The sequence below is a fragment of the Salvelinus fontinalis genome, chromosome 22, assembly GCF_029448725.1.
Source record: "Salvelinus fontinalis isolate EN_2023a chromosome 22, ASM2944872v1, whole genome shotgun sequence".
Classification (NCBI taxonomy): domain Eukaryota; kingdom Metazoa; phylum Chordata; class Actinopteri; order Salmoniformes; family Salmonidae; genus Salvelinus; species Salvelinus fontinalis.
Window position 1 is genome coordinate 10,702,735 of NC_074686.1, and position 144,179 is coordinate 10,846,913.

At 42.7% G+C, this 144,179-nt stretch overlaps 6 protein-coding genes and 1 long non-coding RNA gene across 16 annotated transcripts in view; 5 read left to right on the forward strand and 2 right to left on the reverse strand.

Annotated features, from left to right (window-relative positions):
- The first annotated feature begins 8,351 nt into the window (after positions 1–8,351).
- Positions 8,352–57,420, forward strand: LOC129819780 (protein MTSS 1-like). Of its 7 annotated transcripts, XM_055876363.1 has the most exons (16): positions 8,352–8,841; positions 14,192–14,253; positions 16,496–16,569; positions 41,654–41,738; positions 41,993–42,084; positions 43,036–43,110; positions 43,665–43,676; positions 48,769–48,926; positions 49,711–49,818; positions 50,042–50,139; positions 50,657–50,867; positions 51,899–52,027; positions 52,362–52,613; positions 52,975–53,130; positions 54,316–54,472; positions 54,758–57,420. In XM_055876363.1, exons 1-16 carry the CDS (start codon positions 8,770–8,772, stop codon positions 55,390–55,392), a joined length of 2,376 nt encoding a protein of 791 aa, XP_055732338.1. In that variant the 5' UTR covers positions 8,352–8,769; the 3' UTR covers positions 55,393–57,420. The 7 variants fall into 7 exon arrangements, with proteins under 7 accessions (XP_055732338.1, XP_055732342.1, XP_055732340.1 ...); XM_055876367.1 differs by lacking the exon at positions 52,362–52,613 and having other exon boundaries at positions 8,353–8,841; XM_055876365.1 differs by lacking the exon at positions 51,899–52,027 and having other exon boundaries at positions 8,353–8,841.
- A 161-nt stretch (positions 57,421–57,581) lies between these two features.
- Positions 57,582–62,398, reverse strand: ndufb9 (NADH:ubiquinone oxidoreductase subunit B9). Its single transcript, XM_055876374.1, has 4 exons — positions 62,259–62,398; positions 61,732–61,924; positions 58,630–58,743; positions 57,582–58,016 (listed from the first exon to the last, which is right to left on the reverse strand). Exons 1-4 carry the CDS (start codon positions 62,345–62,347, stop codon positions 57,885–57,887), a joined length of 528 nt encoding a protein of 175 aa, XP_055732349.1. The 5' UTR covers positions 62,348–62,398; the 3' UTR covers positions 57,582–57,884.
- Positions 62,399–62,601: 203 nt separating this feature from the next.
- Positions 62,602–66,611, forward strand: tatdn1 (TatD DNase domain containing 1). 2 transcript variants are annotated; one of them, XM_055876372.1, is made up of 12 exons: positions 62,602–62,710; positions 63,190–63,255; positions 63,427–63,476; positions 63,744–63,807; positions 63,933–64,076; positions 64,239–64,281; positions 64,414–64,499; positions 64,591–64,631; positions 64,762–64,838; positions 64,943–65,013; positions 65,119–65,245; positions 65,480–66,611. In XM_055876372.1, exons 1-12 carry the CDS (start codon positions 62,608–62,610, stop codon positions 65,580–65,582), a joined length of 975 nt encoding a protein of 324 aa, XP_055732347.1. In that variant the 5' UTR covers positions 62,602–62,607; the 3' UTR covers positions 65,583–66,611. The 2 variants fall into 2 exon arrangements, with proteins under 2 accessions (XP_055732347.1, XP_055732348.1); XM_055876373.1 differs by lacking the exons at positions 62,602–62,710; positions 63,190–63,255; positions 63,427–63,476 and having other exon boundaries at positions 63,976–64,076.
- Positions 66,612–67,689: 1,078 nt separating this feature from the next.
- rnf139 (ring finger protein 139) lies at positions 67,690–73,058 on the forward strand. The gene is made up of 2 exons (XM_055876371.1): positions 67,690–68,231; positions 70,209–73,058. The coding sequence occupies exons 1-2, from the start codon at positions 68,069–68,071 to the stop codon at positions 72,056–72,058; spliced, it is 2,013 nt and encodes a 670-aa protein (XP_055732346.1). The 5' UTR covers positions 67,690–68,068; the 3' UTR covers positions 72,059–73,058.
- Positions 73,059–79,977: 6,919 nt separating this feature from the next.
- On the forward strand, positions 79,978–109,863 carry tmem65 (transmembrane protein 65). 2 transcript variants are annotated; one of them, XM_055876376.1, is made up of 8 exons: positions 79,978–81,087; positions 96,414–96,488; positions 100,083–100,127; positions 102,045–102,112; positions 102,616–102,670; positions 105,503–105,545; positions 106,958–107,063; positions 107,296–109,863. In XM_055876376.1, exons 1-8 carry the CDS (start codon positions 80,829–80,831, stop codon positions 107,413–107,415), a joined length of 771 nt encoding a protein of 256 aa, XP_055732351.1. In that variant the 5' UTR covers positions 79,978–80,828; the 3' UTR covers positions 107,416–109,863. The 2 variants fall into 2 exon arrangements, with proteins under 2 accessions (XP_055732351.1, XP_055732350.1); XM_055876375.1 differs by lacking the exon at positions 96,414–96,488 and having other exon boundaries at positions 79,988–81,087.
- A 16,603-nt stretch (positions 109,864–126,466) lies between these two features.
- The window catches only part of LOC129819786 (semaphorin-6D-like), a 103,465-nt gene continuing 85,752 nt past the window's right edge, over positions 126,467–144,179 (reverse strand). The window contains exons 14-20 of one of the 2 annotated variants that reach the window (XM_055876379.1): positions 143,934–144,089; positions 142,466–142,639; positions 141,697–141,837; positions 140,397–140,474; positions 137,041–137,099; positions 136,297–136,347; positions 126,467–129,030 (exon numbers count right to left, since the gene is read on the reverse strand). In XM_055876379.1, coding sequence (XP_055732354.1) covers positions 127,703–129,030; positions 136,297–136,347; positions 137,041–137,099; positions 140,397–140,474; positions 141,697–141,837; positions 142,466–142,639; positions 143,934–144,089 — 1,987 coding nt within the window. In that variant the 3' untranslated portion in view covers positions 126,467–127,702. Of the gene's footprint in view, positions 129,031–136,296; positions 136,351–137,040; positions 137,100–140,396; positions 140,475–141,696; positions 141,838–142,465; positions 142,640–143,933; positions 144,090–144,179 lie in introns of both variants that reach the window. The other variant, XM_055876378.1, reaches the window with a different exon arrangement.
- LOC129819787 (uncharacterized) overlaps positions 129,816–144,179 on the forward strand; it is a 21,439-nt gene continuing 7,075 nt past the window's right edge. The window contains exons 1-4 of the long non-coding RNA XR_008754120.1: positions 129,816–129,910; positions 133,680–133,888; positions 141,706–141,864; positions 143,895–143,998. This is a non-coding gene — a long non-coding RNA (uncharacterized LOC129819787). The remainder of the gene's footprint in view (positions 129,911–133,679; positions 133,889–141,705; positions 141,865–143,894; positions 143,999–144,179) is intronic.

Sequence of the window (144,179 nt, forward strand, 5' to 3'; positions counted from 1 at the left end):
AGCACCGGGACAAGGGGCAGCACCGGGATAAGGGGCAGCACCGGGATAAGGGGCAGCACCGGGACAAGGGGCAGCACCGGGACAAGGGGCAGCACCGGGACAAGGGGCAGCACCGGGACAAGGGGCAGCACCGGGACAAGGGGCAGCACCGGGACAAGGGGCAGCACCGGGATAAGGGGCAACACCGGGACAAGGGGCAGGTCCCGGCTGAAATACTCAGGCAGATCCTGACTGAACGGCTCTCGACGCTCATGGCTGGCTGACGGCTCTCGACGCTCATGGCAGGCTGACGGCTCTCGACGCTCATGGCAGGCTGACGGCTCTCGACGCTCATGGCAGGCTGACGGCTCTCGACGCTCATGGCAGGCTGACGGCTCTCGACGCTCATGGCAGGCTGACGGCTCTCGACGCTCATGGCAGGCTGACGGCTCTCGACGCTCATGGCAGGCTGACGGCTCTCGACGCTCATGGCAGGCTGACGGCTCTCGACGCTCATGGCAGGCTGACGGCTCTCGACGCTCATGGCGGGCTGACGGCTCTCGACGCTCATGGCTCTCTGACGGCTCTGGCTGCTCATGGCTCGCTGGCGGCTCTGGCAGATCCTGTCTGGTTGGCGGCTCTGGCAGATCCTGTCTGGTTGGCGGCTCTGGCAGATCCTGTCTGGCGGGCGGCTCTAGCGGCTCCTGTCTGGCGGGCGGCTCTAGCGGCTCCTGTCTGGCGGACGGCTCTGTAGGCTCATGGCAGACGGGCGGCTTTGCAGGCTCATGGCAGACGGGCGGCTTTGCAGGCTCATGGCAGACGGATGGCTCAGACGACGCTGGGGAGACGGATGGCTCAGACGACGCTGGGGAGACGGATGGCTCAGATGGCGCTGGGGAGACGGATGGCTCAGATGGCGCTGGGGAGACGGATGGCTCAGATGGCGCTGGGGAGACGGATGACTCAGATGGCGCTGGGGAGACGGATGGCTCTGGCCGGATACGGCGCACTGTAGACCTGGTGCGTGGTGCCGGAACTGGAGGCACCGGGCTAAGGATAAGCACCTTCCTACTAGTGCGGGGAGCAGGGACAGGGCACACTGTACTCTCAAAGCCCACTCTATACCTGATGCGAGGTACCGGCACTGGTGACACCGGGCTGAGGACAAGCACATCAGGATTAGTAGGGGGAGAAGATACAGTGTGTTCAGGGCTCTGGAGACGCACAGGAGGCTTAGTGCGTGGTGCCGGAACTGGAGGCACCGAACTGGATACACGCACTACAGAGAGAGTGAGTGGAGGAGGAACAGGGCTCAGGAGACGCACTGGTAGCCTAGTGCGTAGTGTAGGCACTGTAGGTACTAGGCTGGGGCGGGGAGGTGGTGCCGGAAATACCGGACCGTGGAGGCGTACTGGCACTCTTGAGCATTGAGCCTGCCCAACCTTACCTGGTTGAATGTTTCCGGTCACCCGACCAGTGCGGGGAGGTGGAATAACCCGCACCGGCATATGTAGGCGAACCGGGGAAACCATGCGTAAGGCAGGTGCCATGTATGCCGGCCCGAGGAGAAGCACTGGAGACCAGACGCGTTGAGCCGGCCTCATGACACCTGGCTCAATACCCAATCTAGCCCTACCAGTGCGGGGAGGTGGAATAACCCGCACTGGCCTATGCACTCGTACAGGAGACACCGTGCGCTCTACTGCGTAACACGGCGCCTGCCCGTACTCCCGCTTTCCACGGTAAGCCTGGGAAGTGGGCGCAGGTCTCCTACCTGCCCTTGGCCCACTACCTCTTAGCCCCCCCCCAAGAAATTTTTGGGTGTTACTTATGGGCTTTTTGGGCTTCCGTGCCAGACGCGTTCCCTCATAGCTCCGGTTCCTCTCTCCGGTAGCCTCTGCTCTCCTCAGTGCCTCCAGCTGTTCCCATGGGAGGCGATCCCTACCAGCCAGGATCTCCTCCCATGTGTAGCAACCCTTTCCGTCCAATATATCGTCCCATGTCCATTGCTCCTTCTTTTCCTGTCCCTTACTCCATTGAGTTTTCCCTTGCCGCTTGGTCCTAGCGTGGTGGGTGATTCTGTAAGGGCTGTCTCTCTCCTCATCCTCGGACGAGGAGAGGAGAGAAGGATCATCAGACCAAAATGCAGCTTTCGGGAAATAAGCCATCTTTTTATTTACAACGACGATGGCAACACGAAACAAAACACTTTCAAATATACAAAACAAGAAAACGACGTTGACGAAACCTGAACATAAACTTACATAACTAAACGTAAACTCACGGACAGGAGACAGACGACATCAAAATAAATGAACAGCCAAACAGTCCCGTATGGTACATACATTCGACGACACAGGAGACAATCACCCACAAACAAACAATGAGAACGCCCTACCTAAATATGACTCTTAATTAGAGGAGAACGCAAAACACCTGCCTCTAATTAAGAGCCATACCAGGCAACCAAAACCAACATAGAAACAGATAACATAGACTGCCCACCCAAAACACATGCCCTGACCTAAACACATACAAAAAACAACATAAAACAGGTCAGGACCGTTACAATCGAGCTTGGCGTTTTTCCTATTTTGTTGCATTACAACCTGAAATTTAAATTGATTTTTATTTGGATGTAATCTAATGGACATACACAAAACAGTTTAAATTGGTGAAGTGAAATGGAAAAAATAACTTGTTTCAAAGAATTCTGAAAAATTAAAAACGGAAAAGTGGTGTGTGCATATGTATTCACCCCCTTTGCTATGAAGCCACTAAATAAGATCTGGTGCAACCAATTACCTTCAGATGTCACATAATTAGTTAAATGAAGTCCACCTTTGTGCAATCTAAGTGTCACATGATCTGTCACATGATCTCAGTATATATACACCTGTTCTGAAAGACGCCAGAGTCTGCAACACCGCTAAGCAAGGGGCACCACTAAGCAAGTGGCACCATGAAGATCAAGGAGCTCTCCAAAAGGTCAGGGACAAAGTTGTGGAGAAGTACATATCATGGTTGGGTTATATAAAAAAATATCAGAAACTTTGAACGCCATTGAATCCATTATGGCACCACAACAAACCTGCCAAGAGAGGGCCGCCCACCAAAACTCACGGACCAGGCAAGGAGGGCATTAATCAGAGAGGCAACAAAGGGAACAAAGAAAACTGGGAAGAAGCTGCAAACCTCCACAGCGGAAATTAGAGTATCTGTCCATATGTTGCGTTTACGCACTAAAGGAAGGTGAGGAGTCAAACGCAGGAGAGCAGAAATGTCAGTGTAGCGTATATATTTGAATCAGGGCAAGTTCAAAAACACGGTACAGTATAATACCCAAAAACAATGGGAACTAACAGTACTCCCGTAAGGCGCAAAAACACAACGCACCTTACTATAATAACCACACGCGAAATACACTGAGGAAAGCCTCCACAAGCAACAAGAAAAATAATCCCGCACAAACCTAAGTGGGGAAACAGAGGTAAATATACACACAGAAATTAAAGCAAATGAAAACCAGGTGTGAATGAACCAAAGACAAAACAAACGGAAAAGGAAACATGGATCGGTGATGGCTAGTAGGCCGCCGACGCCGACCGCCGAGCACCGCCCGAACAGGGAGAAGAACCACCTTCAGTGGAAGTCGTGACACCATAGGACCACTTTAAGCCGTACACTCCACAGAGCTGGGCTTTACCGAAGAGTGGCCAGAAAAAAACCCATTGCTTAAAACTTGTTTGGGATAGGGGGCAGCATTTTCATGTTTGGATGAAAAGCGTGCCCAGGGTAAACTGCCTGCTACTCAGTCCCAGTTGCTAATATATGCATATTATTAGTAGATTTGGATAGAAAACACTCTGAAGTATCTAAAACAGTTTGAATGATGTCTGTAAGTATAACAGAACTCATATGGCAGGCGAAAACCTGAGAAAAATCCAACCAGTAAGTGGGAAATCTGAGGTTTGTTGTTTTTCAACTCTTGGCCTATCAAATACACAGTGTCTATCGGGTCATATTGCACTTCCTAAGGCTTCTACTAGATGTCAACAGTCTTTAGAACCTTGTTTGATGCTTCCACTGTGAGGTGGGGGCGAATGAGAGGGGATTGAGTAAGGTCTCTCCCAGAGTGCCACGAGCTGACCAAAACATCCTAAAGATTGATTCTATACTTCGTTTGACATGTTTCTACGGACTGTAACGGAACTTTTTGACTTTTCGTCTGCTCCTAGTGATCGCGCGTCATGAATTTGGAATACTGGGCTAAACGCGTGAACAAAAAGGAGGTGTTTGGACATAAATCATGAACTTTATCGAACAAATCAAACATTTATTGTGGAACTGGGATTCCTGGGAGTGCATTCTGATGAAGATCATCAAAGGTAAGTGAATATTTATAATGCTATTCTGACTTCTGTTGACTCCAAAACATGGCGGATATCTTTATGGCTTATTTGGGCTCTGAGCGCTGTACTCAGATTATAGCATGGTGTGTTTTTTCCGTAAAGTGTTTTTGAAATCTAACACAGCGGTTGCATTAAGGAGAAGTATATCTTTAATTCTGTGAATAACACTTGTATCTTTTATCAATGTTTATTATGAGTATTTATGTAAATTGATGTGGCTCTGTGCAAATTCACGGGATGTTTTGGAGGCAAAGCCACATGTAAACTGAGGTTTTTGGATATAAATATGAACTTGATCGAACAAAACCTACATGTGTTGCGTAACGTTGTCCCGGGAGTGTCATCTGATGAAGAATATCAAAGGTTAGTGATTAATTGTATCTCTATTTCTGCTTTTTGTGACTCCTCTCTGGTTGGAAAATCAATGTATGCTTTCTGGGACTAATTGCTGACCTAACATAATGATATGTTCTGCTTTCGCCGAAAAGCCTTTTTGAAATCGGACACTGTGGTTGGATTAATGAGAATGTTATCTTTAAAATGGTGTCTAATACTTATGTTTGAGAAATTTGAATTATGAGATTTATGTTGATTGAATTTGGCGCTCTGCAATTTAGCGGAACCCCGGTCCTAGACAGCCTTATTCTAAAATAACCAAACACGTTTGGTGTTCGCCAAAACGCATGTGGGAGACTCCCCAAACATATGGAGAAGGTACTCTGGTCAGATGAGACTAAAATTGAGCTTTTTGGCCATCAAGGAAAATGCTATTTCTGGTACAAACCCAACACCTCTCATCACCCCGAAAACACCATCACCACAGTGAAGCATGGTGGTGGCAGCATCATATGCTGTGGGTATGTTTTCCATCGGCAGGGACTGTGAAACTGGTCAGAATTGAAGGAATGATGGATGGCACTAAATACAGGGAAATTATTGAGGGAAACCTGTTTCAGTCTTCCAGAGATTTGAAACTGGGATGGAGGTTCACCTTCCAGCAGGACAATGACCCTAAGCATACTGCTGAAGCAACACTCGAATGGTTTAAGGGGAAACATTTAAATGTCTTGGAATGGCCTAGTCAAAGCCCAGACCTCAATCCAATTGAGAATCTGTGGTATGACTTAAAGATTGTAGAACCCATCCAATTTGAAGGAGCTAGAGCAGTTTTGCCTTGAAGAATGGGCAAAAATCCCAGTGGCTAGATGTGCCAAGCTTATAGAGACAAGAGACTTGCAGCTGGAATTTCTGCAAAAGGTGGCTCTACAAAGTATTGACTTTGGGGGGGTGAATAGTTATGCACGCTCAAGTTCTGTTTCTTTGTCTTATTTCTTGTTTGTTTCACAATAAAAAATATTTTGCATCTTCAAAGTGGTAGGCATGTTGTGTAAATCAAATCATACAAACTCCCCCCAAAATAATTTTTATTCCAGGTTGTAAGGCAACAAAATAGGAATAATGCCAAGGGGGTTGAATACTTTCGCAAGCCACTGTAAATACAGTGCTTTCGGACAGGATTCAAACACACATTTTGTTAAGTTACAGCCTTATTCTAAAATGGATGAAATAGATTATTTTCCTCATCAATCTACACAAAATACCCCATAATGACAAAGCAAAAACAGGTTTGTAGAAATTTTTGCAAATGCATTAAATATAATAAACTGGTCTGGAGACCTGGCCTAGCCAGTCTCCAGATCTGAACCCAATAGAAAATCTTTGGAGGGAGCTGAAAGTCCGTATTGCCCAGCGACAGCCCCGAAACCGGAAGGATCTGGAGAAGGTCTGTATGGAGGAGTGGGCCAAAATCCCTGCTGCAGTGTGTGCAAACCTGGTCAAGAACTACAGGAAACGTATGATCTCTGTAATTGCAAACAAAGGTTTCTGTACCAAATATTAAGTTCTGCTTTTCTGAAGTATCAAATACTTATGTCATGCAATAAAATGCAAATGAATTACTTAAAAATCATACAATGTGATTTTCTGCATTTTGTTTTAGATTCCGTCTCTCACAGTTGAAGTGTACCTATGATAGAAATTACAGACTACATGCTTTGTAAGTAGGAAAACCTGCAAAATCGGCAGTGTATCAAAAACTTGTTCTCCCCACTGTATCAAATACTTGTTCTCCCCACTGTAAGTATTCAGACCCTTTACTCAGCACTTTGTTGAAGTACCTTTGGGTGCGATTACAGCCTCGAGCCTTCTTGGGTATGACGCTTCAAGCTTGGCACACCTGTATTTGGTGAGTTTCTCCCATTCTTCTCTGCAGATCCTCTCAAGCTCTGTCAGGTTGGATGGGCAGTGTCGCTGCACAGCTATTTTCAGGTCTTTCCAGAGATGTTCGATCGGGTTCAAGTCCGGGCTCTGGCTGGGTCACCCAAGGACATTCAGAGACTTGTCCCGAAGCCACTCCTGCGTTGTCTTGGCTGTGTGCTTAGGGTCGTTGTCCTGTTGGAAGGTGACCCTTCACCCCAGTCTGAGGTCCTGAGCGCTCTGGAGCAGGTTTTCATCAAGGATGTACTTTGCTCCGTTTGTCTTTCCCCTCAAACCTGACTAGTCTGCCAGTCCCTGCCTCTGAAAAACATCCCCACAGCATGATGCTGTCACCACCATGTTTCACAATAGGGATGGTGCCAGGTTTCCTCCAGATGTGACACTTGGTTTTCAGGTCAAAGAGTTCAATCTTAGTTTCGTCAGACCAGAGAATCTTGTTTCTCATGGCCTGGGAGTCTTTTAGGTTTTGCCGGGCTGCCAGCTCTAGGAAGAGGCTTGGTGGTTCTAAACTTCTTCCATTTAAGAATGATTACATTTACATTTTAGTCATTTAGCAGATGCTCTTATCCAGAGCGACTTACAGTAGAGTGCATACATTTTATTACATTTTACATAATGAGACAAGGATATCCCTACCGGCCAAACCCTCCCTAACCCGGACGACGCTATGCCAATTGTGCGTCGCCCCACGGCCGGCTGCGACAGAGCCTGGGCGCGAACCCAGAGACTCTGGTGGCGCAGCTAGCACTGCGATGCAGTGCCCTAGACCACTGCGCCACCCTGGAGGATGGAGGCCAATGTGTTCTTTTCATCAAGGATGTACTTTGCTCCGTTTGTCTTTCCCCTCAATGCTGCACAAATTTTTTGCTACGCTTTCCGAGATCTGTGCCTCGACACAATCCTGTCTCTGAGCTCTACGGACAATTCCTTGGACCTCATGGCTTGGTTTTTACTCTGACGTGCACTGTCAACTGTGGGACCTTATATAGACAGGTCCCACAATTTTTATTTACTTTTTTTTTACCCCCTTTTCTCGTGGTATCCAATCGCTAGTAATTACTATCTTGTCTCATCGCTACAACTCCCGTACGGGCTCGGGAGAGACGAAGGTCGAAAGCCATGCGTCCTCCGAAGCACAACCCGACCAAGCCACACTGCTTCTTTAACACAGCGCGCCTCCAACCCGGAAGTCAGCCGCACCAATGTGTCGGAGGAAACACCGTGGACCTGGCCCCCTTGGCTAGCGCGCACTGCGCCCGGCTCGCCACAGGAGTCGCTGGAGCGCGATGAGACAAGGATATCCCTACCGCCAAACCCTCCCTAACCCGGACAACGCTGGGTGCGAACCCAGACACTCTGGTGGTGCAGCTAGCACTGCGATGCAGTGCCCTAGACCACTGCGCCACCCGGGAGGCTATAGTATACAAATTTAAGCAAGATTTGTAATGATTATGTTTTAGTCAAATATATATGTTTGGGCTTCTTGCAGTCAATTTTCAGTCTATAAATGATGTGAAATCTAAATATCACATGACATCATAGATTAGTCCTACTGTATGTGATATAAAAAAAAGTTTCGTTTTTTCCAAACCCTTTGTAATTTATTATGATCCATGCACCGCGATGCATAGAAGTAGGCCTACAGTATCCTTGTACTAGCCTCAAAAGGAGGGGCGACGCGGACGCGCGCTCAAGGTTTGGATGCTGGCGCGCATGGGTAAAACACTTGCAGTTCGCATGTCAGCTGTGGCAAGAAACTTCATTAAACCTCGACTATGCCGTGATAGTACTCGAATTGTTTTCGTTTTTATCACACGTTTTTAAACAACTGGTATTTCCTATTTGTATTCTCCTTCAGTATGGTCTTAAAAGCAAAAACATGGAATGTATATCTGTGTGGAAACTAACGTGGGGTTTAAATCTCACGGCTGTTTTGCTTTCCATCGTTCGGGTGTGCTACATACAGGATACTGCAGCAAGTCTTTGAAAGGATATTTGGACTTAAAATATACTTTACTATTGAGTTTCTTTTTTCAGTCAGTTTTGGAGGACAGAATACACATTTTTACTACAGTTTTGGCAAGATAATACATTGCTGAAAATGGAGACTGTCATTGAAAGAGAATGCAGTGCACTCGGAGGACTTTTTCAAACAGTGATAGGCGACATGAAGGTAACACTTCGGGGACTCATCTATTCATTGTTTATCTTAATATTTATTTATTTTTCGTAGGGTATTATCTTCATTTTAATTTTCAATAGAATAATACGTTTTTTTGATATGGCAGTACGTGCCCTCATATGGTTATACCTAATCGATATGACATTGACTGTGATAGATAAAGGGCATGCAATTACATTTGATTTTGCAGAATACGATAAAATTCAAAGAGTGGCAAGACGGCAAATTATTGTGTACAGCCTAGGCTACTAAATTGCGCTCACCGGGGGACTGCATAGAATCGAGACACGCACGGTGGGTGTGTTCTGATTCGTTGACAACAAACGGTTGCATATAAAAGGCTAAATGATCCAGGATATGGATTAGAATAGAATGTTCTAAAACCACGTCAATCAAGTAGCAGTAAATGCATGTCCTGAAGGTTTCCCCTTGACTTTTGTTCTGAGGAGAGCAATAAAATGTGTCACTGTTGAGATGTGACACTCATTTAGGCTACGCATCTGTTTCATATGGCTTTTCTCATAAACTCAACAGTTGGAAATGAAAGAAATGCTATTTTTGCACAATGTCATCTCAGAAGGAAGTATGACAATTGGTATTTTCTATGCTTAGCCTAATAAGCAGAGAGAAAAAATATATAGAAAAAATCATATTGTCGCTCCAGTCTGCCCGAACGTGTTGGCGCGCCTAGCCTTACCTGTTCCCACCTGTTCCTCTGACAACTGAATGCAGTGAAATGGTGGCAGGCGAATTCAAAAGGGTGTGAACTGTGAAAGTTTGCCCTTTAGCTGTGGCTGAGTGCATTTTGGGGTTTGTGGTGGACCCCCCCCCCCCCCCCCCCCCCCCAATATTACAACCTACTGTATGTGTTGTGATAATTGCGTTGTTTGCTCTATAACCTGTTATTTCATATGCCTTGCGACCGTGATATATAGGTGTAAAGGGTCGAGACAATAAGAGGACACAGTGGAAGTATAAATTCAACCACACCTTTGTTTTATCACAAAACCAGATAACAACCTCTGTCCAGTGAAGTCCACAAAGCATTTTGCATGTACAGTAACAGACAAGTTAATGTTTCCATTTCAACTTCCATATTTCAAAATCATCAAATCACCTCTGCTTAGTCTAATACAGTGACAACTAAAAGATACCAAAAACAATTTAGGGCAATCACCGTAAGCTAAATATGTGGCTAGCCATGGTTCTGATTTGTGTGTGTGTGTGTGTGTGCTCCTGCAAGTAGAAAAACATGTTGACTCACCCTACTTGTAGAGAAACGCCAACGCCATCTTCCTCTCTTGACGAAACAGTTTATCACTCTGTCATACAGTACACACTTATTTTTTTGTTGACCTAGGCTACCTAGCTAAAATGCTTACTCGCTAGCTTAGTTAACATTAGCCTTCTACATCTAGCTACATATTGAACTTCCATCCTCTCAGGCCAGGGGCACAACAATGTATAAATGATTGGATCAGAATCACTATTATAATCATTGGCCAGTATGGAGAATTAAGTAAAACCACAAGTCCAAATCTCTAGCCATGGCTAATGTAGGAAAGGGACAATTTTAGCCACCAGAGGACAACAACACAACGAGATGCAACAATTCAAGTTTTCTGTCAAATCTTTTGTCAAGGGAGGCCGATGCTCGCTGGCTTCCCTTGCCTTCAATGCTACGGGCGGCAACAATGTCATACTCGTTTTGACCAGACAGCGTCAGATAGAGGGCCTGCACATACGTAGGGGCGCTGTTTCGCTCGCTCAGGTGCTTTCTCCGGTGAAATACATTCAGCCATTTGCAAATTGAAGGAAAATGATGAAACACGGAGAGGTGAAAGATAAAAAAAAAAAATGTTTATTGGTCAGTTGTTTTGGGAAGCCAGGCTTCCTTTGGCATCCATGAATACGTGCCACTGGTGGCGGATAAACATTTGATGTAGGAGAATAGAGATTGAGATTCCAAACAAATGAAAACCGTGATGTCCATGATCTGGTTTGAGAAACTTTTGCAAAGCCATGTGATCAACTCCGCTTAACTATAAATTGTTTCAGAGAAATAATGGGACAAACATTAGAGAAATGGGCAACTTTTATAGATTCTGATGACGACAAATGCTTTCCAATGGTGTAACATTAGGCAGAAATATGTTCTTTCATGATAGCCTTCTACAGCCATTTCAGACATAGGTTTCACTGGACCTGTGTAATAAACCATTTTCGTAGGTGGAGGGCTTTTCCAAAGGGCACCAGGAATTACACTCTGGTCTGCTGGCGGATGTGTACATGTGTGGGTGGGGATTGTCTGTGTGTGCCTATATTTGCTCGCCAATGTTTGTGCTTAAATTGAATCAGCGTGCTGGTTGGTGTGCATGTGTGTTAATACATCATTCATTTAGATACTGTTCACACATCCTTATTGTCTAAGCAGACATATTACCATTCCTCTGTTTAACTGGAACCAATCCTGCATGCCTTTCCTGAGCTCCAAGCATTCTTTAAACTGAGTATAAGTACTGCAGTATGAATGACAAAAAAATCATGGAATTCAGTGATAATTGAATCATTTCAGAATTGGTTCTATAGAGGTTTACTTTTAGGTTTTATTTGTGAGTTGTGCTACTTCATGGATCTGTTTTCTGGATACATTAAGCCTAGTCCTGAAATAAAACCGGCTACTCAATGGAGAGTCTAGGACTAGGCCTAATACTGTTTGTGTCTGGGAAACCGGCCCATAATGCTTTATTCTCTATTACCCCTTCAAATGTATACGTGTTTGAGCACCATTACATTATTAATCTGTTGGCTTGAGGTTGAAGGTAATGCTATTGAGGGCATTGGATGTAGGCCTACTTTGGTTTATTAATAAGTATTTATATTAAATCAGAGTGGATCATCACTCTGGCTAAAATAATCCTCTCACTGGGGGGTTGGGGTGAAATGACTAGATGAAGCATAGAACTGAAATGGATGGAAAAGATAACCAGATACAACGCAGAGCTCTAGGGTTTCTGACCATAAATTGATGGATCCATGAGAAGTCTTGTTGAACATAGAGCCATGTTCTTTTTACCCATTTCATTTCTGAGATGAGCACCATGCGTTAGAGTTGCCTGAGTCAAAGCCTGATCTTTTTGTTTGTCTGATTCGATGCATTTTAAATGATCTGCATTTATTCCGTCACTGCATTGAATCTGAAATGCCATTTGCGATGCTAAAATGATGATCTCTCAGTAGGAAATCAACGCATCGAAGCCATATAAGTGAGTGGCGTGGTGAATTCATGCAGTGCATACTTCATGTTATTCCTCGCCCAGCGACGTAAAGGATGGGTGCCAGGGAGATTGAAGTGCAGCGTCATTGCCTCGATCGTGTTGTCACGGTAACCAATGTGGAGGGCTAGTGCCGTGGATGAACAAAAGGATGCCTGAGTGAGGCACTGAGAGACGGCAGACTTCACATGTATTCCTCCTCTCAGGGGAGTGCGGCTAGGGCACTAATCAATCACTCAATACATATCACCTTGACAACGACAAGTCTGACAGTGTGCTATCTCGTTAACCCCACCGCCCCGTAATGTGATTGTTCGGCCCCATTATCAACTCATGGCTGTGATCCATTGCTATCACAGTAAAAAGGCTTACGGTGTATATTTTCTACTGTGTTTTCTGTGTTCAAAACAATAGGGTTGTGGGTAGTTATTTGAATTGAGTAGTCTTTTCAGAGAGTCAATTGAAATGCAGATCTTGTATCTCAAATACACCATGTTCATGTGTTATCACATATTTACTCAAAGAGTGGAGGAAGTTGAGCTGGAATTGAATTGACCCACCTAAGTAGTTTAACCCCTGTCTGTATTCCTGTGCAGGTCTCTTCATCAGTCATGGACACACTTATATATATATATATATATATATATACACACACACACACACACACACACACACACACACACACACACACACACACACACACACACACACACACACACACACACACACACACACACACACCTCTAAGAAGACACTTGTGTTTGCCCACTCAGCGAGCATGTCACTTCCAGCTAGAGGCCGTTCCCTGTTGACTTCCACGGTCTCATGCCTTCCAGCTGTAGTGTGGCCTTGTTAGCTTCACCCAGACTGACAGATGTTTACTGCATGGCCCCCAGACTATAGCTGGCTAGCTACCGCTCTGGCCTTTCACCACCACAGCCCTGAATTTAGACGTTAGAGGCCTGGGAGGGGAGGACAAGGTGCTTCAACCAGAGGCCAACATGTCTTTAGACAGGCAGGCTAACCTACAGTCACCTGCTTCTAAGAGTAGTGTCAGTCCTATATGGTACATTTCAGGTCCCGTGTGGCTCAGTTGGTAAGAGCATGGCGCTTGCAACGCCAGGGTTGTGGGTTCGATTCCCACGGTGGACCAGTAAGAAAATGTATGTGCTCTGGATAAGAGCGTCTGCTAAAAATGACTAAAGTGTAAAGTAAAAATGTTTAGGGCTGCAGGTAGCCTAGTGGTTAAGAGCACTGGGACAATAACTGAAAGGTTGCTGGTTTGAATCCATGAACCGACTGGGTGAACAATGTGTCTGAGCAAGGCACTTAACCGTAATTGCTCTGGATAAGAGTGTCTGCTAAATGACAAAAATATACATTTGCAATGTTCTTGCACCTCATACTGAATAAGCCTTCAAGGTCTTAGCACTAACAACAAAGGCAACACTCAATCAATGGGATTCTTATGATGTTTGAAGCATATTTAAGCAATGAGGCCCAAGGGGGTGTGGTATATGGCCAATATACCACGGCTAAGGGCTCTTCTTAAGCGCAATGCATAATGCCTGGATACAGCCCTTAGCCGTATATTGGCCATATACCACAACCCCCCCGAGGTGCCTTATTACTATTATAAACTGGTTACCAACGTAATTGGTATATGGTCTGATATACTACGGCTTTCAGCCAATCAGCATGCAGGGCTTGAACCACCCAGTTTATAATCCACTTTTTAGAACTCTTCGGTTTAATGTAGTTCAACTTCACTCAGGTTAGCCTACTTTCTCAACAGAGATACCGCAATGCAGTATTGGGACTTTGAATTGAACCCAATTTGATCCTAACTGTATCCATATTGCCTGTGGGCTATTGTTTTACATACACTGAAAGTGAGAGTTGGGTCTACAATCTCAGTATGGGTCTATGGATTTACTTTATTGATCTCTCCCATTGTTGCTCTTGTATATGTGAGATTTTTCAGACATGAGCTTGTGGACATGTTGCATTAGAAATGTTTTTGTGTGTACTCCTCGTCCTCACATGTTCCTCTTTTATGTCCTCAGAGCAGTTACCCGGTGTGGGATGACTTCATCAGCAAGGCCGGGAAGCTACAATCACAGCTCAGGTAAACAAACAAACAAAACAACACAACAAAGAAACACGGACTTACTGCACATCTCTACCCACACACACACACACACACACACACACACACACACACACACACACATACATACCCACACACACAGGCACACTCCATTTACCCAAGCTCATAGAAACAAAAACAAAAAATCCTTCTTCTTCAAATGTTCCTTGTTATCTGTCTAGAATTTCACACTCACCCTGCCCTGGTCTTGTCAGCGTGTTTCTGGATCACAGTTGCACACAGTCACAGCTGAAGGTCATGAGGGAAGGAAGAAAAAAAGGGAAAAACTTAATGAACCTTTCATCAACTGAGATTAACGATCAAATCATAAAGTCATTATCTCAGCGTGGTGGATCAGCGCAGCGCGCCAGAAGCTTTTATTTCAGGCCAAGGGTTACACTGGGTTAACCTGCTGAGAAACATCTTTACTTCCTTGTCCCGCTGAGGTTTGTGGAAGAAAAGGGTTCCTGAGAAATCCTGCCACTGATGTGACAGAAGCCAGCTGGAAATGTCCTCCTCCTAGCCTCTTGGCCTTTTTCTCATTCAACAAGTCTTCTTGCATCCATAGCTCTATAGTCTCACCCTTTACACTCCGCAGGTAAAGAGTAACGTGCTAACATTACAAACAATACATGCATTTTTCTAGTTTTCTATTTTTCAGCTCTTTCTCATCACATGGTAAATGGTGTGTCTACAATAGCTTGTGTGTGAAGCAATTTTTGTTTTGCGTCTGTGTACAGCACTGTGCATGTACGTGCTTACGTGACACACACCTCTGTAATCTAGCACAGTAGCAGTGGCACAGTGCACCAACTACATGCTATAGGGAGTGAGTTCCGGAGTGCCAAAGGGCAGATACCCATAACCTCTGCAGTGCCAATTGTGTGCGACCTAGTCCGGGTGTTTTCCTTACACCATTTTAAAGGAGAATTTTGCTTTTTAAAATGGCATGTTATAGAAGGGTCCAGACCCTCATCCTCGTTGTGCAGCTCTGAAAAAAACATGAATTAATGCTCCGAAAACAGCCAAGTAAGTCCTTTTAGAGCCCCCATACTGCACAACGAGGATGCGCGGAAGTGAATCGCTGGTTGGGTAAGTGAAATTGATAAAAAAAGTGTCTGGACCCTTCTACAACTTGCCATTTACATCCAAAATAAAAAATTGTGTATAAAAAGGCCAAATTCTCCTTTTAAATAGCTCATCTGAATTTAGAGTAGACATGCCCACTCTTTAAGAAACCATGCTCTGCTTTAAATAACGAAGAATGCATGCATCCACTTAGCCTTGTGTTTTTCTGAGCTCAAATGAATAGTCGTTACTTCATTAAGAATGAGAGAAAAGCAACCCTTTGATTGCACATTGTACAACAGAGTACCATCATGCAGCATGTGGCTCAGTTGAATTTCCTAACCTGAAATGATTTATAACATCAAATTGGTTGATGATACCTTGCCTACCTACTGACTTCAATTTCAGCTCAGTTTCTTGTCAACAAAGGTCAGTCTCTACTTTATACAATTTCAGGGAGGGCTGGAACAGACAATTTAGTAATGGATTTGTTTTTCTGGCTGCATGATAATCTTAAAATGCAGAAATGCAAGGGCATAGAGGTAATAAAAAAAATAAAAAAGCCTCAACAATAATCCAGATTAAATCTACCGTGACCCCTTTATCCATAGTTTTGTACCCCATGCAGTGTGGTTGCTTATGGTAACCACCTAAGGGGGGTTGAAATTGTGTAAATACGGGGATGGTTGAAGGTTAACATTTTCATATAGTTAGATGGTGAATACTCATGAAAGGTAATGCAAAAAAATGGGAATCTAGTTGGATGCAACCCCAGTCTTTTCCCAAATTAAATTTCCATGAGGGGTGCTAAGGCCCCTAAAGCAACATCCATCACCCATCCAGGCCCTCTGGCATCAAATTGTCAAATGAAACCAATAGAAGCCTATAACATGTTTAGATGGGGGGGGGGGGGCAATAGAGCTAGATGGAGGGACCCACCCCACGTATACAATTGCAGGGTAAACACTGACCAGACTACTAACTCTGTCCACCCCTTTCCCAAAGCATATGGTGCTACTAGTGAAGTGATTCAAACCATGGTGAATATGGGTGTTGTATGGTTGTAGGCCTATGTTGTACATATGTTGTATTATATGTTCTGCTGCCAATAATAATCAGAATAGTGACCAGCTGTGTCTTTCTCATCTCCCAGGACGACAGTTGTCGCGGTAGCCGCCTTCCTGGACGCCTTTCAGAAAGTGGCTGATCTGGCAACCGGCAGCAGAGGTAAGCAGATGTACCTCATAGTCGGGGGGCTGTGAAGTGTGTGTGTGTGGTTTGGAGGACGAATGGCAGTGGGGTATTGTGGGGGCTGGTCGTGATGCTAAGGACACATATTGACAGAGGAAATCACATTTTCTCCTGGTTGCTGTTGCAGTCTTACATGTTCTATACATGTATAAGACTTGTCTTAATCATTTAGAATGATTTACAAAGACCCACATCGTAATAATGTATGTGCCCCTCTTTAGCCAGCTCTCTGCTTAACCTTTCATTTGGACTTCCAAGAGCCACTAATAGTCATGCTCACTCACCCTCCTGTTAACCTCTAACCTCTAACCTGCCTTTCTGGCAGACACTTGAGCACTGAGCTGTCCACCTCATTGATGGATGCATGTACAGTATGTTCATGTCTTGGAAACTATGTTTCCTCATACCCACTATCCTAATACACTATGACAGTGTTTTTGTCAACAAACAGCAAAATGTCAACATAACTGGAACTACCTTGTCATTTCTGAAGGCATGACCTAACTGACGATGTGGGGAATATTTTTGCTATACACACTTTTATGTGGTAACAGTGAGTGTATTACGTTTATGACAACCTTACGAATGCTATAGGAATGTTTTTCTGAAGGAGTAGTCTCCCTCACCCTCAACAATCGGAACTGTCAATCTAATGCGACGTCAAGCTTCCATCAGCAGGATTTGTGGTCCTAATGTTGTTGACAGAGTAGTTGTAAGATGCAGGAAGAGTGGGTTTGTGGTCAGGTCGGGGTTGGTCTCTATGCCCACTACAGAGCGCTGTCATGGCCACTGCCTGTCACGGTGACAGAGCGAGCCACGACCAGGCAGTCACTCTTCGCTTGGCTAATTTAAGGGTCAGTAGGACAGTGGAGCTTTTTCATTTAATGTGAGGGGTGTCACATCTTAAAGAACTGTCATGTTCCATCAAACACTTTTAAGTGTTTCAAGTGTTAACATGAGAATAAGGTTCAAGAACACTGGCCACACCATCCTGGGCGGTTGAACCGTGGTTGTGGTCGCGTCTGTGACGGTGCAGCTTTGTTTTGTGGTGAGACTGAGCACCTCCGAGGGTTTACAGTTGAAGTTCACAGGGAGGGCATGTCCTGAATAGAATGGACTTCATTTGGAGACTTTTGTCACTTTAAGTGGTAAGGTGGGATACTCGGCAGTGGACAGAGTGAAGTGAGAATGGTGACCTCCTTTTCCTCTCCTCTCCTTCTTTTCTCCCTCCTTTCTAATATGTAGGCTACTACCCACAATGATTTCCAAGGTTTTATGACATAACAAAGGAAGCCCACAGACCTTTAATATCAATATGTAAAATCTAAGCATTTTTTTTTTTATCTCCCTTGGCTTTCATTATAAAACCCCTCTGATTCTTCAGTAAAATGTTATCCATTCCAATCCAAATACATGTTTTTTCAATACATCAGTAATGACATATTGTAATGCCACATGTTTTTATTCAATCCTGTAATGGCTATTGAATCTGTCTGCCATAGATTCAGTGCAATCATTACGTAAGCTACATAACCCTATTTATACATTTCCGCATATTCATATCCTCTGCTGTAAATTATTGCAGCTAGACAATCAGACGCTCACAACTCAAAGGCCACAGTGAGAGGCCTTTCAACACAAAGGATGAAAGGTCAACATTTGACAATACCTTTCAACTGTGTCGGTGTTTGGGAATATCAACCCAACACAGTGGAAATAGCCACCAGTGCTAAAGCACCTCAATCCAGTTTGTCTATGTCATATCTTTCAATACCAGTTTTTGAATAGGCTATTATATAATGTGGCCTAGGACAGCGTTTCTCAACTGGTGGGTCGTGAGGTTTTGAATGGGTCACGGTTATCTGAGTAAAAAAAACGACTTAAACCAGGTAGAAAGTGTGTTGAAATGTCAGTGTACTTACATTTTTAAATCATTTAATCTCTGAACAATATTTCTTCAATCACAGTATTTTCAATATAGAGTTTAGAAATGCTATTTGGGTGGATTTTTGGGCAATATGGGCAAAATGTTTTTATTGACAATGAAATAGTTGGAAATGTTGTTCCCTTGTCATATAATTGCTACATTTTAATATCAGTATGGCATTAAAAATAGTTTTCCAGATTGTACTTCGCAACTGAGACAACCTGGTTCAATCTGGGTCCCGAGGCAAAACCAGTTGAGAACCACAGGCCTAGGAGAGGAGGTTGACGAATGAGATTGTCTGCCACAGTGTATGTATGTTTACAGATGTTTTTGTTGTACGATAGGACCGTATTTTCTCCATGTCAACATACATTGTCATATAGACATGAAAACGTCATTATGGGAGGTTCCGTAGCTAGCCACACTGCACCGTGATTAGCCATTGGCTGTTTTTGTGTGCTAGTCCCTAGACGGGGGAGATTGACTGAGTGTAGGGAGGCCCGTTTTTCAATCTAAAGTGGAGTACACCTAAAATAGCAGTGCTTTGCCCTCCTTTCATTCTTCCCTTTCATTACTCGGTCTGACTGTCTGGGTGTGGTGTGAGACAGCCCGTATGATGACCATGTAAGGTCAGGGCCCAACACAACGTCCAGTCACGGTTTTGTTTATGCGACACACAAGGCCACTAATGTTTGTTTCTTTTGTGCCCTTTGTTTGTGCCTTGTGCGTATTTTGTTCCAATGCGTGTTATGTACAGTATTATCCACTTACGCAGTCGTGCAGCCTTTTGAGGAACTATGAGGTACCTAAAGGACAGGCCTACAATTGTCAGTGCACCTCCCAGATTGTTTGAACTAGCGACTAAGACAGCCACACTACTCCAGTCCACACCCCTATCCTTTACCTTTAATCCAGGATAAACAGTCCTTCGGTAGGCTACGCTAAACCCCCACCTCATTTTCATATTTATCTGCGTCTCAAAGAGGCCGTCGCGAACGGATGGCCATATGTGCTTGGCTCCTGTCCTGTCCTTCCACACAGCAGCTAGTCACAGCCAGACCGGTACTCATGGCAACAAGTATGGAAATCAGGAGGGCTGGTCCCACCTCTGGAGCCATGCTGTAGGAGTCCTTAGCAGCTCAGCGGTGGGAGACGGCATAAGCAATAGACAATAGGAGTAGACCATTATGAAGAGCAGTGTGTGAAGACACCTGACATAGGACTTTGTTCATGTTGATGCACCCTTGTTCAGTGTGATGGGAGTTTGATTTTAATTTCCAATGGATATGAACACAGTACAGTCTCAATGAGGTTTGCTTGCGTTGGATCATGTGATCAGCCCTTTGTGTTAACTAACCTCTAACGAGTCACAAACCCGGATCCGGGATCCCCCCATCAAAAAAGCTGACTAGCCTAGCCTAAAGCGACAGGGATATCATATAATAAAATGTTCATGAAATCACAAGTCCAAGACACCAAATGAAAGATACACATCTTGTGAATCCAGCCATCATTTCTGATTTTTAAAATGTTTTACAGGGAAGACACCATGTATTTCTATTAGCTAACCACGATAGCAAAAGACCCAACTTTTTTCCCCCACCATTTTTTTCCTGCATAGGTAGCTATCACAAATTCGACCAAATAAAGATATAAATAGTCACTAACCAATAAACAACTTCATCAGATGACAATCCTATAACAGATTTATTGTATAGCATATGTTTTGTTAGAAAAATGTGCATATTTCAGGTATAAATCATAGTTTTACATTGCAGCCACCATCACAACTCTCACCAAAGCAGCTAGAATAACTACAGAAACCAACATGAAATACCTAAATACTCATCATAAAACATTTATGAAAAATACACGGTGTACAGCAAATTAAAGACAAACATCTTGTGAATCCAGCCAATATTTCAGATTTTTTAAGTGTTTTACAGCGAAAACACAATATAGAATTATATTAGCTTACTACAATAGCCTACCACACAGCCCCATTCATTCAACATAACGTTAGCGATAGCAAATAAACCAGCAAAAGATATACATTTTTTCACTAACCTTCTCAAACTTCTTCAGATGACAGTCCTATAACATCATATTACACAATACATATAGAGTTTGTTCGAAAATGTGCATATTTAGCGGCACAAATCGTGGTTATACAATGTGAATAGTACCCAAACTTCAAACAAAATGTCGGGAGAAATCTTGGGAGAGGCACCTAATCTAATCAAAAACTAATCATAAACTTGACTAAAAAATACAGGTTGGACAGCAAATTAAATATACATTAGTTCTTAATGCAACCGCTGTGTTAGATTTTTTAAATTAACGTTACTATGACATACAGCGTGCGTTACAGCGAGACCGTGCCGAAATTAATGGCCGAATTATAGTTTAAAATTTTTCAACAGAAATACGAATTAACAGCATAAATAGTTCTTACTTTTTGATGAGCTTCCATCAGAATCTTGTGCAAGTTGTCCTTTGTCCAGAATCATCGTTGCTCGGTTGTAGATTGTCGTCTTCAACTTAGGAATTAGCAGCAAACATTAGCTATGTGGCCCAGACGTGTCCAACTCTTCATAATGCAGCACAAAGAAAATTCCGAAAATCGCAATATACTGATATAAACTGATTTAACTCGGTTTAAAATAACTACATTATGATGTTTTTAACACCTATATCGAATAAAATCAGAAACGGATATATCTAAGGCCTATAACGAGAGCTTTTCAGAATGCCATCCTGAGGTCTGTCTTGCGTCATGACGAACGTTGAAAAGAGTGCACCCCCCGTTCCAAGAGCCTTTATACAGCCTCAGATCTACCTAGCAACCCCATTCCAATTCTCACTGCTTTCTAACATCTAGGGGAAATCGTATGCAGTGCATGGCGACTCATAGATTACATGCAAATTAATAAACTGACCCTGGAACAGAGTGCCCGATTTCAGATTTCTCACTTCCTGACAGGAAGTTTGCTGCAACTTGAGTTCTGTTTTACTCACAGATATCATTCAAACGGTTTAAGAAATGAGATAGTGTTTTCTATCCAATAGTAATAATAATATGCATATTGTACGAGCAAGAATTGAGTACGAGGCAGTTTAATTTGGGAACAAATTTTTACAAAGTGAAAACAGCGCCCCCATATTGACAAGAAGTTGGCCATTTGGCGCTCAACTCTACGGCTAAATGCATCATAGAACTAGAAATTACAGAACAGTCATCACTGCCAAAAGCATGTGCTAAACACATGTTTGCTACACAAACATTGAAGTCTCAGTTTGTATGCGACAAGCATTCAACAGCTAAATCCGGCCTACTTCCTCTGACACAGCACCGTTAATGTCTTTATATGAAAACCAGGAGACGCAGTCATTTTGTCTGCTCTATTTCTACATCCAGCACCTATTTGCTATGTATTGTGTGGCTGTGGTTGCCATGGCGCCCCACTGCCAGGAAGGATTCCTTTCTTTAAGAGCTCGGGGTGTTGTGGCAGATGTCAGCAACCCTTCTGTGTTGCCTTTGAGAGAATTAGATCCTGCAGGTAAAAAGGGCTAGCCTGGTCCCAGATATGTTTGTGCTGCCTTGTCAGCTCACTCACGTGACAATGAGTATAGCAGTTGTCAAGAAAGCACAAATACAGTGGCGTAGTGGAGTTTCGCGGGGCCCCCCACAAGGTGCGAGCAAGGCCCCCCGTGGGGCAGAGAGAAAAATGTGCAGTATTATAGCTCATCTCATGCTTCAGTATTTTACACATTTTGCCATGAGGCTGAGAGGAAGTGTTGCTGTTTTAGAGCTTAGGGATTCTTGAAAGATGGGACCATCTAAACTTTTTTTCCCACAAATATTTGTCATACTTTTAACCCAAAAAGGTATATATATTTTGATAGACCAAAGTAGCAGCTATCAAACCATGTAAAGGAACAACCTTCTATTGATTTATTTGTCATAAAATGTAACTAACTGGATTTTTGTCAACTCCGTCAGTCACCATGAAAGGCATTTCATTTTTACAATTATTGTCCACCAAGTGTTTAAAGGCCTTGATTGTTTCATTCTAACAATAGATTATTCAAATAAGGTATACAAATCACCAAACGTCTTTTTGTTTTATTTTATAGCACTATTAAAAGCTCCAGGGCTAATTAGATTTAGAACATAAAACAACATTTATAAAGCAAACATTATCCATTAGGTCCAGCACAGCAAATTGTTTAAGCATATGTTGCAGATCTGTGATTTATAATATTTTTTCAGAATATGAAAAAAGATATATTGACTCCATCAGTGACGCAGTTGACAAGCTCTGACGGAGTTGACAACATATACTCATAACAAACATTTTTGCCTCTAAAAGTTAAATACAAACTTCTGTAAAATATGGAAAATTATTCATTTGAAAATCCCCAATAAAAACAACCATTTTATCAGATCTTTCAGCACTCTGACGGAATTGATGTCAGACAAAAATCTGACGGAGTTGACAAACATTTTGTTTTTCATCAGTTGCTTTATGACTATAAAAAACGAATTAAATGTAACATATTTCAACCAAAATTCATATTCTATCAGGCAGAAGGAGTTGACAGTTTATGGTTGTGACCATAGTGATTCCAATATTGTTTGTTTAAATCTATCAAAAGTAGAGAATTTTACAGACCATTAGTGGTCTTGTTGCACTACATTTAATGAGGACATGAATAAGGGGTCCTTATGGTGTAGCTGTCCCTGCTCATTCCTGATTCATTCATTTTAGACAACTCTGATGCAGTTGACCAAATCTCCAAACACATATTTTAGGAATCACAGTTTTGAGATACATATTCTTTAAAGTCACAAAGGGCTATTGCAAGAAACTACCATGAGATAATTGAGTTAATATCCATTATTGACCCATTTTTTAATATATATATATGGCTTTTTGGGGAGTTTGAAAATGAGATCCTTTGCGCTGGACAAGGACACGTCCAGATATTGAGCCGACATTAATAATATTGAAAGTGTTTAGAACATTTCCAAAACAAATCTTCTCCATTATAAAAGTCCCTTAAATGTAAATGTTATAATGTAACAAAATCCATTATTTTCCACTATAAAAACAATTGTCCCTGCCAGACAAGGAATATCCCGACTTTCAAGAATCTTTGCTGGTGGGCCCCCGTCTCGCGGGGGCTGCAGGGGTGTGTGCTACGCCAGTGCACCAACAGATCCAGGACCAGGGTAAGAAATGGCCTGAATGTAGGTGACAGAGGTGAAAGGGTTTGAAGAATTACTAAGATATACTGTAAGGTCAAGCGGTACGGAGAAATGACTGTTGCATCAGGACTGGTATTAACGTCACATGCAGTGGTTCAGATTGGAGGGACTGGAGTTCCACCAATCTGACAACTGTTAAAAATGGTCATTGAAAAACAAGTCCCACTGAGAATATGAAAATTAGAAAATGTGAATATCCACATATGCTAATTGATGATTGTAAAATGTACTACAACGTACATAAAACTTTACGTCAGATGATATGTAGTTATTATGTAGATCAATTGGTGGCCCACGGTTTCAAAACCCGGTCCACGAGCCGATTTGATGTGGCCGGCCAAGGCCTTTTTGTTTATGTCCCTTGGAGCACATGCAAGTGGGCAAATCACTAGAGGATGCACAGTGAGTGGTCCCCACACAGACAGAAGGGCTGGCATGCCAGTCAGGGGGAAAAGCCTCAGTGCCATCAACTGTACAGATGGACTCCTTTGGCAGCTTCTGCTTTTATGATCTCATCTCTGCAAAAGGGAGAAATCAGATTTACTGCATTGCGCAAGACAGGGCATTTTTATCATTTCAAGGGATTTTCAGCGCTACTTTTCACACTAAAGGGGTAGATTTGTGGAATTGTTTTTGGTAGGTTATTTTATATCAGTGCAAACTAGCAAATCACATTTTGTGGATGAATTCAATTTATGGGTTTATTTTGCTGAATTCACTTTCCTTAGTAGCTAGCAGTGGTGGACACGTTATCCAATTTTCATACTTGTTTTAAAGTAAAGATACCATAATAGAAAATGACTCAAGTGAAAGTCACACAGTAAAATCCCACTTGAGTTTTTTATTTCCGGATAGCCAGGGGCACACTCCAACACTCAGACATAATTTACAGATAGCCAGGGGCACACTCCAACACTCAGACATAATTTACAGATAGCCAGGGGCACACTCCAACACTCAAACATCATTTACAGATAGCCAGGGGCACAGTCCAACACTCAAACATCATTTACAGAGAGCCAGGGGACCACTCCAACACTCAGACATGATTTACAGATAGCCAGGGGCACACTCCAACACTCAGACATCATTTACAGAGAGCCAGGGGCACACTCCAACACTCAGACATCATTAACAAATAGCCAGAGGCACACTCCAACACTCAGACATCATTTACAGACAGCCAGGGGCACACTCCAACACTCAGACATCATTTACAGATAGCCAGGGGCACACTCCAACACTCAGACATCATTTACAGATAGCCAGGGGCACAGTCAAACACTCAGACATCATTTACAGATAGCCAGGGGCACACTCCAATACTCAGACATCATTTACAGATAGCCAGGGGCACACTCCAACACTCAGACATCATTTACAGATAGCCAGGGGCACACTCCAACACTCAGACATCATTTACAGATAGCCAGGGGCACAGTCCAACACTCAAACATCATTTACAGATAGCCAGGGGCACAGTCAAACACTCAAACATCATTTACAGATAGCCAGGGGCACAGTCCAACACTCAGACATCATTTACAGATAGCCAGGGGCACACTCCAACACTCAGACATCATTTACAGATAGCCAGGGGCACACTCCAACACTCAGACATCATTTACAGATAGCCAGGGGCACAGTCCAACACTCAAACATCATTTACAGATAGCCAGGGGCACAGTCCAACACTCAAACATCATTTACAGATAGCCAGGGGCACAGTCAAACACTCAAACATCATTTACAGATAGCCAGGGGCACAGTCAAACACTCAGACATCATTTACAGATAGCCAGGGGCACACTCCAACACTCAGACATCATTTACAGATAGCCAGGGGCACACTCCAACACTCAGACATCATTTACAGATAGCCAGGGGCACACTCCAACACTCAGACATCATTTACAGATAGCCAGGGGCACAGTCCAACACTCAGACATCATTTACAAATGAAGCATGTGTTTAGTGAGTCCTCCACATCAAAGGCAGTAGGGATGACAGGGATGTTCTCCTGATAAGTGAATTAGACCATTGTCACGTCCTGCTAAGCATTTAAAATGTAACAAGTACTTTTGGGTGTCAAGTACATCATTTCCTTCAGGAATGTAGTGAAGCTGTAGTAAAAGTTGTCAAAAATATAAATAGTAAAGTAAAGTACAGATACCCCAACAAAAACAACTTAAGTAGTACTTTCAAGTATTTTTACTAGGCCTGTTAGACAGAGACTTGCCTGGTACTTTGGCCACTGTCCAATTTTAACAACAGTCAATGCCGACGAACCTAGCAGCACTCTCAAAGTAAACCTCCCCATAGTCTCCGCAGTCTCTTTTTCTAAGCCCACGAGCTTTGCCTGAAACCTTTTTAGCTTTACTAAGCTCTACTCCCGTCCCGCCCACCACTCCCCCGTGGGTGAAATCTACAGCCAAGATGCTGTTTCATCTGAATAATTCTGCGTGAGTTTTTTTTTTACCACGAGGTCATAACGTGTTCAATTAGAGAAACCTTAGTAGATTATATTAGATAATTAAGTCATGGTTGAGGGATCAATCCTAGGCGTTGCACTCGGCCTACAAGTCCATTCTCCCTGCAGTTCACTGAAAAGTCTGTTTGTGGCGATGGTGTGGCCAGATCTCTTCCTGTTGTGTGCCTAAACATCCCTATAGTGTCATGGCTGGCTCGTTCCCCCCTGAACCCATGTCCAATAAGGTACTCTGGGAAATTCGAGACCGCTATGTGTCTACTCTACTCTCAACTCGGTGGCTACGTTCCAACAATCTCACATATCCTCCTAACTTTGTCTCCTCTCCTTCAGCGCCGCTGTTCTGAAAGGACTTGTTCCAAACAGTCTCAAATATCCTCCTTCCGTCATCTCCTCTCCTTCACACCTACTGATCTGAAAGGACTTGCTAGGTGAAAGCATCAAGGCAAAATCATATTCCATGCATTCACATGTCGGAGGCCACAAAGGAAAGGAGATGAGGAAAGAAAGTTGAGTGTGTACCAATGTGTGTGTGGTCTGGCAGAGTTAATAAGTCAACGATCCCCACCTGTCCCTCTCCATATAGATTCTACTGGCATTAATTGAGAGTGTAATAGTATAATTACAAGCGGGCTGACATGGTATGCAGCATAGCAACAGCCGGCGGAGTTCCTGACGTCACTGTGCACTTGATCCACTGTCAGTATGTTTGCAGGAGAGGGAGCGTGCTCTGCCTCTCTAGATGCATACATGAAAAGCCTCCCGTAGATTCAGTGCTCTGCGTACGACGCAATTTACATGGTTGGCTGGGCTAGTAGAAGGAGGGGTGGTAGTGGAGATCTGAGACATAAAGGACAAGCCTTCTCAGACTTCCTGTGATGTGTGAAGTGGCCATCGGTAGCCTATAGGAAGGACCGGAGTGTTGACATAAACCCATAGCTTATGGCACCATAAGAACTGTAAGAGAGGGGTATAACACACTCTGTCTTTCTCTCTCATCCGTCCATGCATTTAGTCAAATCCAGTTGTTATCATTCAATACCCTGAATTGTGACCCCCCCCCCAAATATTTTGCTATCTAATTCCCTTGCAACCAGTGTGGGATTTTTGGTAGCTGGCGAAGCCCGCGCAACATATGTAACGAAACAGCGGCTGTAATTCTTTCTTTGTAACCAAGCCGATAGTGAAAATAGCTGAACACCTCAACTATTCAACGTTGCCCTTTCTCCTGTAGCGTGTATGACCATGTTCTCCCCCAGCTGACCGTACAGCCAGAGGACATGTTTGAATTATTGACTAAGATCACCCAGCAGGTGAGTCTGTTCTTTCATGTGCTTCACAACGCCCCCCCCCCCCCTCCCCCCCTTTTAATTAGTTATGAAGCCCTGCTCGTCTCCGCTCGTTAGCGTGAATCAAACAGCATAATTTACCGCCCGTGCGTCTGTTGATAACTACTTTATTGAGGGTAATTGTACTTACTATGACTGTGATATGTGGTTGTCTCACCTAGCTGTCTCTAAATGACTAAAATGTTAGTCTGTTATCGAGGACCAGTATTGCTCGGTACCTGTAGCCACAATGGAGTAGATGGTAGAAGTTGGTGATAGAACTGGTCCAGGGTCAGATATTATATTTAGGTTCATAATGTTTGAGGTTAAGGTTGGTGGTAGGGGAATCTGATCCTTTATCTGTGGTTATAGCTGTATGGGGAGATCCGTATCATGGTAATGAAAGAGGGAAGTTCTCCCAGTGCAATAACAATACAAGCCCTTACAATCGCCATTGGCACCTGTCATGAAATATGCAGCACACATTATGAGATACTACTACTTGTTTAAACATGATTGTTCATTGTCTGAAGCATGTCGTCACACAAAGCGGTAGTCTACTGGTGGAGTCCTATCGTGAAACAGCCCACAGAGAGGTGAGATGCCAGAGGATCCTGAGGGAAAGCTTATTGGTCACCAGGGGAGCAGCACATTTTGTAAAGGTTGAACAGGTGTTCAATAATTCACAGGCATTTCATGCTGCAAGACTGACTCACAAAGACTCACAAAGCACAAGTGGTCTGATGTTGAATTTAGGTCAAAACAAAAGTTGATCTCTTGATTTGACTCTGTTTCCCCAATCTTTTTGCTATACCATGTTTTCATTGAACGTGAAATGGATGCACTGCTATCCAATGAACATTGTGCTTGGGTGGCGTGTAAAAGAGAGAGGCTAACCTCTTCTACCTCAGAAACACTATGTTCTATTTCTAATTATATACATATATTTTATTCTTCATTTTTAAAAATGTAACCTTTATTTAACTAGGCAAGTCAGTTAAGAACAAATTCTTATTTACTTTGACGGCCTATAATATGTGGGATTCGAATCCCACATTGGGACTGTTTACAGTAAACTCAGTACAGTGTTTGTGTTAACTCTCACGGTGTACCATTTCCTTGAAATGCGCTGTTGTTGTCTCACATTAGCCTAAATGCACAATGTGCCTAGAACAATGCTTCATAGTATTTTAAAATGAGAGTACATCAGGAATGGACACAGTTACTGTATGGGAGGGGGTAAGGTTGTCTGACTACCCTTTCTCAGTGCTTTGTTGCACACCACAGTACATAATAATTAAACCATTTACTGCTTTTGTGGTACTTGGCGCACAAACAGCACACACCTCGTCCGACACAATTTCCACCAACAGCACCACTCACACGTTGCTAACCTTCAGGCAGCTAGCTAGAGAGAGCATGACTCTAGTGGCCTGGGACTTTAATGCAGGGAAACTCAAATCCGTTTTACCTAATTTCTACCAGCATGTTAAATGTGCAACCAGAGGGAAACCACTCTAGACCACCTTTACTCCACACACAGTGACATGTACAAAGCTCTCCCTCGACCTCCATTTGGCAAATCTGACCATAATTGTATCCTCCTGATTCCTGCTTAAAAGCAAAAACTAAAGCAGAAAGCACCAGTGACTCGGTCAATAAGAAAGTAGTCAGATGAAGCAGATGCTAAGCTACAGGACTGTTTTGCTAGCACAGACTGGAATATGTTCCGGGATTCTTTAGATGGCATTGAGGAGTACACCACATCAGTCACTGGCTTCATCAATAAGTGCATCGATGACATTGTCCACACAGTGACCGTACATACCACTACCAGAAGCCATAGATTACAGGCAACATCCGCAATGAGCTAAAGGGTAGAGCTGCCGCTTTCAAGGAGTGGGACTCTAACCCGGAAGCTTATAAGACATCCCGCTATTCCCTCCAACGAACCATCAAAAAAGCGAACACTAAGGTAACCTGCCTAAATGACTACAGACCTATAGCACTCACGGCTGTAGCCATGAAGTGCTTTCAAAGGCTGGTAATGGCTCACATCAACACTATTATCTCAGAAACCCTAGACCCACTCCAATTTTCATACCGCCCCAACAGATCCACAAATGATGCAATCTCTATTGCACTCCACACAGCCTTTTCCCACCTGGACAAAATGAACAGCTATGTGAGAATGCTATTCATTGACTACAGCTCAGCGTTCAACACCATAGTGCCCTCAAAGCTCATCACTAAGCTAAGGACCCTGGGACTAAATACCTCCCTCTGCAACTGGATCTTGGACTTCCTGACAGGCCACCCCCAGGTGGTAAGGGTAGGTAACAACACACTAGATAGCTGTACTAGATTCTATTGGCAGATCAAAGCCATAGGTTTGGCAGTGGAGGCCCAAACAGAGAGTGAAACGGTGCCCAAAGCCAGCTGTGTGGTTAACATTACGCAATGGTAATATGTATCATGGTGTAAACCTAGGCCTCCCAGACAGTTTTGTGTGTGTGTTAGTATTGTTGTGGAAAATTCGATCCAAAGACTAAGGCAGAGATTATTGAATGATATAATAGAAACATCTTTAGTAGAAGCAGCTACAAGGGAGATCTATCTCTGATTTCACAGGGAAGAACAAAACTAATAAATGGTTACATGCCTTATACTGTATAGTGGGAGGTGATAGTACAATCATATTGTTTACACAAAAGTTCTTTCAATACAAGCAACAGGCCCAGAAGACAATGTCCTTGTGTTAGGGTGCAGACATACTAGGAGTCTATGAAAGGCATAGTCCAACACAGAACATATCCCTTGGGAAGTTACAACAGCTCACCCCAAATTCTGCCATCACAGTATTATCCAAGTGCTTTCTCTGGGTACTGAGAATTCAGAAAATCAGTTGAGTAACTTTTTTCTATAAATAAAATACAATTTTATTTTTCACATACTTCGTAAACAACAGGTGTAGACTAACGTGGGAATTCTTGTTTTTCGGGCCCTTCGCAACAATGCAGTGAAAGAGAAAATAGAGAATTAATAGAAAATTAAAACGCGTAATAATAAATACACAATGAGAAACGATAGCTTGGCTAATATGTGATATTCTCACCTATACTCAATACAACACATGGAACTTTATTTTATTATTTTATAAATATTAAAACATACAATCTACTTGCAGTGACACCACTCAACATCTACATCACATGCAGTCATCTAACAGACTCCATCCAGAGTGACCCACAGAAGTAACTTTGTATGCATTTAGTTTTCTTATTTGATGGGACTACACATAGGGAAAACGTGCCTTCAGAAAGTATTCAGACCCCTTGACCTTTTCAACAAATAAAATGAGGTTACAGCCTTACTCAAATGTATTAAATAGATGTTTTCCATCATCTACAAACAATACCTCATAATGACAAAGCAAAAACTTATGTTAGAAATGTTTGCTAATTTATTACAAATTAAAAAATTAAATATCACATTTACATCCTCATGCCTTTTGCACACATTGTATATAGATTCTCTTTTTTCTACCATGTTATTGACTTGTCTATTGTTTACTCCATGTGTAACTCTGTGTTGTTGTCTGTTCACACTGCTATGCTTTATCTTGGCCAGGTCGCAGTTGCAAATGAGAACTTGTTCTCAACTAGCCTACCTGGTTAAATAAAGGTGAAATAAAAATAAAAATAAAATAAAACATAAGTATTCAGACCCTTTACTCAGTACTTTATTGAAGCACCTTTGACAGCGATTACAGCCTTGAGTCTTCTTGGGTATGACGCTACAATCTTGGCACACCTGTATTTGGGGAGTTTCTCCCATTCTTTTCTGCAGATCCCCTCAAGCTCTGTCAGCTATTTTCAGGTCTCTGCAGAGATGTTAGATCGGGTTCAAGTACGAGTTCTGGCTTGGCCGCTCAAGAACATTCAGAGACTTGACCCAATGCCACTCCTGCATTGTCTTGGCTGTGTGCTTATGGTCGTTGTCCTGTTGGAAGGTGAACCTTCGCCCCAGTCTGAGGTCCAGGATTTCTCTGTACTTTTCTGCGTTCATCTTGGCCTCAATCCTGACTAGTCTCCCAGTCCCTACAGCTGAAAAACATCCCCACAGCATGATGCTGCCACCACCATGTTTCACCGTAGGGATGGTGCCAGGTTTCCTCCAGATGTGACGCTTGGCATTCAGGCCAAAGAGTTCAATCTTGGTTTCTTCAGACCAGAGAATCTTGTTTCTCATGGTCTTCTCATGGTTCTTGGTCACCTCCCTGACCAAGGCCCTTCTCCCCTGATTGCTCAGTTTGGCCGGGTGGTCAGCTCTAGGAAGAGTCTTGGTGGTTCCAGTCTTTTTACATTTAAGAATGATGTAGGCCACTGTCTTCTTGGGGACCTTCAATGTTGCAGAAATATTTTGGTACCCTTCCCAAGATCTGTGCCTCAACACAATTCTGTCTCAAAGCTCTACGGACAACTCCTTCGACCTCATGGCTTGGTTTTTGCTCTGACATGCACTGTCAATTGTGTGACCTTACATAGACATATGTGCCTTTCCAAATCATGTCCAGTCAATTGAATTTACCACAGGTGGACTCCAATCAAGTTGTAGAAACATCTCAAGGATGATCAATGGAAACAATTTCTAGTCTCATAGCAATGGGTCTGAATACGTAAAAAAATAAAAAAATTGTGTATTGCGTGTATATTGCTTAGGAAATTGTTTTATTTCATCCATTTTAGAATAAGGCTATAATATAACAAAATGTGGAAAAAGTCAAGGGGTCTGAATACTTTCCGAACGCACTGCATATTGCTTTAGAATTGCTGCAGTAGGGTGAATTGGCTACAGAGTAGGAGAGTCACTGAGTTCCTTTGATCCTGGGAGTAGCCGTGCCTATCAGGGCGTACATGTTGCTCTTTGCTTTCCTGTCATGCTCCCAATGTTCCTAATTTCCAAGTTTTATCTGCTAATGTTTATGAAAGCGTTACAGAGCTTGGCCTCAACAGGCTTCAACCCCACAGACCACACACACTTTGGCTGTGGCCCAATTCTCTTAATAGACATAAAAGCACTGGGATACAAACACTGCTTGGCAGTTATGCCCCCCCCCTCTCTCTTTCTCTCTGTCTGGTCTGATATGATGAATTTTTGGCTGGTTTGCTTAGTAGGCGTTTTGCTTTCGTGGCTAGCCAGCCATCCAGAAGCCGGCCGGTCAGAAGTGTGTTCCACTCCGGAAATTGGGTCTTGTTAAATCCATGCTACCCCGAGGGCACAATCACCCCTGATGCGCCAGCCTGATATTTCCATATCAGACACACATGTGGGCATAGACACACTCATGCACATGCTTGGAAACACACATGCGGGGAGAGAGGGAGAGAATGACCTACACCCCCCCCCCCCCCCCACCCCCCACACCTCATTCTGGTTTTCTGTCTAATTTCAAAGCTCCAACAGAATTAATGAAACAGACAGGGAGATATCTGGCTGCACTAGAGGATGGAGGAGAACGAAGACAGTTGCACATTTTTCAATGGATCCTCTAATAGAGCTGTTTCCATTGGGGGACTTTCTGCGTGAAACGAGTTGGCTGGTGTCTTCATTGTGTCGGCGGCCCTTTTCATTTCTACCTCTCTGAGAATCACCTCAAGGTTTTTTCAATAAATTAAAGCTAATTAAAGGCGAGCAGCGTTCGGGAAGCGGACCTACTGGTACTGCCACCGCCTCACTCACGTTTCAAAGTGAACAAACACGCCAATTAACACCCCAAAATAAGCACGCCACGCCCCAGCCCCTCGTGCACCTCACCAAATAACTATGCTAATCACAGCTGATTACGAAGGCAAGGTACAGTACAGTGGAGTTGTCTCGGTAGTAAAAAGAACAATTTACGTTTAAATGCTCTCCCTTCAAACCTCCATTACTCCATAATCTTCCAGACTGTAGCCTCCTTCTCCTTTATTTTCTCCCTTATTTCATCACGTCTCCGTTTTCTCATTCACAGCCCATTGACTTTTATCTGGCTATAGCTGAAAGTAGGCTTATCACCATAACGGTGTCCCTTCTGGTTCAGATTTGGCCTGGTAATATGGGAAGGCCATCAAACACTTGAGCAAGATGGGGATTAGGAGGAAACCTATTTTAGCCCCAGAGGCCTTTCAGCCGCGGCACGGGTCGGCTCGCAACTAGGACTAAACGTTGTCACGTCGTCGCGTATTAAGTCCGGTGAATAATCCCAGATCCAGATATGTGTGTCAAAGACGGAGGGATGAAAAGAAGAGAACTAGGCCTCTGTGGCAGGGTCTTGGAAGACGACAAATGGAGTGGGAAACTAATGAAGAGATTGAAGAGAGAGGAGTGTGTGTGTGTTGGATACTCTGGGGCTTATTCGTTTAGCATTCAGCTGCAATACACATACAGGAAACAGAGCCATGAGTGTAATGCCAATGGGTAGTAGTGACTGAGGCTGCCAGTGGAAAAGTGTTTTCCTGTCCTCACTGGGACTTTAGCTACAGATTACTGCTCTATTGAGGGAAATGATTTTGCTGTGAGACTAGTGACAAGAACTGGGTCATATTCATCAGGGCAAGCATTAGCAAAACGTTTTGCAACAAAAAACAAAAATGAATATTTCTTATTCAGGTACTTGCTCCCTGTTTCTGTCCGTTTTCTTCTATTTGGTGCGTAATGAATACGACCGTGGAGTGAAATAACATGATGGGAGGGATGAACTGGATCAATAAATTATGTTGTCTTCATTGGTTGACCCGCATCATTATATACTGCAATTTGGAAAAGGTCAACAGAATCCTGTCAACCTGGACGTTATTTTAAACCACACCCTAACTGCTGTACTTAACATACAGATGGAATTTCATATTAGTCCCACAGTCTTCCAAACGGCATGCTTTGGTTTTCACAAGCCGTGCCCTCACAGTTTTGTCTTACGCTCACAGTTTTTGAGGCCTGTTCTGTCTCCCAGTCGTCTCATAGTCGTGAGCCATCCTCAAAAGCCCTTATGAGGAAATACCAAGAGGCTGGGACGTCTCTCAAACCCTACCCGTATTCTAGGGCTGTCTGTCTGCCTACATTCCTATAGCCGTCCTGTCTACCACCCCTACTCTCAGCTGTCAGTACTAATCCAGTCTCCATGCCCCCCCCCCCCCCCCCCCCCCCCCAAGCCCCAGGCAGCTATAGGACCGCCAATGTACCTAATATAGAAGGGAGAGCCTTCTTCAATCTGATAGTCTGCACAGTTGCATAGACACCAAAACCTGGTTCAAATAGCCTACCATTTGTTTTATTGGGGCGTTGGATTAAGCCTGCGGGCAGGGTTTGCAATTTTGAACTTTTGGGACTAAGTACCGTTGGTTCCCTTGTGCCAGGTGAGCTCAATCAAGCTCAGCTTAAGTATTTGATAGATTAGTTGTATTATTTAAACCCAGGTCTGATGTAGACCGGACTGCAGTCTGTCTTGTAGAGTCTGGCCCATCATACAAACACCCCATGTCTATGGCATGAAGATTGACAGGGCTCTACAGGGCTATACGCTGGGCTAATGGGGTGATAGGATGAGTGGGAGGGAAGGAGGTTAGGGGGTTCTCTGGGTCTTATTTAAGGAATCTTGATGGAATGTGAAGACTGTGCCCCCACCCTTGAAGCTATTTGGAATGTGTAGTTCATTAGTTTCCGCCCTCACTGTTTTGAGGAGGAACACCCTGGGTAAGGAATTTGAAAAAGGACTTAAGTTGACCTTGAGGGCTGTAAAGAACTGATGTAACACCCTGCAAAACTGTCGAAGTGATTTGATATCGACAGCTTTCAGAAACTCCTGTCTCACGATTGGGCCTGCCCATCGTCCCTCAGCCAATCAGAGCTTCCTCAGCAGTAATTGTGACATGATCACAATGGGGTGTTTTTGTTGACTTCACAGGTTGTCACGACAGCGTAGTGATGTCATTGGCAATTTTGCAGTAGAATTTGCTAAATTGAACCACATCCTTTTCCTCTAATGTGAACTTCTTTTGGAAAATTTGTTCTGTTTAGCTAAGAACTTAGAGCCTGTTTTTTTATCTCTTTTTTTGTCCTCAGACCTTGTGGGACTTTTCGCTATTTCAAGGAAGGCATCTGCTCATATTCCTTACTTTGTCATGCCCCAGTTAATAAAGTGAATTAAATGTCCGATTCCGAGGAGGAAGGGCTTAGTACCACAGTGCTCTATCCATTACCCTGGCTACAATAGGACTCGTGACAATTGACACGATTAATTGACTCGATAAAAAAAAAAAAAAGTCAAAGCCCAGACACATACAATCTAAAAGAGTTAGCTTCGTGGTGGTGCACTGAATCCAACCGTTGCCACGCTGAACCATCCTCATCATTTCCACTGTATGCATGGGGGTTTTGGCTCTGTCTGGCCCCATCTCTCAGCCTCGGCCATGTCCTCGTCCTCATCTGCTCTAATTCCCCGTCCCGGTTCTCTCCCTCCACCACAGGCCCCTGTGGCGCCGTGGCTGGGATGATGCTAGCACTAGCGTAGCGTCACACGCTAACACAGGCTAACACAGAGGGACAGGGACAGTTCTGCCTGCCTTCCCAGACTCCCGTCTCAGTAAAGGGTGATTCTAAAACACTGCTGTATCTAAACAGATATATAGGCAGTGCTATGTTTCACTATCATAAGAAAAGCTTGGTTGTTGGTAACTGAAATTTGGTGCTCAACAAGGAGATGGATTTAGTCTTCAGCTTCAGTTTCCCTCCAATAAGCCTTCCCACTTTTTACATCCACTGACAGCCACAACAATCCATTCAAAACAAACCACAGACAAAACAAAGTCTACACGGCTGTTTCTCATCTACAATATGCTCTTGACTGCATGGGCCTCTTGACTCCCTGAGTGGGCCTCTGACTGCCAGTAGCAGTGTGATGAGTCTTCATCCCTGCGTTCTGCGCTTGTTTGTGGTGCCCTGCCCACACACACGCACGCACGCACGCACGCACGCACGCACGCACACACGCACGCACACACACACAGAGCATCCCAGAGATATGCCACACATTCCTCATGCCCTGTCACATTGTGTGAGCAGTGGGAGATGGAAAGGACAGCTCCATCTCTGTTACCTACTCAGGGGAAGGCTGATGCAATGACATACAGAGACAAGTGGCTGAATGGGCTTTCAGAGTAACCTAAAGAAATACACCGCAGATACTGTAGAGCAACATTGGAAATAACTAGAAGAAGAATGTGCCTTAAAGCATCACTCCCTCTGATTGTCCCACGGATCTTGATAAAGTAGTCGGTGACATACTGCAATTTTATGGTAAGTAGTATGGAGACTAGCCTAATTATAAGTGCACTTCACCGTTTTCAACATCATATTCATTATCTCCAGCACCACACCAGTGTCGACATGTGAAAACGGCCATTTTCTAGATTCTGTTGTCAAAAATATAGGAAGGAACATACGCCAAAAACATACGTTGACATGTCTAGCTACATTTTGCTGACTTGTCAGACCAGTCAGAATTATGGCGACACGCTGGTAAACACATTGGACTGTTAGCGCTGGTCTGGACAAAGGGGTGAATCGATCAGGCTGATTGTCATTAAAATGCCATCAACTCTGCTGTGGTCAATATGTGTGTGACAGCTGTAGCCTGTTTGGCCAGAGGGCGTTGGCCAGCCTGCAAAGTCAGTACAACATGGCAACACTAAACTGCAAAATGGCACCCTATTCCTTTATAGTGCACTACTTTCCACAGGGCTCTGGTCAAAAGTAGTGCACTATATAGGGAATAGGTTGCCATTTCACACAAACTCTTTTTTTTCCCAGCTTCCATTGCTCTGTATATTTCTAGCACTCAGAGCCTATACTGTAGCTACTGTAGCTATGTAGGTCTCTTTCTGGTTTGTAATATATTGCTTTATGTAGGTCTGTCTGGTTTGTAATATATTACTTTATGTAGGTCTGTCTGGTTTGTAATATATTACTTTATGTAGGTCTGTCTGGTTTGTAATATATTACTTTATGTAGGTCTGTCTGGTTTGTAATATATTACTTTATGTAGGTCTGTCTGGTTTGTAATATATTGCTTTATGTAGGTCTGTCTGGTTTGTAATATATTGCTTTATGTAGGTCTGTCTGGTTTGTAATATATTACTTTATGTAGGTCTGTCTGGTTTGTAATATATTACTTTATGTAGGTCTCTGTCTGGTTTGTAATATATTACCATATTTAGGTCTCTGTCTGGTTTGTAATATATTACCATATGTAGGTCTCTTTCTGGTTTGTAGTATATTGCTTTATTTAGGTCTCTTTCTGGTTTGTAGTATATTGCTTTATTTAGGTCTCTTTCTGGTTTGTAGTATATTGCTTTATGTAGGTCTCTTTCTGGTTTGTAGTATATTGCTTTATTTAGGTCTCTTTCTGGTTTGTAATATATTGCTTTATGTAGGTCTCTTTCTGGTTTGTAGTATATTGCTTTATGTAGGTCTCTTTCTGGTTTGTAATATATTGCTTTATGTAGGTCTCTTTCTGGTTTGTAGTATATTGCTTTATGTAGGTCTCTTTCTGGTTTGTAATATATTGCTTTATGTAGGTCTCTTTCAAACTAATCTGGGCCGACTGTTCCGCAACTAGATCAGACCCTTCCTTGTAGATATTTTACGACAAAGCTCATAAAAAAGCTTTGCATTTTAAGCTTGTTGTTAGTGTCTGCCTATTAAGTTTATTAGCAGTCGGTGAATCATTTGTCATCTACAAATGATACATCAGCATAAACAGTTACCATTTGTCTTCAGTAGGAATAGGCTATGTCTATATGTTTCTATTGAAATGCTTGGTCATTCTACAAAGACCAGACTGACAGATAGAGATATCAGAGGCAGTCGTCCTCTTGCATCAAAGAGGTGGAGAGAAGAGGAGAGAAGAGGTAACTCACAGAAGGGGAGAGGGAAGGGGAGGGTGAGAGAGGGCGTGAGGAGAGGGTGAGAAAGAAGGGAGGTGTTGGTGCAATGCAGTGCTCACCATGCCACAGGGCCCCCATGTCACAGCTATTAATAAGGAGTGCTATTCCATACATCAGCTATTCAGGAGGGATCCTGGCAACCAGAGCCCCCGCGCCAACCAATCGGGTTATTTATAGATTTGGGGGTCAGGAGATTTTTTTGAGACTGGCATTGTAGGGGCGGGACTTCACATACTAGGAGTAGGAGACAGTGTGTATGTGCGTGTGTGGTGGGGGTGTGAGGAGATTGGTATGCGTGTGTGCCTGTGTGTGTGTGTGTAGAGCAGGAAGTATGTCCGGAATTTTCCAAACCTCTTCTGGATTTCAATTAGATGTAAACACACCAACACCAAAGTATTGTAGCATATAAACACTACTCCTTATGTAAGATAGTGAGCGAAGGACGGTGTAGAGAAAGATTTGAATTGTAACGACTGTGGCATAATATATTAGGGAGGAGCAGGAGATTTATTACAGACGGATGCCGTTCAGCAGAGGAAGTCAGATACATTGGTTCTGCATGTAGAGAGGAATGAGGAGGGAGAAAGAGAGATTGAGATTTATGTTGACTGCTGCTGTCTCCGTGGCAACCCTCGAGCATCATGGGGTGGAACATTGTATTTTCCCCCTCTCGTTGCTGTCGTTTGCAAGAGACCTGTCATATTGACAAGGAGCTGAGGCGCTTACATTAGAAAAAAACAACTTTTCACTGCTGCTACAACAATGTAGAGATTTGAATGGCAGTGGAGCAAGTGCTAGGCTAGGATAGAACTATGTATTAATCCATCTGCAGCTAACTTCTGAGTTTGCCAGCGTAGGTGCCTATAAGAGAAAAACCTTACAGTTATAGATCTGACTGTCCAGTGGGTACTTGAAAATAAAGAGCCCCGTGTTACACACAGACATGGACGATACATAATAGGAGAGTGGTGAACAGAAATCCCCCTAACAAATGTTGAGCTAAAGGAGCACTTTACAGATGTAGGATCTTAATTTGAGCCAGTTTTCTACAGGAGGAAAATAATCCTGCAGTAACAGGAGAAGTGAATTATGATGTGGATTATAATCAATGGACATTTTTGTAGGGGTTGAGGCATTTTTGGTAAGGGAAAATCAAGTTTTGACATTTCCAATTGGAAATGACAAACTTCAGAAGCTTTAAGAGTTCTCCTGCAGCAGGCTGATCAAATTAAGATCCTACAGCTGTGCATAATACTGTAACACAATACCCCAACCGCCCTTTAAGATAATGTAACTCCCGGTTTCATTTTCAATAGCTTTGCATGGCCAATCTCTGCAGATGGAAACATCGGTTAGAAATACCATACAATAACATATGGAAATATCATACCACAGCACATTATTATATTTCTGTTAATGCAATAGTAGATGGATGATAGAGGGGTCATACAAACAGAGTGATGACAGCCAATACACAGAAACCTAGTGAATGATGGATGAGGAAGATATGAAAAAGGAGCTGGGAACTTGAGAAGGGAGAATGTGAACCATGGCTGATGAGCTCCAGTTCATGGTTGGATGAATTGACCAGAATGGTCTTTTAATAATTCATCGACTTAACCCTAGCTATGGATATTGAAATACATCACGGTACTTCCTAGGAGATCAGTGACAGTGCGATGAAATGGATTTGGAGAATGAAATGGATTTGGTTTGAGAAACATCATCAGAGCTTGTACTGAATTGGGTAGAATACTGTAGAAAATCTCTTTTTGTTTTACAGTAATGACTAAATGCACAAGCTGTTTTCTGCAATCCCCACTGTTTGAAATGATGGTCATCAGCATTGGTTGCAAGTGCAGCAGTACAATACAAAACCCAAATAGATTAGTTACAGTGGATCTGGCCATTCCATTGTCCACTGCGCCTTTGAATCACACACCCACTTGTTATAATGAGATGTTTTTGAAGAACTTCCTCCTCCATAGAGCAGCCTGGGTCTTTACTGATGATGCTTGAAGTCCGAGGAACAATAGCCCAGGAGGGAGTCTCTGTCTGGGGGAGAGAGTGGCCATCTGTCCCCTGGTGCCTGCATAGCTATTAGCTACTGCTAGTCTGCTACTGTTGAGTGCTAGTCAGTCAGCACAGGGGGGTCAGGAGGGGGTGTGGCTTTTTTACTGTCCCAGGGAAACCAGGGGGGCTTTGTGAAGGATGACACGACTTTTTCTTCTGGCGAGGAATTTTTCAACACTTCACACCCTCCTCTACTCCCTCCTTTTTTTCTGGAGAGGTGAGGTCATAGGCTTTGTTTGCTTTTCACTAGAAACCCTAACGGTCACACTTAAGTGATTACGGCTCTGTGTGTGTGTGTATGTGTGTGTGTGTGTGTGTGTGTCAGTGAGTGATGGAATGAACAGTGTGCTACCTCTCCCCTAGCAAGCTCCTCCTGATAGTCCTAGACTTAGACAGACCAGGCCAAATGGAATGGGTGTGTTACAAGTAGTAGCATTTTGAGAACCACGAAGTCAGCTAAGTGATGTGTGCTGACTGTCTTTTGACCCCTGTCAAAAGGACCTATCACTGCCTCTGTTGCTTCAGCCTTCCACTGTGGAACTAACTCTCCTGTTCGTGTACATATTTGGACACTCTATGAGTCATTGACGGCGTACTGTTATGTTGGCCTCCGCTGCTCAGGGATACAGCATCCAACTACTATACGTTATGAGATACTTATGTTTCACTTACAGTATTTTTCACAGTAGCACACTTACTGCTTATCAGTTTGTTGACGCTGTAACACAAAGCGGTTGAAAATGGAATCGTCTGTAAATTATCATATTATCAGTGACTAGGCTTGAAATTCATTTTGATATTCTAGTTTAATGTGAACCCACTTCTATGCATGCTCTGACTGGTTGTGATTTAGCTCGTGAACCCCTTCAACGATTTCGGCAACCTTCAATCATTTGTACAGGGAATAACAAATCGTTATAAAACATTATGAGACGAGATCCCTCTTCAACAGACTCTGTCTGACAGATTGTGTTGTTGGTCTGGTTTCAGGCGGAACCAGAGACATCGGTTCAGCCCTCACCAGGATGTGTATGAGGCACCGGAGCATCGAGGCCAAGCTCAGGCAGTTCTCCATGTGAGCCCCCCGTCTCCTCCTCCTCTTCATTCTGTATTTTCTCTCTCTTTTCCATCTTTCTGTCTGAATGGGCCCATTAGCTCATATTGTGGAGAGAGTGAAATAAGCAGAAATGAAGAGATGAAATTGCGTACAGTGTCTACACACCACACACCTTGAGGAATACACCAAAAAAGTAGCCTTGTAGCAATTTTTCTCTGCTACAGATCGTTATTCTCCGCTCTGTTTGACTTGAGTTGTAATCCCCACCCAAGGGTTTTCATCGACTGCCTGATTAACCCTCTGCAAGACCAGATGGAGGAGTGGAAGAGAGTGGCCAACACGCTGGACAAGGACCATGCCAAAGGTAGGGGCCACACACACACACACACACACACACACACACACACACACACACACACACACACACACACACACACACACACACACACACACACACACACACACACACACACACACACACACACACACACACCCTCCTACCACTACAACACACACACACACACACCCTCCTACCACTACAACACACACACACACACCCTCCTACCACTACAACACACACACACACACACCCTCCTACCACTACAACACACACACACACACACCCTCCTACCACTACAACACACACACACACACACCCTCCTACCACTACAACACACACACACACACACACCCTCCTACCACTACAACACACACACACCCTCCTACCACTACAACACACACAACCTCCTACCACTACAACACACACACTTTCTCAAACCTCTCCATTTAAAGTCTATACTCCTTCACCCCATTATTGCCTGCAGTGTAATGGTTAGCTAGATATCTCCCTTTATAATCCATGTAGGTCAGAACACACCGTTTCCCCTTCAGCAGGTAAACCCTCAGAGGCTTTCCAGAGCGAGCAATCCAATCACAAAGATGCTAGTCGTTTATCACTAGAAAATAGATTAAAGGCATTACTTTGCTTAGTTAACAGTACAATAGTGCTTTTATGTGCTTCAGCTCACCACCTCGAACCCAATCCCCCTCTCCGCTCAATAATCCCCAACCTAGGAGTTCAGTTCTCCCCCTTAGAGAAACAGGGTGCTCCCTCATTGCAGGGTTTGATTCCAGCCACCGCTTGTCATAACGAAGTTACAGTAAGATGGAAAGCGCGTCGCTCAGAACAAAGATCAATCAGATAGTATTCCTTTTTAAGAGTCGCCCACGTTTTGGGTGTGCTGCCGCACTTCAAAGCACTGACAATGGCAACGTGCGACACGTTGTGTCCACTGTGTTTCCCTTCCTTCCGCAGAGTACAAGAAAGCCCGTCAGGAGATCAAAAAGAAATCCTCCGACACTCTCAAGCTGCAGAAGAAGGCTAAGAAAGGTAGGGTGACTCTGAGGATGCCTGGTGTCGGGTTTGGACTGCTTACGACTGGAACTAGAACTTACGACTTTGACTTTTGAAGCTAAATCCGATTTTGGGGGGGGGGGGGGGGGGGGGGGGTGGCGGAAGGAAACTAAAGTGTTGATACTGAATTCTACCAAGACACATCTCATACTGTTCCAGGTGACTTGCCAAAGGGTCAAAATAGTAATGGGATGATAGGCAGCTGAGCCACATAATTTTGGGAAGTTATGTGTCTGGATTTAGGAGGGACTATATTGTGCAAATAACAGGATAGGATAGAATAGTACTCGAGTCACTAATCCTTGCTGCATCTTGGCAAATCCTTTGGATTTTATTACAGACCTTATATCTTTACGATTTTGGGCCAAAGTCTAATATACTGGGCAAGATGATAAGGATCTGTGACAATTCTGCAACCTGTAGCCATTCAAGAACAGGTCCCGTTCTCCTGGGTCTAAACTGACTGAGATTTCTCCTCTCTGCTCCAACAACTGCCATGTTGCATCCGATCACGCCCCTGTTCTTTCCAGCGGACGTGTTCGGTAAGTCGCTGCCCCCTCTAGCTCCCTTTGTGTCACGGTTCTCTGTTGACCTGTTGACCTCCGTTGACCTTTCCCACCTGTGTGTGGTCTCGTCCCTGTTCCCCCACCCCATGTACCCTGTCACATTGTCTACTGGTCTGTTTCATATTGTGCGGTCACATTCCTCACTCAAGGGTTAAAAATCTTCTGAATGCCCAAAATAGTTCATCTCCCTGCTTCTCTTACTCTGCTGGTCTCCCCTGAGGTCCCCTCCCCTCCCCCACCCACTACCCTCACTGGGTCATGAGTTTGGTCTGCTTCCAAATATACCTCACTGACTCCCTTGGGCTTTTGGCTGTGGCTTAATTTTGTATCATCAGGGGAGATCGGGACTGCGGCAAAGTCAATAAATAATCGTGGAGTTCATTATTTGTCTGGCTCCTATAAACAGGTAAATGCCAAAATAAAGGAAACACCAACATAGTGTCTTAATAGGGCGTTGGCCCACCACAAGCTGCCTGAACAGCTTCAATGTGCCTTGGCATAGATTCTACAAATGTCTGGAACTCTCTGGAAATAATTGGCAACTGGGCATTTTTAAACATGACCCTAAGCATGATGGGATGTTAATTGCTTAATTAACTCAGGAACCACACCTGTGTGGAAGCACCTGCTTTCAATATACGTTGTATCCCTCATTTACGCAAGTGTTTGCTTTATTTTGGCAGGTTCATGTAGATCTCCTCTGAAACCCAGTCACAGCCAACAATCATGGCCTCTTCTTTGACAGCCATGATATTATATAGATTTGTGAGAAGCTTGTCAAGAAAATTGCTTGTTGTTTAGAGTTATGTTTTGACCTGACTCCTGCACTGTCTCACCCTGACCGTATCCCGCCTGTTATGAAACCAAGTACAGCTTAGTTTGTATCTTGTATTGTGATATACGTGTTTACATAATTTGTAGAGTTTAGGCGTATATCATTCTTGTTTGTAGAGGTTTGGAATGTTGTAATATTCAATGTGAGAGAATGATTCAACATTATGAATGATACCCCTTTGCATACATTCACCAAACACAAAGAATTTGCAAGTACAACAAAAAACTAGACATTTGCCTTTTGAACCAGTCTGTTTGTCTGTTTTAGTAGCATAAAAGGCCTATTATGTTTATAAACAAGGCCATATTATCCTGACCGTCAAAAGAGTTTGATTTCCAGCTTCAATCTCACATGTAAGACAAAACAAACAGGACCGATAACTGACCCCTGAGGAACCTCAGATGTGGTCAGAGCTCTCTGGTTCAATAGTCTCCCTAGCCTGTTATATAGCACAGGGAAACTCCCCCAGTGCATTTCTATGAGTGAAATAGAGAGCAGCAACATGCCGAATGTGATCCTTCAGCACACAGTAAATACTGTGGGAAACCAAACGTTGCATTCTGTGTCCTGTGAAGGAATTCCTCTGCAGTGCTTTCCCTGGAAAATAAGAAGGGCCTCCATCTATCTAGCCTTAACCACATAACTAGTACTGGCTCTTCTAAGAAATGTAAAACTTTAATTGCATGTTTACGTCCATAAAGCCTACAGAGGAGATTATTGAACCTTTCTCTACAAGTTCAGACTAGAGTTTTATCATTTTAGCACACAATGTCTTGATACTTAATCTACTTAGATTGTGTTCTTAATGCCCTTTCAGTGTAAGAGCTGTTTGAAAAGGCAGACCTAAAATTTCAGCCTGTTTTGTGGGATGGAGTTTTGGCCTGCCTGGTGTCATCACCAGGTGGTCAATTAGTTAATAGACCAATAAGAAAGAGTTCCAAACAGGGTTGGAAATGAACACATGCTACCTGCCAAATGCGGGACGATTTTTTTCATTGGCGAGTAAGAATGTCTATTTCACCAGCCATGTTGGCGGGTGGTCACACAAAGGATTTGGGATATATTTTTTTTAAAGGCCGCATGTAGAAGTTGTTCGAATTGACAAAAAAAGGCTACTAAAGTGTGACTTTGTCCTCGTGTTTCTTGGCCAGTTACATTGTTTTGTTCACAGGCTAGGTTAGATGCTGCAACTGTCTGATGCTAGGAAGGCGTCACAGTCAGAGATTTTTTCATCACAGACATGCAAGTGCCAAAGTTATCACGGTAAAGGCTTGTCCCTTAAAGGGGCAGCTGGACATTTTTGTATCACCTAATGATTGTGCTTGATTGAGCATGGATCAGTCCTAAAAACATTTATTCATTAACTTTTAGTAATTTCTTATGATTAAAACACTCAAATATATAAATTGTTCTCCTAGATTTGTTTGTGTTCTTTTACATTTCTAGTTACTGATGTAGTCCTTGTAAAAAAAAACTGTCTGCGTAGCCGTAGACCGTAGAGCCCTGAAAAATAATAATGAATAAGCCATATCACTCAGCCTTTTGTGGAAGGGTTGGCACTCTGTTGATTCTTGATGTTCAGTTTTAGAGCTGTTTATCTGTTTTTACTATTGTATCTATACTGAACAAAAATATAGGTGTTGGTCCCATGTTTGATGACCTGAAATTAAAGATCCCATAAATGTTCCATATGCACAAAAAGCTTATTTCTCTCAAATTTTACACACAAATTTATTTACATCCCTGTTAGTGAGCATTTCTCATTTGCCAAGATCCATTCACCTGACAGGTGTGACATATCAAGAGGCTGATTAAACACCATGATCATTACACAGGTGCACCTTGTGCTGGGAACAATAAAAGGCCACTCTAAAATGTGAAGTCTTGTCACACAACACAATGCCACAGACGTCTCGAGTTTTGAGAGAGCGTGCAATTGGCATGCTGACTGCAGGAAAGTCCACCAGAGCGCTGCCAGAGAATTGAATGTTCATTTCTTCACCATAAGCAGCCTCCAATGTCATTTTAGAGAATTTGGTAGGATGTCCAATTGGCCTCACAACCACAGACCACTTGTGATTACACCAGCCCAGCACCTCCACATCGGGCTTCTTCACCTGTGGGATCATCTGAACCAGCCACCCGGACAGCTAATGAAACTGTGGGTTTGCACAACCGAATAATTTCAGCACAAATGGTCAGAAACCGTCTCAGGGAAGCTCATCTGTGTGCTCGTCGTCCTCACGAGGGCCTTGACCAGACTGCAGTTCGGCGTCATAACCGATTTCAGTGGGCAAATGCTCACCTTGTTGTGTGACAAGAGACTGGCACGCTGGAGAAGTGTGCTCTTCATGGATGAATCCCAGTTTCAACCGGGCCGATGGCAGACGTGTGGGTTATGGCTTCGTGTGGGCGAAAGGTTTGCTGATGTCAATGTTGTGAACAGAGCTCCCCATGGTGGCAGTGGGGGTATGGTATGGGCAGGCATAAGCTACAGACTATGAACACATTTTATCAATGGCAATTTGAATGCACAGAGATACTGTGACGAAATCCTGAGGCCCAATGTCGTGCCATTCATCCACCACCATCACCTCATGTTTTAGCATGATAATGCACGACCCCATGACGTAAGAATCTGTACACAATTCCTTGAAACTGAAAATGTCCCAGTTCTTCCATGGCCTGCATACTCACCAGACGTCACCCATTGAGCTTGTTTGGGATGCTCTGGATTGACATTGTACGACAGCGTATTCCAGTTCCCAACAATATTCAGCAATTTCGCACAGACATTTAAGAGGTGTGGGACAACATTCCATAGGCTACAATCAACAGCCAGATCAACTCTATGCGTAGGAGATGTGTTGCGCTGCATGAGGCAAATAATGGTCACACCAGATACTGACTAGTTTTCTGATCCATTGAACTACCTTTTTTTAAAGGTATCTGTGACCAACAGATGCATATCTGTATTCCCAGTCATGTGAAATCCATAGATTAGGGCCTAATGAATATATTTAAATTGACTGATTTCCTTATATGAACTGTAACTCTGTACAATCTTTGAAATTGTTGCGTTTTTATATTTTTGTTCAGTGTAAATTATTTATTTGAACATATATTGGTTTGAAGACGCAGGTCACACAAATTAAATTAAGCAATATACCCCATTTAAGTCTTACTAGTAATACATAATTTTTTGGGGGAAAAACAGAAATCATGCTCGTCTGTTTATATGTATATTTTTGGTGTAATTATGGCAACAACACAAAAATGGAGCTGGTAAAAAATCTGAAGGCTGGTAGATTTTTGTATTTACCTACCACGGTAGCTAGTGGGGAAAAAAGTTGATTTCCCACCCTGGTTCCAAACCTCTGTGCCAATAATAGCTAGTTTTCAGTTTTCCTCATTCAGACCACTCTGACAGTCCTAGCAAAATTCTTGCTTGAGAAATTGATCTTTGCTAAGAAGCTATTTTTGTTTGTTTCCAATTAAAATGGTCAAAAACAATCACAGTAAGTTACTTAATTGTTACCCACAAATAATTAGATATTGAGATAAAAATGGCTGCATTGGACGTTTAAATAAAAAGTGACACTTTTATATTAAAACACGGCTAGATTTTTGAATGTCAGTAAAACCAAAGACACTGATTTGATACGATTAAGTGGTTGAATTTGAGAGGGTAAAATGTCCAAATCAGAACAATGCTCCATTTTGTGAAGTGCGATTACATAAATGCACTCCATCTCCTAAGGCGATGGTTCTTCAGTATGTTCCCAAATCCTAAGTTTGTCTAATACTGTGAGGGTGTGACCCTGATGTGAACACCAACTGGTTCCACAACATGATTTGATTGGTGCTTGAGATAGCACTGTGAGGATTGTACTAATAGATATACATTTTCTATGATTACACTGACCATTAGTGATCAAAAGCTTAAGCGTGAAGTAGTGCAAGGGATTGATGGTTATATCTATATAACCATATATCTAATGGTGATGACGACTGAAAACCACAACAATTCAATTAAAACATACCTTTAAGAGACATTGGTGTCTTTTCGTGCTGTTTTCACCTCAGCCGTACGTCACACGGCCACAGTCCCTTTGTCTGATTTGAGACCGGACATAGATTATGTTGCTGTGTACTCAGAAAGACCTTGTCCTCCTAAACCCTAAGTTAGGATAAAACTAACAGAGATGGTTGTTGTGTGTGTGTGTGCCGCAGGCCGGGGGGACATCCAGCCCCAACTGGACAATGCCATGCAGGACATCAGTGATAAGTACCTGCTTCTGGAGGAGACAGAGAAGCAGGCGGTCAGGAAGGCCCTGGTGGAGGAGAGGAGCCGCTTCTGTACCTTAGTCTCCATGCTGAGGCCCGTCGTGGTGAGACCCCACCAACAGTCTGTGTAGTCAAACACACATCATTTGTTAGGGGGTTCTGGGCTGAAGAAAGCATGTAGAAATTAACCCCCGCATACACAATTGCTCCAACACATTATAACCAATCATGTTGTCCCAACAAATGAGTTCCAACCAACAGCGTCTTCTGTTATGAACGTTAATATACAGTGCACTTTGTGCGTCCAAACAACCATCTCATCCTTTTAAAGTGAACTATTTTGCGATTTTTGATGAAGGTGTATGTGACTCAAATGTTGTATTTGTTAGTAAATGTTTATTCTGGAAGTATACACAATCTGCGGTAGTCCACGCTGCTCAGTTTACTTTAGTTTTTGCTTCTCCTATGCACCTGTGAACGTAATTAATGTAATCTTTTCTAAGTTTTTCTATTGCCATTGAATCTTGCTCTCCAAAGAGATTTGGAAAATCCCAGTAGAGAGGGATGACCTGCTTCAATTCACAGTCTAAAAGTAGAAGTATTGAGTTAATGGAGAACAAGATCTAATTTGAAATGTATACCACATTCATAAGCTAGCACAATCCCTTACACCAGGGCTCTCCAACCCTGTTCCTGGAGAGCTACCATCCTGTAGGTTTTCACTCCAACCCTAATCTTGCACACCTGATTCTAATAATTAGCTGGTTGATAAGCTGAACCAGGTTAGTTACAACTGGGGTTGGAGCGAAAACATACAGGAAGGTAAGCTCTCCGGGAACAGGGTTGGACATCCCTGCCTTTCACCAACCCGCCATTCTTGTTCATTAGGAAGAGGAGATGTCCATGTTGGGGGAGATCACTCACCTGCAGACCCTCACTGACGACCTAAAGGCTCTGACCATGGACCCCCACAAGCTGCCCCCTGCCAGCGAGCAGGTCAGTGATTTGGTCCGCACTCTCAGGACAGGGCTTAAATAGTCCTCTTTTTGCATGTTACACTCATGTCCTGGATAAACGGTTAGTGTCTCTGTTACTGATTCACATGATTGGAGGTACAATGGTAAAGAAACCCATTTCCCTCTAGAAATAGGGCTGCCAATAGCTTTTTTACAAGATTCTTTGTTCATAAATTCCCTTGTTCTGATGTTCTTCCTCCAAGGTCATTCTGGACCTGAAGGGATCTGAGAGCAGCTGGTCCTACCAGACCCCTCCTTCCTCCCCCAGCACCACAGCATCCAGGAAGTCCAGCATGTGCAGGTTAGTGAGCATGCCCACAAATCACCACTACTACACCACTACACCCAAACCTCTCAGCTGGTTGAGAACATAGTATGGACTGGGAGTGACGCATCAGCCTAGCATTCAGTCCTCCTACTCCATCTTGTGGATTGGAGGTGGTAATGTAGCTTTGACATTCTTGCCATAATCTGAATGTTTACAAATGTGAGGCCGCAGAACGCCTCCGTAATGAATGAGTTAACTGTCTCAATAATTTCTGTGAAGTGTGAGGCGTTAGGGCCAAAGAAACCATAATATTTGTGTTCCAGGCGAGCTTGTTAGCAACCTCTGTTTGTGGCTGGCGCTGTAACTTGTTCAAACTGTAGCTGTTTGCAATTACCTAGTAACAGTCTTTTAAAAACCTTAACATGTAAATATTGTTTTGAATCAATATTTATGTATCTATTTACGTAGTTTAACCAGGCATTTCAGTTGAGAACCAGTTACCAATATCCGTAATAACCAAAAGACTGTGTTCTCTCATTGTTTCTCGCAGTAGTCTGAACAGCGTCAACAGCAGCGACTCTCGCTCCAGCGGCTCTCACTGCCACTCCCCCACCTCCCACTACCGCTACCGGAGCTCCGCCCTCCCTCAGCAAGGCCCCGCCCGCCTTTCTAGTGTCTCTTCCCACGACTCCGGCTTCATCTCCCAGGATGCCTACCAGTCCAAGTCGCCCTCGCCCATGCCCCCTGACACCCACCCACAGGTACTACGGAGAGACGAGAACAGGAACTTGTGGTGTTACGACTGCTTTATCAACACCCCTCAAACAGACATATTAGAGAAACCCTGAACCCCTAAGAAGCAGTAACATACTATATGAACTAAAACATATGCACACAGTAACGGTGGCATTGTATTCCACCCGACACTTCACTCTCCCCACCTGGGCTCTGTTGCTGGTGAGAGACTATCCTCCCAGGTTGCTAGGTAACGGAGCTCATTAGAGACAGCAGAGGTGGCGTCACTGTGAGAAACGGTGCAGATAGATCTCGATGAGTGTGTGTGTTTAGTGTGTGTTTAGTCACTGCACGTAGATCATGTAGATTACGTACTGTATACCTGTATGACAACTACAGTGTTGCTTAGATACAAGATAAGGCTTGTGTGGTCTCAGTGGTGGCTGGAAGTATGGCTGGAAGTATATGCCTGCTTTGTTGCTGCTCAGCTCAAACAATGCCCTCGTAGCTCTAATTACCACTGAAATGGCTGTGCTATGTGGAAGGCTTTTAGTGGCTGAACAGCTCCGCTGTTTTCTGAGGTGTGTACATAAGCTCTCAATCCGACCCCCCCCCCCCCCCACCTTAGACTCAGCACCTGCTGTATGACTCTACTATTAGTAATACAGTCCATTGCAATCTCTGCATCTGCATACTGTTAGCTGTTTAGTGTGTGACAAGTCATGCTGATTTGCATAACTTTTATGCTTCGCCGTAGTGCTTCTAGTTTTTGTACGATAAGTTTCATATGTTTTCCTTGTTATCGATGTTGCGAACCCAGAATGTTTTTCTTCTGTTCTTTTTCTCTGTACTTCTGTCTGTGCGTCTTGTCTTTTTTACGTGTCTCTTTGTGGCTTCTCTGTTTTGAACTGCTTCTTTATGTGAGTCTGTCTGTCCTGTCTGTCCTGTCTGTCCTGTCTGTCCTGTCTGTCTGTGTGTGTGTGTACCTGTGAATCTTTTCATGTATATTTGTGTGTGTGTGTGCGCCTTTCTGTCCTGCTGCACGGCTTTGCTGCAGATCTCTGGCTCTTCATCCTCTGCCGTCTCTGAGACTTGCCAGCCTGTCAGTGAGGGCAGCTCCTCCTCGTCCTCCTCTTCCTCACCTGCCTCCTCTAAGGAGACCTGCTCCAGCACTAGGGTGGAACAGGTGAACACACGTTTAGACACTAGGTGCACTTTTGCTGGTTGATCAAACCTCTCTCATTCCTGTCACATAGACAACAGCGTCATGTTCAGCGGGCCTCAAATACAGGAGCATTCTTATTGGACGAGTAGTAGCCTACCTTCTCCGTTTCTCTTTTGTTTCAAAATGTACCTGCTGAACATGACACAGGTGTCTGCTACCAGGATTTGATGTTATTAGATTCCATCTGATTTCAGTCGTGTGCATTATTTTGACCTTCCTTTTTCATCACCAGCAGCTGCCATTTTGACTCATGATTTCTCATTGTTGTGTCACTTTGTCCTCCACTCACATTCAGCTGTCAAACGGGTATGATCATCATCATCACGGGCCCTCCGCAGCCCCATATCTGTCTGGCGGGGGCATGCAGGAGGTCTACCCCGACCTCCCTCCATCCTCCCCCTCCACCCCCCTCGCCTCGCCCTCCTACTCTCCCACCTCCCCTGAGTGGGCATGGTCGAGACCAGGTTCCGCCCTCCCGGTGGACAGCCCCCCCTATTGCACCCTGGGACCGGGCATGATCCCCTCCTCCAAGGTCCTCACCTGGAAGGTGCGTCCGTTCTGTTATCGACCGCCTCCTCCTCTTCCTCCTTCCTTATTCTCCTCCTTCTCTTCCAGTCTCCTCAGTGGATGATCAGACACTGATACAATCACTTCTCACAATCACATCTCACAATCACAGGGAGATTGCAAACACTCTCCGGTTACATTATGCAAGTCTTTATATGTGAAATCATACAGCATAAATGTCATTCATAAAGGCATGAATGCTATAAAAGCCCAATCAGTTTCAGTCCTTTTTCTTCCGTTTCTTGCGTAATGAACACAACAGAGCTATCAGAGCTACACAACAGAGCAGAGCTATTTTTGGCGGGCGTTGCTCAAGCGCTTTGTCTCTCTGTGTTTTGTAGGACTGGGCCAAGCCGGGGCCCTACGACCAGCCCATGGTGAACACCTTGAGGAGGACCAAGGAGAAGAGGGAGACTCCAGATCCCAGCAGCCCCCAGGCCACCACACCAGGGGATGAGCCCCAGAGAGCCAAGGGCACCAATGCAGTTATACAACGGGTGGGTCTAATCCTGAATGCTGATTGGTTAAAACCACATTCCAGCCGGTATCTATTCCACAAGTTACCACCGGCTAACTCTATGAAGTTAAAATGCCTATTTACTCTGTTCCATCAGCTCAGCCAATCAATTTAAACATTTGATCTCCACTATAAAAAGCATCTAGACATTATCTCACATTTCTTTTAGACTAACATTTCGTTTTCAAAGCAGAGATTTGTATAATCTCTCCGACATTTAAAAAAAACATTGTTTAAATATTCAAATTTGATCTCCAGCTGTCCCATAGTAATAAACGTGTAGGGGTCGGGACGAGACAGGCAGGCAGGCAGTGTTTCTCAGCAGGTGAAATCATGAATCAGCTACACCCATAATTACAGAAACACGTGGATGCTAATACCTATATCCTTAATGTAGAGGTGTACAGTATATGAATGTGTTTTATGACCATGTGAATGCCATGTGTGTATTTTATTTTATTGTACGACAGACCTGTCAAATGTTTACTGTATACTATAAGGAAAACTAAATCAAGCACAGCTCAAGTTTTTAAAAGTATTTGACATAGTATTTAACCCAGGTCTGTTGTGCGGCTGTTAAATGCGGTTGTCTGGATGGTGTGAAATATGTGTTTTAATATGTATTTTGCTGTATGCTTGAGATAACATGGACTTCATAAAATGTGGACTTAGGTCAACATTTTTTTTACTTAAATCCATTAGCGAAACTCCCCCACTTTTAAATCTCATTTTCATTATCTCATCACAATACCATTGTCTACATACTGTATGTGAAAACGGCGCATTTCTAAATTTCGTAGAATAAAATATACCCGATGACATCACCAAAATGTTACAACATTTTATTAACAGTGATTTTCAAACACTATGAGATTCACGGTGACGTGGGGAGCCAGAAAATATCCTCCCTCGTTAAAAACTTGTAATCCTACTCTGTGATGTCACAGATGAGCATTTTTTAGGACCTTTCGTCTTATCTTCTTAACCACAGATCATAGACCGTGCCGTTTTCAGATATGTAGACACTGGTATGGTGCTGGAGTTAATGAATGAGGTTGAAAAGTGGCAGGAAATGTCCTTAAAGTCAACTTATCCCAAGTCTGAATAGGGCCCATATTGCAAAGGTATGTATAAGCTATACGTCTTAATATGTGTGTGTCGGCAGGAGGAGGCAGAGGCCCATGAGGAGCTGGCCCTGGCTCTGGCCCGCGGGTTGCAGCTGGATATCCAGCGCTCCAGCAGGGACTCCCTGCAGTGCTCCAGTGGCTACAGCACCCAGAACACCACACCCTGCTGCTCTGAGGACACCATACCCTCACAAGGTACTGTAGTGTGTATGTGTGTCTCCCGCTGCATGTTAGGGGTAATCGCCGTCAGTCCTTAATATGTACAGTAGAAGGTCAATGTATGGATATTTGATAGGGATCCACTCACTTTGAATTATAGTGAACAATAGTAGGTGTTAGTCGTGTTTTGTCTAAGGATCTGAATCTCTGTCTAATGGCATGTTCTTATTAACATCCATATGGATGAAAAATGTGTATTTGAAGTGTACTGTATGTGTAGATTACAATGATCCTCATCCACATATTATCTCTTCCTGCCAGTGTCCGACTACGACTACTTCTCCGTGGGTGGTGACCAGGAGTCAGACCAGCCCGACTTCGACAAGTCCTCCACCATCCCCCGTAACAGTGACATCAGCCAGTCCTACCGCCGCATGTTCCATGCCAAGCGGCCGGCCTCCACAGCGGGCATCCCCACCACAGCCCCCTCCCCCGCCAGCATTGTCACTCCCGGGGTGGCCACCATCCGCCGCACACCCTCCTCCAAGCCCAACCTGCGCCGGCCCTCCGGAGGCCTGGGTCTGGGCCCCATCCCTGTCAAGCCCCCCATGATCCCCGTCAAGACACCCACTGTGCCCGAGCACCCCGGGGTGTTCTTCAGAGGAGAGAGTGAGGGAGGGGGACCACTGAGCCCACGGAGCCCACTCTCTTCAGCGGCTGACAACGGGTTGGTGTCTCCCAAGGCAACTTGGGACACTCAGGCCCCCTCCGATCCTCCCACTTCCCCACCTCAGTCTGGTAGTAGGCTGTCGGAGTGGGACCGCGAGGCACTGCCGGAGGTTCAGGAGGAGGAGCCCGGGTGCGGCGAGGGGGAAGACGTGCTCTTGGCCATACGGCGAGGGGTCAAGCTGAAGAAGACGGCATCCAACGACCGGTCGGCGCCGCGAATAGTGTGAGGCTTAGTGTGCAATGTCCACTGCCCCTCAATGTATCAGATTGAATCACATACAGTATCTATGTCTTCACCCATAGGTTTAAGATAAGGGTGGGAGTATAGATGCGTGAAAATACATGGGAAAGTTGGGGAGGGAAACGGAGCGACAACTGCTTTGACTATTTTCAAATGACGGAAAATATATAATCTTTTATTTGTATGTACATATTTATATTTTGATGCGTTTGTATGTTTCGTGTTCAATGCTCCTCTTCGTACTTTCTTGTTTTAGCCGTCCATTGTCATGAAAGGTGCCAAAAGACTTAGAGCTGAATTAACTTAAATTACTTTATTTTACTGAATATGATTCATATTTTCTGTGAAACCACAGCAACAAAAACAAAACAAGATTGGAGGGAGAAAGATATAGAAGGTAAGACTGTGTGGAGAAGAGGGGTACATAGGGAAATAACCACAATGGAAAGCAACATTTTACTTTCCTGTAATGGCAAGTGTTTTATCCATTTTCTTTTGCCATTGAAAAATAAATCAAATTGCATGTTCTACCCCAATTAATGGCACCCTAATAAACTAGACCGCCAAAGATTCAGAGCGAGAATAAATACAACTCACTGTCAATAGGAAGCTTCTTGGTCAGCAAAGAAGGACGCAAAGACTTGCCACACTAACAATCGAATGAGTGGTTGTCAACGTGTGTCACATAATTTGTCAATAGTAATATGTTGCAAAGGTTTCTACCTTGAATGCATCTCTGGTGTCAGTGCAAGCACTCATTGACTGGTGGCTATAGAATAGGTGACTTTACTTTCCTGTTTTTGAAATGGTATACAAAGGATTCATACGCAAATATAACTGGAAATCGTAACAAGTGCTTGTACTGCTGTGGAAATACTAGTAGACTCTGTGAAAGCTAGTGGTGATCACTGGTAACTAGAAGTCATTCGAAAGGTGAAAACAAACTAATAGTATTAGAATGTCAACAAAAGAATATTCAAAAGTGAAAGGTAACATAGTGGAGTTTGTGAGCTTGTGTTCAGCACCGTGAACTGAAGACAGAATTCACTATTGCAACTACCTAAAGTATTTCACAAGATGACATGGCCTAATATGTGTAGACATTCTAAACATTGTCATATCTTCCACTATAATTTTTCATGAACGCCATACCTTTGTTTGTGGTGTTGTAGACCAGCTTCACTGTCAAACACACAACCCGTTTAAATGAGATCGAGTAATGCATGTTTTTGTTATTTTTTACTCAAATGTGTTAAAGCTCATTTTTATACTGAACCTATTTATCCCAATACATTTCCCCCATTTGAGAGCAGTTTGACTTTCTGCATAGTGACTGCAGCCTGATTATTTTTCCATTCAAGACAGGGGAAATTAACGTGTGGCCGATGCAACGACATGCATATGAAGCTGAAAATCCTGTATGGCTCACAACTCAATTATTCTATACAAATGGTCTGATATTGTCCATGTAAAACTTAGCTGTAATATACTGTAGTATTTTTCGAAAGTACAGCCATTGGTGTAAAGATACGTTGCTAAATCTTATGTATGCTAAATGGTTAGAAGTAATCAAAGTTAGTTTTTGGTCAGACTCACACCTTGCAAATACGAGGTTTTGTCCCAATAGTCTGCAACGGTTTCCTTCTCTCATTTCCTTTTCTTCATGGTCAGATTCAAGAGAACTTAGCTTACTTATATGTGACAGGTAAAAGTAATATGTAAACATAGTGTTAATCTTGAAGTTCACGGACATGAGGGAAAAGAGGTGAGGAAATTAAGGAGCATTGGGACGCAGATTGTGGTCTAGATTGACACACACTAGTACTTTAGCCTTGTGAGTCTGTTGCTGATGACCTAGAGACATGTTTGGACAGAGTTGACCTCTTTCTGTACCTCTGACGTTGTCTAAGATAATTATTGTTCAGTTCCGGAATTCTGTCTCCTATTTTCTATGTAACAGTTGTTTCAGCTAAAAATAAAGATGTAGCAGAATGTGCGTCTGTTGAAAAAGGTTCTAGAAGTGTTTCTTTGATTTTCTGCTTTCTACATTTCATATCAAGTCTCATCTTTGTTGTAGTATGATTTCCTAACTATAAGTGGAGATCATAAAATTGGTATCACTTGCTCAAGATACTCAACACTACAATGCCAATACTGCATATCAAGAGACACATGAATCATTTCCATATTTATTTAAACAGATGTCCTTGTACAGGAAAAGAAGTACATCTACAGTACATTTGAAAGTCACCCGCTTTTACTACTAAATAATTACTGTCAATTCAGGCAGGGTGGAATATCTTCTGACAAAACATACTGCAACCTCTTCCAAAACGACTCCATTATATAATTATCTTTACAGATGGATAGTAATTCACCAGGAGGTGAATCTGCATGCTGTGGTGTGGTAGTAGGTACCATGGTGAGCTGTCATGTGCCACTATGGAGTTATCACCAGGTAGTGTCATCCGGGGGCTGTTAGACGGGGCGCTCCCTGGGACGGGTGACGTACTGCCACCACAGAGGGGGGAGGTCGCCATCCTTGCGGGCCGGGGGGAGGGCCTCGGTCTTGGGCCCAATGGCAGGGGTCTCTTCCTGCAGCTGATGAACCTGAAACGAGAGATGACACCACCTTAGACTCAGAACAGTCCAAATTTCAACAATTGATGTAGATTGATAAGGTCTGAAGTGAGTATAATCAATTGATTCATTGGGTAATTTAATTAATATGAACGTTTGCTAATCTGTCATAATTCTAATCCAACAGGAGTGAAGTAATTTAAGAACTTCAAAGAAAATGTGACTTGAACGAACATTGCATAAATCAAACGTTTCCAGACTTCCAACTCAGACCCTTTTTGGAGGATTTAGGTTGGGGAGTGTACTTGTCGGCAAATATAAAGATATAAAATAAAAGTACCTTTCGTAAACTAACACTTGCCCTTGGCTTTCCCCCCCTACTAGCAGTGACTTTTCTGATAGCTAGGTGGGATGACCACATATCACAGTCATTGTAAATACATTTTTCTTCTAAAGTAGCTATCTTAAGATGAATGTACTAACTAAGTCGCAATGGATAAGAGATTGTGCTAAACTACTAAATGTAAAAACAGACCCACTGGTGAACATCAAACCATGCATTCTTTAACTTTGATGCTTTGTTTAGCACAGAGAATGGACAGAATTCTTCACTTCATGGAAAAGGGACTGTAGCCTAACTCACCTCTCCTGCCCAGCTCTGTTCTCGCAGCTTCTTCCACTGCTCCCTCTTGGCAAAGTAGTCAGGATACATGGCCTTCTCTGACGGATGCCAGTGATCTAGACACCATTCGGGGACCTGTAAAAACAGAATACAAGAAATATGAAAACTGCTTCTCCAATAGAATTCCCAGATCAAGCTTGGAGATGTCATGGCGACTTTGGCTAGCTAATCTCGTGTACAGAAAAACGTCATCGGTTCTAACGGTCTCTCGTGCCAAACTGCGCATGTGCAGGCCGTCAAATGCAGTCCTTCGATATGAAGTAGTTTTTTGAAAATGAAAATGTGTCAGCTATAATAACCTGTTCAGCAGCAGCTAATTAAGATATTGGGTTGGGCCTTTAGATTGAGAAAATGAAAAACTAAGAATTCTGTGTAAACTTGCAAGTTAACACGACCCCTAAGTTTATCTAAACAAGTGGCTGAATTAATAAGGCCACAAGGCATCAGTGTTCGGATTGGCCGTGTTTGAGAAGTCAATGCCCTTTGGATGAGTTATCAGTACAGATGCCACTGCATGGTTTCCTTGCGTTTTTTGGCCTGCCTACTCCTGCCACCTCTTCTTTAAGCAGAGCAGGCAGGACCGTTGCGCTAACCGTTGCTTTAGCGACTCCAGACTCCGCACAGGCACAGCGTGTACACATTAGATTTTTTATTTATACAGGTTTTTTCTCATTGGGATAATATCTCTTTTCCAAGGGAGACCTGGTCCAATAGCAGCAGGGGGAACAACGTTTCAGACAACTTACATACACTAACACAACATTAAACAAAACTATAAACACACATACAGTACAACAATTACATTAAAAACAAAACATCTTGACTAAAAACAGCTGGCCTAAAAACAATTACACTCTTCTATGATATATACATCGATCAAGTGTTTAAACTCCACCATCACATTTTAAAATGTTCAGGAGAGAATTCCAGGACCACGGTGCTAAGTAACAAACAATTTCTACCATGACCTGTTCTAATTTTTGGTACTGTACTGTTAGAAGCAAATCAGAATGGGACCGTAATTGATATTTATTTACTGACCTGAATAAAAAAAGAACAGAGATAAAATGGCATTTTACCCAATATGGCCTTATAAATCAGTGTATAAGCCTACGCAAGGTCAATGACGACCAGCCAACAGCGCTGTAGAGATCACAATGATGTGTTAGACGTTTCTGATTTGTAATGAATCTGATGGCTGCATGATACACTGAATCAAGTGCTCTCAGGGTAGTGGCTGAGGCCTGCAAATATATAACATCACTAAAATCTAAAACCGACAGTAATGTACATCGTACCAGCTCCTTCCTGGCCTCAAAAGAAAAACAAGCCTTATGCCGGTAATAAAATCCATGCTGCTTCAGAGCCTGTACTGTTCTTCTTTAGACAAAACTTTGTTCATTTGCACAATGTCTCTCGTTCACATTCGCTTGTAAATGTCCAAACTCACCAAAAATGACATTCAGTAGCTCCTATTTACAGTACCAGTCAAACGTTTTGACACACCTACTCATTCCAGGGGTTTTCTTTATTTTTACTATTTCCTACATTGTAGTGAAGACATCAAAACTATGAAATAACACAGCCAAAAAGTGTTAAACTTTGAATTATAAAATATTTCAGATTCTTCAAAGTAGCCACCTTGACAGCTTTGCACACTACTGGCATTCTCTCAACCAGCTTCATGAGGTAGTCACCTGGAATGCATTTCAATTAACAGGTGTGCCTTGTTAAGTTAATTTGTGGAATTTTCTTTCCTTCTTAATGCGTTAGGAGCCAATCAGTTGTGTTGTGACAAGGTACACAGAAAATAGCCCTATTTGGTGAAAGACCAAGTCCATATTCTGGCAAGAACAGCTCCAATAAGCAATGAGAAATGACTGTCCATCATTACTTTAAGACACGAAGATCTGTCAATCCGGAACATTTTAAGAACTTTGAAAGTTTCTTCAAGTGCAGTCACTAAAACCTCTCTTCTTGGCCCAAGAAACTTCCTTGGGCCAAGAAACACAAGCAATGGACATTAGACCAGTGGAAATCTGTCCTTTGGTCTGATGAGTCCAAATTTTAGATTTTTGGTTCCAACTGCTGTGTCTTTGTGAGACGCAGAGTAGGTGAACGGATGATCTCCGCATGTGTGGTTCCCACCGTGAAGCACGGAGGAGGAAGTGTGATGGTGCTTTGCTGGTGACACTGTCTGTGATTTATTTAGAATTAAAGGCACAGTTAACCAGCATGGCTAACATAGCATTCTACAGCGATACGCCATCCCATCTGGTTTGCGCTTAGTGGGACTATAATTTGTTTTTCAACAGGACAATGACCCAACACACCTCCAGGCTGTGTAACGGCTATTTGACCAAGAAGGAGAGAGATGAGTGGTGCATCAGATGACCTGGCCTTCACAATCACCCAATATCAACCCACTGAGATGGTTTGAGATGAGTTGGACCGCAGAGTGAAGGAAGGAAAAGCAGCCAACAAGTGCTCAGCATATGTGGGAACTCCTTCAAGACTGTTGGAAAAGCATTCCAAGTGAAGCTGGTTGAGAGAATGCCAAGTGTGCAAATCTGTCATCAAGGCAAAGGGTGGCTACTTTGAAGAATCTCAAATATATTTTGTTTTGTTTAACACTTTTACAGTTACTACATGATTCCATATCTGTTATTTCATAGTTTTGATGTCTTCACTATTATTCTACAATGAAGAAAATAGTACAAATAAAGAAAAACCCTTGAATGAGTAGCTGTGTCCAAACTTTTGACTGGTACTGTATATATGTATAACTAAATGAGCTGGATTGCCTGTCTTTGTAATTTGTTTATTTTCATTTGCGCTCGTTATCATATTCAGCTAGCAGCCTCCATGGAGATTTGCTATTACTTGTGCTAATTTTGTTTGCATTGTGGTAATAGACGCCCAATCAATGGGCTTTTATGCATCTTTTTGGTGCCCCCTTGTGTACTTAACTAGTAATACTGTAAATCCCAGGATAAAAGATGGACCCTAATCCGTAACACACAATGCACATCCTGATGTTGGACAATCTTCTAATTTAGTTACCTTGTACATTTCATATCTTTCATAGGAAGTTCCTCCTGGAGAGTCAGGGAATAGGTAAGGCTGGGGATGTTGGTTAGACCAGAATTCCTCCTCTCCTGCCTTCAGCATCATAGTGGCTTTGACCATGTCCTTCTCATCCTTGGCCTCGTCGAAGCGTGCCCTCATCATGCACGCGTAGAAGCGGTATTTATCCCTGTAATCCAAATTAGTACTGTTAGGTGGTGCCGCGGTTGATGTCAACAACAACAGGCTACACTGACTGTGCGTGTAATATCGACAGCTAGCTAAACACATTAGCTATCATAGTACAGAGGCAAACACCAACTTGAATCGAGCAGATAGCTAGCTAATTTATAGTTTATCCACCAGCTAGCTACTATAGCATGTCAGAGAGCGTTTCGTTACATTAGCACCGCGCAGGGGTAAACAGAGGGTGACCTAGCTAGCTAGCTAGTTGGTCCCATGCAGTCGATAAGACCATTGCACATTATTCAATACGACTCCATAACGAGAACTACTTTGCTTACCTAAAAATACACCATGATTCAAGGTGCCTCAAGGATTTTTTGTACAGCCTCAAGACTTTTTGGTGGTGAGTAAGGTACGCAGTTGCCATTTTTTCTGTCCCCTGTCACCTTCGGCGGCGATGAGGATTGTGGGACATTGGATGTCTGCGATTTGGCATTACAGTTTACACCTACGTGATGCGTAATATACATTTTTACTATTTTAGCAATATTGATAATAGCAAAGAATATATGATAATGATCTATAGTGGCTGTAATAATACACAATACATACTATTTCCTTTCGTTATCATTTTTCGTCACCTTAGACAAAGGTAAATATAAAGTAGGCGCATCTATTTGGTTATACATGGTAATTGTGTATGAGGTTGTAGAATTATGGGAAATGCTCAAAATTGCATATGGAGTTTCTTTCAGCAGCCTGGCAAGGATGGCACACTTAAAATTTATAGGTAAGACGTTACCAGGGATCGGATTGAGCAGTGCTGCCAGATACTACAAGCAACTATACGTTGTCTAAATTCGAGAAATGGGTGTTGCTGAATGTACAGTACTACTGCTAGCTATTTTAGCTTACAGAACCCACCACAATTGCAGAACGACAGCTAGTCTAGCCAGTTTTCTAAACTATGCCCCTTGAAGGAACAATACATTATTACATTACATTAGCTGTACAGAATCATCTACAGAATCAGAGATGGTCTATTGTTACTGTGCCACTTTACAATAGCCCAACTTTATACACGGTTCAAAATTGCTGATGAGCTGCCTATTTGTGGTAAAGCTGAACGTGATGTAAGGTTGTCTTGTGTATATTATGTATTATGTAAGTACCAAGCTGCTTAGTACTTACTATAGACATGGATGCCTATAAAGCAGGGGATATATATGATTTCTGAGTTATGATTATGTATGCCATTCTCCTCCACAGATATTGGTATTAACCTAACAGACCCTATGTTTCAAGGAGTTTACAGAGGAAATCAAAAACACCAAGGTAGGTGTGAGTTGAACATGCATTGCGGCTACATAACACTGCCAAATGAAACATCTTATCTGATATGTGCAAAATGTATCTACGTTACATTTACTAGGCTGTACTTCATTGTTGCCTAGTTATATACTCATAAATTGGTCAACTTTTTTATTTACATTTTTTTTTTTGCAGGTGACTTTGATCAGATAATTGACCGTGCTGTCAAAGTTGGAGTCCAAAAGGTAAGATTTGTGTCAATGTTTAATTTCATGTCAATATAATATCTTGTGAATAGCCTATATCAGGGCTATCCAACCCTTTTCCTGGAGAGCTATTGTCCTGTTGGTTTTCACTCTAACCCTAATCTACGGCACCTGATCCTAATAATTAGCTGGTTGATACACTGACTTAGGTTAGTTACAACTGGGGTTGGAGTGAAAACCTCCTGGAGGGTAGCTTTCCAGGAACCGGGTTGGAGAGCCCTGGGTCATGTTCCTTAATGCTTACAGTTCATGATCACGGGGGGAAATCTTGAAGACAGCAAGGAGGCCCTCAAATTAGCAGAGTCCAGAGGTAATGATGATGTATCAAAATGACTAGGATTAAAATGATTATTCACTCGTGTTTAATACATTTTGTCAGCGCTATCAGAGTTATAACAGTTTCATTATGGTCATACAATTTGTGTCTATGCACAGAGGAATTTTACAGTACGGTTGGTTGTCATCCAACACGCTGCAGTGAGTTTGAACAGAGTGGACCAGATCAGTACTTCACATCACTGAGGGAGTTGGCAACATCAAACAAGGGCAAGGTGGTGGCCATTGGAGAATGTGGATTAGGTAGGTTGGCAGCCATATATATTGTAATCATCTCCAACTCTTAACAGTCCCTGTTATACATGTATGTTTTAGTGTTGTTTACAGTTTCAACAAACTGGTACATGTACAATAAATGGGTCAAGTTATTTAGCCCACTATATGCCTCTGCTCTCAACACCACAGATTTTGACAGGTTGGAATTCTGTCCAAAAGAAACTCAAATGAAGTGAGTTACCTTTTTTCTTTTAGAATAATGTTTATAGACTGCACCAATACAAATAATGTACTGCACTTAACGAAAGGAAAAATGTAAAAGTTAAGATTAGAAGTGCATCAAACCATTTTTTCCCTGTGACAGGTATTTTGAGAAGCAGTTCGACTTGGCTGAGGAAACCAAACTGCCAATGTTCCTTCACTGCAGAAACTCGCATAAGGATTTCCTTGGTATGTTTGTTGTCTCACACATGTACAACATCTGCCTCTTGATGCCATGACAATGGCTAATGTTTTATATTGTCATTGTTTTTCTTGGCAGACATCATGAAGAGAAACAGAGACAGATGTGTTGGAGGTGTGGTAAGGAAATGTCTCAATCAGATGTTATTTTGTAGTTGAGAACCATTCATGTAATGAATACATTATTTCTCCTTGACCCCTAGAAAAGTTATAAATCAGAGTGTCATTAAATGCTTTTCAAATCTACCAGGTCCATTCTTTTGATGGAACTAAAGAAGATGCTGCTGCCCTTACTGACCTGGATCTATATATTGGCATAAACGGCTGGTGAGATCATTTTGAGGTTGAGAAGATATTATGCAGAATAGTGACCTGTGTGAATATTGTCTATTTCATTCCAAATCTTTGTTTTTGTTCTCTCACCATTTCAGTTCTTTGAAAACAGGAGCAAATATTGAAGCGATGAAGTCCATTCCCAGTGAAAGACTGATGATTGAGACAGGTTTGTGACTCTGCTGAGAAAGAGTGCTTATATTAATCTGTCTCTGTTTGCTTCAGAACATTGGGAGAATGCTAGTTTGAGTGAATGCTCTCCTCTCATTTCTAGATGCTCCATGGTGTGGGGTGAAGAACACTCATGCGGGGGCCAAGCACATCAAAACTACATTTCCCACCAAGAAGAAATGGGAGGCAGGACACTGCTTGAAGGACAGGAACGAGCCTTGCCATATCATGTATGTCAGTTGGTTCCTAGGTTGAAAGGGATTGTACAAAATCTGGGGGTCTCGTTAGCATATAGTATGTTACAGTGATGACCCAACTTGGACTTGTTCATTCATTCATGCTAATCTGAGCATTACCAGCTGAATTAACAGCTGAATTGATTAGCCCTGTGATCTCATTGTGTTGTTGTTCAGGATGATATGTGACTTTTTGTAATGTCAATCACTTTTTATCCTTTGTTCCAGACAAGTGCTTGAAATCATGGCTGCTGCAAGGAATGAGGATCCTGTGGAGATGGCAAACATCATTTACAACACCACTATGAAAGTGTTCTTTACTGGAGGCTGATTACTTTTCCTAAAATAAATTTTCCCTGACCTAATTTGAAATGCCTTTTGCCCTTAAGGAAGAGCATTTCATGCTACTGTAACAGTATAACTTTAGACCGTCCCCTCGCCCCGAACCAGGGACCCTCTGCACACATCAACAACAGTCACCCACGAAGCATCGTTACCCATCGCTCCACAAAGGCCGCGGCCCTTGCAGAGCAAGGTGCACCACTACTTCTAGGTTTCAGAGCAAGTGACGTAACTGATTGAAACGCTACTAGCGCGTACCCGCTAACTAGCTAGCCATTTCACATCCGTTACACTCACCCCCCTTTCAACCTCCTCCTTTTCCGCAGCAACCAGTGATCCGGGTCACGGCACCAATGTAACAGTATAACTTTATGGCGTCCCCTCGCCCCGACCCGGGCGCGAACCAGGGACCCTCTGCACACATCAACAACAGTCACCCACGAAGCGTCGTTACCCATCGCTCCACAAAAGCCGGGCCCTTGCAGAGCAAGGTGCAACACTACTTCTAGGTTTCAGAGCAAGTGACGTAACTAATTGAAACGCTACTAGCGCGTACCCGCTAACTAGCTAGCCATTTCACATCCGTCACACTACTCTCCAAGAGTAGTTTATGTTTACACCATCTGCCAACAGGCTCCAACTGCTCATGTTAGCGCTTGCTGGTGTCAATCAGGGAAGTCCTCAGAAGTGCCTTATCACCAACTTTGCATGGAGAATTTAGTTAGCATGGCCTTAAAATGCCTATTTGCTCTGTTCCATCTGAATGTGCAATCCACTGTCTCATCAGCCCAGGGAGTGATGTTATAAACTTGATCTCCACTATAAAAATAATCTAGACATTATCTCACATCTATTTTAGACTAACATTTTGTTTTCAACATCTGAGAATTTCTAGCTCCTCTGAACAACAGTGTCCTAACGAGAGAGCATATTTACTATGCCAGGCGAAACCGTGCCTCATTAGCTCAATGTTATGGATGTATCCAAATAAATGTTGCAACAAAACAGTTTAAACAAATGCAGCTACTGTTGTTATTCTGTCTGCACCGTTTGACATGACCGTAAGTTAGCCGTAGTTGGCTAGCTAGCAAGCAAGGGATAAGAACATTGCCAGCCAGTATGGCAATGGAACATTTAGAAAGAACAACTGGAAAGAACATCCATAGATACAGAACAAAAAGACTGAACGACTGGGTAGGGCCTCTGGCAACCGAATCAATAGAACGAACGACCAGCCGGCTTGGGTAGCAACCCTAGATTTGTATCAGGACTATCTTGTGGAAGTGTGACATAGTATGAATTAATTAAAATAACGTTTTTAATACAAATGTAAATTGTTATTTTAATGTGTTGTATAAAGGGGTAATGCCCTCGAACCCGGCCCGAACAACACCCATGCTAATATGTCCTCCAAACACCGGATTCGAGGGCATTATCACTTAAGTATAAGTATTTTAACCTTTATTTAACTAGGCAAGTCAGTTAGAACAAATTCTTATTTACAATGACGGCCTACTTGGGAACAGTGGCCTTGTTCAGGGACGGAACCACAGATTTTTACTTTGTCAGCTCAGGGATTCGAAAGGTTACTGGGCCAACGCTCTAACCACTAGGTTACCTACCGCCCCTTGTGTTTCCCATGTAACTTTTGTATTGATGTATTATTGTAATAATAGTAAAAGTATCCTATTTCCGACTAGCACGTGAACGCGGCAGAAAGCGCCATTTGGTCACAAATAGAAGAATACGCCAGATATATCGCCAGATGTCTAAATGTGAAGCATCCGGTTGGCGTTTCCACTCACTACCAAATATGGTGATGAGAGGAAGAGGCCCTGTGGCCGGTAGCGGGGAAGATGGAGCGAGATGGATTTTGGCCGACATTCTGCAAATTTTCTCATCAATAAAACATTTGATCTACATACAGTATTCTGTTTCCAAAACTAAAATATGTAACAAAAAGAGTGGACTGCGTTTTGTAGACTTCACCCTTTGCCAAAGTTTATTATTTATTATTATTTATTACACATGCGCACACATACACATGAGTTATTACACATGCGCACTTCACAGATTAGACAAATATGCAAATCAATGCTACAACGCGCCAATAGCATCTCAGTAGCTGGTGCTTGAGCGCCCATCATCTCCTTGCTTGTTCTATCCACTATGATAAAATTACTCCCATTGGAAAAGACAGGCTCTGGTCTATCTTGGGTTAGTATTAAAAATCTTTGATAAAGCACGTCGATACGTCACAGACTACATCTTTTGACGTCCAAAACGTCACGAGGGTTTAAAAAAACTTGCTACTTCCGCGTTCTTTGCATAGCAACAGGAGGGCAGCGAAGATGGCGGATTGTACGGACCCCGTTAAATAACGTGTGGGAAGTTGACACCAAAAGAAGCGAGGAGCTGGAGTTTTTAAATCTTTAAACGGAGGGACCGAGTCCTCCATGACTTACGCCCTAAGCCATGGCCTCAGCTAATATCCGAATCGGCCAACAAGCCTTGACCGTGCTGGATGTGGCATTTCGAGTCCCTTGCATCTTTATTATCGACGCCATTTTTAACTCTTACTATGATCCTGGGTCAGGATGGGCCGGAACAGCGGGCAAGATTTTAATCCGAGTAATGGGTAAGATTTATTAGTCGTTTTGGACCCCTACATGCGAGCCGCTGTCACCCTCTTGACAGCTAGCTAGTTACTATTGCAGACGTCAGTGTGGCTATCTCGCGTCACCTGTCAACCGCAGCCCAATCCTTCCAAAGCCGTTTTATTTTTGTTGTTTGACCTTTATTTAACTAGGCAAATCAGTTAAGAAAAAATTCTTAATGACAATGACGGCTAAACCCCAACCTGGACGACGCTGGGCCAATTCCTGTGCGCCGCATTATGGGACTCCCAATCACGGCCGGTTGTGATACAGCCTGGAATCGAACCAGGCTCTGTTGTAACGGCTCTAGTACTGAGATTCAGTGCCTTAGACCGCTGCTGCTGTGCCACTCGAGAGCCAGTGATAACAACACGAAGACCATGTTCTTTGCAGTTGTTAGGTAGCTAATAACCCTACCCCTTACCCCTAGGCTTTCTAATACATTTAGCTAGCCAGCTAAGTAACGTTAGGCAGGCATATGACCAACATATTGGCTATCAGACAAATGAATACCAGCCAGGTGTTGTAGGATAATTTGCCTCTGGCCAAGTAGCTAGTAAGTAAATTGATGAAGTATGGGTAAACCTGTTTTGTCAATGCAGGACAAATAACTGGTGTTGTGGCCTTCATTTTGGCCTGTCAATACGTCACAGGCAAACAAACACATCTAGGTAGTTTGCTGACCTCAGTGTGTGTTTGAATCAGTTATTTTTTGGCCATACTTACTGCCCTCAAGTCCAACACTATGTTTGCATGACCCTTGTCAAACAGCCAACCTACCCTGCAAGGTACCATACTATTCTCTCTCCTTGCAAACATGTCAATCGTTACAATTAGACCTATGTAATGTTTTCAGACATTTTTAGATACCGACCCTACCTTTGCGCTTGATTACACTGAACTACACTGGGGTCGGAATGCAATCATGGTTACATTAAGACACAGTGGAGCCGAAGTGAGATATGGGTCTGAAAACGTACCTCCATGCAGGGATGGGATATGCCACTGTATATCCAGTTATACCTTCATCCACACTGATATCAATCAATCAAGTTTATTTTATATAGCCCTTCGTACATCAGCTAATATCTCGAAGTGCTGTACAGAAACCCAGCCTAAAACCCCAAACAGCAAGCAATGCAGTTGTAGAAGCACGGTGGCTAGGAAAAACTCCCTAGAAAGGCCAAAACCTAGGAAGAAACCTAGAGAGGAACCAGGCTAGGAGGGGTGGCCAGTCCTCTTCTGGCTGTGCCGGGTGGAGATTATAACAGAACTATGCCAAGATGTTCAAAATGTTCATAAGTGACAAGCATGGTCAAATAATAATCATGAATAATTTTCAGTTGGCTTTCCATAGCCGATCATTAAGAGTTGAAAACAGCAGGTCTGGGACAGGTGGCGGTTCCATAACCGCAGGCAGAACAGTTGAAACTGGAATAGCAGCAAGGCCAGGTGGACTGGGGACAGCAAGGTATACATAGAGAATGTTGAAATACTGTTAGTTTTCCTGGAAAATTGCCCTTTTCGTCCTCATACTAGCAAACAGTAAACACTGCAGCCAATTTTGAAATGGCAGTGTCAGCCATTGTTCAACGTGACGTGACATTTCATAATGGCTGCTAGGGCTACCTCGAATGAGGACGAAAAGGGCAGTTTTCCAGGAAAACTAGCAGTATTTCAATATTCTCGATGTATCAATGTGGATAAAGGTACAATTTGGAGTACAGTGCCATATCCCATCCCTGCATTGAGGTAAGTTTTCCGACCCCAGTATAGTTCAGCGTAATCAAGCTCAACGGTAGGGTTGGTAGTTTGCCTAAAGTAAGATACTACCAAATTACTGATCCCTCTCCAGCTAAATGTAGTTCGAAACCTTATCATAAATCAAGACCTTTTGTACAGTAGATGGTCTGTTTCACTTGATGGCATGTTGACACTATGGTTTAAATTTGTTTCAGGTATCATGGTCTCCAGTGTGGTCCTGGTGTTGTCACAGAAGGCCCTATTCAAGTTCTACACGCTATTCTTCGCTGTGCTCCTGGGAGTGGTGGCCATTCTTATCAACTACTATGCCATATCTCACATAGACTTCTACAGCGCCTACTACAAAGCAGCGCTGGGCTTTAGACTCCTACCACGAAACGGGCCCACCCTATGGTTGGGCATGGCTGTGGTGCAACTCCTTTTCGGCATGGGCTATGTGGTGCTGCTAAACATTCAGTCTGTGTTTGCTGCTCTTGTGGTCCTGGATATCATGATTCCGCTCTGGGGGCTCATCATCGAGCTTCCCGTGGACGTACGGCAACTGGTAGCGGTGGTCTCTGGCCTGGCTCTGGCTCTGAACACGGCTGTGTGCCTGGCCCTTAAGCTCAAGTGGTTCTACTACTCCTGCCGCTACGTCTACCTGCTGGTGCGCCACATGTACCGCATCTACGGGCTGCAGCTTCTGGTGGAGGACACCTGGAAGAGGATCCGCTTCCCGGACGTGCTGCGTGTTTTCTGGCTCACACGCATGACAGCGCAGGCCATCATCCTGGTCTACGTAGTCAAGGTGGTGCGGCACGAGAGCGGCGAACACAGCTACCTGACGTGGGACGTATTCTGGGACCTGTTCAGCAACCTCATCATCAGCGGCTGCGACTCTACACTGACCGTGTTGGGCATGAGTGCCGTCATCTCCTCCATCGCCCACTACCTGGGCCTCAGCATCCTGGCATTCATCGGCTCCACCGAGGAAGAGGACAAGCGGCTGGGCTTCGTGGCACCCGTTCTTTTCTTCATCCTGGCCCTGCAAACGGGCCTGAGTGGTCTGGACCCTGAGGAACGGCTGGTGCGGCTCAGCCGCAATATGTGCCTCCTGCTGACTGCCATCCTCCACTTCATCCATGGCATGACGGACCCCGTGCTCATGTCGCTGAGTGCCTCGCACGTCTCCTCCTTCCGCCGCCACTTCCCGGTCCTGCTGGTGTCGCTCTGCCTCTTCGTGCTGCCCATTGTGCTCAGCTACACTCTGTGGCACCGCTACGCCCTCAACACCTGGCTGTTCGCCGTCACAGCCTTCTGCGTGGAGCTCTGCCTCAAGGTGGTGGTGTCGCTGACGGTCTACGCCCTCTTTATGGTGGATGGCTACTACAACGTGCTGTGGGAGAAGCTGGATGACTACGTCTACTGCGTGCGCTCCACGGGCAACGTCATCGAGTTTGTCTTTGGCGTCATCATGTTTGGAAACGGTGCCTACACCATGATGTTCGAGGCGGGCAGCAAGATCCGCGCCTGCATGATGTGCCTCCACGCCTACTTCAACATCTACCTGCAGGCCAAGAACGGCTGGAAGACCTTCATCAACCGCCGTACGGCTGTCAAGAAGATCAACTCCCTGCCGGAGGTGAAGGGTGGACAGCTGCGCGACATCGAGGACGTCTGCGCCATATGCTACCAGGAGTTTGCCACGTCGGCACGTATCACGCCGTGCCAACACTACTTCCACGCACTCTGCCTCCGTAAGTGGCTCTACATCCAGGACACGTGTCCCATGTGCCACCAGAAGGTGTACATTGAGGAGGAGGCCCGGGACAGGGTGCCCTTCAACAACAACGGCTACGTGGCGCCAGACGGGGACTTGGGCCAGTTTGCAGAGCCCGACGGGGCAGAGGCCGCAGCAGCCGCAGGTGGGCCTGAGCATGAGAATGAACTACTGGAGGATAATGACAGTATTGAGTATGACGAGGATGAGTGGGGGACAGAGAACGGTGAAACGCCCATAGAGGAAGACTATATTAATGATGACACAGACTCTAATGGGGACTGATCAGCCCTATAGCGATAAATATATATATTTAAGTTTTAAAAAAACATCTTCATTTTCTCAACATCAGGGATGTCACTCATTTTCACTCTTAAGATTTGTTTCCTTTTTTGTTTGTCTTTGGGTTAGCTCCTCCAAGGGCTTGCAGAGGTGTAGCTGCTATGATAGTGTGCCTAGGTGGTTGGGTGTTCCAACAGGTGCAGTTCTGTGTGAGAGACCCACATTCCTTGTGTTTTGTAGGGATGCTGTTGGTCGTGTGTTTGCTGTTTTGCTGAAAGAAAGTAAGCAGGGAGCCGAGAGGGCCTCCAAGAGCTCCGCGCCAAGAAGAGGTTTAATTAAAACGTGAAGTTCTACTGTAATCACAGATATACCTCTTATTATTACTACTGGTCTCTTGTGTGACCTTGCTTATTAAATTGTGTACGTTATTGTACATGTAATAAAAATACACTTTCCCTTAGAAAAGAGAAGGTTGTATACAAATGAGTGTTTTGAGAGATGCTACTTTACTCGACCTTAAGAGATGTTTGATTCTTACCTTGAAAATGAAATCGCAACATTGCACCATGTTTTGCTCAGACCATGTGTTCATTAAGCGATCTCTGCACTTCAACTCACTTGGTTCAAATAGTTTTGTTAGTGATGCTTATCCGCACTATTGCAGTTTTAAAAGGGCAGTTGATTTTACATTTAACAACTGAAATGACATTCTTTAGAAATGGCAACAGCTTCCAGAGCAACTAAAGATTACAATGTTATCTTCAATACAATAGTAATTATTATTAATCATGGTGAATTGAAATTACTGAAAGTATCACTTGTCCTAATCAGGAATTGAGAGGCATCTTATTTAATTGAAAAGCTGTGCTTTCAGTTTGTTTCAGCAATGAAGGACTTTGATTATTGGTTTAGTTGTTTGCTTTTAATGAAAGGTAAAGCTGTTCATTTTGCATTTTGTCAACAAAAAAAAAGATTAATGTAAATAAAATAATCTTTAATAGTGGTTTGGTCAATAGGTGCTCAAGAATAATAGTACACGCTAGTGCGTTACCTTTCCAGCATGACATGAGCTATATTTCCATCCAATTTTAATGCTAATATTCTGAAATCTGCATAAAATAATATGCATATTTTACCTCGAGTTGTATTTTTCATTCGGTATTGGAATATAACAGCGAACGTTATTTTTATGTGCTTGACGTCATCACGCACAGACTTTTATCCTCAATAGTTAGATTTTTTGCATTTTCAGAAAAACTGTTTGGTTAACGTTATAGAAATCAATTCGCAGTTACAGTGCGGGTAGGATACCTACATGAGATTATTATGGATAAAAGTGATATTTGTATTTGTCAAACGGCAGCAAAGCATCGATCACCATGTCATCAGATATGACCCTCTAACGTTACATATATTGGAAAGGAGTGTCAAACTCATCCACGTGCACTTTGACCACCCTGTGAAGTTCATAATTTATTTAATCTGTAGCCTAATAAACTGCATGGTTTCACGAGTCGTACTGTGAGGACCACACAACATATAATTGTGTGATGGTTATTATATCATTATTTGCGCATAAAGGTTTTTCCACCTCAATTTCTCGCATAATTAATTTTACAGACACAAAAAAATCCCACCGTGTTGAACGAACAAATTGTCTCTGCATTTATAAAATTGTACCAAATTGTCTCTGCATTTATAAGATTGTACCGGCATATCCTGTTTCCATCAACCAGTCGGTTGTGACATTCTTCATGCGTCAGGTAATTCATCCACATGAAATGGCTGGATGGAAACCTGGTTAGTGATGATGAACATTGAGTTACTTTGATAAGTACATTGGCGGAACTACCAGGGATTAGGGAACAACATAGTCCTGCCCGCTCAACACTGCATACAACACACAAACCAAATATAAACCTTATGAAACAAATGCTGAATCCTCACACACGATACAAAAGTATGTGGACACTTCTTAAAATGAGTGGATTCGGCTACTTCAGCCACAACTGTTGCTGACAGGTGTATAACATCTCCATAGACACATATTGGCAGTAGAATGGCTTTACTGAAGAGCTAAGTTACTTTCAACGTGGCACCGTCATAGGATGCCACCTTTCCAACAAGTCAGTTTGTCAAATTTCTGCCCTGCTAGAGCTGCCCCGGTCAACTGTAAGTGCTGTTATTGTGAAGTGGAAACATCTAGGAGCAAGAACAGCAATGAAGTGGTAGGCCACACAAGTTGACAAAATGAAACCACAGAGTGCTGAAGCGCGTCGTTCCTCGGTTGCAACACTCACTACCGAGTTCCAAACTGCCTCTGGAAGCAACATCAGCACAAGAACTGTTAGTCGGGAGCTTCAAGAAATGGGTTTCCATGGCGGAACAGCCACACACAAGCCTAAGATCACCATGCGCAATGCCAAGCGTTGGCTGGAGTGGTGTAAAGCTCGCCGCCATTGGACTCTGGAGCAGAAGTGATGAATCATGGCTTCACCATCTGGCAGTCCGACGGACGAATCTGACGGACGAATCTGTTTTTGCGGATGCCAGGAGAACGCTACCTGACCCAATGCATAGTGACAACTGTGATTTTTGGTGGTGTATGAACAACAGTCTGACAGTTTTTCATGGTTTGGGCTAGGCCCCTTAGTTCCAGTGAAGGGAAATCTTAACACTACAGCATAAAATTACATTCTAGACGATTCTGTGCTTGCAACTTTGGCCCTTATGCACAAAGCGAGGTCCATACAGAAATGGTTTGTCGAGATCGGTGTGAAAGAACTTGACTGACCTGCACAGAGCCCTAACTTCAACCCCATCAAACACCTTTTGGATGAATCAGAACGCCGACTACGTACTACCTCACTAATGCTCTTGTGGCTGAATGGAAGCAAGTCCCTGCAGCAATGTTCCAACATCTAGTGGAAAGCCTTCCCAGAAGAGTGGAGGCTGTTAAAGCAGCAAAGGGGGGACCAACTCCATATTCATGCCCATAATTTTGGAATGAGATGCTCAACGAGCAGGTCTCCACATACTTTTGGTCATGAAGTGTAGATGCTTGACAATGCAGCAATTACAACACATTATTTCGCAAAACAAAGGTACTTATTATTATCCTCACACGTGGATACTAATGTAATAAGAAAGATAAGTATAACTAACCCTGGATAGTTAATCTGTGTCGTTTACAGTGGGAGCAAATTAAGCACAGTGGGCAGAACAGGCAAGGTCAAAGCCAAGCACGAGCTAGCAAGATACTATTGGCGCGTTGTATCATGTATTTGCATATTTCCGTTAGGGAACGCCTCCTCTGAAGTGGGCACAAACTAAATTCTATCTGGCACTTCTAAACAAAATATTTTTTTTAAACGTTGGCAAATCGTCAAGTCTATAAAACGTAGTGCATTGTGTTCGTGACATATTTATTGAGATCAGATGTTTCATCGATGAGAAAATTAGCGGCCCAGTTTCAAATAGTTCCATCCTTACCAACTACCCGCGACTGGACTTTCCTCTCACTACCATATTTGGTGGAGATAACGTTCAGTGTTACTGCTTCTGTCTGTGCAGGGTTGCCATGTTTGTAGTTAGGGGCTACTTTGAAAACGATGTAGTGGTGAAAATGTATTGGTTGCGGGTTTTTGGGCTATTTCTAATTTGCACCGCGGCCGTGATGGCATTTCTCTTAAAAATATATATTTCATTGTGACCTGCTGCTGACCGTCAGGCAGTGATTGACGCTGTTACTGAACGTGAGGAAAGAGCAGCACGCGCGCACATCGTGACTACGTTTTACCATTTTTAGGTAGGCTATTTAGATCGTAATTATGGGGACATCTATTTCCAAAACTTTTTCCTGCACATCAAGAAATAATGGAGGCAAAGTATTGGAAAACGACTTTGGGCGCACTACAGCTCGTTACATCATTATTATAATGTAGACTTTGCCTTCAAGCGAAGGTTTTTATGCGTGCTCAGTTCTTGGGTCTCGGGGGCTCCCCGAGTGGAAATTTTAAATAGAGGTTCGGGAACTCCCTCGCGTGGTTCTTTTATGTGGAGAATGATACATTTGACTCCGTTGGCCATCAAGTAGCCTATTAATTTATATACCATTGTAGGCTACCATTTGATACAATACATATGTTGAAATTATGATATCATTTAGTCATTGCAAATCAATGTGCCACTTGTGTAGCCTACATGGGGCTGGCAAACCAATTTAATAAATAGCCTATAATTGTTGTAGCCTTGTGTTATTAGCAATTATTAATGGACATGTTTAGTTAATTACAGTTGAAGTTATCTAAACTCTATCGCAATTGCCGGTCAGTTATTAGAACGCATTAGATTGACGGTAACAGTAGTCAGATTAGGCTACAGTTTTTTTTTTTTTAAATATCCAAAACACTGGCTGTTGTTGACAAGCATATTCTGTTCATATACACTACCATCAAAAGTTTTAGAACACCTACTCATTCAAGGGTTTTTCTTAATTTTTTATTTTCGACATTGTAGAATAATAGTGAAGACATCAAAACTATGAAATAGCACACATGGAATCATGTAGTAACCAAAATCAAAATATATTTTATATTTGAGATTTTTCTAATAGCCACCCTTTGCACACTCTTGGCATTCTCTCAACAAGCTTCAGCTGGAATGCTTTTCCAACAGTCTTGAAGGAGTTTCCACATATGCTGAGCACTTGTTGGCTGCTTTTCCTTCACTCTGCAGTCCAACTCATCCCAAACCTGAGGTCGGTGTATTGTGGAGGCCAGGTCATCTGATGCAGCACTCCATCACTCTCCATCTTGTTAAAATAGCCCTTACACAACCTGGCGGTGTGTTTTGGGTCATTGTCCTGTTGAAAAACAAATGATAGTCCCACTAAGCCCAAAACAGATAGGATGGCGTGGCTTTTCGCTACAGAATGCTGTGGTAGCCATGCTGGTTAAGTGTGCCTTGAATTCTAAATAAATCACAGACAGTATCACCAACAAAGCACCCTCACACCATAACACCTCCTCCATGCTTTATGGTGGGAAATACACATGTGGAGATAATCTGTTCACCAACACCACGTCTCACAAAGACACAGAGGTTGGAACCAAAAATCGCAAATTTGATCTCCAGACCAAAGGACAAATTTCCACCGGTGTAATTGCTCGTGATTCTTGGCCCAAGAAAGTCTCTTCTTCTTATTGGTGTCCTTTAGTAGTGGTTCTTTGCAGCAATTTGACCATGAAGGCCTGATTCACACAGTCCTCTGAACAGTTGATGTTGAGATGTGTCTGTTACTTGAACTCTGTGAAGCATTTATTTGGGCTGCAATTTCTGAGGCTGGTAACTCTAATAAACTTATCCTCTGCAGCAGAGGCAACTCTGGGTCTTCCATTCCTGTGGCGGTCCTCATGAGAGCCAGTTTCATCATAGCGCCTGATGGTTTTTGCGAAAGTTCTTGAAAATGTTCCGTATTGACTGACCTTCGTGTCTTAAAGCAATGATGGACTGTCGTTTCTCTTTGCTTATTTGAGCTGTTCTTGCCATAATATGGACTTGGTCTTTTACCAAATGGCTATCTTCTGTATACCCCCCTACCTTTTCACGACACAACTGATTGACTCAAACGCATTAAGAAGGAAAGAAATTTCACAAATTAACTTTTAAGAAGGCGCACCTGTTAATTTAAATGCATTCCAGGATGATTACCTCATGAAGCTGGTTGAGAGAATGCCAAGAGTGTGCAAAGCTGTCATCAAGGCAATGGGTGGCTATTTGAAGAATCTCAAATATAAAATATATTTTGATTTGTGTAACACTTTTTTTGGTTACTACATGATTCCATATGTGTTATTTCATAGTTTTGATGTCTTCACTATTATTCTACAATGTAGAAAATAGTAAAAATAAAGGAAAAACCCTTGAATAAGTAGGTGTTCTAAAACTTTTCACTGGTAGTGTACATATTATTAATATTTAATTCAGTGATTGAAATTATGACCCCATCCTCAGTAGCCTATTCCAGCAGGCTATTGGGGAAAACAAGCACTTCTTACTTCGAAATCGCTTCACTATTCATGTTGAATAAATTAGTCTGTTCATTTGAAAAAAGCAAGCTGCTAAATTGTTCAGTTGACATTTTACCTTCATCTTGTCTAGGCTACTGTAGACAATATGAAATGAGATGTAGGCCTATCAGAAACTACCTTTATCTAAGCAAACCATGGCAAAGTTGAATTGATAAACCCAGATTTTTGTCTGTAGCCTATGCCTATTGAAATGACAAGCCAATCTCGCAAACAGGCCATTTATAACGGTTTGTAGTCTTAACATCTGACATCATTGCCAGAAAATAGCCTAACATTCGTTTTTTTCAAGTTTGTCTGAGTGTTTCTAGCTCAGAGATTTCTAAATCCTCTGACCAATTTTTATCACTCAAACTGTCCTGTCTGATTTATCTATAGTTATGCACATGCACAAAAGGGATTTAATTACAATTATAAACCTGGTTCAATCCCTGAATGCTGCTTGGCGGAAAGCCTTTTTATATCAGACCATATACCACAGGTATGACAGAAAATTACTTTTTACTGTTCAAATTACATAGCAATAAGGCACCCCAGGGGTTGGTTGTGTTATATGGCCAATATACCACTGCTAATGGCTGTATCCAGGCACTGGATAGGTATATTGGCCATATACCATACCCCCTTGTGCCTTAATGCTTAAAACTTCTTAACCTCTATGCGATCCCCGCGGGACGGTTGAGCTAATGTGCGTAATGTGATTAGCATGAGGTTACAAGTGCCAAAGAACATTTCCCAGGACATAGACATATCTGATATGGGCAGAAAGTTTAAATTGTTGTTAATCTAACTGTACTGTCCAATTTACAGTAGCTACTACAGTGAAGGAATACCATGCTATTGTTTGAGGAGAGTGCACAGTTAAGAACTTCAAAACATGTGTTTATAAACCAATTAGGCACATTTGGGCAGACTTGATACAATATTTTGAACAGAATGCAATGGTTCACTGGATCAGTCTAAAACGTTGCACATACATTACTGCCATCTATTGGCCAAAATCTAAATTGAGCATAAACTGGAATAATACATAGTGGCCTTTCTCTTGCATTTCAAATATGATTAAAAATAAAATTAAAAATACACACGTTTTTTCTATGTATTATCTTTTACCAGATCTAATGTGCTATATTATCCTACTTAATTTCACATTTCCACAAACTTCCAAGTGTTTCCTTTCAAATGGTATCAAGAATATGCATATCCTTGCTTCAGGTCCTGAGCTAGGCAGTTAGATTTGGGTATGTCATTTTAGGCAAAAATTTTAAAAAAGGATCCGATCCTTTTCGCTTATAGCAGTCAAGTGAGTTAAATTAACATCCATTGATGAAAGATGATCCGGCGAGTTTAATAAAGGCACATTATCTTTTCTCTTGCGATATATTCAAATTATTTTATTATGTCATGTCATAGCTAGCAACAATTATTATTTTGAGGTAAACCGAATTTTGCTTAAAATGTTGGTACAAGTTACTACGATATTCCTTCTTAGTTAACTCGATAACAATATGGGAAAAGGTTTATTGTATAAATATGGCAACTCCTGCCGTGAAAAAAATGGGCTTATTTTCAAACCTTTTGAGCAGTTTTTAAGTGGTCATTGGTCTATAAATTGTAGCTGTTTAAAACCACAAGGTGGTAATAAAACAGCCGTTTGAGTAACTTTGTTTGACAAAAAGACAGCACGGGATAATTCCCTAGTTGTCTGATTGCCCTTTTAACCGAAGTTATGTACATTGGAATAATGTATATTTTATATTTGTAATGAATTACATTTTAATTGGATACGTTTTGTGTTGCATTTTGGTAAATGTGGTTTAATACTACTCGGGCCGAATTTCATGATCAAATTAGGAACAACAAATATCTCAGGACACGTGGTAGCTAGGAGCAAAAATAAATCATCTAGATGAATACATCTAAATGATATTTCAGCTCAATATAGTAAATTAAGATTGAGGAAAAACACGAGAGGAGAAACCATAATGTCTTTGGGAGAAAAAAAAAACTACATTGGTCGCAAGTGGAAGTAATCGAGGAACGCTTCCAGTCGACGACAGTTTATGACGTTGAGCTCTATTTTTTGGGTCCATATCAATACTTTCTGATGAATTGCACGGACGTTTGCAATGAAATTGCTTATTTCTCAAACCAAAAAGAAAGAGGACCCGCTAACGCCACAATAGTAGCAGGCATATCAGATCACGCGCGGTTTTGTGCAATTAACGTTAGCTAGCTACTGTGTTTTCCTTTCGTGAACTGCTCTGTCTTGCCAGACATATTTAGTAATGTTAATGTATTATTGCAGAAATGTAACAGGAGTCGACTGTAGTTGCTAGCAAACGTTACATAAAACCAGTCTTCCCAAATAATAGAAGAGGAGAGAGGACTTAAATGTTACATGTTGGACATTAGCTACAAGGTAAAGTTGCAACTTGGCAATAATACTTAACGTTACCTAGCTTAGCTTTACTTGCTAGCATACTAGTGTGGGTTCGCTACTTTGACAGCTCTCACTTGCAATATTAGCTACTAACGTTACTACAGCGAACACCTTAGTTATTGTTAGTTAGCTTGCTTAATTATCTGGTTGGCAGTGCCGTTGAGCGTTAAACTGGTAAAGAACCTAGCCATTTTTTTTTTTTTTTTTTTTTGTACGAGCATATTTGCCCTATTTTGCCACAATGTTCAAGCTTGGTCTTCAGTTAGCTCTACGACCCACCATCTCAACAAGAGCAGTGCTGGAAAGTGTCACGGTCAGAAAGGTTTTGAAGGTGTCCCACTTGCAAAGTTGTTGGATGGGAACGCTCGGGCGCAACGAGCCGCGGGAACCCCTAAACTCTCCAAAAAGAGCGAAAGAATTCATCTACAGCCTTCACTCCAAAGAAAGAACATGCTTGCTGAAAGAATTGCAGAGCTTTGAATCCATAGCTATAGCTCAAGGTAAGATAAAAACAGATCTTGCAAGCAAGTTCGTCTCCCATTTTTAGAATGATTGACATTCCTTCTCTCACTCCCTCTGCAGGTAGGGTGACTTTGTGTTTCCTATTCTTACAGTGATGTCAGGAATGTTGAAACTTCCCACCCCAAGTTAGTCGCTATCGTGGTGGGAACAGTGTCCTCCACTTTTATCAATTGGGATATTCTGGGCAACATTTCAGTCATACATTTGTCATCTGTATTTTTTTATTTTCAATAGTCACTATTAGGATAAAGTAATTGCTGTTGTTGACAGGCTACCATTTCGTTAATTTCATTTTTTTTAAACTTGTGTTTGACCTGCACAACTATGGGTGTTTTTTTCCTAATACGGTGTGAAAGTGTCCCTCAGCTTTGTAGTTTAACTTTTGTAGCCTTTTTGAATGGCCTTCAATAGGGAAAAACGTAGTGCAGTGGTCTTCAAGTGCAAAAACTTCATAAAAGTCAGGTGACAGAAGTAAATTCATCCACTAACACATAAAACATAAATGTGTTTATTATATACATACATACATACACACACGCACAAGTATGTTGACAACACTTAGAATGATTGGATTTGACTTTTTCAGCCACACCCGTTGCTTACATGTGTATAAAATCGAGCACATAGCCATGCAATCTTCATTGACAAACATTGGCAGTAGAATGGCCTTACTGAAGAGCTCAGTTACTTTCAACGTGGCACCAACAAGTCAGTTCGTCACATTTCTGCACTGCTAGAGCTGCCCCGGTCAACTAAGTGCTGTTTATGTGAAGTGAAAACGTTTAGAAGCAACAACGGCTAAGCCGTGACGTGGTAGACCACACAAGCTCACAGAACGGGGCTGAAGTGCGTAGTGTGTACAAATCGTCTGTCCTCGGTTGCAACACTTACTACCGAGCTCCAAATTGTCTCTGGAAGCAACGTCAGCATGAGAACTGTTTGTCTGAAACTTAATGAAATGGGTTTCCATGGCCGACCAGCCACACACAAGCCTAAGATCACCATGTGCAATGCCAAGCGTCTGCTGGAGTGGTGTAAAGCTCGCTGCCATTGGACTCTGGAGCAGTGGAAACACGTTCTCTTGAGTGATAAATCATGCTTCGCTAGCTGGCAGTCCGACAGTCAAATCTGGGTTTGGCAGATGCCAGGAGAAGACTACCTGCCCCAATGTATAGTGCTAACTGTAAAGTTTGGTGTAGTAGGAATAATTGTCTGCAGCTGTTTTTCATGGTTTGGGCTAGGCCCCTTAGTTTCAGTGAAGGGAAGTCTTAATGCTACAGCATACAATGACATTCTCGACGATTCTGTGCTTGCAATTTTGTGGCAACAGTTTGGGGAAGGCCCTTTTTCTGTTTCAGAACAAAGCGAGGTCCACACAGAAATTGTTTGTTGATTGGTGTGGAAGAACTTGACTGGCCCGCACACCTTTTGGATGAATTGGAACGCCGACTGCGAGCCTGGCCTAATCGCCCAACATCAGTGCCGAACCTCACTAATGCTCTTGTGGCTTAATGGAAGCCAGTCCCCGCAGCAATGTTCCAACATCTAGTGTAAAGCCTTCCCAGAAGAGGGGAGGCTGTTATAGCAGCAAAGGGGGACCAACTCAATATTAATTCCCATGATTTTGAAATGAGATGTTCAACGAGCAGGTGTCAACATACATTTGGTAATGTGTCTGTGTATATGAAATGAAATGCTTTTTCACTCATTTGATGATAGAATCAGAGTTTCTAAACCCAGAGGCCAAACATTGCGAGGAATGCTTGCGAAACAGACACGGCCGGAGTTTGAGGTTTGAGAAGTCTGAGAGAAGTGAATAAATTCTTCATTATTTCTTTATTTTCTCATCCTAAAGGCACAACCTCGATTTGAGACAACGTCTTAAAGCCCCAGTGCAGTCAAAAACGAGATTTTCTTGTGTTTTGTATATATATTTCCACACTGAGTTTGAAATAATACAGTGAAAATGATGATAATGCCTTTTTTAGTGTAAGAGATGTTTGAAAAGACAGTCTGAAATTTCAGCCTGTTTTGGTGAGATGTAGTGTTGGACTGCCTGGTGACATCTCCAGGCGATACATTAGTTAATAGATTAGACCAATAAGAAAGCGTTCCCCTCTGCCAACAACAGCTAGTTTTTAGTTTTCCCCTCCACACTCAGACCACTCCTAGACAGTCCTAGCAACATTCTTGTTTGAGAAATTGCAATTGATATTAAAAACGGCCTTATTGGACCTTTTTAATTAGCCTAGTTGAAGATGTTATTGATCAAACCTTGTCAAAGTGATAAACTGACATGTTTTCATTTTTGTCCAAAACAACTTTATATTGAATGATTGGCTTTGATTTGACTGCCTGCACATGTGCAGTTTGGCGCAAGACCGTTTCTCTGCGCATGAGCTTAGCTAGCCAATGTCACCATGACATCGAAAGTTTTTGCCTATTTTCATACTGCATTGTCTTTGATACAATCGTAAAGCCCATTCAAAAGATTGGGGGGATATGATACGGACGTAAACCGGAAGGGATGGTTACTTCCACTATGGCTGCCATGCAGTGCATGTTCATTGCACAACCTTACCAAATGCTTATGCCATTTTGTGTATTTGGTGCTGCAGTGGTATCTGAAGGCATTTGGAGTAGAGGTCGACAGATTTTTCAACGCCGATACCGATTTTTGGAGGACAAAAAAAGCCGATACCGATTAATCGGCCATTTATTTAAAAATGTTTTGTAATCATGACAATTACACCAATACTGAATGAACACTTATTTTAACTTAATATAATACATCAATAAAATCAATTTAGCCTCAAATAAATAATGAAACATGTTCAATTTGGTTTAAATAATGCAAAAACAAAGTGTTGGAGAGGAAAGTAAAAGTGCAATATGTGCCATGTAAGAAATCTAACGTTTAAGTTCCTTGCTCAGAACATGATAACATATGAAAGCTGGTGGTTCCTTGTAACATGAGTCTTCAATATTTCCAGGTAAGAAGTTTTAGGTTGTAGTTATTATAGGACTATTTCTCTCTATACCGTTTGTATTTCATATACCTTTGACTATTGGATGTTCTTATAGGCACTTTAGTATTGCCAGTGTAACAGTATAGCTTCCGTCCCTCTCCTTGCTCCTACCTGGGCTCGAACCAGGAACACATTGACAACAGCCACCGTCGAAGCAGCTTTACCCATGCAGAGCAAGGGGAACAACTACTCCACGTCTCAGAGCGAGTGACGTTTGAAACGCTATTAGCGCGCACCCCGCTAACTAGCTTGCCATTTCACATCGGTTACACCAGCCTAATCTCGGGAGTTGATAGGCTTGAATTCATAAACAGCAGAGCTGCTGGCAAAATGCACGAAAGTGCTGTTTGAATGAATGCTTACGAGCCTGCTGGTGCTCAAAATCAAATCAAATTTTATTAGTCACATACACATGGTTAGCAGATGTTAATGCGAGTGTAGCGAAATGCTTGTGCTTCTAGTTCCGACAATGCAGTAATAACAACAAGTAATCTAACCTAACAATTCCAGAACTACTACCTTATACACGCAAGTGTAAAGGGATAAAGAATATGTACATAAAGATATATGAATGAGTGATGGTACAGAACGGCATAGGCAAGATGCAGTACATGGTATAGAGTACGGTATATACCTATGAGATGAGTACTGTAGGGTATGTAAACATAAAGTGGCATAGTATAAAGTGGCTAGTGGTCCATGTATTACATAAGATGGCAAGATGCAGTAGATGATATAGAGTACAGTATATACATATACATAAGAGATGTGTAATGTAGGGTATGTAAACATTATATTAGGTGGCATTGTTTAAAGTGGCTGGTACGTTTTTACATAATTTCCATCAATTCCCATTTTTGAAGTGGCTGGAGTTGAGTCAGTATGTTGGCAGCGGCCGCTAAATGTTAGTGGTGGCTGTTTAACAGTCTGATGGCCTTGAGATAGAAGCTGTTTTTCAGTCTCTCGGTCCCTGCATTGATGCACCTGTACTGACCTCGCCTTCTGGATGATAGCGGGGTGAACAGGCAGTGGCTTGGGTGGTTGTTGTCCTTGATGATCTTTATGGCCTTCCTGTGACATCTGGTGGTGTAGGTGTCCTGGAGGGCAGGTAGTTTGCCCCGGGTGATGCGTTCTGCAGACCTCACTACCCTCTGGAGAGCCTTACGGTTGTGGGCGGAGCAGTTGCCGTACCAGGCAGTGATACAGCCCGACAGGATGCTCTCGATTGTGCATCTGTAGAAGTTTGTGTGCTTTTGGTGACAAGCCGAATTTCTTCAGCCTCCTGAGGTTGAAGAGGCGCTGCTGCGCCTTCTTCACAACGCTGTCTGTGTGGGTGGACCAATTCAGTTTGTCCGTGATGTGTACACCGAGGAACTTAAAACTTTCCACCTTCTCCACTACTGACCCGTCGATGTGGATAGGGGGGTGCTCCCTCTGCTGTTTCCTGAAGTCCACAATCATCTCCTTTGTTTTGTTGACGTTGAGTGTGAGGTTATTTTCCTGACACCACACTCCGAGGGCCCTCACCTCCTCCCTGTAGGCCGTCTCGTCGTTGTTGGTACCTATCAAGCCTACCACTGTAGTGTCGTCCGCAAACTTGATGATTGAGTTGGAGGCGTGCATGGCCACGCAGTCGTGGGTGAACAGGGAGTACAGGAGAGGGCTCAGAATGCACCCTTGTGGGGCCCCAGTGTTGAGGATCAGCGGGGTGGAGATGTTGTTACCTACCCTCACCACCTGGGGGCGGCCCGTCAGGAAGTCCAGGACCCAGTTGCACAGGGCGGGGTCGAGACCCAAGGTCTCAAGCTTGATGACGAGTTTGGAGGGTACTATGGTGTTAAATGCTGAGCTGTAGTCGATGAACAGCATTCTCACATAGGTATTCCTCTTGTCCAGATGGGTTAGGGCAGTGTGGTTGCGATTGCGTCGTCTGTGGACCTATTGGGTCGGTAAGCAAATTGGAGTGGGTCTAGGGTGTCCGGTAGGGTGGAGGTGATATGGTCCTTGACTAGTCTCTCAAAGCACTTTATGATGACGGAAGTGAGTGCTACGGGGCGGTAGTCGTTTAGCTCAGTTACCTTAGCTTTCTTGGGAACAGGAACAATGGTGGCCCTCTTGAAGCATGTGGGAACAGCAGACTGGGATAAGGATTGATTGAATATGTCCGTAAACACACCAGCCAGCTGGTCTGCGCATGCTCTGAGGACGCGGCTGGGAATGCCGTCTGGGCCTGCAGCCTTGCGAGGGTTAACACGTTTAAATGTTTTACTCACCTCGGCTGCAGTGAAGGAGAGCCCGCAGGTTTTGGTAGCGGGCCGTGTCAGTGGCACTGTATTGTCCTCAAAGCGGGCAAAAAAGATATTTAGCCTGTCTGGGAGCAAGACATCCTGGTCCGCGACGGGGCTGGTTTTCTTTTTGTAATCCGTGATAGACTGTAGACCCTGCCACATACCTCTTGTGTCTGAGCTGTTGAATTGCGATTCTATTTTGTCTCTGTACTGGGACTTTGCCTGTTTGATAGCCTTCCGGAGAGAATAGCTACACTGTGTGTATTCGGTCATGTTTCCGGTCACCTTGCCCTGGTTAAAAGCAGTGGTTCGCGCTTTCAGTTTCACGCGAATGCTGCCGTCAATCCACGGTTTCTGGTTTGGGAATGTTTTAATCGTTGCTGTGGGTACGACATCGTCAATGCACTTCCTAATGAACTCGCTCACCGAATCAGCATATTCTTCAATGTTGTTGTTGGACGCAATGCGGAACATATTCCAATCCGCGTGATCGAAGCAGTCTTGAAGCGTGGAATCAGATTGGTCGGACCAGCGTTGAACAGACCTGAGTGCGGGAGCTTGTTTTAATTTCTGTTTGTAGGCTGGAATCAACAAAATGGAGTCGTGGTCAGCTTTTCCGAAAGGGGGGCGGGGGAGGGCCTTATATGCGTCGCGGAAGTTAGTATAACAGTGATCCAGAGTTTTGCCAGCCCTGGTAGGACAATCGATGTGCTGATAGAATTTAGGGAGTTTTGTTTTTAGATTAGCCTTGTTAAAATCCCCAGCTACGATGAATGCAGCCTCAGGGTGTGTGGTTTCCAGTTTACAGAGAGTCAGATAGAGTTCGTTCAGGGCCATCGATGTGTCTGCTTGGGGGGGAATATATACGGCTTTGATTATGACCGAAGAGAATTCCCTTGGTAGATAATGCGGTCGACATTTGATTGTGAGGAGTTCTAGATCAGGTGAACAGAATGACTTGAGTTCCTGAGTGTTGTTATGATGATCACACCACGTCTCGTTAATCATGAGGCATACCCCCCCGCCCCTCTTCTTACCAGAAAGATGTTTGTTTCTGTCTGCGCGATGCGTGAAGAAACCAGCTGGCTGCACCGACTCCGTTAGCGTCTTTTGAGTTAGCCATGTTTCCGTGAAGCAGAGCACGTTGCAATCCCTGATGTCTCTCTGGAATCTTACCCGTGCTCGGATTTCATCGACCTTATTGTCAAGAGACTGGACATTGGCGAGTAGTATGCTAGGGAGTGGAGCGCGATGTGCCCGTCTCCGAAGCCTGACCAGGAGACCGCTACGTTTGCCCCTTTTACGGCGTCGCGTAGGCTCCCCGGCTGGGATCAGGTCCATTGTATTGGGTGGAAGGCAAAACACTGGATCCGTTTCGGGAAAGTCATATTCCTGGTAGGAACGGTGGTTAGTTGACGTTACTCGTATATTCAGTAGTTCCTCCCGACTGTATGTAATGAAATCTAAGATCACCTGGGGTACCAATGTAAGAAATAACACATAAAAAAACAAAATACTGCATATTTTCCAAGGAACGCGAAGCGAGGCTGCCATCTCGCTCGGCGCCGGAAGTAGCTCACCATCGCTCAGTCAGACTGCTCTATCAAATCATAGACTTAATTCTAACATAATAACACACAGAAATACAAGCCGTAGCTCATTAATATGGTTGAATCCGGAAACTAAGCATTTATTCTTTCATTGAAATACGGAACAGTTCCGTATTTTATCTAACGGGTGGCATCCATCAGTCTAAATATTCCTGTTATATTGCACAACCTTCAATGTTATGTCATAATTACGTAAAATTCTGGCAAATTAGTTCGCAATGAGCCAGGCGGCCCAAACTGTTGCATATACCCTGACTCTGCGTGCAATGAACGCAAGAGAAGTGACACAATTTCACCTGGTTAATATTGCCTGCTAACCTGGATTTCTTTTAGCTAAATATGCAGGTTTAAAAATATATACTTCTGTGTATTGATTTTAAGAAAGGCATTGATGTTTATGGTTAGGTACACGTTCGAGCAACGACAGTCCTTTTTCGCAAATGCGCACTGCATCGATTATATGCAACGCAGGACACACAAGATAAACTAGTAATATCATCAACCATGTGTAGTTATAACTAGTGATTCTGATTGATTGATTGTTTTTTATAAGATAAGTTTAATACTAGCTAGCAACTTACCTTGGCTTCTGACTGCATTCACATAAGAGGCGGGCTCCTCGTGAGGCAGGTGGTTAGAGCGTTGGACTAGTTAACCGTAAGGTTGCAAGATTGAATCCCCGAGCTGACAATGTAAAAATCTGTCATTCTGCCCCTGAACAAGGCAGTTAACCTCTACAGAGTACCTAACCCGGATCCGGGAGCACCCCCCACACCCCCCACACTGATTAGCATCGCTAGCATAGCGTCACAATTAAATAGTAGCATCTAAATATCATTAAATCACAAGTCCAAGACACCCAATGAAAGACACAGATCTTGTGAATAAAACCACCATTTCAGATTTTTTAAATGTTTTACAGGGAAGACACAATATGTAAATCTATTAGCTAAACACGTTAGCAAAATGACACCATTTTCTTACTCCAACAGTTTCTTACTCCATCAGGTGCTATCACCAATTCGGCTAAACTAAGATATTGATAGCCACTAACCAACAAAAAAATTCTTAAGATGACAGTCTGATAACATATTTATGGTATAGCATAGTTTTTTTTTTTTAAATGTGCATTTTTCAGGTATAAATCACAGTTCTACATTGCAGCTGCAATCTGATATAGTGCTGATGCAGCTAGAACAATTACAGAGACCAACGTTATATAACTAATTACTTGTCTTAAAACATTTCAGAAAAAATACACAGCGTACAGACATTGAAAGCCCAACATCTGGTGAATCCAAACAATATTTCAGATTTTTTAAATGTTTTATAGCGAAATTAGCATAACTAGCTAATTAGCATAACCAGGCCAGCCAAAACCAGCTGGACGCGCGCGACCAGTTCACATGCACAACAGATATATGAAATAACATCGTAAATTGGGTCTTACTATTGCTGGTCTTTCATCAGAATGTTGATCAAGGTGTCCTTAGTCCTGATGAGTCGTTCAATCCATTCACAATGGCAACTTCCCCTCTTCATTTAGCCTGGGTACTGGTCGGCTGGCATGGTCCATGTCCAAAGTTAAAAAACTCAAAGAACGGAACACGGCAAAACTCCCGAAAAAATTCTAATAATCTGATTAAACTATATTGAAAAAACATACATTACGGTGATATGGTCACATGTATCAAACAAACTTCGACACGGAGATAGTTTTCATCCGCAACGTCAGCATAACAAAAGACAATGCCACCTCTGAAAACGCGCATCTCAGAAACCGGAAGTTGTCGGTCACGCTAAAGAAATAGGTCTTATTTCACGTCAGTACAAGATAAACAAAAAATTTCTCCTCTGACGTCTTCCAGACACCCAGAGGAAGAAGAAGGAAGTGTCATTCGGGTCATAGGTCGCGTGACCATATATAGGCAGAGCTTTGAAGCGAGCATACACATCTTGCAATCTTTTTCTGGCTCAGGGAAAGTGCTGTGAAATGACCTGTGTTTGACTCAGAGACTCAATTGGAACGGTTTTAGAAACCATAGCTTGTTTTCTATCCAATGCTATATGGTTATATGCATATAGTAACAGCAATAATTGAATAAGAGGCAGTTTAGTCTGTAGAGGCAATTATGCTAATGCGAAACAGCACCCCCTGTATTCTCAAGAAGTTAACCCACCGTTCCTAGGCCGTCATTGAAGATAAGAATGTGTTCTTAACTGACTTGCCTAGTTAAATAAAGGTGTAAAAAATAATATATATATATTTTTTTTAAATCGGCATAATCGACGTCCAAGATTACCAATTTCTGATTGTTATGAAAATTTGAGATCGGCCCTAATTAATCGGCCATTCCGATTAATCGGTCGACCTCTAATTTGGAGTACCATAATATGCTATGGCGTCTCTCTGCAGCTGAATGTCTTCTCATTCCAAAGTATGCCGCATCATACTCATTAGCAATAGGCCTACTTCGGGGATGAAATCAGACTTGACAATGTAGCCTATGGCTCATGTATGACTGCCATACCATGTAACTCCCTGGTGGGGACTTCTTGTTCCATTCATCCATCCATTCATCTTCTTGTTCCATTAATTTTCACCAAAGCAGTGCATTCTCAATGTTGGATGATTTGGGCCATATAGCTGAAGCCCATTAAATTTTTTTGTAGCGGACACTCAATTATAAAAGCCTAATGTTGTATTTTATCTTAACGGAGTTCTAGACTCAAAGTTTTAAGCTGATCTGTTCAGTCTCTTATTAGAATGGCATGCTCTTAGCACTGACTGATTTGTAGATCCATCACTGGAGGTAAATTGTGCCCCTAAGTATATAGCTGGAATCCTGGTCCTGTGAATAGTACAACTTCTCATGGTCCTACACATTTCCTCTCCTCTCTAAAACTAAGTACATTGTATTTGGTAAAAATAATTCCCTAAGTTCTAGACCTCAGCTGAATCTGGTAATGAATGGTGTGGCTTTTGAACAAGTTGAGGAGACTAAATTGATTGGGTTTACTTAGTGATGCACCGATATTACATTTTTGGCCGATACTGATATTTAATTTTTATTTTTTTATTTTTTTTATCAACCCTTTAAGCATTCTAGTACAGTTAATTTACTTAATGCCCATCCCAGATCCGGGAGCATCCTCATCAAAAAAGCTGACTAGCTTAGCCTAACGGGACAGGGATATCATATAATATAATTTTCATGAAATCACAAGTCCAATACAGCAAATGAAAGATAAACATCTTGTGAATCCAGCCATAATTTCCGATTTTTAAAATGTTTTACAGCGAAAACACAATATGTATTTATATTAGCTAACCACAATAGCCAAACACACAACGGCATATTTTCACCATGTTTCCACCTCATAGGTAGCTTTCACAAAACCCACAAATAGAGATAAAATGAATCACTAACCTTGAACAACTTCATCAGATGACAGTCTTATAACATAATGTTATAAAATACATTTATGTTTTGTTTGAAAATGTGCATATTTACAGCTACAAATCGTGGTTATACATTGTGAATACGTAGCAACAATTCACCAAAATCTCCGGAGATATTTTGGACAGTCATCTAATCAAAGAACTCATCATAAACTTTACTAAAAAATACATGTTGTACAGCAAATGAAAGGTACACTGGTTCTTAATGCAACCGCTGTGTTAGATTTTAAAAAATAACTTTACTACAACATACAAAATGCATTATTGTGAGACAGCGCTCACCTATTCTCCGCCGAGTTGGAGTCAACATATTACACACAAATACGAAATATAATCATAAATTGTGTCTGTCTTTTGCTGAGCTTCCATCAGAATGTTGTGCAAGGAGTCCTATTTCCAGAATAAATCGTTGTTTGGTTTTAGAATGTCCATTTCTTCTGTCGAATTAGCAACTTTGGATAGCATTGTGGCGCGAACATGCCCATCATCTCTTGGCGCAAAGAACGGAAAATTCCAAAAGTCCCAATAAACGTTGAATAAACTGATCAAACTCGGTTGAAAAATCCTACTTTGATGTTTTTCTCATATGTATCAAATAAAATCAGATGTATGTATGAAGTGCATACATATTGATAAATAAAAGCCAGTTGAATAGGCAGGCCCTGAAACAGAGCCTCGTTTTCAGATTTTTCACTTCCTGTATGGAAGTTTGCTGCCAAATGAGTTCTGTTTTACTCACAGATATAATTCAAACTGTTTTCTATCCAATAGTAATAATAATATGCATATTGTATGATCTAGAACAGAGTACGAGGCCATTTAATTTGGGCACGATTTTTTCCAAAGTGAAAACAGCGCCCCCCTATTCACAAGAAGTTAAATAGTTAACACACACACATGGACGCAGCGGTCTAAAGCACTACATCTCAGTGCAAGAGGTGTCACTGCAGTCCCTGGTTCGAATCCAGGCTGCATCACATCCAGCCGTGATTGGGAGTCCCATAGGGTGGCACACAATTGGCCCAGCATCGTATGTGGTTTGGCCGGGGTAGGCCGTCATTGTAAATAATAATTTGTTCTTAACTGACTTGCCTAGTTAAATAAAGGTTACACACACACCACACTGACCAAAAAGTTATTTTGTTGGCATTTACGTATGTCCCCATTACCAGTAAAACATAATCAAAACCTATTTCTTTCACTTACTTGCTGTGCTGTTTCGTTGTTCATTTTATTCAGTCGTTTCATTCTCAACCCGGATTTCTCATACTATGGAACGCCGTTGGGGTCTTGGCGTGTCAAAAAGGATACACGTCAAATAACACTATTCGACACGTCAGGACCTGAATACGACAGCACGTCACATAATAATTGAATGCGTTCATTCATTTTTTACGTTATTACACATTGATTACACTCACTCGTATTTCATATGTCACAACAATTCATCGATATGTATGCTATGATACTGGTAAAGTTGTATCGCGCACCTACAGTGCTGGTCATAAAAAAAGCTAGCTTGCTCATGGATGCAAACAATGTTCATCCCCAAAAACATAGCAAAACGTCAATCTGTTTCAGTAGCTATAGTTAGCTAGCTAACTATATAGCTAGGTGTCATCTAAAATAACCCTAATTTATAAGACCGTTCTTATTTGATTAATGGTGGTCGGACCCATCAATGTGACGCTAGCCACAATAGTGGTCTTTGCGGTTAGCCTTCAAAATAAAAGTATGTAATTGACAGTGATGCAAATTAATACAAATAGTATAATTTTGCCATAATTGAATAGATCATGCTAAACGAGATTGGAATGTTATATAAAGTCAACAAAAGACAATAATTTGTTAATTTGACAATCTGTTGAAATCACACTGGATGTATTATTCTTTAGAATTGCTTTGCATACTTATTTCACTGTACAGCCTTACCTATGGATTGTGGATCAATGACATGGGGTATCAGTCTACTCAGTGATACCCAGAGAACATTAGCGTCCTAGCTCTTATTGCGGGACTCTGAAACAACTGTGAATTGAGCCACATTTATTGTCAACATATGTGTATTGAACACTATTCCCAAGGAAAAACAATACTGCGTGGATGTTTTGGAGTCTGATAACTCTGAGGACATTTGGAAAATTTGAGTTGAGTAGAGTGATACCCCATTTCATTGATCCCCAATCCTTAGGGAAAGCTGTACAGTGCAATATGAATGTCAATTCACACAATAGGCTGACTGGGGAGGTGATTTCACACAGTCACAGTCCTGCGATAAGAGCTACAACGCTAATATTTGCATAAACTCTTCACAGTTGTGTTCTGTGGGTGTCACCGAGTAGACTGATACCCCATTTCATTGCTTCACATTCCAACCTTGTTTAACATTATCTAGTCTAAATATGGCATGATTCCACCAATTGTAACCTTCTGCATCACTTTCAAAGAGGTACTTTTATTTCGAAGGCAAACCGCAAATTCCACTATTGTGCCTAATACTTATTGTGGCTAGCTTCACAACATATAACCCGGTCCGGTCGAGCCTCACTAGCCAGATGAAGCTATCTGGCTGCTTATAATGTTAGCTTTGGGCAACAGGGTTAAGTAGCTGGCTAGCTATTTATTTTCATGAACTAAAGTTCAATTTCAATAGGCAACCTAGCTAATAGTTACTCATGAGGATTCCTAAATCGTTGCTAAGAATAATGAAAATTACTGCAGTTTCTCTACTGGTCATTGTTTTCAGGCTGGTTGTATTGGTGCAAGCTAGGTACCAAGCTAAAGCTAGCTAGATACCCCAGAAGTTGCTGTCAAACAAATAATGCTTTATTACTAACGCGGTATTGTAATCACATCGTTCGTGGCCGGTGTTTGCTTGTTTGCAGACTTTTTTGTACAACTTTGACAGTGCTACTGATAGTAGTGGTGGTGCTTGGCTTGCACGTGCAAATTCAGAACACACAAAATTCTATTATAGAACTGGGTTATTTGACGTGTCAAATTAAAAGCTTATTTAACTCGTCAAATAGTGTTATTTGACTTATCTATTTTTGACACCCAAACGGCGTTCCATAGTATGTCGTGAAGCTAATAGCAGTGGAGCCATTACTGTGTAACTCCGGTAGGGCAACATCTGAAAAATAGCACTCTTGGTAGTGTGTAGTTGCCAAAATCACCCTTGACAGAGAACGGTTGATTGTCAAGGGCAATGAATTCCATTATCTTTGCATTAAGGGATTTCGCCTTTGAGTTGTCTCGCTGAAATTTTCTTACTCTTTCAAATGACTGCTCGACTTGTTGACTGCTCGATCCACACAGCAGACATTGTGGGCTAGGTTAGGAATTCTGTGTTGCACGTGTAGCGCAACATTTTACTTGACGCCATTACGTCATGTACCTACGTTATATAGGTATGCACGTTAGCTTTGACATCGGTTATTAACATACGCTTTAAACTAGACATCGGGCCGATACCGATATTATAATTTGTAGCTAATATCGGTCGATTCCGATATGTTTATTTATTTTAATATATATATTTTTTATATCGTGCATCCCTTGTAAACTGTCATAGTCAACCTAAAGATTCAATGTTGTAAAGATAGGGAGAGGTTTGTCCGTAATAAAGATGCTCTGCTTTTTTGACACCGCACAGAGCAAGTCCTGCATGCTTTAGTTTGATCTAATCTTGATTGTTGTTAAGTCATATGGTCAAGTGCTGCAAAGAAAGTCCTAGTCAAGCTGCGGCTGGCCCAGAACAGAGCGTCACGTCTTGCTCTTCATTGGCTAAGAGTTGAGGAAAGACTGACGGCATCACTTGTTTTTATAAGAAACATTATTGTGTTGGAAATTCCCAATTGTTTGCATAGTCAACTTACACACAACACTGACACACGCACACTTACCCGACCAGACATGCCACCTGAGTCTTTTCACAGTCCCCAGGTCCAGAACAAATTCAAGGAAACGTACAGTATTATACAGAGACATGAATGCATGGAACTCCCATCTTAAATAGCGCAAGGGAACAGCAAACCTGTTTTTTTTTTAAAACAGTGACCTTCTTGTTGTGTGTATCTCATAGATGCACACACACTACATGTTTATGTATGTAAATTGTAAAGTCTTCTGTCTGTAATGTATTTTTAATGTGTCGGACCCCAGTACGACTAGCTGTCGCCATTGGCGTCAGCTAATGTGGATCCTAATAAATCAAAATCCTTGACTTTAACCCCGGGAGAAATATGTAAGCTTGAAGTACAGTGACCTTTTCCAGAGCTCATTCCTGACCCTCCCTCATGCCAGCTGGTCTCTCTTGGAGCAGGCCTCTGACAGATGGGCTCCCTCCACCATGTCCCTGTTATGCCAGCCTCTGGTAAATACCCAGGAAACCAGTTAAGCACTATTAGCCCTCATGCCTCCTTGGTCATGCATTCAGAGCTTTAAATGGACAACCATCATGCAATTCAGGTTCTTCTTTTCCCAGAAGTGTTCACTCTATATGTGAATGAGTGCAGTGGCTAATGAGAAGAGCCTAATGTTTTGCACTGGTGCTCATTATAGTTTCCTTTTTATAGTAAAATTGTAGAGGGTTCACGAGATAGACCTAGGCGTTTATCTTCTTTAATTGTACATCCAATGTCAATGCATTATGAGGAGCATTTTCTCTTGCTGTTTGAACTGAAATTATAAAAGCCACCCAGTCAGGCGAGTTAACTTTTGACATCCAGTACATACCGTACCTCATAGCTTATTATTAAATGTTTGAGGAATTGAGGAGTGTGATAATGTACTTCAGCTTTCAGTAGAATAAGCCCTTTTTCCATAGAAGTCCCAGTGAAACTACATTTACAAACACAGCCATGCCCAACTCTTCTCTTTATGTGCCTCGTATCCCCCTTTTTTCCCCTCCAGACTCTGAGGTGTCCAGCTGCACAAGCCAGTTGCGTGGCCAGAGTGAGACACCTGAAGGAGAAGTGGGGTTACAGGGTACAACAATGTGTGTTTTTCTCACGGACGGACTGCCAACATTTCCCTTGCCTGCTTTGTGTACCTTCAGTGTTTCCCCTAAGAACACGGGCTGGGGTTTTCCTGTTTTTATTTATTTATTTTTCATTTTATCTCCTGCTCTCAATGACATCACCAGCCAATTCTATATTAACCCCAAAAATGTTTTGCTAACGTAACGTTACTGTAACTTAGCAAACAATTATTACATACTGTACATCTATTAATAGGGTTGGTTCATGGAGATAGTTAGAGGATGCAACATGTGTCTGTGAGAGCACATTTTCTTCTACTACTATGAGTTTGAGTGTGTTGTTTGAATCGGTATAAAGCCAAGGTTGGTGACAAAGATATATGTTGTTGTAACTTGTCACTGATCTTAAACTCTTCTCTGCAGAAATATTTTTGTTGTTCCGGCAATGATTTAGCAGCAGCAGTGCGCTGCGCTAAATGAATATAGGGGAAACACTGACTTTACTCAAGTTTGTCCATACTGTTGCCACATTGTCGGCTGGCATGACAATCCAATGCTGCTGCCTTGTTCCATGTTACTCTGTGTTCAACATGAAATCCCCAGGAGAGTCAGTTTAGTGATTCAGATAACTTTTCTTTTTTCACATTCTTGTTTGTCCCTAGTTGTGAGGCTTGTGATTACAACATCGGCCTAAACAGCGTTCAACACAGAAATTTCCCTGAATGTCAAGGGGCACTGTGGCATTTCAGTAATGGGCTATTTAAAATGTTAATCCTGTGAACCAAACCTTAAGGCCCTATTCCCACTACGAGATATGAAGGAGAGTCTGAGGAGCGGAGTGGCAAAAAGGATTTCTACTTTTCAATTCACATTACATCCTTACATTTTGTTGTGGCTGGCGATGCGACACTCTTGGTCCGCAGCTCAAATTGACCTTAAATATCACAGTAGTCAGTAAGCACAAACTATTCAACAATGACAAACTTTTCTTCTAAAACATTTTACACTATTGAATAATGCAACCAAACCATATGACAATTTACAAGCATGTGGAGACAGTGTTTATTTTCTTGTTTGTAGGCTACAGTCATGACATTTTAGCTTCAAGACAAATGTAGAGTTGCTAACTGCATGTCTTCAAGTAACGTTAGCCTGTCTAAAATTAACGATTTTTAAACCTCTCATATGCATATAAAGTACAGTAGGCCTACTTTACAACAAACCAGGCTTCATTTTTTTAAATCAATATCATGCAAATCATTACATGTGCTAAAAGCAAATTGCAATTGAAAACGTGGGTGTAAGTGAATGCACTGCGACAAGCTGTTTTATATGGAAGCCCAAGCCCACTACCAATTTTTTTTAAATAAATTGCCTCATGATTTGTCAATGTGCACAATTAGTCTGTGCTTCAGTCTGATCAACTGTAGCTTACTGATAACAACCACAGCTGCAGGTAGACTAGAGAAGCCTAAGTTAAAAAATATATATATGTTTTTTTAAATGAATGGAAGTAGTTTAGTGGCTAAAATAAGAGGTTAAATAGGTGATCTTTCTTATCTCTCAGATATAAGATAGACACTTCACAACAAACTTTCTTTATATTTTAGATTTTTTTTTTAACGTTTCTGTGGTCTAAACTCAACGTTTCATCCATAGATTTTTTTGGTACCTTAAGGAGTCTTAAAATAGTCATCATTTAGCTATTCTATCTTAAAACAACCCCCACCCCCCCCCACCTGCCGCCGACTTAGAAATGGCTTAGACTCTAGAGAGGGATTTATTAAATGGGTTTCTTCTTTTCAGAGCTCTTTGGTGAGCATTTTGATGTTCTCGTGTGGTTGGTATAAAGTGATGATTTTATTTTTTATATTGTTACAGTCCTTAGGTTGTCTGAGCAAGATAGTAGTTAGATTCCATAGAGATTGTAAAATGAGTGCACTGCCCTAACTTTGTCACTGGGAAACAACACATATTGGCACATTTCCCTGTTCCGCTCCAATTCTAATTTAGGAAATATTTACATCCATTACTTTAATTGGGGAGAATTAATTGGCCCTCAAAAGAATAGCAGACTAAAGACGAACACATCTCCTCTCCAATTCCGTCCTAGCAGCAGGTAGTCCTGCACTTCCCCTGTTAAACCTTTCTAATGTGTTGGAGTGCCAGTTCCTCAGAACTGTGACAGCAGGCAGATGGTGGTGACTATTGCCACAGACAGCAGGAGTAGACACTTCTGTAATTAGGTAGTTTCACATGCACCACTTCAGCTAAGCTCTGAGGGAAATGACTCATCAGCACTGCTGCTGCCTGCTGTGACCGTTATTATTTAGAAGGGAAATATAGCGGGAGGGGTTGGACATTGGCGTGACCGATGACAAATATGTAGCCTTATGCTATTTCTCATTGAATATTTGCCTGAAGTCTACTGGCTGCAGATTGCACAGATATCAATTTTGCCATCTAGAAGTTTATTGATATTTTCCCATCAGCCAAGTGTCCTCCTTGAGTCAACAGAAATTAAATCGCACAAATAAGCTTTTGTTGTGTTGCATGGCCTTGTGCCGCAAGGCGTTGTGTTGCATGGCCTTGTGCCGCAAGGCGTTGTGTTGCATGGCCTTGTGCCGCAAGGCGTTGTGTTGCATGGCCTTGTGCCGCAAGGCGTTGTGTTGCATGGCCTTGTGCCGCAAGGCGTTGTGTTGCATGGCCTTGTGCCGCAAGGCGTTGTGTTGCATGGCCTTGTGCCGCAAGGCGTTGTGTTGCATGGCCTTGTGCCGCAAGGCGTTGTTGCCTTAGGGTTACCTCCAGACTTTGACCATGCCCCCTGCTCAACTCGTTTACTCGGCCACTAGCAAGCAGTTTATTATGGGTTTTATAGCGACACTCTCCCTCAGTGGGAGGCTCTACACTCCACACTGAAAGCCTGTTCTCTTCTATGAGCTGCTGTGTACTCATGAGCAGATTGTCCCGCTGTTCTGATTAATTAGTATTCCATGACGGTCAATAGTATTTCCATTCTCATTAAAGTAACCTTGTCAGCTGGCGGTCACCTCGCCTTAATCTTGGGTTCACCTTTCCAGAAATAGCACCCCAGCCCCTTTGTCTCAGGGTAGGGTCCTTGACCTTTCCAAACGGCATTCATGTTAGAGGTGTGAATCTGTTTATGAATCTGTTTAGCACTGGGGTTTGTGTGTTAGTCTTTCTCAATGAATGAGAGACTACGTAGTTTGATAACTGTAATGGGAGACTTTCATGTCTGTCTGAATTCACTCCCACAAAACAGTTGACTGTCTAGTAGTCCTACGACTTTTTAAACACACGAACACATTCACTTGGAACATGCCCCTTTTAGTTCTCAAAGAATTTCCTACCAAGAATTTGTTTCTCACGAGACTATAGAATATGGAGCCTCTTGGACAGAGCTGAGTAGTCAGCATTATACAGTGAACATGTTTATATTTGTGGTGAAGAGTTTGCAGTCTACACCTCTGTGCCAAACTTTTTGGGAGAGAAAGCATGAGGGTTGATCAGGATCTGAAAGTTCTACCCCAGTGCACATCATTTTGCAGATATGAATCTTTGTTTTTGATCTTGTCTTTCAGGGACTCAAGAGGCTTCACCGCTCACTCAAGCTCAGATCAAATACGGTGAGATAAAAGCGGTCTCTCAAATGATGAATGTAATTTTCTTTATACCATAGAGATTTATAGCTCAAAAGTTCTCAGTGGGATCAAAAGGGTCTATGCTTCCGTAGTCACATTATACCCCTTTGAAAACAGTTTCTCAAAACGAATTAATTATGACCTTATCAGCTTTTGTTTCCCAGCAGCTATATCCATGCTATTTCTCTTAATGAACCCACAAAATAAACTTAGCAAAAGAAGAAACGTCATCTCACTGTCAACTGCGTTTATTTTCAGCAAACTTAATATGAGTAAATATTTGTATGAACATAAGATACAACAACTGAGATGTAAACTGAACAAGTTCTACAGACATGTGACTAACAGAAATGGAATAATGTGTTCCTGAACAAAGGGGGATCAAAATCAAAAGTAACAGTCAGTATCTGGTGTGGCCACCAGCTGCATTAAGTACTGCAGTGCATCTCCTCATGGACTGCACCAGATTTGCCAGTTCTTGCTGTGAGATGTTACCGCACTCATCCACCAAGGCACCTGCAAGTTCCCAGACATGTCTGGGGGGAATGGCCCTAGCCCTCACCCTTCGATCCAACAGGTCCCAGACGTGCTCAATGGGATTGAGGTCCGGGCTCTTCAGGATGAGCCTGCAGGAGGGTACCACATGAGGGAGGAGGATGTCTTCCCTGTAACGCACAGCATTGAGATTGCTTGCAATAACAACAAGCTCAATCCGATGATGCTGTGACACACCGCCCCAGACCATGACGGACCCTCCACCTCCAAATGAATCCCGCTCCAGAGTACAGGCCTCGGTGTAACGATCATTCCTTCGACGATAAACGCAAATCAGACCATCATCCCTGGTGAGGCAAAACCGCGACTCGTCAGTGAAGAGCACTTTTTGCCAGTTCTGTCTGGTCTAGCGACGGTGGGTATATGCCCATAGGCGACATTGTTGCCGGTGATGTCTGGTGAGGACTTGCCTTACAACAGGCCTTCAAGCCCTCAGTCCAGACTCTCTCAGCCTATTGCGGACAGTCTGAGCACTGATGGAGGGATTGTGCGTTCCTGGTGTAACTTGGGCAGTTATTGTTGCCATCCTGTACCTGTCCCGCAGTTGTGCTGTTCGGATGTACCGATCCTGTGCAGGTGTTGTTACACGTGGTCTGCCACTGCGAGGACGATCAGTTGTCCGTCCTGTCTCCCTGTAGCGCTGTCTTAGGCATCTCACAGTACGGATATTGCAATTTATTGCCCTGGCCACATCTACAGTCCTCATGCCCCCTTGCAGCATGCCTAAGGCACATTCACGCAGATGAGCAGGGACCCTGGGCATCTTTTTTTTGGTGTTTTTCAGAGTCAGTAGAAAGGCCTCTTTAGTGTCCTCAGTTTTTATAACTGTGACTTTAATTGCCTATCGTCTGTAAGCTGTTAGTGTCTTAATGACCGTTCCACAGGTGCATGTTCATTAATTGTTTATGGTTCATTGAACAAGCATGGGAAACGGTGTTTATACCCTTTACAAAGAAGATATGTGAAGTTATTTGGATTTTTACGAATTATCTTTGAAAAAAAGGGACGTTTCTTTTTTGCTGAGTTTACATTAGAAAGTGTATAATGAGGGGAAATGTTCATGTCAGCCATTGAAAAATTGACTGCAAGCTGTCTTTCAGTAAATACATTTGGATTTTCCTCAATGTCAGTAGGACACTGCCCCATAAACATACAGTACACACAGGCACAAACAAGCAGGCATGTGTGAGTCACTTAGTGACACGTGTGTTCTGCTGCCAGTAAATTCCATTACTCAATGGAAAAATGTATATTCACGTGCAGAGACCTAACTCCCAAGACAAGTTGATCTTAGCAGCAAATTATAAGAAAATGTTTGTTTTTATTTGGGTACTATCTTGTTTGCAGTGCTTCTACACAATGCGATCCCCTTTATTGGTTTTGGCTTCCTGGACAATGCCATCATGATTGCAGCAGTAAGTGGTATGACTTTTTCTGGTGTTTAAATGTACATGTATTCATTGTTTAGTTTTAACTAGCATTTAAAATGTATTTTGTATTTCACGTTTTCGTTAGATACTGGCCGTGTCTGAATACCCATACCCTTCGCGTAGTACATAGTATGCAAAAAAAGAAAGTGACATAGTATGTGACATTTTGAAAATAGTACTCTGACTGCGTCATCTCATGTGCGATTGCGTTGACTCCCGCCATTTGTTCATTTTGGTACAACCAGTCAATTTATCTGATTATCAGCTGTTGGCAGACATGTAAATCAGAAGAGACGAGTGAATTCTATTAGATCAAACACCAAAATGAGTATGCAGTTTAAGTATGTAGTACACTAGTATGGGTATTCGGCCACTGTGAGGATGAAAGGGAACATTGCAAATATAAATTGGGTGGGAAAGTCAACATGATTGCTAGCCCACCAAGAAAAAAAATGTCCACGTAATATTTCTGCTTTCTTGACTTTTAGGGAACCCAGATTGAGTTGTCTATAGGTGTCACCTTTGGATTATCGACCATGGCAGGTAAGACTGTTAAATTGTGATCTGAAATGTTCAAATTTGGCAGTAGCTCCCTCAATAAACATTGGTCAGAATACTTCTCAACCTTACAGGGGTCAAATATTTTTCAATGTAACAAAAGTCTAGCCAGCCTCTACCCAATGGGTTAGATTAACTGGTGTTCTGGAGATCACATCAAAAAATACAGCATATTGTCCTTATTTCAGAGCTAAACCAAAAGTACATATTAGGTTACCATCCAGTCTTGAAAGTGATGATGGTCAATTTTTTGGTTTTTGTCACTGCCTTGTGTATTACTCATCTTGAATCACACTGTGGCAGTAATGGCAGTCATTTTACCCTCACTATGGGGCCTGATGGTATTTTGTAGGCTGTTTTTAGAAGCATGTAGGCATCTGTCCCTGATTTATGAAGCTCTTCAAATAACATACTTTGTCTATTGGAGCCCTGCTTGTTCCATTGATGGTTACTGCAGCTATTCACATTAGACAAAGCCCCTCCCAATAATTGTGGGATGTTTTTGTTTAGGCTATATACTTTTGTTTCGAGTGGACATACAATGCCAGACGGAAGCCACTCCTCAGTAAAAGGCACGACAGCCCGCTTGGAGTTTGCCAAAGGGCACCTAAAGACTCTCTGACCATGAGAAACAAGATTCTCTGGTCTGATGAAACCAAGTTTGAACTCTTTGGCCTGAATGCTAAGTGTCACTTCTGGAGGAAACCTGGCACCATCCCTACAGTGAAGCATGGTGGTGGCAGCATCCTGCTGTGGGGATGTTTTTCAGCGGCAGGGACTGGGAGACTAGTCAGGATCGAGGCAAAGATGAACAGAGCAAAGTACAGAGAGATCCTTGATGAAAACCTGCTCAGGACCTCCGACTGGGGGTGAAGGTTCACCTTCCAACAGTACAACGACCCTAAGCACACAGCCAAGACAATACAGGAGTGGCTTCGGGACAAGTCTCTGAATGTCCTTGAGTGGCCCAGCCAGAGCCCGGACTTGAACCCGATCGAACATCTCTGGAGAGACCTGAAAATAGCTGTACAGTAACGCTCTCCATCCAACCTGACAGAGCTTGAGAGGATCTGCAGAGAATAATGGGAGAAAATCCCCAAATACAGGTGTGCCAAGCTTGTAGCAATATACCCAAGAAGGCTTGAGGCTGTAATCGCTGCCAAAGGTGCTTCAACAAAGTACTGAGTAAAGGGTCTGAATAGTTATGTAAATGTGATATTTCAGTTTACTTATTTAAATTTTTTATTTTTTATTTTTGTCTAAAATCGTGTTTTTGCTTTGTTGGTATTGTGTGTTTGACGGGGGGGGGGGGGATTATTTAATACATTTTAGAATAACCTACCAAAATGTGGAAAAAATCCAAGGGGTCTGAATACTTTCCGAAGGCACTGTACGTTTCTCTCGTGTAGGAATGAGTAGTGCGAATTTATCTGGTTTAATTGATTGGCCACTGAGCACGTCTTCTCAGTCCCAAACAACTGCTTTGGCAAGGCTTTTGGTTGGTTAGAGATACTTTCTGCTAATGCTCCCCCAAAAACTTTTTGGTACATTTAAGCTTTCTTACTACAAAATCCATGTAGGGATGCAACTAGGGCTGGGAATTGCCAAGGACCATACGATACGATATTATCACGATACTTAGGTGTCTATGTATTGCGATTCTCACAATACTATATGTATTGCGATATGATACTGTGATTGAGATTCGTTCCAAACAAATTTCTGATGCAGAAGGATGAGAGAGCCACGAGAAAACAATACCTTATGATGAGTCATGGAAATAAGAGCTCCCTATTTAAAGCTGCAATATTTAACTTTTTGGGCGAATTGGCCAAATTCAGAAAGAAATGTGAGTTATAGATCTATAATTTGCATCCAAATCAAGTCTAAGAAGAGGTATATGTTCTATGTGTGCTATTTCTACTTTTGGTTTTGTACACCAGCTAAAAATACAATATTTGTTGTTATTGAAGAGAATCAAGTGGTTTAGATGTACAATGATTCTCTACACTAAACTGAAATTAGGCAAAGTACTACAATTTTAGTAACCAGGAAATGACGGAGCGATTTCTGCATATTGCACCTCTTAAAAAGATGGAGAACAAGCTATACTGGAATTTTGGTGCATGTACAGCAAACTAGTGCAAAAATAATATTTCAATATTTTTGATGCGGTATATTGTAAAAAATTATATCCCTTCCCCCCCATCACTAGATGCAACACTAGTATGTGGACCAGAATTCCTGGACCATTCTAGTGCCTTGGGGATCATTTTTGTAATATCACCACTGTCCAATGAATAACAGTTTGATCATTGAAAACAAGAACACATGCTAGCCAACTCCAATCCTAATAATCAGTGCTGTCTAATGCTGGCACATATATTTAATATACATCGACTACTTGAATGAACTGTGCTTGATATTGGCTTGTCTCATCCATGATTTACCAAGTTCCACCATACATCCACAATGCAATTTACAGTCGCTCCTCATCCCAGTGTGATTCACAAGCAGCGTTTTCATGAGGCTTTCAGGGTTTATAGCAGTTGGATCTATGCAGTTCCTTGGGCCTGGTTCATATTGTGACTGACTGCTTATGAAATGAAGTAATAATACAATTCAGTACACTGATCCGATTTATAAACTGTAGAGACAGTGACCTTTTTGAACGTTTGAAAAAGGAATCAACATGGCACAACAACTGTTCAGTGTTGTTTACATGTTTAAACAAACATCAGGATCAGTTGTATTGAAAATTTTCAAGAATTGTTTAGTTTAGAGACTGTGTAAAATCTCATTTGTCTTCTGTTACAGCTGCAGCTCTTGGGAACCTAGTGTCAGACCTGGCTGGACTTGGGTATGAGCACCAACCACTCTTCCATTCTGTGTAATATTTAGTCAGTTATATAACTTTCAAAGCCTTGCAAGTATTTCAGGGGTGGGGGTCACAAGTTACTGGGTAGACGGGTACAATTTTGACATGCATTACATTACCATCTCATTTCAAACTCATGGGCATTAAAATTAAGTTGGTCCCTCCTTTTGCTGCTATAACAGCCTCCACTCTTCTGGGAAGTATTTCCACTAGATGCTGGAACATTGCTGCAGGGACTTGCTTCCATTCAGCCACAAGCATTAGTGAAGTTGGGCACTGATGTTGGGTGATTAGGTCTGGCTCGCAGTCTGCGTTCCAATTCATCCCAAAGGTGTTCGATGGCGTTGAGGTCAGGGCTCTGTGCAGGCCAGTCAAGTTCTTCCACACCGATCTCGACAAACCATTTCTGTATGGACTTCGCTTTGTGGACAGGGGCATTGTCATGCTGAAACAGGAAAGGGCCTTCCCCAAACTGTTGCCACAAAGTGGAAGCACAGAATCGTATGAAAGGTTTGGCTGTAGCATTAAGATTTCCCTTCACTGGAACTAAGGGGCCTAGCCCGAACCATGAAAAACAGCTCCAGACCATTATTCCTCCTCCACCAAACTTTACAGTTGGCTCTATGCATTCGGGCAGGTAGCTTTCTCCTGGCATCCGCCAAACCCAGATTAGTTTGTCGGACTGCCAGATGGTGAATCGTGATTCATCACTCCAGAGAACACGTACCCACTGCTCCAGAGTTCAATGGCAGCAAGCTTTACACCACTCCAGCCAATGCTTGGCACTGCGCATGGTGATCTTAGGCTTGTGTGCTGCTGCTCGGACATGGAAACACATTTCATGAAGCTCTAGAAGAACAGTTATTGTGCTGACGTTGCTTCCAGAGGCAGTTTGAAACATGGTAGTGAATGTTGCAACCGAGGACAGACAATTTTTACGCGTTTCAGCACTCAGCGGACCCATTCTGTGAGCTTGTGCGGCCTACCACTTTGCAGCTGAGCCATTGTTGCTCCTAGACTTTCCACTTCACAATAACAGCACTTAGTTGACTGACTGGGGCAGCTCTACAGGGCAGAAATGTTATGAAATTACTTGTTGGAAAGGTGGCATCCTATGACGGTGCCACGTTGAAAGTCACTGAGCTCTTCAGTACGGGCCGTTCTACTGGCAATGTTTGTCTATGGAGATTGCATGGCTGTGTGCTCGATTTTTACAATATTTTTTAAATACACCTGTCATCAACGGGTGTGGCTGGAATAGCCGAATCCACTAATTTGAAGGGGTGTCCACATACTGTATGATTGATTTTTTTCCTTTTCTTGAAATGGAATGGTAATACAAATTTTACATGACTACCATAGCTGTGTTTCTTATATTGTCTGTCTGTGGGCAGTCTTGCCGGATACGTGGAGGTCCTAGCCTCTAGGCTAGGGATGCAGGTTCCTGACCTCACCCCCAAGCAGGCGGACATGTGGCAGACCAGGGTTAGCTCCCACATGGTGAGTGATTTAGAAATGATTACCTTTTATGGGCTGGTTTACTCCTGTACTAAAAATCTTAATCTGGTTAGGGGAAACTGGCCCTATAAGGTTGAGATATTTAGAGGATGGGTGGGTTACTAGTGATCCATGTTCAAAGATTTATAATAACCTTAATAGTAAGAGAAACATGCACAAAACTCAAACTGTTGAACTTCCCATTTGACATGCATTTTTCTCCCGTTGTTTGCAGGGAAAAGGCATTGGAGTCACAATCGGATGCATTCTCGGAATGTTCCCCCTGTTATTCCTAGGGGATGATGAGGATGAGAGCAAGAAAAAAGAAGCACACACCAACACCACAGACTCTTAACAGCATGCGAACCAGCTTTCTGGTTTCAGGGTCAATTGCAAGCTGCATCATCAGCATGATTTTAAATTCATCTCTAACTCTGGAAAACCTTTCTTCTCTATTTCATAATATAAGACATGTTATTTATCCAAAGCGACATAGTCATGGGTGCATACATTTTACATACAGATGGCCCGGTAATCGAACCCACTGTGCTGGCGTTGCAAGCGCCATGCTCTACCAACTGATCTTCCAAAAGTTTATTATGAGCCATTAGGCTTATTACAAAGTAGTTGCATTTGATGGCAAGTTATTTTCATAGGATGGATTTTGTAGATGAATTTGCATAGGAGTTGAAAATGAGTTTGAGATGACTTTAAACCAATGTTATAAGATTGTGAAACAAAGGAACACGTGTCAACTGCTACCTCGATGGCATTTTATTTTTGGGGGGGATTTGAAACGGCAAGAGTTGAACTAGCTTGTGCAATATATATTTTCAATATTTATTTTTCTTTTGTTGAGGAATTTTTGTACAGTATATTATGCATTGAACTTTATTGATTGTTTGTCAACAAGGAAAAAGCAATTACGCTATGATTTGAAAAATTGGTCACAAATGCTGTTATTACCACTACCAACCCTGTTTTTCAGATGCATAATTACAAACATACATCTACATTGAGTGTGCGTAATGCCTTTGGGTTCCTAGCATGTCAGTCTTAAGTTGCCTATCTATTATTCCAACTGCTGATCTGTCTCTTAGCTTTCACATTTATTTTAGCAAAGCCAATTTTCACAGTCTATACCATAGAAGTGCCTCACTTTATTGTCTTCACATCAATCTAACCAAATGTATTTTTATGACCTTTTTAAAAACCAGCACATAGGAGATTTTATTTTGTGAAATATTTAACTTCATGTTTGAAAGAACGTCATTGTTAATCTGCTGGATTTGAAAGAAACTAAGGAAACGAAGTGAGCTGAACAACAAAGAGTAAAACTGCGCACTCACTGTTTGTTAAAATGCAATTAGAGCACCTATTCCGTTGCCAATATGACTGACTTTTTGTAGGATAGTTACTGTTTCTTCACTGATAGACAACCATTTGCTTATGGTGGCCTAAATCACATTTTTTCACATTGATGTAATCAAACTAGTCCTTTATTGTGTGAAAGGATCTTCTTTGTTTTCTGTTTATGAATATCGGTGTTTGTTTTTCCGTTTGCCCTTTCTTATTACAGTAAATGCAGTACTTAAACTGGAATGTCCCTCACCATGCTGCTGTATTTCATCATGAACTGTAGTGAATGTTCATAATGACCCTTATTTAAACTATTACTGCCAAATGCATTTTTTTTGTCGCCAAAGTACTTGGCTGTAAAAACTGCATATTTCATCATAACCGGACTGATAAGAAAATGGGCACCAAGGTGTAACATAAATGCTTTGATGGTTTTGTTCGAAAGCAATGGAGATGTTCTGTTCTGGGTGAGTAGTATTTCTGCAGTTTGATCATGATCTCACTCCATCCTTTTCTTTCTTGCTAATAGAAGCCATGGACTTGTTCCTCACCTCCTCTGCCCTCTGGTGGACGGAGACAATTTTTATTTGCCCCAACTCATTCTCCCTAATGCTTTTCCTCCTGGTGTCCTCTGGTCTTGCTTGTTGCACCACTGTTCTGGGCTTGCTGGAGACTCCTGGTTACATGTGCCCTTCAGCTGTTTTAGGCTCTCCAGCTCCAGAGACTCTTGATCCACACACTCTGTCCTTTTCTATTTGGTGTTTGTCTAACACCACTCTATTGGTCTCCTCTATAGTCTCGGAAATCCCAGACATATGTTGGAACATGTTAATGTGGAAAGTAAGCCATTTTGCTAAGGGATATACCATCTCAAGGATGTATTTTGCCAATCTTGCCAATTTTCTCCTGCAATCTTCATGGGATGTCTCCATCTCTTCTGTCTTTTGCCTTAACACTTTTTCTCTCACAAAAATGTACATCAAGTTTCCTTCAATCTCATTTGGTGTTCTGTTCTCCAGTTTGATTCCTGTGGTATGGTTCTCTGTGTTTGTCTGTTTTGCCATCTGTATCTCAACCTCACTCCCCGTCATTGCTTTCCAACTCTTCTCTCCTTTCTTGGCTATTGGTCCACCATGATAGTGGTGTCCTCTCACCATGATATCAAAGCACACCTCCATCGTCCTATTCTGTTTTCTCTTTGTCACCATTAACGACATGCTAGAAAGTCTGGTATGGTAATAAGAACTATTCATTTAAACATACATGGACTTATCTAATGCTCATCCCCACTCCCATGTAAACGACAGGCACATAAAATGTATCTGCTGCCATGTTTACAAAATGTATACTTATGCCAACAGAAATAGAGAAAATACCTTGTGTAAAAATACTGTTTGATCGCTCTTGTATTTTGCAATGATTTAATAAACCGATTGGAACCATTTCACCGTTTTACCTCTAGGCTTTATGGGTATTATGACTCATACTGTGGTACTCTATACTAATCAACTGAAATACACTGCTCAAAAAAATAAAGGGAACATTTAAACAACACAATGTAACTCCAAGTCAATCACACTTCTGTGAAATCAAACTGTCCACTTAGGAAGCAAAACTGATTGACAATACATTTCACATGCTGTTGTGCAAATGGAATAGACAAAAGGTGGAAATTATAGACAATTAGCAAGACACCCCCAATAAAGGAGTGGTTCTGCAGGTGGTGACCACAGACCACTTCTCAGTTCCTATGCTTCCTGGCTGATGTTTTGGTCACTTTTGAATGCTGGCGGTGCTTTCACTCTAGTGGTAGCATGAGACGGAGTCTACAACCCACACAAGTGGCTCAGGTAGTGCAGCTCATCCAGGATGGCACATCAATGCGAGCTGTGGCAAGAAGTTTTGCTGTGTCTGTCAGCGTAGTGTCCAGAGCATGGAGGCGCTACCAGGAGACAGGCCAGTACATCAGGAGACGTGGAGTAGGCCGTAGGAGGGCAACAACCCAGCAGCAGGACCGCTACCTCCGCCTTTGTGCAAGGAGGAGCAGGTGGAGCACTGCCAGAGCCCTGCAAAATGACCTCCAGCAGGCCACAAATGTGCATGTGTCTGCTCAAACGGTCAGAAACAGACTGCATGAAATGTCGGATCCGCAGCCACTCCGTTAAAAGAAAGATCTGAAATCAAAATGGCCAACTTGAAAATGAATTGGCTCCGAGTCTCATTTTTCTAAATACATTTTTTTTTACAAACTATTTGCCAGGCATCATGTCCTCAGTTTGTAAACCTAAGTTCAGATCTGGTTTCAGATTTATCTGAGATGGTGGGTGTCGGCCCCGTCGAATTGACATGGAATGAAATCTGAAATGGCCTGCCTGTGTAAACGCAGCCTAACAGATCTGTGTCCATATTCAGCCCAACATGTCTTGTAGAGCCAATATAGCCAGTGTCGTGTCTTTGGCATCATTAAAACTGAAGACTTATTAATCAAATAACTCTCTGTAATTATTATTACGCGATTAAACTGATTAATCATGTAACTGTAATTAACTAGGAAGTCAGGGCACCAAGAAAAATAGTCATAATTTTCCGATATTATAATTTTCATAATTCTAATATCTGATCGCTTAGTCTTCTGATGAATGAATTCTTCTTTACCTCACGTTAGTCTCATTCCAAACGTCGTAAATTGTTGGTTATCTGCACGAACCCAGTCTTCACTATGAGTCATCCATACATCAATTATCTTAAAATCATTTATTTACTAAGTACTCACAGAAATGCATAACAAACAAACAAGATATGGTTACAAAGAAATTATCGGGGGATGTGCCCTAGTGGGCTAAACTGGTATGGCGGCTTGTTAGAGTGATAATTATAACAATTGAAATGCTAATCCTTTGCACATGAGCGCTCACTCAATCGGGAACAATTGCAATCAATATATATATATTTACGCCTAGTGTGTAGGTTGGGATCTCTGTTGAAAAGTTTGTTTCTGTTGGAGAGTCTGTCCGCCCTCTCTCTCTCTCTGTCGTGGTTAGAATGGACAGTTCGGAGTGACATTCATTCATGTCGTTATAGATAGATGTTTCGGCGGTTGTCGGTCTTCGCGTTCAATGCTACCGAATTCCCAGCTGCAGACTAGTAATTAATATCAAAGACTTGTTCTTATTCTATCGGTATCGATAGTCTAAGAGTTTAACCACGTGGTATGGTTAAAAGATTCAGCCATCTACTCAAACCTTAGCTTAAACTCAGGTTTATGGTCTCTACTCAAACCTTGGCCCTCTCGTGGTAAGCTAGTCTGCAACCTTTAGCCATCTCGTAATTGAGGTAAGCTCGGTCTGGTGATAGAAAACCCGGGTGGGGGTTTTATTTGGAAGAGCAGAAAAGGGCCTATCCCAGGACGCCAGACCATAACTGTGCTCATGGGCGGACCTCTGATTTAGTTAAACTCCAAAGGGAATTGGAGTTTCCTTCATTAAACAGTCCAAAATCACATTACACAATTTCACAAACAGTATCATCCTCACTCATTCATCTTATACAACAATTAGATGTAAGCCTCATATCTGAGGCTATTGTATAAACAGCGTTATGGTAATGTGGCCGTATTGTCTCCCATGAGTTTCACAAAATTGTACCAAACGGACCAGTTCGTAGCTGGATTCTTCACCGATCTTTTATACCTTCTCTAGAACATAAATGTCTTTCGGTTCTCCAGTTCTATGAGGTGGAAGAAATTCCTTTGTTCTCTCTATGACACTCACTCTCTCTCTATACTGTCTGGCCATGAGGCAGGATCTTCTCTAGGAATTTACGACCTCTCTGACCACAGCATCCTGGTTGTAGGAGACAGAGAGAAATGGTGCCGAGGTAGGAGGATGGCGCTTGCGGTGTCCAAAGAGGGCAACATCATGACACTAGTTCAGGGATCGGTAACTTCAGTCTTCGGGGGCCTGATTGGTGTCACACTTTTGTCCCAGCCCCATCTATAATACACCTGACTCAAATCTTCCATTTAGATTGCAATTATACAAATAAAATGTACAGTTCATATGAGGAAATCAGTCAATGGAAATAAATCCATTAGGCCCTAATCTATGAATTTCACATGACTTGGAATACAGATACCTTAAAAAAATGGGCTTCACAATGGGCTTCAGGATCTCGTTACGGTATTTTTGTGCATTAAAATTGCCTTTGATAAAATTAAAATGAAATTGTGGTCGTTGTCCACAGCTTATGCCTGCCCATATCATAACCCCACCGCTACCATGGGGCACTCTGTTTACAACATTGACATCAGCAAACCGCTCGCCCACACAACGCCATACACGTGGTCTATGGTTGTGAGGCCGGTTGGACGTCCTGCCAAATACTCTAAAATGACGTTGGAGGCGGCTTATGGTAGAGAACTTAACATCATTAAATTATCTGTAAACAGCTCTGTTGGACATTCATGCAGTCGGCATGCCAATTATACGCTCCCTCAAAACTTGAGACATATGTGGCATTGTGATGTGTGAGAAAACTGCACTATTTTAGAATGGCCTTTTATTGTCCCCAGCAAGGTGCACCTGTGTAATGAACAAACATTTTTGAGAAAAAAGCTTTTTGTGCGTATGGAAAAGCTTATGAAACACAGGACCATCATTTTACATGTTGCCTTTTTATATTTTTGTTCAGTGTAGTTTAATCAGCTGTGTTTGCTAGGGATGGGGGGGGGGGGGGGGGTGACACCACTCTGGCCCACGAGGATCTCTGAGCTAGTTCTTGTCTTTTTTTTACCTTCAAGTTTTAAAGTGAACTGAAGTCCCAATACTGATGAAAAGCCTTTTGCACAGCTGTAGCTCAACTGAAGTGTTGTTCAAACTATTTTGTAACTGAATTGATAATAACTCTTCATCTTCACAGTTTTGAAACTGATGAAGATGAAGCCCATCTGCCGAGGACTTTACATCCAGACCAACAGCATAGCCCGCCAGCGAAGTTGTCAACAAAGACCCATTTAGATACAGAATCATATCATGGAACATTCACATGAGTGATCCTGATGAGGACGCTATCAATGACAGTTAAAAGGGCACACCTAGGGCCTCCCGGGTGGCGCAGTGGTCTAGAGCACTGCATCGCAGTGCTAACTGCGCCACCAGAGTCTCTGGGTTCGCCGGCCGCGACCGGGAGGTCCGTGGGGCGACGCACAATTGGGCTAGCGTCGTCCGGGTAAGGGAGGGTTTGGCCGGTAGGGATTTCCTTGTCTCATCGCGCTCCAGCGACTCCTGTGGCGGGCTGGGCGCAGTGCGTGCTAACCAAGGGGGCCAGGTGCACGGTGTTTCCTCCGACACATTGGTGCGGCTGGCTTCCGGGTTGGAGGCGCGCTGTGTTAAAGAAGCAGTGCGGCTTGGTTGGGTTGTGCTTCGGAGGACGCATGACTTTCGACCTTCGTCTCTCCCGAGCCCGTACGGGAGTTGTAGCGATGAGACAAGATAGTAATTACTAGCGATTGGATACCACGAAACAATTGGGGAGAAAAGGGGATAAAATTAAAAAAAAAAAAAAAAAAAAAAAAGGGCACACCTGGATATGACAGGCTATTCCGACTCAAACCGTTAATGAATGACATCCGTCATGCCTGCCTGCCCTGTTCCCACATAGAAACCTGGCTGTAGATGAACGGATGGTGGCATCAAAACTAAGAAATGGGTTGATTGAATGTATCAAGTCAAAGCTGACTAAATATGGCTTTAAGATGTTTGTGTTAGCTGACGCCAGCAATAGCTATACAGTGGACTATGCTGTGTATATTGGCAGGAACACGTTCCCCGTTGGCTTTGGAATGTCTTACGATGCAGTGATGTCCCTCGTAAGGCCCTCTATCTTTGGCTCAGGTTACCATGTGTACCTTGACAACTACTTCTCCAGCCCAAAACTATTCAAGGACTTATTTAACATGAAAATGGGAGCGTGTGGTACCATGCGTGAAGGCAGACTGGGCTTCCCAAGATAAGAAGAAAATGCACTGACCAAGAAATCCCCAAGAGGATCTTTACAGTGGATAAGGGAGGGCTCCCTGCTCTTTGTGAAGTGGAAGGATGCCCGCGAAGTATCGATGGGCTCCACCATTCATCAAGCGTATGGAGGGGAGACAATAAAAAGGAAACACAAGAGTAAGTCTCATGAGTCAATTCCAGTACCCACCCCGATTCTAGAATACAATAAAAACATGGGAGGCGTTGACTTATCTGACCAACTGATTACGTACTCAGCCCAACGCAATACAATGAAGTGGTACCGCACTTTGTTCTACCATTTTGTGGACATAGCGACTGCTAACAGCTACATCATTCACAAGGATCTGTGCAAAGTGAACAAGATACAGCCCATGACCCACAAAGAATTCATGCAAGTGCTCACGGCCCAGCTTTGCCAGGTTTCCATTGAGACTCGGTCCAAGCCGAAGAACATGGGTCACACACCTGTCAAGCTTGTGGCAGTCAAAAGTAAGAGAAGCTTTGCAGGACGAAGACGCTGCGAATTCTGCAAGAAATCAGGTCGGAGTGACAAGGACAATCCCTGGAAGTGCAATGAGTGTGGGGTGGCGCTCTGTGTCATTACAGACAGAAATTGCTTTCATGATTGGCACAACGTTGAGGGAATGGCCCCAGTTGAGTATCAGTCTTCTGACTCTGAGTAAAGTTGCAAGGCTTGTGAAGCTACCCCTTGACTTATTCTGCTTTTCTAAATGGATTAAATATTTTTCTCACCCATCTAGAAACAATACCCCATAATGACAAAGTAAAAACATATTTTTTGCAAATGTTTTGAAATAAAGTATTCACACCCTTGAGTCTCTATGAGCTTTGCACACCTGGATGTAAAATGTTTGCCCATTTATTATTTTCAAAATTCTTCAAGCTCTTTCAAAGTGGTTATTGATCATTGCTAGACAGCCTTTTTCAAGTCTTGCCATAGGTTGTCAAGCAGATTTAAGTCCAACTGTAACTCGGCCACTCAGGAACATTCACTGTCTTGGTAAGCAACTCCAGTGTATATTTGGTTATTGTCCTGCTGAAAGGTGAATTCATCTCCCAGTGTCTGGTGGAAAGTAGACTGAACAAGGTTTTCCTCTAGGATTTTACCTGTGCTTAGCTCCATTTCTATTCTCTTTTATCCTTAACTCCACTGTCTTTATCGATTACATGATGCAGCCACCACTATGTTTGAAAATATGGAGAGTGGTACTCTGGATTTGTCCCAAACATAACTTTTTGTCTTGAATACAAAGTGTTAATTGGTTTGCCACATTGTTTGCAGTATTACTTTAGTGTCTTGTTGCAAACAGGATGCATGTTTTGGAATATTTTTATTCTCTACATGCTTCTTTCTTTTCACTCTGTCAATTAGGTTAATATTGTGGAGTAACTACAGTGTTGTTGATTTTCTTTTTAGTTCCTGGATGTATTGATAAACCATCCAAAGTGTAATTAAGGGATATTCAATGTCTCCTTTTTTTGTTTGTTTTACTCATCTACCAATAGGTGCCCTTTTTTGCGAGGCATTGTAAAACCTCCCTGGTCTTTGTGGATGAATCTGTATTTGAAATTCACTGCTTGACTGAGGGACCTTACAGATAATTGTATGTGTGGGGTACAGAGATGAGGTAGTGTATTTATTGCACACAGAGTGAGTCCATGCAACTTATTATGCAACTTGTTAAACATATTTTTACTCCTGAACATATTAAGGCTTGCCATAACAAAGGGATTGAATACTTATTGACTCGGGTAATTTCATCTTTTCATTTTTTATTAATTTGGAAGAATATCTACAAATATAATTCCACTTTGAAATTAGTGGATATTGTGTGTAGGCCAGTGAGACAAAATCTCAATTGAATCCATTTTAAATTCAGGCTGTAACACAACAAACTGTGGAAGGGGTGTAAATACTTTCTGAAGGCACTGTATAGCCTATCCGTCACAGATAAGAAGTGCTGTTAGGCCTGTGCTTTATGGCAATATTTGTCGATTTTTGTAAGCGATTTTCAACATTTTGCTCATCTTCCATTTTGACATGGTGAATAATCATTGTATTTTTCCAAGATGGTGATATCAGAGCAGAAATGCAATTTGAAATTGACATGTCAGCGGTTGTGAAGTCTGAATAAGTAGGAAAAAAGTTAGATATGGTTTTTGGAATGTAATATTTGTAAATAACTTGTAATTAAATCATGTGCTTCTTTTCTTCAGCAATGTTGTGTTCTGGTATTCTAGTATCTTATTAAATCCTGCGTGACACTATTGCCTTCTGTTAGATCACAATTTATCTTTGTCAGATTACATAGCCTGCCTTTTTCCACTGATTTGATAACTACATTTACTGGTCAATGATGTGGAGTCTAAACATATATTGCTCATAATGTGGGGCGGCTACTATGACCAACAATGTATTTTCAGCTGTGTGAAAGAATCGACCTCGAAAGAACCCAGGTTCTCACTTCATGTTACTGTGTCATTCTCGAACAAATAAAGAGTAGTTACTATAAGAAACAAAATGTACCTCTAAGATGAACCAACCTTGTATATTATTTGTTGAGTTTCTCTTGTCTACTGTGTAATAATGTGTTTTTGTTTTCTTGAAGACAAACAGGTTTATTTTATCCAATGCAGTTGGCATTTTTCCTAACAGACTGTCCCCACTTTGTTGTGTACCCCATGGCTGCTGCAAAGTTAATAATATAAAGTAACTTTGATGAAGTCAATTTATGCTTGGTATGAGTACATTTATGACATCAAATACAACTGTTATCTGCGCCGCCCGGTCATATTCATAATATCAACTAGGTTTAGAATTGATAAGGAAAGCGATAGTGTAATGCCCTCCTGTAGAGATTGATTAGGCTGAACCGGGGTGCACAGGGCTATGGCCCATTATGTGACCGGGTAAAATATGTGAGGGAGGAGGACCCTTCTCAAATCAAAAAGTAATCTGCGCCGCCCGGTCATATTGTCAACGAGCAATACGGCGCATCGTTCAGGAACATACATGTCTTTTCCATAAAATGTTTTCCTAAGCAAACGCTTAAGCATGTGAAAATGTATTTATGTGAAAACTCAGAATCCTTATTCACTACTTCATGTGCTTGACATACGTCACTTTGTTTTGAAATGACAGGGAGGCAGCCCTGTTATGAAACAAACGCCACATTATCTAAAGCCAGAGACCCAACATCCCCAGACTTCTGGGAACACTTGCGAGGCAGACTTGCGAGACCAGACTGGGGTTTGAGAAGTCTTTGGGCTTGTTAGACATTTCCGCCGACAGTGCAGGTGACTGCTGACTGACTCATCTACAATGAACCTTCATATATCATAAATAACTACTCATTATTATACTAGGGGTGGCAGGTAGCCTAGTGGTTAGAGCGTTGGACTAGTAACCAAAAGGTTGCAGGATTGAATCCCATAGCTGATAAGTTAAAAAATAGAAATCTGTTGTTTTGCCCATGAACAAGGTAGTTAACCCACTGTTCCTAGGCTGTCATTGAAAATAAGAATTTGTTCTTAACTGACTTGCCTAGTTAAATAAAAAATATAATACTGAACAAAAATATAAACACAACATTCAAAGATTTTGTTGAGTTACAGTTCATGTAAGGAAATCAGTCAATTGAAATCAAATAAATTAGGCCCTAATCTATGGATTTCACATGACTTGGCAGTGGTGCAAACATGGGTGGGCCTGGGAGGGCATAAGCGCCACCAATCAGAATGAGCATTTCCCCACAAAAGGGCTTTATTACAGACAGAAATACTTCTCAGGGGCCAGTTACCCCCTAGTAATTAGATAAACTTACCACAAAATCTATTTTGTTGAAATATCTCCAAAAGTTATGATGACACTGAGGAAATGTTTTGTTGAGCAAGAGCAGTGGCAGCCGGGGAAAGTGTTGGGACAATAATTTGGTGACATCTTGTGGTGTTAATGTGAATTACAGGGGGGGCAGTTACCCCAGGGGTCTAGTTACCCCCTAGTACCCTAAAGAACAAAGGTTTCATAATTAAGGTAATGTTAACTGACTGATATTATAAACAAAACGTATAAGATCTCCTAAGCCTGTGTTAACCTCAGACCTTATTTTTGGTGTCATTTATCCCTAAACCCTATTCTTTCCCCATTCATTTTTGGTAATGGCTAAAAGGGATCCAGCTTTTGTCAGAATTTATGTTTCGTAGCAAGTTGAGGAGAACGTATGCAGCAGGTTAAGAGAATTAATGTGGCAGGTGAGGATAATTACGTTAGGGTTAACTAAAATGCTAAACAAAAAAAATCTACTGTTGATATAAATATGACAAAAGCTGGATTCCATCTAGACTTGACCTTCATTTTCCCATAAGAATCGCTAAACGAACCAGAGAGAACAAATTTCAAGGTTTTCGGACTACAAGCTGGCGAGCTGGAAATTACCACCTTCCCACTTGGTTATGTACGCAGCATTACCCCCCCCCCGCCCCCCCCTCTCACACCACCATCAATAATTGCGTACTGGAGTCAAAGTCTGGTCTCAAAGCGGAAAGAGTAACAAAGAAATCAAGACCATTTCTGGCAGCGTGGGAGAGAGAGGGTCGGAGGAGAACATCTGGGGGTCCTGGGTCAGAGGAGAACATCTGGGGGTCCTGGGTCAGAGGAGACCATCTGGGGGTCCTGGGTCAGAGGAGAACATCTGGGGGTCCTGGGTCAGAGGAGAACATCTGGGGGTCCTGGGTCAGAGGAGAACATCTGGGGGTCAGAGAGAGATGGTGCGGGATGCATTGAAGGCCCCTTTTACATTGGCTGAGATGAAGAGGGCAGTAGCTAAATCAGGGGTATCATCTCCTGGGAAGGATAACGTGTGCTATATCATGATGGCTCATCTCACTGATACTGCAATGGGGAAAGTATTGGGGCTTTACAATAAGGTGTGGCAGGAAGGGAAACTGCCTGGAAGTTGGAAGCAGCCTGTAGTGGTGCTGATACGGACACCTAGGGAAAGACCGTACTAGTCCTTCAAACTATAGGCCGATAACTTTGACATCTCATGTATGTAAACGTATGGAAAGGATGGTAACGGAAAGGCTGACTTTCTGGAGAGTAGAGGACTAATGTCACCAGATCAAAGTGGGTTCAGGAAAGGCAGGGGAGCGATGGATCCTGTACTGTGCCTTGAGTCAGTCATACGGAAGGCATGGGCAAATAAGGTGGTGGTGGTAGCCACCAAAAGTCAAAGGCCATGACGGTGTCTTCCAAACACAAACAGAACGTACTGTTGTACTGTAAAATGCAACAAGAGAATGAACAGTGCATTCAGAAAGTATTCAAACCCCTTGACTTTTTCCACATTTTGTCATGTTACAGCCTGAATTCGAAATGGATTAAATGTATTACCCCATAATGACAAAGTGAAAACATGTTTTTTGAAATTTTTGCAAATGTATAGAAATTTAATACAGTTCTCATTCACATAAGTATTCACACCACTGAGTCAAAACGTTGAAGCATATTTGGAAGTGATTACAGTCTTACTGGGTAAGTCTCTATAACCTTTCCACACCTGAATTGTGCAACATTTGCCCATAATTATTCTTCAAGCTCTGTCAAATTGGTTGTTGATCATTGCTAGACAACCATTTTCAGATCTTGCCATAGATGTTCAAGTAGATTTAAGTCTAAACTGTAACTCGGCCACTCCGGTCTTCGTGGTAAGCAACTCCAGAGTAGATTTGGCCTTGCGTTTTAGTATATTGTCCTGCTGAAAGGTGAATTCATCTCAGTGTCTGGTTGAAAGCAGACTGAACCAGGTTTTCCTCTAGAATTCCTTTATTTTCTGCTAACCCTACCACCCCTCCCCTAATTGGTGTAAACTAATGAACAACAGCACTTAGGCTTAGACCTGAACTTTGGCGCATGTGAAGGACGTATGTCCTTCCTTCTGTAGAAAGGAGAGTACTACAGAATATGGAATTCAGCGCCCCCTATGAAAATACTTTATTTGGAGCAAATAAACGTACCTCAGCCACGATAAATTGTCAACCGCAAGCAGGGCAGGCTATGCCCAAACAAAGCTTTATGTGTGGGTTTAACATGTTTACTGATGTAAAAATGTACTTGATAAAAATCATGTTTGGTTAAGCATCGGAGCGATTTTGTGTTAGCTGAGTATTGTAAATATGAGGAAGCCGGGGGGAAGTAAGTAACCCTTGAACAATATAGACTTGTCCGAGCCAGAATGGCCCTGTAGCGTGAGGCAGCTTTATGTGGGCCTACAAGTACACCCCCTCCACAGGATGCTAGTCTGTCGCAGGACCTTACCCCCCAAATCCATATCTTTAATGCTGAGTGCCAAGCAGAGAGGCTTTAACCTATTTAGTGTGTCTTACACTTGTCTGAATGGAAAATGGATCCAGTACTACCTGGTGTTTGATCAGCCTGTTCTTAGTCAATGCCGCCTGGCTTTTTTGTGTTCTTGTTTTGGATTACTTACAAAAGAACCAGAGTGCACTCATGTTGCTCGTCAACACACCTGTGAGCAGTACATCACCAACAGTTATAGTAGAGTTTGAGGCTATTATACATTTTATTATTTGACTTCCTTTTACTATTCATTGGTGACTGATTGTTTGGTCTTTTTTACCTGTTTAAAATGTTATTTGGGTACATGCAACCACTTATGAGAGATTCCCTTGTCTATTGATTGAACATGTTATCTTCTCTATGATAAATAAATGAATCATTGAATTCAAGTTTCCTCTTTGGTCAATTTACTACACAAAAGTGTCTGCATAAAAACACTTAGCCCGGGATTCAATTTGAGAGCAGGTTATAGGCATTGCAATTTCTCAAGGCAATGTTCCTGCTTTCGCGGAGTTCCCATTCACCATGAACGCTGCATATGTCGGCTCTTATCGGGAATTTCCTTTAAAAGCTGCAATGCCTGAAACCCGCGATGGGCTTGAATCCCGGCTCTACGCTTACTCATCAATAAACGATACAGAAGCTGCCATCTCCTTCTGCGCTGCACAGTGCGCAATAGACCCCATGGGGGTGCCAAAGATCTGAGCTTTAGATGGGCATGTGGATGCAACCTGAACCATTTCTTCTTTTTAATCTACCCCCCAAAATATGGTTTATTCTTCTCCAAGTATATCATAAAATCACATTATTGACCTTTTGCAAGCTGTTCTTTTTCCAATTTTATGTTACATTAAAGATAAATGATCCAGATGTGCATTTGAAATAATATGAATACCACATTTCTTGGCAGGAAATGTCATGGGACAGACTTTACCTTTTTATCATTTGATAAAAAAAAAAAAACCATGTTTTAGAAACTTTACATGAACATGCTTGGGAACATCAGAATCTGACAGGCAAGGTATGGTATAATCTAAATTAACTATGTAAATGAGTGATTTCGATTCTTATAATAGAAAGCAATCTTAATGTCTGATCAGACCAAGTAAAGTAAAAAGCACAATTGACTGGAAATGCAGAGGCCATGGTCCACTTGGAGCAATGGGATTTATTCACGACCTTACACTTCACCTAGGGGCCGATTCCGATTTAGGAAGTTAGGCCTTTCTTACACATCTTTCCTACGCATTCTCAGGAGTTGGTATTCAGACTTCCCTTACGAAGTTGTATAACAGGCTTTGCAGGCGTGGTTCCCTTGCTCGCACTGAATAACTGTAAATCAACTGCTGAATACCCTCCCACTTGCTGGCCAACAGATTTTCTCCCGGAGTTTTCATTCAATAGGGGTTTCAGCACGTTTATCTTAAACCATCCCTTTAAATACAGTGTGCCTTTTTTAATTTGAATTTTGCTGACAGACTCAATAGAATATATTGAGAGAACGGGTTCAGAATCTAAGAAAGCCATCTAAATATATGCATATTCATATCTGTTTCAGCAGCAATTTGTAGATTTAAAAATACTCTGATCGTGTAGATTATTTAGGGCTAGGGAAGTATTTATGAATCGTTAAACTGGTTTTGAGAGCCTTTGCACATGAAAGAAAGAAAGCGGTGGTTTGATTAATTCAGATAATTACCACACGGTAATGTTGGAAGATTAGTGTACATCGACTTATAATAGGGAGAATAGTGTACAATAGTAGGCTGGCTACCTTCATGTATTGCCTGCACTAACTATTGAACTGTGTGAAGACATGCTTCCAGTTCAAACGGTAGGGGCTTGATCTACGTGCCACGCCATAACAATTTAATTATCCTACACTGCCTTCAAAAAGTATTAATACCCCTTGACTTATTCCACTATTCGTTGTTAGAGTCTGAATTCAAATTAAATAGATTTATTTTACACAAAATACCCCACAATGACAAAGTGATAACATGTTTTTAGAAATGTTTGCACACAGCAATACAGAAATGTGTTCACTTATCTACTTTGTAGATGCACCTTTGGCAGCGATTACAGCTGAGAGTCTTTCTGGGTAAATCCGTAAGATCTTTGCACACCTGGATTGTACATTATTATTTTTTAAATACTTCAAGCTCTGTCAAGTTGGTTGTTGATCATTGTTAGACAACCATTTTCAGGTCTTGCCATAGATTTAGGTCAAAACTGTAACTCGGCCACTGTATATTTGGCCTTGTGAAATGTTTTGTCCTGCTGGAAGGTGAATTTGTCTCACAGTCTCTGGTGGAAAGCAGACTGAACCAGGTTTTCCTCTAGGATTTTGCCTGTGCTTAGCTCCATTCTTTTTCTTTTTTATCTTGGAAAAACTTCCCAGTCCGTAATGATTACATGTAAATAAATATCAATTACGGTCCCATTCTCATTTGCTTCTAACAGTACCAAAAATTAGAACAAGTCATGGTAGAAATAGTTTTAGTTACTTAGGTAGGTGGTCCTGGAATTCTCTCCTGGACATTTTAAAATTTGATGATCTAGTTTCGTTGGTGGAGTTGAAAGACTTGATCGATGTATATATCATAAAGAGTGTAATTGTCTTTAGGACAGCTGTCTTTAGTCAAGACTTTTGTGTTTTTTGTAAAACGTTTTTGTTGTACTGTGTGTTTATAGTTTTAATGTTGTGTTAGTGTAAGTTGTTTTGTCTGAAACGTTGTACCCCTGCTGCAATTGGACCAGGTCTCTCTTGGAAAAGAGATGTTATCTCAATGAGAAAAACCTGTATAAAAAACAGAAAATAAAATAAAAAACAAGCATACCCATAACATGACACAGCTGCCACTATGCTTGAAAATATGGAGAATGATTCTCAATAATGTATTCAATTGGATTTGCCACAAACATAACACTTTGTATTCAGGACACAAAGTTAATTGCTTTGCCACATTTTTTGCATTATTACTTAGGTGCCTTGGGGCCAACAGGATGCATGTTATGGAATATTTATATTCTGTGCAGACTTCCTTCTTTTCACTGTCAATTAGGTTAGTATTGTGGAGTAACTACAATGTTGATCCATCCTCAGTTCTCCTATCACAGCCATTACACTCTAACTGGTAACTGCTTTAAAGTCACTATTGGCCTCATGGTGAAATCCCTGAATGGTTTTCTTCCTAACCGGCTACTGTGTTAGGAAGGATGCCTGTATCTATGTAGCGATTGGGTGAATCAATACACCACCCTAAGTGTAATTAATAACTTCATATTCAAAGCGATATTCAACGTATTTTTTTTTACCCATCTACCAGTAGGTGCCCTTCTTTGTGAGGCATTGGAAAACCTCCCTGGTCTTTGTGGTTGAATCCATGTTCGAAATTCACTGCTTGACTGAGGGACTTTACAGATAATTGTATGTGTGGGGTACAGAGATGTGGTAGTCATTCAAAAAGCATTTTAAACACTTATTGCACACGAGCGAATCCATGCAACTTGTGACTTGTTAAGCACATATTAGGCCTACCGATGGTCAACACTGATAGTGACTAATATTTGACATCATAGGAAACAGTCTGTAGCCTATAATTAAGACATTTGAGTGCCCATCCCTGCACCTTAAAAGGCCATACATTTTAAATTCTAAATAATGGCACAGCAAATAATTCAAAGGTCCGAATACGGACACACCTCCGCCACACCTTAATTGTTTCGATCTCCACCTGACCAAATAGCGGGTGAAAAGCACTCTATTCTCATGCTTAAGTTCAAGGTCAGAATATGCAGAGAGAGAACAGTGCATTCAAGGGAATTACTTTCCATTTCCATTCACTTAAATCTGGTCAGAATTGAGCCCCTATTGGTTCATCTTAGACAGGCGCTGCTCCGTTGTATGAACTATTTGACACACGTACAACATGCATTTGAAGAGCATTTTATTAGATATCTGTAAATTGGGACATACAGCTGTGTTAAATAGAACTCAGGAGCATCTGGGGCATAGTCCACTTGTGAAATCCCCACAGAGACGCAGGTGACCGCTTGTTTGCTGTATTTACAAAAAAAAAGCAAACCTCAAGTGAGTGGTATGATACATAAGATGTCAAAGGAAATACATTTTAGATGCATGTCAGAGCATTCTTCTGAAGCGATATTTATAGCAATTGAAAACGTATACATGGCATAAAGCACTCCAATGGAACCAGCTTACATTCATCGGACTTGGAAAATCTCTTCCAGCAACCGACTCAACTTTGATTGTTGTCAAAGTGGCCAGAGGCGAGGGGATGTAGATGACAACACTAAAACCATGTTATGAAATGCCTATGTGTCTTGCAATTGACATTAGCATTGAAATATGACGTTCATTCTGTATTTCTGCTCAACTTGAGGCAGATAAGTTGCCAGTGCTGTGCACACACTCAATCAACTCACTTGTTAAAGTCTTGGTTCCTTGCACACACCCGGTGCTATTATTGTATTTAAGGAATATTCCACCCCAACACTATCTTTTGGTATAGGTTGGGTGGAGTTGATTTTCTTTTATACAGTAATAGCAAATAAATAACTACCCCTATGGTTACTGTTATCGCACTGTAGGCATCACTTCATGCATCTCCAGACACACCTAATTCATGTCCTATACTGCTGAACTTCATTTGAATAGCATATTTGTTGGACCAGGCCGTCATCAAACCAGCCTTTCAGTGCCTCTCGCAGCATTTTCATTTACAACCCCCCCAGCTAGCTTCTTTCACCGCACACTTGGGGCTCTATTCTATAGCGTGACCGAAAAGTTAAAGGCAATGTCCCTGCATTAGCGGAGATTGAGCCGACATGCGCAGCGCGAATGCAACTCGGAAATGACCTTTGCATTTCTATTGGGGAATCGGCGGATTGAATGGAGCCCTTAAATACAGACAGTCTTTTAAAAGCAGTTAGGCCTCACCCTATGTCCATACCTTGTTAAACATTTGAGAACTTTCAAAAACACATGACACAGATGCACAGACCTAACATTGCAGATATACTTTCAGATCTACTCCAATCTTTTCCATCTAGCCCCCCCCCCCCTCTTGTTGTAAAAATATATACAGTACCAGTCAAATGTTTGGACACCAACTCATTCCAGGGGTTTTCTTTATTTTTTACTATTTTCTACATTGTAGAATAATAGTGAAGACATCAAAACTATGAAATAACACATGGATTCATGTAGTAACCAAAATTGTTAAACAAATCACAATATATTTTATTTGAGATTCTTCAAAGTAGCCACCATTTGCCTTGATGACAGCTTTGCACACTCTTGGCATTCTGTCAACCAGCTTCACCTGGAAGTTCCAAATCTTTTGACTGGTACTGAGTATATATGAAGAAGCTTGAAGAGCATGAAACAAAAAAAGACAAGGACTGACGTTTCTTTTTCTTTTTTTTTTTTTTACATCTGTCAAGCTACAATGTAGACTTCAACTGCCAGTCAAAACAGAACCTATATGGAGTCCGTGCAGGAGGCAAGATTCAATATTAATTTGTCATAACAACAGGCCGAGAATGCAGACAAATACTGTTTGCCTTTTTTACACACCACGCTATTAAAGAAGGCACACATTAACACATACAAATCAAAGTTCGGCTAGTATTCTTCCACAGTTGCCTTTATTTACACCAATATCCACAATGATAATAGCAATATGGTAAACATAAGTACTGACTATTACAGTTATTAAGGGCTTGTCCATAAGAGGGCGCTATGTGCCCGTGAGTGATTTCTTGGGACCCTGCTTTAAGACACTTGAATAGCCTGAATGATTGCGCCTCACCGTGGAACCAATTCTCACCAAGTGTTAAGGATGAAACAAACTATTTTTTGAGGTTGCAGTGCACTGCGGCCCTATACTCCTCTTCAACGACAGTCATATTGGGGGCAAGTTAAACTCCCCTGGAGTTATCATAGCACTACCAGGTCAAGGATTCTCCTAAGTCATCAGGCCCCAAGGCAGCCACCTGTCACGGTGCAGCAGAACCCCCCCCCCCCCCCCCCCCCCCCTCCGCCAGTGACAAACATAATGAAAAATCTGTGATGCATGTTGGGTCGATACTGACGCCATGTCTCGTTCCGCAACATCATTCCATTAATACAGAATTAATCACTTGAAGCATTATCAAAGTAGTCATTTCATATGGTATGCTGCATGAAGTAAAGTACCTACCCTTACCTCAAGGGGTCCAGTTGATACTTAGCTGCACAACGGTAAGTTATTGCTAAATCCCACGCGTCGAGGGATGTATACCGAGTGTGTGTACTGAGTGGGGCCTCCATGTCATAGAGGGTTAAGAAACGGCTATGAGTTGAGTCTCACCACAGCTCATGTAGCTGCTTCATGGTTACGCCATGTGTGTATCTTCACGTGCAGTGTATATACCTGTATACACACACATAACAGTATACACATATTACAGGCAGGATGTTCGTTTGGGTCGTGAGGTGCTCTCTTGGGTTGAGGGCTTGGGTCCAAGCTAAAACAGGCATTGTCCATAGCGTCGGTGGTCGACTTGTGATCTGTCCTTTACATTGAGTTCTGGGCTCCTGTTAATGTATTCTTTGGCCTCACCGAAGGGTACAGAACCCCCCCACCCCCCTCACATTTTCTATATCCTGTGAATCCATCACCCTTCTGTGATCAAGTAGCATTGCAATAATACCAATATGGTACAAAGACATTCATCAGGTGTGGAGGCTATTCTCGGGCGTCTCGCCAAAAGGTGTGCCAGTCCCAGTAGTTGCCCCTTTCAGCTCCAGTGTCCCTAACTCTGAGAGGAGCGCGGTTACATCGTCTGTCGTTTTGGAGCCTTTCGGTCCGACTCCTTAGCGCTCAGTAGTTGTACTTGCCTTGCTCATTTACGGGCGAAGTGGCGGGCAGGAAGAGGGGCTTGGGGGGCACTTGGGGCTTGAGGGAGGCCGTGCGGCGTACGATGGCGGCGCGGTGGAGGTGGGGCGGTTCGCTGTAGCTGTGCTGCCGTGTCAGGCAGGCACTGGGGATGAGCGGCTGGTGGGCCTCACAGCCGACCCCTCCCCCGCCACCACCTGACGAGTTCATCCGGGTGAGCAGTTGGTGGGGCGGTGGCCCACCCCCTCCCTGTCTGAAGTTGTGTTGTCGCGGGACGGCCCCTCCATTGCCCATCTTGATCATTAAGTGCCTCTGGGAGTGGTGGCGAGTCACTGCGCTTCGCTCGGGGATGGACTGCTGCTGCAGTGGGGTGGCGCCAGCCGAGGAGGCGGCGACGGCGTCCGGGGGCACGTCCAGGCGGCGGGTCAGACTGTCCCTGGGCAGGGTGGAGGAGCTGTAGTACGTGGCTGACTCCGTCTCAGGGATCTGGGGCTGGGATCTGAAGCTGCTGTGGTTATGGCTGGAACTGGAGCTACCCGGTAGGGGGGCACACGGTGAGGTCAGCACAGTGATGCTGCGGCTGCCCGAGGCGCTGACCTCGTAGATGTGCTTGAGGAGCTCGTCCAGGGCCGCCACATCCACCACCGTCTGCGGGCAGCAGGAGTGGGAGGCCGAAGCCCCCTGCGCACGCTCGTCGTTGGGGATCTTCCTCTCCTCAGGCAGGTGCCCCAGGGCTTGGCCGTTGGTCAGGCTGTGAGAGAAGGGGAACACCTGCTGGGTGACGGACCTTGACGAACCCAGGCTGAAGCCAGTGCCGGGGGGTGCCTTGGACTCCTTGGCGTTGTTGCAGTTCTGGTTCCTCTCCCACTGGTTCCGGAAGGCCTTCATGTTCTTGATGGGCAGCTCCGGGGTGGAGTCCGGGGTGGGCAGGCCCGAGAGGTTCTCCCCTTGGGAGAGGTTAAGGTCCGGGTCTCCCAGGGACATCCCGTGCCTCTCTGGAGTGTGCTCCTTCCCGCTGGGAATGAAGGAGCTGTACATCTTGGGTGTGGACACATCCAGCTTCTCCTCTTTGGGCTGGCCATCCAGCAGGCCGTTTAGCTTGGCCAGGCTGCGCAACGAGAGGGCGGGGTGGATGGACGCTTCAGGGTCCTTGCCAAGCCGGCGGGCACGGCGGGCGTTGTGACTGCAGTAGCATGACACCAGGAAGCCAGAGAGGATGGCACCGAGGAAGAAGGCCACCAGAACGCAGGCGATCAGGAGGGTATAGTGGACGCTGGGGCTGGACTTCTCCATGTCAGGGAGCCTTCGGACACCTAAAGGAGAAAAAGCAAGAACAAAAGAAAGAAAAGTACGTCATGACTTAGCCCATACGAAAATAAAACCTTCCTTGTCAGGTCCTGTCATGACATCAAAAGGCTTTCACATTCGCCCCCCCCCCCCCCCCCCCCGCCGCCACATTGTGGCTGTAACAGCATGAGTCATCCTAAATCAAGGGCTGGATTCTAATCCGTATCGCGGAAGATCTGCGTTAAAATGTAAAGGCAATTTCTGATTGAGATGACACAGCATTACCGTGAATGCACTGTCCGCAAAAATGGAAACATTGCTTTTAAAATTTCAAATCGAGCTACAACGCACATCTTAGGCTATACTTCCGCAATACGGATTGAATCCAGCCCCCAAGTCATTCATTCTTCCCTCCATCAAACACAGAGAGCTATCCTGCCAAGCACTCTGCTGCCACTGTCTCAGGAGGCCACAACAGAGGAGCCTCCAGACAGTCTACTCGTTGATCATAACAAACACCCAAATCAACCCAGACTCTAAACACAGAGCACACAAAGCTTAGAGGACACTGGGAGGAAAGCCATGTTTTTCTCCCCATCTGCAGAGTTGATTTGAGTTCATACTTCACTGCAGGTGCACCTGGCTTCTCGCACTGGCCAAGATCAACACTCCGATATCCAGAAGCTTATCGGGGCTCGAACAGGCACGCTGCAGCCACGGACTTGCAGCTCGGTTATGGGGAGGCTAAATGAGAATGGTGCCCTAGCCTATCCAGCAGAGCAGCAGCTGGGGTTGGGTTTAGCCCAGCAGAGATAATGGTGTCTGTGTCCTCTGGGGAGCTCCATTAAAATGTCATGAAGGTCTAACAGAGGGATTAGGACGAGTGGATGAACATGCTGGACTGAGGTAACTAAAGAAAGCGTCGCTTGTTGCTTCCTTGAAAAGAAGTTGTGGTCAGTCACATTTTTCATTAATAAGGTACCTTGTATATAGTGTCATAAGATGTTGATATCTTGGAGTAATTGTTAAAGTGTGACGTATGAAACAGTACTTGGCCCGTGGTCTTGCAATCAGAACAGATTTCTAGATCTAAAAGTTTGAAGAATACACAATAATGACATTCTTTATGCAAAAGAATACCAAAACAGAACACACACACATCCACCCACCACTAATAGCATCTCCCCCTGGTGAGCACCAACACGCTTACTTTCATCTCATCGTTGTCTCCCCCCCCCCCCCTCCAAAAGTTAAAAATAGGACATGGCGAGAGAGAGACAGATATGGTAATTAGACTCAACCAAAACGAATGTCTTTCTCTCGAAAGCCCCGTCGAGCAAAGCCCTTCCCATGTGGTTCTCATATAGACTTATGTAGGTCACATATTTCCAGAAAGAGTGATGTTCTCAGAGGATTCCTCGCCTCTAATGGGAACCAAATGCATGATAAACCTCGGATTTCAGCACCGGTTTGAGATCCCGGGCGATATGCTGGCACGGCCTGCCAACTAACTTTAGAGTAGCATTTAAGGGTTAAAACGTAGGGATCTGCTTCGAGAGTCATGGCTTCTGTTGTTGTCAAAACAGTGTTGAATGTGCCAGGTATCTACCGACTCCAGTAAACAGTTATGACACCGAAAATTGATTGGCTTGGATATGCTCCAGATATCATTTGACAACAAAGAAAAGTCAATATAGTGTGTAACATCTTCCGTTTGTCATAGAGTACAAATGACTTCTATTAGAAACCAAGCTATCGCACAATCAAAGACTTTTTATGACAGGGGCAAGAACAGAGAAAGGAATACTCAGGGATATAATATATTCAGGGTCTGAGTACGTACGTAGGTACAGGGACTCCAGCACTGGCATTAGATTCTACTCACAGGTCGATGCATTGGCATTCGTGCGGCGTGAAACAAGGGTTGTTGACGTTGCCTTTGTTGCGGCACACACTGTCCCTTGATAGTTTCGCTTAAAGGTCACGAACTGCTGACCGAAATTAGAAACCCTGTTACCTTAGGCCTAAGAGAGTGTGGCGCGCGCGCACACACACACACACACACACACACACACACACACACACACACACACACACACACACACACACACACACACACACACACACACACACACACACACACACACACACACACACACACACACGTGTGCTTTGAATTTACCCGAGACCCAGAATAATAATCTGAGTACACTCAACTGTTGTCTTGGCCATTAGCCAAGTCTGATACATACACAGTCCCAAGCAACCTGCACTTTATTTTGCCTTTCTACATCTGCAATGCTTTTGCTGTTTGGGGTTTTAGTCTGGGTTTCTGTATGGCACCCTGTGAAATCTGCTGAGGGCTTTATAAATACATGTGATCACTTCCCATAACACTTATAGCAATGTCAAGCACAGGCCGGTTAATATAGCAACCAATCAAAATGGGACTGTTTGATACTTCACAGCAGTGTTGCTTCTGTTGGCAGGACAGCAATGCTACTGCACGTAGAGACAGATAGCCAGATGTTTACGAAGCATTCATCTTGGCGTCATCTTGACACGATACGGCGCACTGTAAGCATTATAGCGAGTGCTAATAAAGGGTGTGATCGTGCCTCTTTATTTGGCTTCAATGAACAGGACATATGGATATCTGCTGGGAGTATGAGGTATCCAGATTTCTCTGCTTAGTGCCAATGGAGGCTAGACCAGGCCTCAGGACTTGGCAGGATGTGCCTTTTGAAGGATTACGGAACTGCCGGTGAGCAAAACATGCATCAGAATCTCTACCCTGCCTTGAGGTGATATTCTGAACAAAGGTCCTCTGGTAGATATATGTAACTGCCAAAATAATTGGTAAGAGGGATACAAAGTATATTGAAAGCAGGTGCTTCTACAAAAGTGTGGTTTGTGAGTTAGTTAAGCAATTAACATCCCATCATGCTTAGAGTCATGTATAAAAATGCTGGGCAGTCCATTATTTTGTCTGCCATGACAATGCCCCCATCTACAGGGCACGAGTGGTCACTGAATGGTTTTATGAGCATAAAAACAATGTAAACCATATGCCATGGCTGTCTCAGTCACCAGATCTCAACCCAATTGAACACTTATAGGAGATTCTGGAGTGGTGCCCGAGACGGCAAAACACCAAATGATGGAATTTCTTGTGGAAGAATGGTGTCGCATCCCTCCAATAGAGTTCCAGACACTTGTAGAATCTATGTCAAGACGCATTGAAGCAGTTCTGGCTCATGCTGGCCCAAAATTATATTAAGACACTTTGTTGGTGTTCCGTTTATTTTGGCAGTTATCTGCATAAACATATTTTTGTAGCCCATTTTGTATACACCCCAATCAAAAAAAATCAACTGTGTGCATTTTGTTCTTGGTCATAAACAGTAATTTAACAGTAGCACAGATAGCGATAATTCTGGCAGATGAATATAACATTTAGCACTTAGTGGTGGAATTGGAGTGCCCAGTGAATGCTCTGTTAACTGAAATCCACATAGTGTTATTATGAGTTTTATTATAAGTGTGTATATGCACTTTACCTTAACATATATAAGGCATTTTGGGATTAGTGGTTGAGGGGAAAGGCATTATGACTAGAGCCTGCCAGGGAACAGAATCGGAGCTGTCAAACAGTTTGCATAATATAATATGTTTCCTAGTTGTACAACTAGAAAATGGTGTATTTTCACGTATCCAATTACATGGGGAGCATCTGGTATTTTCAGCAGGTCTTTAAGTTCAGCAGAGCTCCACTTCAGGTTGCTGGGTAATGTATTTCTGCTGGGGTTTATAGTAACACATGTATGTTCTGAACCTGAGCACTCTTGAGCCAGGACAATGGGAATGTTAGGTTTAAGTAATAGGTGAAATGATGTATGCTGGAGAGGCTTGTGATTTGTTAAAATAATCCAACTGGCTTCAAACTCAGTTTTTCCAAGGACAAATTGGGGAAATGTAGTATATTTGGTAAAAACGGCTTCACTCAATTTCTGGTTGGTCACTGTGCGAGAGGTCTAACAGTCAATAAATCTTCTACGAACACTGATCAGTAAAGCCTTTTAATCAGAATTCTGAAAAGCTTTAGTCATTCATTGCCATTTAAATGTTATTTATTTATTACCATATCTATATGGTACGGGGCTCCCGAGTGGCACAGCGGTCTAAGGCACTGCATCTCAGTGCAGGAGACGTCACTACAGTCCCCGGTTCGAATCCAGGCTGTATCACTTCCGGCCGTGATTGGGAATCCTATAGGGAGGTGCACAATTGGCCCAGCGTCGTCCAGGTTTGACCGGGGTAGGCCGTCATTGTAAATAAGAATTTGTTCTTAACTGACTTGCCTAATTAAATAAAAGGTGAAAGGTCAGGCACACCTTTTCACCAGACAAAGAAAGGAAAATGTTTTCAGTTAAAATTTTCACCACCCCATCATTAAAGTGAATTCACCACCAGTCCGGCAAATTTCAATTTGTGAGTTTCAAACTCTCTCTGCTTCCGACCATTAAATGTACAGTGCAAGTATGACACGTTGCTGTTAGGTCTGTACAACACCTTGCCTATCTCTAGGATAAATGCCACTGGAATCATTGGCTTTCCCATATGCACACGTCGCTCGACGGGCAGTAAATTCATTATCTTGTTTTGCTCGTTTCAGGTGGAACACCCTCGTCACAGCTGTAATGGATGCTGCCAAGCCTAACATGACAGCGCTTCCCTTCAGGATGGATGTTTCCTGCATGAATGTGCCTGGGAAATCACTGCGTCAACAAGTAAAGCCACTAGGCACCCCCAAGAGAAGCTGAATACATGAAAACCTGAGCATGATAACCGGCTACAGTGACTCACACGCAGGGTATAATAGAGGTTTGTGGTGTTCTCAGTGGTGAGAGAAATTATATTCAGCCTGGTCTCAAAAGACCAATCTTCCCTTTGTCTGACTCAATCTGAACGTCATTGCCAACTGACGATTCAATCGTTTCCCCAGCCTCTTCATTTATTTACACATAGGCTTTTCAATACGGCGTTACACCTACCACTGTATGACTCTCTTTATGCCATGGATTTCCACTAGGTGAAGACGTGCGTGTCGTGTACATTTGTTAATGATACGGCCCGGCCGCGGCTCCGCGTGGTGCATACTGTTACAAGGTGATAAACCGCGGACGGCTATAGGAAATACGTTAAGCTGCCGTAAAAGTAATTAGGAGGTCGGCATACCACGCCGACGTCCACATAACGCATGCAAATGAGACAATCTGATGTGATTTCTGCTACGTCTCGGCCCCATAATTACATAACTCCACCCGAGCTGACGATCCACCGCCGAGTTCCTAAAGTGTTTTTTAATGAGTTGAGGCACTTACAAATGGAGTGTCTCTGTGTTATCTTCCTTGTATTAAAAGGGAAGGTCTATAGCATCAGTTACTGCCAAATAAGTCATAAATTGCCGGTAATTATGATCATTTGCACAGCGTTCACCCGCAAGACCTTTTTCGAAGGGGGCTCTGGTTCCTTTTAAAGACCTTGTAGAGCTTTCGGAACAAACCAAGGCCAATTTTTGGACTGGATTGTTCGAGCCAGCTGGCACAACACAGGTCTGTCCAATGTTCTACAGCCGCAGGACCAATCTCTTAGAACACTGCGGACCACTTAGGCTTTGTGGAGTAATCATAGATGGGCACAAGGGCACTGTAATTTACTATATGAGCTGCAGTTCAATAACCAACTGCATTCCCGATGTCCTATTGATGTATCTCAAAATTATGTATAAAGTATCCATTTCAGAACTAAAGTTCATATGTCAGATTTGGGCAAGATTTATGGACACAGTTCATCCTCATAACTGGCTTATGGGTATATCAATAATTATTGTATGTAAATCTATGATAAAGAGAATATATTCCAAGTGAAATGGTAAGTTCGCATGTCATATTTCCATCCCCTGGTTTTTACCAGGATCAGTAAAGCATTGCCTTCATTAAATTGATTTGTTTCAATGTTTGTTTCATAGGCATTCAGAAATGACAAACAGTCACTGTGAGCATTACCTGGCTAAACTTTGGCATGCTCCCTAGGCCTAGTCCATCATTGGAGTCATGACGTTTCTGCATAGTCATCAAGACTGTTTCAAGGTCTTTGGCATTGCCAGTGTTTCTGGGGGTTTCAGTGATTGAAAACCACCTTCGCTGTGTTCCCGGTGCTCGCGGAGGGCTACCTTGAACCCTGTGTGCTGCTGCATGATGGGATTGATTGCTAATGAGGTGATATCACCATGATTTTATACACAGATTGCACCTGGGGGCCAGTCGAAAAGTTCACTCAAAATAGCATTATTAAAAAAACAGACTCCAGTCAGAATTGGACTTCCCCCAATCGAGAAATCACTTCTCTGACAGACATTCACGCTTGGCTGAGCTACGCCAGGGCCAGGAGGTTAAAGCCCAACGTGCCTGTTGGCAGCCGAGGCTAGTCTCTCCATTAGCCTCTAATAGCGTTGTTCACTCCATGGGTTAATCACAGTGAACGGCAAAGGCTGGGCTTCTATTACATCACACAAGGGTCTTCTCTGGTGTGAGGCTCGCTCTGTGAATTACAATTACCACGCTCAAGTAATATTAGGCCCACCAGAGGGGTTTATTGACTTGGCCACGCCCGAGTCATGAATTGCGAGATTGAAAGTACATTATCTATCGGCTAACCAAGTAGATCCTCTTGGTTTAAAAAGTGTATCTGATCTTACTCATCAGCCTCCAATTTCCACAAGCAGCAACACGTGTTTAATCTTCTCTACAAGATGTGGAACTAGAGCAATGTTTGTAGCCCTGTGAAGGAGCAGACTGAACCTGTTCAAATCAAACAATACTTAGTAAAAAGTCAAATAAAAAGCTATAATGGTCTCTAAGTCAAAAGGCTTAACAGACATGGAAAAGATTGGGGTACTCTCATTTTCAAGTTGTCTAGTGAGAAGCCTTAAAAGGAAAATATTCTTAAACTGTTTTTTGTGGATTTGTTTCATTAGTCCACTGTTGATACAGTCCCAAAATGTTTTGCATGTCAGCAGTCAAGTTTTCAAGATATTAGACATACAAGATGCAAAGGGTCACCGTTCACATCGTCATGATGTGAAACTACTAATTGCCAATAGTTATAGCAAATTCATTGCATGTAACTTAATTCAAAGTGTTTATGCGCAGTCATACTACAATAAAACAAATTGGAAAGCAACACAGGGAGAAGGAAAGGGCGAGAGACTGGGAGAAATAGAAACTGACCGTAGGCCGAGTCTGCCGCAGAGTTCTGGTTTCGTGTGGTCGCCAGCACATCTGCTGATGGGAGCAAAACAAAGCATTAATATGGAGAGAGAAAAGACAGAGTGAATTACATACTACTCACAAAGACATAAGAAAATAAATGGGGTTTTCCGGTGGCGTGACGTGAAATACAAGTAGGTTGGACTGCTCTGGATATTTCCAAATTGTGACCCAGTTGTGGATTCAAGTGTCATAAAATACTTTATAGATGTGCCATTTTCTCCCCTGCCGTACTTTTCTCTTCATATTCTTGTACTTTAGTCTGCCTTATATAAACGTGCCGTGTAGCATGTAAATGTGTCTGCAGTATGTAGCCTTGTTGATAGAACCTCCGTGTGTATCTAAGAACAAACTTAAAAATATATATATATTTTTAGGTATTTTCTTAAAAATGCATTGTTGGTTAAGGGCTTGTAAGTAAGCATTTCACTGTAAGGTCTACATCTGTTGAATTTGGCGCATGTGGCAAATACAATTTGATACTGTACCACTTCAATGTTAGCTGGCAGAGTGACAGGTAGCAAATTCAATTGCTACATCATCAATTAAATCCATAACAGATCAAGCAAAAGGGGAGGAGATATTTGATATAACACCATGGTAGCCTGTGAAACCCATTCTTCCATGAAGGAATAGACCCTCTTTTTACAGGGCTAATGTTTAGGTGAATGGCATGTTGCCATGGGGATGTTGATAATAGCTCACCGTGGCAGTTGTCAGGGTACAGTGAGTGGTCTCCCTCGATGTCCTGGTCAAAGCCAGCCCTGGAGAGAGAGAGAGAGAGAGAGTAAAAAAAGGAGGTTCATCACCTGTTTTCCTGTTTGCTGCCATCTATTCAACTGTAATTGGAACCCGTGTCATTCACTCCAGGCTGGAAGCCCATTCAGCGCCATCCTGAGACAGAGAACTTTCCCGACCTGCCAGTCGTGGAGGAGAGAAGAATTTCTATAGCCCGTACATTGTGTCAGAGACATCCTGCATATGCCTATGACATCACCATCCACCGACAAGGTGGGCGAATCAGGAAAATGGCACGAACGGAGAGAACATCCATTTTTGCTGTTCTTCCCTTGTACGCTGTCCAATTAGAAGCCAGCGCCACGACTGATAAAGGTCAGATGACAATCACTCTTCCTATCAGGTGACAGGCGGAGCAGATGTCGCCGGGCCTCATTTGGCAAGGACAGCTTGGATCAGTCAGGAGGAAAAAGGCAGCTATGACTAAAGCCAAGGTCATAATCCAGACCCTATTCAAACAAAATATGTAGCCAGACACCGTGTCTTGCCTGTGCATATTCCAGCACACTTTTGAGGGATGTGAAACACACGAGTGCGGGTTTGAACTATTAAGGGCTGTATTTGGGGCCACTCTCCCCTCCTACCCACGGAGTGTTCATTCTCATTAGGATTTTTCAATCAGTGCATGCCGCTTGCACTGATTGCCATCGATAGATTTAGATGCAGCGTGCTCGTGAATGAGAGGAAAGGTCCACACACAACCAGATACATTTAGAGTGGCTGGAAGCTAATGGAATGTGCGGTTTGAAGGCAGCACACAAGTGTCCATTATGGGAAGGGGAATGAATAGAATTAGGTTGGATCCTACTTCTGACACCAACGGGCGCACATTCTCATTCACCCTCCAGCCATTTCCATCTCGGAGATGCGGAGTCCTTGCTTTGTGTTCATTTGTTTGTTTTTGCTTTTTCTCTCCTCTCTCGCTCTCGTTCACTCGCTCTCTGTGTATCCATTTTCAAAAAAGTGTGGGATGCGTGAGCGAGAGAGCGCTATTCATTTCCCTCACTGACACTTTAAAGCTCTTCTATTTACTTGTAATGAATGAGGGCAAAGGACTAGGAGACATACATATGAATAGATGCAAATTCTCAGAAAAAAGACTGATAACGCATACTTGCAAACAACGACCTACCAGAGATGCATTCACACATAGTGATATAAGTAGATATAAGCAGATACTGTAAGTAGATATTTACAGTGGTGTAAAGTACTTAAGTAATACGTGAAAGTATTTTTACTTAAGTTGTTTTTTTGGTATTTTTATTTTTTACTTCACTACATTCCTAAAGAAAATAATGTACTTTTTACTCCATACATTTTCCCTGACACCCAAAAGTACTCGTTCAATTTTGAATGCTTAGCAGGACAGGAAAATGGTCCAATTTATGCACTTATCAAGAGAACATCCCTGGTCATCCCTACTTTGATCAATTACATTTACTTTTGATACTTAAGTACATTTAAAACCAAATACTTTTAGACTTTTACTCAAGTAGTATTTTACTGGCTGACTTTCACTTTTACTCAAGTTAATTTCTATTAACGTATCTTTACTTCAACTCAAGTATGACAATTGGGTACTTTTTCCACCACTGGATATTTATACAAATGCTTGCCAATAAAACATAAAACAGTCACAGGTAGGGACACCCACTCACAACCAAATACGGAGGATTCAGTTTGAGTAGGCCTAAATAGAAGTTTAAGTTTAGGAGAACAAACAACATATTTTAAACCGTGGCGGGCCAGGCTGCAGAGTTCCTTCAAGACGGACTTCAGCTCCATTTAGTTTTTTGCCGGTTGCCTCACTTGGGAGCTCTTTGGAGCGTTTTGCAAAGACGGCCTGGTCTGCCAAAGCGGCTGTCACATTCACCTCTGGATCAACCCATTAGTCTCCAGGGAAACCACTGACTCGCTGCCACGACAACAAGGCCCATCTGCTGCTCATCTTAGGGAAGTGACTGAACCACAGTGTCCTGGATGAGGTGTTTCCAGAACCCTGAAAACGTTCCTCGTCCACTGAACTCTAACTCTCTATCCAAAATTGTGATTGATACTTTTGAGTGGAACTTCATGGAACTTGCAATAGTCTCAAAGTTCATGAAACCCCATCTTAAACCACCAATTCCTGTGCTGCTGGAATGAGGAACGTCATGAAACGTTTTCCTACAAATCCCAAAATTAGATGCACTACAACATTTAAAAAGCTAAATTACTTTTTCTCCCAGCATCTAAAAGATTCAATCTAGGCCTTTACTGCGGACACAACATGACAAAATGCGCTAAACCGCCAACCCTGGAAGTGCCATTTCGAAACTCAATTCTGCAGCAGTCAAAACAGGCACTTGTTCCACTATTCTCCTTGGTCCCACACATCTAAAATCTTCATTTTTTACTGACCAAGTAACAAAACAAAAGAAAAGAAAATCTCCACTGGGAGATTTCAGGGGATGTCACATATCAGCGAAACAAAGTGTTGGACAATTTGTTTGATTAGTTGAATCGGGTGCGATGGCACTAGGTTCGGACAGAAACCAGGAGCAGAATCATTGCTAGGGAATGGGTGGGGTTGTGGAACAAGGTTAACTGGTGGCAAGGCCAAGTGAATCACCATAAGCCCTTACACAGCAGCTTTTTCGATAGCACTGGAGATCAACGATTATGAGTCACAGTGTCAAATGACCCCTCTTCAGTTCATGAGAACTGATCGATGGCAACCCATCAGTTGTTTAGTCATTTCTTATGTTCCAGAGAATTAGAGAGACTATTTTCATTTTCAGGAGGTCCGGGGTGAAAACATGTTTTATTCCTGACGATTGCAGTATCTGTCAGCTCATAAATAAATCAATGGACTCAAGCCATTGTGGCTCAAGTGGTTGAGCGTTCCTTTCACTTAAAGTGCATTGCACAAGTGGAAACTGGCCCAAAGCCAGCAGATATAATGAAACAAATGAATGCATATTAGCATACAGTGTACCAGAGTGTATAATTTGCTGGTATAAAGAAAATGACTAGCGCAAGAAAATGCATCTTTGAAGAGCGGTCCTTATCTGCAGTACAATGATGTCACTCACTCAATACATTCTTCTTTAATATGACTTCCACAGGGTTTGAGATTTATTTCCCTCATATCTTCTACTCTCTACTCTCCTCTCCTTTTATGGGGCCCAATACCGATGATAGATATACGATCACACTCTCAAACCTTTATTACCTTTCAGATTGACGGCTTTCAGCGCGACAGGAAGGAAAGTGACACTTACTTGAACCCTGGCGCCATGTTGGCACAGCTCCCAGTCCGGAGCCAGATGCAGTACGGGTCGCGGGACGACAGACAACTCCTAGAAAAATGACGAGGCAAGAGGCGGTTAAAATCCCTGTGTGATATCGCTCCTTGGCGTGCAGGCGATGGGCGCCCGACTGTGTCTACTTTGACACAGTGACACGCCACACACACACTTGAGCCAAGGATACTGCTGCGGTCTAGTGGAGCGTATTCTGTTGGGGCTATTCCCCAGCTGGTGCTCTGCAGAGCGAGACTGGCTGGCCTGCGTGTGAACTCGGGAGAGGTGATTGTGTCTGACAGTGTCAGTGTGTGTTTTAGCTCTTTCTCCAAGATGACAAGTCTGCCCGTGACAGACCTTAGAGGACAGGTGTGTGCATCTGTTTCTAAATATTTGTGTGTGTGTGTCATTACGGGCAGCCTGGAGGAGTGAAGCAAGTCATCTTAGTGACAGGTGTCCTCAGTCTCTCTCCCCCAGCCGTGGTGACACACTGACAGCCAGGGCCACGGGGACTGAGGGGGAGCTCTCAGGGAGAAAGAAGGGAGGGGCTGTCATACACTTGCCTGTGGGAGGAGGAGAGAGGGCTGTCTTCTTTTGGTCTCTCACTTGTCACTCAGTTCTCTGTTTCCATGAACCCCTGCCTCCCTCACATCCCACCAGTAGAAGATTATGCACACGGCATCATTGTGGGCTGACCTACTGTGTTTGTGTGCATGCCCGTGCGAGTGTGTGTGTGTCAGACTATGAAGGAGGAAATGCGTTTTTTTTGTTGGTGTTTAAATTATTATTATTATTATTATTATTACTATTAAATGATCCTCCCATTATTCCAATGGGAGGATCAGTCAACTATACTGATATTCTTGATGTTGTATTCTGTGCTAATGATATCGTGAACATTTCCCCCAACATTTACAGGCTGTTCAAATATTGATTATACGGGCAATTAAGCCGCCCTTTCAAATGTTTTGGTTGTTTGCCAAAATATGCTCTCTGCGCCAAATACATTTGAAGAATTTGGTAATTTCCTCATGCCTTCCCTGTACTCTTCTTGCGCCATTATCGGCCAAATGACTAGAACAAATATAAATATTTGTTTATACTGAAATCACTTGACCACAAATTGACATTAAAGAGCTTGGTATCCAGAGACTAAGTATTTGTTATAACACAGAGCAAACGATTTTGAGCAGTGTAAAAGCAGTACTAAATCCTAACAATACTGCATATCCTCCTCTTTGCATTCTTACACAATCATTTCTGCTTTGTTGTAACTCACTTTTTACAGGCGCCGTGCTCCGTGCAGCGGCTGAGTGGTACTCTGATGACACAGCTGGTGAAGGCCACGAACAAGGCATGATGCTCCTTATCCAGCTCCATTCCCAGAATCCTCCTGTCATCCTGCCCCTGAACGTTACACCTGTGGCAAAATATGGTCACATGACACGTGAGAACCCTTACAGCACAACCATACTAATGGATTAGAGTTACACCACAGATACGTGAAACACAGTACAATTCATCAGTCACAGATAGAAATGGGAGCCCGGGAGGCTAAAGGCTAGGCTATCTCTGTAATACATGTTCATTTAGTAAGTTTATATACCATTTGAACACCTAATATAGTGTGGAAAGTACAATTACTCTGCCTGTGAACTACCTTAGTTAATATTTTGATCATTTGGTAGGGGTAATACCATAATAATGTGGGTTACAGCTTCAAAGGAATACTCCACTCAAACTTTTTGGGGTATTTGTTTCATTAGTCCACTGTTAGTATAGTCCCAAAATGTTTTGCATGTCAGAAATCAAGTTTTCAAAAAATAGGACTTATCGTTTTGCCTCCTATTACGCTTTTTGCGTCATTATGATGACGTGGTCAGTATTTACACCGTATTCCTTTAAATCAGGTATAGACTAATTCATTTGGAGACGTTCCCGGCTGAAATTAGACACGGGTGCTTATATAACAGTCCGGTTTTCATTCCATTACCGACTTGCTTTTACCACACCTGTTATAGACTGACTTATAGAGGTTCTGTACTGACTTAGAGGGGTTATAGACATCAATGTCCTCCAAGAGTTGGGAGCCAAAGGAGGCGTTAGGATGAGTGCTGGACAACACCTTCAGGACCCTGCCATCCTCCGAGCCCAGGAAGACCACAGTGCGGTCCTTAGACGGCCCGGCAGAGGTGTCCACCGCAATCTGAGTCAGCTTGTACCTGGAGAAGGGAAAAACACAGTTCGCGATTGTACGGCCGGAACTGGTAACTAGTCAGCCATAATGTGTCAGTCATTCAGAACAAGTGCACCGCCATGACTGGCATGGAGATACGGGATAGGGTTATAATTTTATTTTATTTATTTAACTAACTTGGCAAGTCAGTTAAGAACAAATTCTTATTTACAATGACGGCCTGCCCCGGCCAACGCTGGGCCAATTGTGCGCCGCCCTATGGGACTCCCAGTCCCGGCCGGTTGTGATAGAGGCTGGAATCGACCCAGGGCGTCTGTAGTGACGCCTCTAGCACTGAGAAGCAGTGCTTTAGACCGCTGGGCCACTCGGGAGACTTTCAGTTGGATATGGTTTTTCAACCCTTTGTGCTTTTCTGATTTTAACCCACGTGATTCTGTAATTTTCTGTGCACCAAAAGATGGAGTGGAGAGCACACTCAAATGGGGTAGACAGAAGTGCTAGACTGCAGCTGCTTTAGGCTACTTTCTGGGGGAGATTTGGCACTTTCCCAAATGGCTGTCAAGGAAGGTTTTGTAAATTAACCATGATTGCTTCCAGAATGTGCAGGTTCTTATCTTTGTGTGTTTGCACGTGCATATCTAACGTCAGTCATCTCAACTGGCTGCTAAAGACTGCATAGCCACTGTATGTCATTTTCAGTTTATTAACATCAACTATGCTATAAAATATGTTATTTCCTCGGGTTCATGAATGCAACACACTCGATGAGAATATCCTATGATTTAAACCCCATTTTATCTCCAATATTTCCATGACTTCACTAGGACTTCGAGACATTTCACCAGGATGTTTCGTCTCTAGATTTGGGAGCAGCGTGAGATAACACGTTCCCTATGCACCCCTGACTTTTGTTGTCATTTACCAGAGTATCACATCAGCTTCCTGCAGTGAGAAGCAGCAGGCAGGTCACCCAGGGGGTACGACAGGCAGACTCAAACAGCTCATATCACCTCTGCACTGCCAGTAAATGTCAAACTTTGTGGATGAAGCCAAAGTCTCCAGTCAAATACAGTAGCAGTAGCTAGGCTGAGGCAAATTCTGGGTTTTGTTTCTGAGCGAGAACATCAGTTATCTGGTTTGAGTAAAGTGTCATTCATTGACTAATTAGATTTACTGTACATGGTTGCACTAAAATACTGATATGATATGTTTAATTTGATCAAATGTTATATTACATTGCATTATTGTATATTTGTCTATGTTGCCATTTGTCCACACAGAGAGAAATCGTTATATTGTTTGGTACTGCCCTACAGTACCTGCTGGTGGTGCGGGTGAAGCAGGGCCGGTCGTTGACGGAGGGGACCGCCTCGTCCATCAGCGGGTAAGACTTGATGAAGGTCAGCGTGTCGTCGGGAAAGTTGATGGATGACTTGTAGGCCGAGGCCGGGCCATCACCGGCACAGGAACCAGGCCTAAAGTAGAGAATAGAGAAATTACATTTGGCAAGTCTTATTTAAACAAAACATGGGTGTGTACTGTGCTAGCTGGACCCAGATCTGTTG

What these genes read in the sequence shown, in the direction of transcription:
- tatdn1 (XM_055876372.1), top strand. Translation starts at nt 62,608, where the DNA reads ATGGTAATTGTGTATGAGGTTGTAGAATTATGGGAAATGCTCAAAATT. An exon ending in TATATTGGCATAAACGGCTG is followed by an intron (nt 64,839 to 64,942) that starts GTGAGATCATTT and finishes TCACCATTTCAG; the next exon opens with TTCTTTGAAAACAGGAGCAA. An exon ending in AAGACTGATGATTGAGACAG is followed by an intron (nt 65,014 to 65,118) that starts GTTTGTGACTCT and finishes TCTCATTTCTAG; the next exon opens with ATGCTCCATGGTGTGGGGTG.
- LOC129819780 (XM_055876363.1), top strand. Translation starts at nt 8,770, where the DNA reads ATGGAGACTGTCATTGAAAGAGAATGCAGTGCACTCGGAGGACTTTTT. An exon ending in AAGCTACAATCACAGCTCAG is followed by an intron (nt 14,254 to 16,495) that starts GTAAACAAACAA and finishes CTCATCTCCCAG; the next exon opens with GACGACAGTTGTCGCGGTAG. An exon ending in GGACAAGGACCATGCCAAAG is followed by an intron (nt 42,085 to 43,035) that starts GTAGGGGCCACA and finishes TTCCTTCCGCAG; the next exon opens with AGTACAAGAAAGCCCGTCAG.
- rnf139 (XM_055876371.1), top strand. Translation starts at nt 68,069, where the DNA reads ATGGCCTCAGCTAATATCCGAATCGGCCAACAAGCCTTGACCGTGCTG. An exon ending in GATTTTAATCCGAGTAATGG is followed by an intron (nt 68,232 to 70,208) that starts GTAAGATTTATT and finishes AATTTGTTTCAG; the next exon opens with GTATCATGGTCTCCAGTGTG.
- tmem65 (XM_055876376.1), top strand. Translation starts at nt 80,829, where the DNA reads ATGTTCAAGCTTGGTCTTCAGTTAGCTCTACGACCCACCATCTCAACA. An exon ending in TCAAGCTCAGATCAAATACG is followed by an intron (nt 100,128 to 102,044) that starts GTGAGATAAAAG and finishes TCTTGTTTGCAG; the next exon opens with TGCTTCTACACAATGCGATC. An exon ending in CCAGGGTTAGCTCCCACATG is followed by an intron (nt 107,064 to 107,295) that starts GTGAGTGATTTA and finishes CGTTGTTTGCAG; the next exon opens with GGAAAAGGCATTGGAGTCAC.
- ndufb9 (XM_055876374.1), bottom strand. Translation starts at nt 62,347, where the DNA reads ATGGCAACTGCGTACCTTACTCACCACCAAAAAGTCTTGAGGCTGTAC. An exon ending in GAATCATGGTGTATTTTTAG is followed by an intron (nt 61,925 to 62,258) that starts GTAAGCAAAGTA and finishes TTTGGATTACAG; the next exon opens with GGATAAATACCGCTTCTACG. An exon ending in AAAGATATGAAATGTACAAG is followed by an intron (nt 58,744 to 61,731) that starts GTAACTAAATTA and finishes CTGTTTTTACAG; the next exon opens with GTCCCCGAATGGTGTCTAGA.